The sequence below is a fragment of the Molossus molossus genome, unplaced genomic scaffold, assembly GCF_014108415.1.
Source record: "Molossus molossus isolate mMolMol1 unplaced genomic scaffold, mMolMol1.p scaffold_m16_p_11, whole genome shotgun sequence".
Lineage (NCBI taxonomy): Eukaryota > Metazoa > Chordata > Mammalia > Chiroptera > Molossidae > Molossus > Molossus molossus.
Window position 1 is genome coordinate 1,825,562 of NW_023425346.1, and position 141,250 is coordinate 1,966,811.

At 51.0% G+C, this 141,250-nt stretch overlaps 1 protein-coding gene across 24 annotated transcripts; it reads left to right on the forward strand.

Annotated features, from left to right (window-relative positions):
• Positions 1 to 36,888: 36,888 nt before the first annotated feature.
• BIN1 (bridging integrator 1) lies at positions 36,889 to 90,439 on the forward strand. 24 transcript variants are annotated; one of them, XM_036253931.1, is made up of 20 exons: positions 36,889 to 37,038; positions 63,500 to 63,580; positions 68,696 to 68,750; positions 68,924 to 69,018; positions 69,192 to 69,287; positions 70,247 to 70,354; positions 72,065 to 72,157; positions 75,685 to 75,770; positions 75,921 to 75,996; positions 77,318 to 77,400; positions 78,656 to 78,709; positions 80,644 to 80,791; positions 81,982 to 82,110; positions 85,169 to 85,276; positions 85,781 to 85,804; positions 86,523 to 86,630; positions 87,367 to 87,456; positions 87,665 to 87,775; positions 88,053 to 88,154; positions 90,256 to 90,439. In XM_036253931.1, the coding sequence occupies exons 1-20, from the start codon at positions 36,955 to 36,957 to the stop codon at positions 90,361 to 90,363; spliced, it is 1,839 nt and encodes a 612-aa protein (XP_036109824.1). In that variant the 5' UTR covers positions 36,889 to 36,954; the 3' UTR covers positions 90,364 to 90,439. The 24 variants fall into 24 exon arrangements, with proteins under 24 accessions (XP_036109824.1, XP_036109825.1, XP_036109828.1 ...); XM_036253932.1 differs by having other exon boundaries at positions 78,656 to 78,700; XM_036253935.1 differs by lacking the exon at positions 81,982 to 82,110.
• Positions 90,440 to 141,250: the final 50,811 nt, after the last annotated feature.

Sequence of the window (141,250 nt, forward strand, 5' to 3'; positions counted from 1 at the left end):
TAGTTGTTCCTAGTAGCTGTCAACAATCTTTTGTATTTCTTTTTTATTTTTTTTATTTTTTTATTTTTTATATTTTAATCTTTATTGTTGAATTTAAAATGTATTACAGATGTTCTACATTTTTCCCCCATTGACCCCCTCCTCCCCACTCCCGCCCCCCTCCCGCCTTTTCCCACACTATTGTCTGTGTCCATTGGTTATGGATATAAGTTCTTTGGTTTATTTCTTCCCACCCTCCCCCCAACCCCTTTCCCTTTGAGGTTTGTCAGTCTAGCAATGAATTTATACTTCTTAATCTCTTCACCTTTTTCACCCATTCCCCTAACCCCCCTCCCAACTGGCAACCAACAAAATGTTCTCTGTATCTATGAGAATGTTTCTGTTCTACCTGTTCATTTTATTTGTAGATTCCATTGTTGATAGATATGTATTCATTGCCATTTTGTTTGTTCATATATTTTATCTTTTTCTTCAAGAAGACCCTTCAACATTTCATATAATAACGATTTGGTGGTGATGAACTCCTTTAACTTTTTCTTGTCTGGGAAACTCTTTATATGGCCATGGATTCTAAATGACAGCTTTGCAGGATAGAGTAACCTTGGTTGTAGGGTCTTGCTTTTCATCACTCTGAATATTTCTTGCCACTCCCTTCTGGCCTGCAAAGTTTCTTTTGAGAAATCAGCTGACAGCCTTATGGGAACTCTCTTGTAGGTAACTAGCTGCCTGTCTCTTGCTGCTTTTAAGATTCTCTCTTTGTCTTGAGCCTTTTGCATTTTGATGATGATGTGTCTTGGTGTGGGACTCTTGGGGTTCATCCTGTTTGGGACTCTCTGTGCTTCCTGGACTTGTGTGTCTCCTTCACCATGTTAGGGAATTTTTCTGCCATTATTGTTTCAAACAGGTTTTCGATTTCTTGTTCTCGCTCTTCTCCTTCTGGCACCCCCAGGATGCGAATGTTGGCATGCTTGAAGTTGTCCCAGAGGCTCCTTACGCCATCCTCATTTTTTTGGATTCTTTTTTCTTTTTGCTGTTCTGATTGGGCATTTTTTGCTTCCTTATATTCCAAATCTATGGTTTGCTCCTTGGATTTACGTTCTCTATTATTAAAACTGTGTAAATTATTCTTTATTTCAGTTAATGCCTCCTTTAATTCTAACTGTGCATCCATGATTGCCGACTGGTCCTTTTTTATGCTCTTGAGGCCCTCACTAAGTTTACTGAGGATCTCACTAAGTTCTTTGAGCATCCTTATAAGCAGTATTTTGAACTCAGCATCTGTTAAGTTGCTTATCTCCATTTCGCTTAGTTCTTTTTCTAGGGTTTTGTTCTGTTCTTTCATTTGGGACCTGTTTCTGTCTCCTCATTTTGGCTGCCTCCCTGTGTTTGTTTCTATGTATTACTTAACGAGAGGTATGGGGCTAGCTGAGACCAGATGCTGCTCGTTTGAAAGAATTTAGTAAAAACCTGAAGGAGGATCCAAGACAGGCCAATCCTATGCTTAAGCAACTGGCAACAGCTTGGGTGGGCCTGAAAGTTGGGTGGGGCGGGGCCTCAGGGAGTCACCAGGGTGGGGCTACCAGTGTGAGCCAGGTTCCTGAAGCCCCAGATATGGCTTCTGTCTGCCGCCCCAGGGAAGGGCTCATCAAAGGAACAAAGGCCTCTGACAGCACATTTGTCCCGGAGAAAACTCTCTCTCCAGCCCTCGCTCCAGTGCCAAACAGCTCAGTTCTTCCCTGTGTGTCTCTGGTGCCCCTCAAGCTGCCGCCCCTCCAAGCTTAGAGGAAGAGAGTCTGATAAGTTCATGCGCGGACTCTTTAAGGAGCTGCCTGGGGCTCCAGCCATGTCAGCTTCCCTGAGCCTCAGTTCCCTCTGGTTTTTCCAGCCAGAAGTCATGGGGATTCTCTTCCTGGCACTGGAACCCTGAGCGGGGCACCTGGTGTGGGACGAGGACCCCTCAGTCCTCAGGAAGGATCTTCCCAGCCGAGGTGTCCTCCTGATTTTATCGGCCACACTTGGGTGTGGGACCAGCCCATAGCCCACCGCCGGCACCGCCGCCCCTCCTACCAGTCTGGATGTGGCTGCTGCTTTAATTCTGTAGTTGTAGGACTTCCATTCAGCTTGATTTCAGGCAGTTTTGAATGATGGTTGTTCTGTAGTTTAGTTGTAACTTTGATGTGGTTGTGGGAGGACGCGATACCGCGTTTACCTACCCGCCATCTTGACCAGAAGTCCTCAATCTTTTGTATTTCTGTGGTGTGGGTTGTTACTTCTCCTCTTTCATTTCTGATTTTGTGTATTTGGGTCTCTCTCTTTGTTTCTTGGTGAGTCTAGCTAAGGGTCCATCAATCGTGTTTATCTTTTGGAAAAACCAGCTCTTTGTTTCATTGATCCTTTGAATTGTTTTTTTGATCTCTATGTCATTTATTTCTGCTCTGATCTTTACTATTTCCTTTGTTCTACTTGCTCTGAGGTTTTCTTTTTGTTTGCTTTCTAATTCTTTAAGTTGTGAGGTTAGACAGTCAATTAGAAAATTTTCTTGTTTCTTGAGGTAGGCCTGTAGTGCTATGAACTTCCCTCTCTGAACTGCTTTCGCTGCATCCCATAGATTTTGTGTTGTTGTGTGTTCATTTTCATTGTTTTCCAGGAAGTTTTTAATTTCTTCCTTGATCTCCTCGGTAACCCATTCATTGTTTAATAACATGCTATTTAGCCTCCATGTGTTGAAATGTCTTTGCATGTTCTTGTTGCAATTGATTTCTAGTTTCATGCCATTGTGATCTGAGAAGATGCTTGATATGATTTCAATCTTCTTGAACTTGTAGAGATTTAGTTTGTGTCCTATCATGTGGTCTGTCTTTGAGAATGTTCCATGTGCACTTGAGCAGAATGTGTATTCTGTAGTTTTCGTGTGTAATTCTCTGTAGATGTCTATTAAATCCATTTGGTCTAGTGCTTCATTTAGAGTCTCTGTTTCCTTGCTAATTTTTTGCCTAGAGGATCTATCCAGTGGTGTCAACGGGGTTTGAAGTCCCCTGCTATGATTGTATTGCTGTTGATTTCTCCTTAGAAGTCCTCCAGAAGATTTTAATATATTTTGGTGCTCCTATATTAGGTGCATATATGTTTATCAAGGTTATATCTTCCTGTTGGATAGATCCTTTCAATACTATGCAGTGGCCTTTGTCTCTAGTTATGGCCTTCATTTTGAAATCTATTTTATCAGATATGAGTATTGCTACCCCAGCTTTATTTTGCTTGGAAAAATTTTTTCCATCCCTTCTCTTTCAACCTATGTGAATCTTTTGTTGTGAGGTGTATCTCTTGTAAACAACATATAGATGAGTCATTCTTTCTTATCCAAGCAGCTACTCTGTGTCTTTTTATGGGAGCATTCAGTCCATTTACATTTAAGGTGATTATTGATATGTTGATTATTGATATGTACTTATTTATTGCAATTTTTGTTTAGTGTGGTTATTTTTTTCTTCTCATTTCTCCTGCTAATTACAGCAGTCCTTTGAACATTTCTTGCAGTGCTGGTTTAGTGCCAATATATTCCCTCACCTTTTTTTGTCTGGGAAGCTCTTTATTTGACCTTCTATTTTGAATGATAGCCTTGCTGGGTAGAGTAGTCTTGGATTCAGATCCCTGTTTTTCATGACCTTGATTACTTCCTGCCATTCCCTTCTGGTCTGTAGTGTTTCTTGTGAGAAGTCAACTGAGAGCCTTGTGGAGTTTCCTTTGTTGGTAACCTGTTGCTTATCTCTTGCTGCTTTTAGGATTCTCTCTTTGTCTTTAATTTTTGGCATTGTAATTACTATGTGTCTTGGTGTGGGCCTGTTTGGGTTCTTCTTACTTGGGGCTCTCTGTGCTTCTTGAACTTGAATGCCTTCTTCCTTCACCAAATTAGGGAAGTTTTCTGTCACTATTTTTTTGAATATATTCTCTATCCCTTGCTCATTTTCTTCTTCTTCGGGGACTCCTATGATGTAAATATTATTACGTTTTCAGTTGTCCCACAGTTCTCTTAAGCTGTCTTCTTGTTTTTTAATCGTTTTTTTCTATTTGGTTTTCTGATTGGTTGATTTTTTCTACCCTGTCTTCTAATTCACTGATCCTGTCCTCAGCTTCCTCGACTCTGCTTTTTAAACCTTCCAATATGTTTTTCATTTCTGATATATCATTTTTTATCTCTTCTTGGTGGTTCTTAATTTCCAATTGGCTTATTTTCAGCGTCTCATTGTCCTTACTCATGCTTTTGAGCTTTCTCAAGATCATGGCTCTGAATTCTAGCTTTGTTAACATGCCTAACTGCTCCACATTGATTCCATCTTTGGTGGAGGTCTCTTGCTCTTTCATTTGGCTTCTGTTTCTGTGTTTCACCATTTTGGCTCTCACAGTGGCCTCTGGAGCCTGTCAAATTTTCCCTGTGGGTGTTGGTGTTCTGCTGTTTGTGGCTCCCTCTCCTGGGTTTAGATGAGCGAGGGAGGACCCACGTTAAATACCGCTGTCAAGTGTTAGTTTCCTGGTTAAAGTTGCTAGCCCAGGAAAGGTACTGTTATCCTCTAGCTTTTTGCCTGGAGACTAGCAGTTGAGGTTACTTGATGGGTTTTGGGTTGTCAGTTGATTGGAAAACTCCCTCATGTGCTCAGCATAAGGAGATTTCATGAGGGTGGGGCTGATGCTGGTTGTTAATGAGCTTCAATTAGCACTTCAATGGCCCACAGGGTGAGTTTGGATCTCCGAGGGAGGGGTTGCTGCCTCTCCCCAGAGGCCTGGGAAGGACCAAGATGGCCACCATCCTGCGTGGCAGCCGCTCAGCAAAAGCTCTGAGTGCCCTCCAAATCCTGAGTGTCCTGACACAGTTCCAGTCCAGTGTGCCCTCCCTCTGCCGGAGCCCATAGTGAGTGGCTGTGGCTTTTTTAGCCTCTGTGCCGGCTCTGCACTGTGGAGCTGCTTGGGAGTGTAACCTGAGGGCGCCGCTCCCAGCTAAGGCCTCTCGCGCCTTCGCAAGCCTACCAGGATGGAGTCAGTGTCCCTGGTTATATGGTCCTCGCAAGCTGCTTTTCTGTTGGTTTTTCCCATCGATTTGTCTGTGTTATAGTTGTAATTCCAGTTTGGTTCTGGAAGACCGTCTGTGTAGCTTCCGTTCACTCCGCTGCCATTTTGGAATCTCTGTGTGTAAATTATTTTTTATTTCAGTTAGTGCCTCCTTCATTTCTGACTGGTCCTTTTTTATGCTCTTGAGGCCCTCACTAAGTTCATTAAGCATCCTTATAAGCAGTGTTTTGAACTCAGCATCTGTTAGGTTGCTTATCTCCATTTCACTTAGTTCTTTTCCTGGGTTTTGTTCTGTTCTTTCATTTGGGACCTATTTCATTGTCTCCTCATTTTGGCTGCCTCCCTGTGTTTGTTTCTATGTATTACTTAACGAGAGGTATGGGGCTAGCGGAGACCAGATGCTGCTTGTTTGAAAGAATTCAGGAAAACCTGAAGCAGGATCCAAGAGGCCAATCCTATGGTAAAGCAACTGGCAACAGCTTGGGTGGACCTGAAAGCTGAGTGGGGCGGGGCCTCAGGGAATCACCAGGGCAGGGCAAGCAGTGTGAGCCAGGTTGCTGGACTCCCAGATATGGTGGCTGTCTGCTGCCCCAGGGAAGGGCTCACCAAAGGAACAAAGGCCTCTGACAGCACATCTGTCTGGGAGAAAGCCCCCTCTCCAGCCCTCACTCCAATGCCAAACAGCTCAGTTCTTCCCTCTATGTCCCTGGCGCCCCTCAAGCTGCTTCCCCTCTGAGGTTAGAGCGAGAAAGTCTGAGTAAGTCTGTTTGCGGGCCCTTTAAGAGGAGCTGCCTGGGGCTCCAGCTGCCTCAGCCTCCCTGAGCCTCCGTTCCTGCTGGTTTTTCCAGCCAGAAGTTATGGGGATTCTCTTCCTGGCACTGGAACCCTGAGTGATGCACCTGGTGTAGGACGGGGACCCCTCAGTCCTCAGGGAGGACCTTCTCAGCCAAGGTGTCCTCCTGATTCTTATCCACCACTTGTTGTGGGGCCAGCCCCTCCGCCTTCACCCCTCCTACCAGTCTTGATGTGGCTTCTTCTTTAATTCCGTAGTTGTAGGACTTCCATTCAGCTTGATGTCAGGCAGCTTTGAATGATGGTTGTTCTGTAGTTTAGTTGTAACTATGATGTTGTTGTGTGAGGACACAATACTGTGTTTACCTACACTGCCATCTTGACCGGAAGTCTCTTATTTTTAATTTTTTGAGAAATCTTTATAGTGGCTATTGTTTGTTGATTTATTGATGATAGCCAGCCTTCCTGACAAGTATAAGGTGATATCTTATTGTAGTTTTCATTTGCATTTCTCTGATGATTAGTAATGTTGAACATCATTTCAAATGATTATTGGTATCTGTACGTCCTCATTGGAGAAATGTTCTCTGCCCCCCCCCCTTTTTAAAAAAATCCTGATCCAAGTATATTTTTCCATTAATATTTTGAGAAAGTGGAAGGGAGAGAGGGAGAGAAAGAGAGAGGAACATTGATGTGAGAGACACATTGATCAGTTGCCTCCCACATTACTCTGATGGGGCTGAGATCAAACCCACAACCCAGGTATGTGCCCTTGACTAGGCATTGAACCTGCTACCCTTCAGTCTGCAGTCCTATGTCTAACTGTTGGGCCAAACTGGTGAGAGCTCTGCCCATTTTTTAATGAGATTGTTTGTTTGTTTTTGGTGTTAAGTTGAATGATTCCTTCTGTATTTTGGATATTAACCCATTATCAAATGTAACATTAGTGAATGTTCTCCATTCAGTAGATTGTCCTTTTATTTTTTTGAAGATTTCCTACACTGTGTAAAAACTTTTTTGTTTCATGTAGTCCCATTTACTCCCCGCCCCCCACTCCTGTTCTCACAGAAACATATCCAAAAAAATACTACTAAGAGTAATGTCAGAGAGTTTACTGACTGTATTTTCTTCCAGGAGTTTTATGGTTTGGGGTCTTACATTAAATCTTCAATCTATTTTGAGTTTATCTAGTATATTGTGTAAGAAACTGATTCAATTTTATTCTTTTGCCTGTACCTGTACAGTTTTCCCTAATACCATTTACTGAAGAGTAGCAATTTTTATTAATTTATTTTTGTTACAGATGTTTCTCTTTTTCCCCCAATTGACACCCTCCTCCCTATTCTTCCCACTTGGTCATGGTGACTAATTTTTTGATGTATTGCTGGATCCGATTTGCTAATATTTTGTCAAGGATTTTGGCATCTATGTTCATGAGGGATATTGGCCAATAGTTTTCTTTTTTTGTAGTATCTTTGGTGTTGGAATTAGAATTATGCTGGCCCCATAAAATGAGTGGTAGAGTCTTTCTTCTTGAATTTTTTGGAATAGTTTGAAGGGAATGGGTGTTAATTCTTCTTTGAATGTTTGGTAAAACTCTCTCAAGAAGCTGTCTGGGCTTTTGTTTGCTGGGAGTTTCTTGATTACATCTTCAATTTCCTTAGTTGTTATTGGTCTGTTAAAGTTTTCTCTCTCTTTCCAGTTCATTTTTGGGAGTCTGTGTGACTCTACGAAATTTTTCCATTTCACCTACGTTGTCCAGATTTTTTGGCATACAATTGTTCATAATATTTTTTGTAACAATCCTTTGCATTTCTGTGGTGTCAATTATTTCTCCCCTTTCATTTCTGATTTTGTTTATTTGTGTTTTCTCCCTTTGTTACTTGGTGAGTCTGGCTAAGGGTTCATCAAAGTTGTTTATATTTTCAAAGAACCACCTCATTGTTTCATTGATCTTTTAAGGTGTTTTTTTTTTAGTCTCTATATCATTTATTTCTGCTCTGACCTTTACCATTTCTTTCCTTCTACTTGCGCCGGGTTTTTATTTTTGTTTACTTTCTAGTTATTTAAGTTGTAGGGTTAGATAGTTTATTAAAGCATTCTTTTGTTGTTGTTGTTGTTTCTTGAGGTAGGCCTGTAGTGGTATGAACTTACCTCTCAGGACTGCTTTTGCTATTTCCATGGATTTTGTGTTTATTCTCATTGATTTCTAGGAAGTTTTTTTTTCTTCCATGATCTCCTTGTTAACCCATTCATTGTTTAATAATATGCTATTTACCCTCTCTTTTTGAATATTTTTGAGTGTTTTTATTGTAATTAATTTCTAGTCTCATGCTACTGCGATCTGAGAAGATGCTTGATATGATTTCAAAGTTCTTGAACTTGTAGAGACTTAGTTTGTGTTTTAACATGTGGTCTGTTTTTGAGAATGTCTCATGTGCACTTGAGAAGAAGGTGAATTCTGCAGATTTGAGGTGTAATTCTCTGTACATATCTATTGAATCCATTTGACTAGTACATAGTTTAAGGTCTCTGTTTCCTTCTTCATTTTTTTGTCTACAGGATCTATCCAGTGATGTCAGTGGGGTGTTGAATACTATGGTTATATTGCTGTTTATCTTTCCCTTGAAGTTCGTTAGAAGTTTTCAATATATTTTGGTGCTCCTATATTGGGTGCATATATGTTTACCATGGTTATATTCTCCTTTTGGTTATATCCTTTCAATGTTATGTATTGGCCTTCTTTATCTCTTGTTATGCCATTCTCTTCAAGGTCTATTTTATCAGACATGTGTATTGCTACTTCAGGTTTTTAAAAATTTTCATTTGCTACTCTGTCTTTTGATTGGAGCATTTAATCTATTTACATTTAAGGTTATTATTGATATGTACTTATTTATTGCCATTTTTATTTGTTATGGCTTTGTTTCTCTCTCTATTTCCTCTGCTGTTACAACTGTCCTTTTAACATTTCTTGCATTGGTGATAATATAGTGCATTGGCCTTTTTTTTTTTTTTTTGTCTGGGATGCTCTTTATTTCACCTGCTTTGAAGGGTAGTCTTGCTGGATAGAATAGTCTTGGATTCAGATCCTTGTTTTTCATTACCTTGAATACTTCATGTCGTTCCTTTGTGACCTGCAGTGTTTCTGTTGAGAAGTCAGCTAATAACCTTATGAGGGTTCCTTTGTAGGTAACCTGTTGCTTTTCTCTTGCTGCTTTTAGAATTCTCTGTTTTTAATTTCTGGCATTTTAATTATAATATATCTTGGTGTGGGCCTGTTTGAGTTCTTCTTACTTGGGGTTCTGTGTGCTTCTTGAACTTGTATGTCTTTATTTCCCCCTCCAAGTTAGGAAAGTTTTCTGTTACCATTTCTTAAAATATATTTTCTAACCCTTGCTTACTTCTTCTTCTTGAACTTCTATGATGTGGATATTGTTACATTTCATATTGTCCCACAGCTCTCTTAATCTGTTCTGTTCTTTTTTTTTTTTTTGGTTGTCTGATTGGGTGTTTTTTCTTTTACCCTGTCTTCTAATTCACTGATCTGACCCTGGCTTCCTTTAATATGCTGGTCATTCCTTACAATGTGTTCTTTATTTCTGCTATGTCATTCTTCATTTCTGCTTGGTGGTTTTTCATTTTGAATTGGTTGATTTTCATTGTTTCTATACCTTTACTCATAGAAGCTGTTGCCCTTCCTCATAATCATGACTCTGAATTCTACCTCTGATAACTTGCTTAACCCCAGTTCATTTATCCTTTCTCTTGTAAAATTCTCTTGTTCTTTCATTTGGGATTTGTTTCACCATTTTGGCTGTCTCAGCAGGGTTTTTAGCCTGCCGAATTTTCCCAATTCGTGTCAGTGTTCCGTTTATTGTGGCTCCCTCTGCTGGGTTTGGGTGAGTATGGAAGGGTCCATTCTAAATACCAATGTCTAGTCTTAATTTTCTTGGTAGAGTTTCAGGCCAAGCAAAGATTCAATTATCCCAGAGCTTTTGCATGCCAGCTCACTATTAGTCTCAGTTACTTCAAGAGCCTCAGGTTGTAGCCCTCAGGTGAATGAAAAAACCCTCAGGTGGGCAGGGTAAGAGGATTTCCAGTGGGTGGAGCTTTCCTTTGGGCTAAAGTTGCTTTGAGAAGAAAATGGTTTCTGCAGTGTGGGTTTTTGGGTCAGTGCAGGTATTCAGGCTTCAGCCTTCATAGGTCAGTCCCCACATCCAGGACACCCAACACTAAGACTAAGGTCCAAGGCTCAAAGGCTTCAGAATCTCATCTCTGCCTATTTTCTTGTTGGTAGTCTCTGGATGTTAGTGAGCCTCAGGTTGCACTTCTCTGACTGCGTGATGTTAAATTCCTGAGGGAAGAGCAATTGCATCTCCCCCAGGCTACAGCCACTCTGAAAGGTTTTTTTTTTTTTTAAGGAAGATGACTACTGTCCTGTGGGGGAGTGACTCAGCATAGTGCTTCTGATGGCCTCCTTCCTAGCTCTCTCCCCAGTGCCACAAACCCCCGACTCCCTTCACACAGTTCCAGTCCAGTCCTTCCTCCCTCTGCTGGAGCCCGAGGTGAGTGGCTGTAGCTCTAATTTAGTGTACTGGCCCTTCAGGGAAGTGCTGGTGTTCCCACGCCTCTCCCTGCAGACAAAACCTCTGCTATGGTGATTTTCTCAGCGAGGTGTTATGTGGGCATCTTTCTCTGTTCTGCCACTCTGTGCTGAGGAGCAGGTTTGAGGTTTTAACCCCAGACTTCTCAGACAGAACTGCTCACAGATAAGACAACATTCAGCTCCTACCTGTGGGCTTCCAGGCAGCCCTCTCATACCTTCTCAGCTCATACCAGTCTCTATTTGGGGTCCTCTTTACATCCCTGGTTATAAAGGTCCTCTACATCTGCTCTTCAGTTGGCTTCTCTAGACGACTTGCCTTTATTTTAGTTGTAATTCCAGTTGGGTCCTGGGAGATGGTCCATGTAGCTTCCATTTACTCCATTGCCATTTTGGTGGGTTTCTATATTTTTGTGAGGTTCTCACTAAGTTCATCTATTCTTCACCTAAGTTCATTAAGCATCCTTATAACCCGTGGTTCGAACTCTGGAGATGGTAGATGGCTTATCTCTATTTTATATTGTCCCTTTTCTGAAGATTTTTTTCTGTTTTGTTTTTTAATTTTTTTATTTGAGACATGTTTCTTTGTCTCCCCATTTGTCTGCCCCTCTGTGTTTGTTTCCATGTATTAGGTAGATTGTCTATGTCTCCCAGTCTTGGCAGAGTGACCTTAAGTTGCAGGTGTCCTGTGGGGGTCCAGTGTTGCAGAATCCCTCTGAACTGGGTTCTCCAGGTGTGTTCCTTGTGATGGTTGTGTGTTCCCTCCTGTTACAGTTGAGCCTTGATTGCTATTGGCACATCAGTTGGTGGGATTGACACTTAGGCTGACTGGCTGTGAGGGTTGGCTGTGATTACAGTGGACAAGTTGTGCAGGGGCTGATCCCACTGAATGTAAGTGACTTTAGTAAGACTCTGGGCCATCTGAGTGTGATATCTGTGGAGTTGGATGGGTGGTGCTATGGTACCTGAAGCTGGCTACCCAGTGTGCCTCCATAACCATCTGGAGGCTATTGATAGGGCTTCAATGTGGGTCCAGCTAAGCTGCTATTTTTTTTCCACCTTGGTGGGAGCTACAAAGTGATCAGCACTTAGTTGCTGCTTAAGCTGGACTTAAAGACACCTTGGAGACGTTATCCTGTGAACTGAGACTGGCTGCCATGAATGCCAGCTTGGTACACTTTGCTGGATACCACAGTGCTAGCTGAGGCCAATTGCTTGTGCTGGGTTTGTGCTGCTTAGTTGCAGCCATGTTTCAGGCCAACACTGGCCTTAGCTTATGCCAGGCTTGGGGCCCACTGATGGGAGTTACAATGTAAGTTATGACAGGTCTCTGCTTGTGCTGTGCTTGGGGCTGCTTTGCGAGAGGTAGAGGACGTACTGAAGCTAAGTGCGACTTGTTTGTGATTGTTGGAGCTTTGAGAGTTTCAGAAAAGTCTGAAGCATGAGCTGAGGCAGGCCACTAATTTGAAAAAACTGCTGGAAACAGCTTAGGCCAGTCTCATAAGGGTGGGCAGGGTCTCAGGGAACTACCAGGGCAGGGCAATGATGTTAATAGAGACTCAGATTTGATGCACATTTGCATCTGTTAACTGGACGGGGAGAAGGCTTAAGAAAGGAGCAATGATACCTGCCAGCTCTTTGTCCCTGGAGAGAGCCATCCAGACCCCTCCACCTCCAGCCCTTGCCCTGAAAGCCAGTCACTGTTGCTCCTCCATTTGTCCCTCACACTCTGAGCATTGCCTCCACACTGGAGCTCAGAGTGAATGAGTCTGTGAGTGCGTCTATGCATGGCCCCTCAATGAATGCCTAGGACTCCAGAAGCTCTTTGTCTCATTCAGATGCAATCCCCATGGGCTTTCACTGCCAGACTCCTCTTGCAGCGCTGGTGCCCCGGGTGAGAAGCCAGATGTGGGCTGGGACTTCTCACTCTTAAGGGGGAACTCCACATCTGAGATATCCCTCCCTATTCTTAATTGCCACACTGTGTGAGGGGAACCTGCCTGTCCATGTCTCCACCCCTCCTTGTCATGGCTTCTGTGTATCCTTAGTTATAGGACTGCTATTGAGCTGTGTTGAGATGGCTCTCACTGAAGGTTGTTCTATAATTTGGTTGTAATTTTGATGTGGTCATGGGAGGAGGTAAGCACAGACAGCGTTTACTTACTCTGCCATCTTGACCAGAAGCTATAAATCCTTACTTTTGTTATTCTTTTTCTGTTTGTTTCCTTCTATCCTTGTTCAGCTTGCCTAAACTTTCAAGGACAAAATACTTGACATTCAGTCTTAAATTCATTCAGTAGTTTTAGTCCTCCAAGTAATCTTAGTAATAAAATTTAAAAATTATTTGATGTATGTTGCAAGTTAAAATAAATAAGTAAATATTCTAATTAAAGCCAAGATTTTCAGTTTAAGAGAAGAGAGATATAAATATAAAAAGAAGATAAGGGGAGAAAACCCTATTAAATTTAAATTTGAATTTGAAATATCAATTATAATGTATGCTTTTTAAAATGTAAATTTGCTGGCTCCGTCCACTGAAAGGAAGGATCATGCCTAGGGAACAATGAGCACACCTAGCACTCAGATTTTGTTTTTTAAGATAGAATTTTCCAGTGAAAGAAATGAGAACTCAGAGAAATGGCTGATTCCAGAGATGGAGGGAAAAAATACAAGGTGAATTTTGGAATATCTTATGCCACCAATTACAAAGCCTTTTGTGATGATAAACTGTGTGTGGAATTCGAGAGGCTGCGGTGCCCAGCCACCTGGCGGAATCCTGGTTTGGATGCTGCTCTGAGGCACCTTAGGGAGGTGGTGGGCACCTGCCATCAGTTTGCTTCCACTGAAAGGGTTGACCATTGAAAATGTGGGTGAGACTTACCTTCAAGTTGAAGTCTTTAAGAGCGAAACTGAGTTTTCTAGAGCAGAAGGGATTCTGCCTGAAAATAACATAAAACTCCTGTGGGTTGCCCTATAGATTTCAAACTTCCTCATCCCCAACAAGTGTGTGAACCATATTCGTAAATTATATATACACACAAAGACAAATATAAAAACACACATAAACATATATGTTTATATATAAAAATAGGTGTACACACATGTGTAAACATATATAACCAAACACACATATGAACACGTATAAACATGTATAAATACACACACATGTGTGTATATATGTAAGTGGTTCTGTATCTCTGGGCAACCCTGTGTAATATATCATCAGAGACTAATAGGAGGATATCGAAAGGACAAGGAGCCAGGTGGAAGGGACTCCCATTGAATAAATAAAAACCCATGAGTTTATAGGAATATTTTAAAAGGAAGTGAAAGGAAAAACCCACCTTATTTATCACTATCAATGACTATTATAGAAATTTCTTATTCTAAAAATAAAGAGAAGGAAGTAAGCAATTCTACAATCTTTTTAGTAGGAAATGTAGAAGGAATGTTAGGGTTAGAAAACAGCCATTGTGCGATTCCCAATGAAAAACAAATAGTTGAAAGTTTGCCAGGGGTCACAGTCCTTGCATGGTGCCAAGCTGCCATACCACACCTCATCTGCTAATTGCAAGAAAAACATGCCTTCGCAATAGAAAGAACAGGCATCATTACCTTAGCCAAATGACCAAACTGAGCATCACTAATATCAGCTGATATTGGGCAATTCATGTTCCAATGTAGTGTGAAGTACACAGCATCACAGGTAAAGGAAGCCTGCCACAGAGCAGTTAGACTTAGCTTCCAGTTAGTAGTAACCCAGAAACGAGTCAGAGCAAACCCTGAGGACACAGTCTGGGATACAGGACTTTCTATAAGACACCCGATCTGGTTTCTTCAGACAGCAATATCACATCCCCCAAAAGGTGAGGGAGGGCCTATTGAAATGGACTAAAATGTTCAGCAACAAATGCAATATGTCACCTTGAGTCCTGTCCCCCCCTAAAAAAAACCCCATCCTATAAATATATGTCTTCATGAAAGCTGGTAAAATTAAATCAAATTTAATATGTATTGGATATTACATGATATCAGATATCTTATTGTTAAATTTTTGGGGTAGTGAATTTATGAGAATCCCTTATTCATTTTTGCTTCTAATTTAATTTCATTTATATTTATCTTTATTGTTGAAAGTATAACAGATATCCCTCCTTTTCCCCCCATTGACACCCTCCTCCCCACTCCAGCCCCCACCGCCTTCACTGCACTGTTGTCTGTGTCCACTGGTTGTGCATATATGCATGTAAGTTCTTTGGTTTATCTCTTTCTGCCCCCACCCCTCTTCCTTCTGAGGTTTGTCCATCTGTTCACTACTTCCATGTCTCTGGATCTATTTTGTCCATCATCTTATTTTGTTAATTAGATTTCACAAATAAGTGAGATCATGTGATACTTGTCTTTCTCCGACTGGCTTATTTTACTTAGCATAATACTCTCCAAGTCTCTCCATATCTTCTCAAAGGGTAAGATATTTCTTTATTACAGCTGCATAGTATTCCATTTTGTACATGTACCACAGCTTTTTTATCCACTCATGGACACTTTGGTTGTTTCCAGATCTTAGCTATTGTAATTAGAGCTGTTATGAACATAGGGGTGCATATATTCTTTCTGATTGGTGTTTCAGGATCCTAGGTTATATTCTTAGAAGTGGGATCATAAGGTCAAATGGCTGTTCCATTTTTAATATTTTGAGAAAACACCATACTGTTTCTATAGTGGCTGCACCAGTCTGCATTCCTACCAGCAGTGCACTAGAGGCCCCTTTTCTCCACACCCTCGCCAACACTTGTTGTTTGATGATTTGTTGATCACAGCCATTCTGGCAGGTGTGAGATGACACCTCTTGTCATTTTAATTTGCATCGCTCTGTTGATTAGTGACACTGAGCATTCTATCATATGTTTCTTGGCCATTTGTATGTCCTCTTTGGAGAAGTGTCTATTGAGGTTCTCTGCCCATTTTTTTATTGGATTGTTTATCTTCCTTTAGTTGAGTTGTATGAATACTTTATATATTTTGGAAATTAACCTTTTTTATGATGTATCATTGACAAATATGTTCTCCCAGAGAGTGGGTTCCCTTTTCATTTTGATGCTGGTTTCTTTTGCTGTGCAGAGGTTTTAGTTTGATGTAGTACCATTTATTAATTTTTTTCTTTGTTTCTCTTGAAAATTCAACTATGTGCTATGTCTAAGATTTTGTTCTTTAGATTTTCTTGTAGGATTTATATGGTTTCATGACTTACATTTAAGTCTTTTATGCATTTTGAGTTTATTCTTGTGTATGGTGTAAGTTGGTTGTCTAATTTATTTTCTTTGCATGTACCTGTTCAATTTTCCCAACACAATGTATTGAAGAAACTTTCTTTACTCCACTGTGTGCTCTTGTCTTTTTTTGTCAAATATAAAATGAGAATAATGTGTTGGGTTGATTTCTGGGTTCTCTATTTTGTTCCATTGACCTATGTGCTTGTTTTTGTGCCTGTAACAGGCTGTTTTGATTACAGTGGTTTTGTAATATAACCTGATATTCAGTATTGTGGCGACTTGGGGTCTTTTTTGTTTCCATATAAACTTTTGGAGTTTTTGTTCTAGATCTGTAAAATATGCCACTGATATTTTAATAGAAATTGCATTGAATCTATAGATTGCTTTGGGTAGTATGCACATTTTAATGATGTTGATTCTTCCAATTCATGAACATGGTATATGCTTCCACTTTTTTATATTTATCTCTGTTTCTTTTTTCAATGTCCTGTAGTTTTCTGAGAATAGGTCTTTTAACTCCTTGGCTAAGTTTATTCCTAGGTATCTTAATTTTTTTGTTGCAATTGTAAATGAGATTGTTTTTTAGTTTCTCTTTCTGAGTGCTCATTATTGGTGTATAAAAATTCCTTCGATTGCTGGATGTTAATTATGTATCCTGATACTTTGAAAATTCATTTATTAAATCAAATAGTTTTTTGGTGGAGTCCTTAGGGTTTTCTATGAAAAATATTATGTCAACTGCCGATAATAACAGTTTCACTTCCTCCTTTTCAACTTGGATGCCTTTTATTTTTTTCTTCTTGTCTGATTGCTGTGGCTAAGACTTCCAATACTTTGTTGAATAAGAGTGGAAAAAATGGATATCCCTGTCTTGTTCCTATTCTTAAGGGAAATGCTTTTAGTTTTTCCCTTTGAGTATGATGTTGGCTATAGGTTAGTCATATATGACCTTTATTATATTAAGATATGATCCCTCTATTCCCAGTTTGCTGAGTGTTTTTATAAAAAAAATGCATACTGAATTTTGTCAAATGCTTTTTCAGTATCTATTGATACGATCATATAATTTTTATTTTTCATTTTGTTTATGTGGTGTATCACATACATTGATTTGTGAATATTGTACCAGCTTTGCACCCCAGGGATAACTCCCACTTGGTCGTGATGAATATTTTATTAAACATATTGATGGATCTGATTTGCTAATGTTTTGTTGAGGATTTTGGTGTCCACGTTCATCAGCGATATTGGTGTATAATTTTCTTTCTTCGTAGTATCTTTTTTTTTTAAATCCTCACCTGAGGACATTTTCCCATTTTTTTGTTCAGATAGAGTGTGAGGGAGGAAGAGAGAGAGAGAGAGAGAGAGAGAGAGAGAGAGAGAAACATTGACGTGAAAGTGAGACATCGAGTGGCATCGAGTGGCTGCCACCCACATAACCAACCAGGGCCGGGGACAAACTGCAACCAAGGTACATGCCCTTAGCGGGAACCGAACCCCTGGTCTCTCTGGACTGCAGGCCAATGCTCTAACCGCTGAGATAAAGTGGCCAGGGCACTTTGTAGTATCTTTATCTGGTTTTGGAATTACAATTATGCTGGCCTCATAAAAAGATCTTGGAAGTCTTCCTTCCTCTTAAAATTTTTGGAATAGTTTGAGGAGAATAGGTGTTAGTTCTTTGAATGTTGGGTAAAACTCCCCTGTGAAGCTGTCCAGGCTGAGGCTTTTTTTTGCTGGGGGTTTATTGATTACATCTTCAATTTATTTAGTTGTTAATGGTCTGTTCAAGTTTTCTGAGTTTAGTTTTAGGAGCCTATATGAATCTAGGAATTTGTCCATTTGGCCTCAGTTGTCCAATTTGTTGGTATATAATTGTTAAAGTATTTTCTAACAATCCTTTGCGTTTCTGTGGTGTCAGTTGTTACTTCTCTTTCATTTCTGATTTTGATTATTTGGGTCTTATCTCTTTGTTTCTTGGAGATTTTGGCTAAGGTTCATTATTCTTGTTTATCTATTAAAAAACTCCTTTTTTTTTTTTTTGAGATTCTCTGTCATTTATTTCTGCTCTGATCTTTATTATTTCTTATCTTGCACTTGTTCTTGGTTTTTCTTTTTGTTCACTTTCTAGTTCTTTAAGTTTTAGGGTTAGATAGTCTACTAAAATTTTTTCTTTTTTCTTGAGGGAAGCCTATAATGCTATGAAGTTTCTTCTCAAGACTGCTTTTGCTATGTGCCATAGATGTTGTGTTGCTGTGTGTCCATTTTCATTGATTTCCAGAAGTCTTTTATTTCTTCCTTGGTAACCCATTCATTGTTTAATAACATGCTATTTAGCCTCCATGTGCTTGAATGTTTTTGAGTGTTTTTATTGTAATTAATTTCTAGTTTCATGCCATTGTGACCTGAGAAGATGCTTAATATGATTTTAATGTTCTTGAACTTAGAAACACTTAGTTTATATCCTAACATGTGGTCTATCTTAGACACTGTCCCATGTGCACTTGAGAAGAATGTGAATTCTGCAGTTTTGGGGTGTAATTCTCTGTAAATATCTATTAAATCCATTTGATCTAGTGCATAGTTTAGGGTCTCTGATTCCTTGTTAATTTTTTCTCTAGAGGATCTATCCAGTAATGTCAGTGGGGTGTTGATGTCCCCTACTATGATTGTATTGCTGTTGATTTCTCCCTTGAAATCCTCTAGAAGTTTTATAATATATTTTGGTGCTCCTATATTGGGTGCATATTTGTTTACCATGGTTATATCCTTTTGTTAGATTGATCCTTTAATATTACATAGTGTCCTTCTTTGTCTTTTATTATAGCCTTCATGTTGAAGTCTGTATTATAAGATACGAGTACTACTACCCCAGATGGTTTTTTTTTTTCCATTTCTATTTGTTTGGAAAAAATTTTTCCATCCTTTCATCTTCAACCTGTGTGATTTTTTTGTTGTTGTTGTTGTTTGGAGGTAGGTCTATTTTATTTTATTTTATTTTATTTTTTCTTTATAGATTTTTAGAGAGAGAGGAAGGGAGAGGGAGAGAGGGAAACATCAATGAGAGAGAACATTGATTGGCCACCTCCTGCATACACCCCACTGGGGATTTGACCTACAACCTGGGCATATGCACTGACTGGGAATCAAACTGGTGACCTCTTGGTGCATGGGTTGATGCTCAACCACTGAACCACACTGGCCAGGCAGAGGTGGGTCTCTTTAGACAACATATATATGGGTCATGCTTTATTATCCATTTAGCTACTCTGTGTCTTTTGATTGAAGCATTTAATCACTTTACAGTTAAGGTTATTATTAATATGTACTTATTTATTGCCATTTTAATTCATTATGCATGTGTTTCTGTCTCTCTCTTCTTATTATTACCACAGTCCCTTTAACATTTCTTGCCATACTACTTTAGTGGTACTAAATTCCTTTAGCTTCTTTTATATGGGAAGCTCTTTATTTCACTTTCTATTTTGAATGATAGCCTTGCTGGATAGTGTAGTCTTGGGTTTATATTCTTGTTTTTCATTACTTTGAATACTTCATGCCATCCCTTTTTGGCCAGTAGTGTTTTTGTTGAAAAACAAGCTGACATCCTTATGGGAACTCCCTTGCAGGCAACCCATCACTTTTCTCTTGCTGCCTTTAATATTCTCTGTTTTTCTTAAATTTTTGGCATTTTAATTTAAAATGGTGTGGACCTCTTTGGATTCTTCTTTCTTGTGACTCTGTGATTCCTGAACTTCTGTGACTTTTTTCTTTACTAAGTTAGGAAAGTTTTCTGCCACTATTTCTTCAGGTAAGTTCTCTAACCTTTTGCCACTTTTTCTTCTTCTGGTAGTCCTATGATGTGGATGTTGTTATGTTTCATGTTGTCCATAGCGCTCTTAAACAGTCCTCCTGTTTTTAAATTGTTTTTTCTTTTTGGTTTTCTGAATGAGCAATTTTTTTCTACCCTGTCTTCTATTTCACTGATCCAACCTTCAGCTTCCTTTAATCTGTTTATTCCTTCCAATGTAGTCTTTATTTCTGCCATGTCATTCTTCATTTCTGATTTTTTGTTTTTCATTTTTAAATAGTTGTTTGCCATTGTTTTTATATCTTTTTTCATGAGGTTGCACATCCTTATAATCATAACTCTGAATTCTATATCTGATAAATTGCTTATCTCCATTTCAGGTAGCCCTTCTCTGGAGAATTCTATTGTTCTTTGATTTGGGGCTTGTTTCTTTGTTTCACAATTTTGGCTGCCTGTTTGGAGTTGTTTCTATGTATTATGTAGTTCTGCTATGACTCCCAATCTGGGTAGGTTGGTCTTCTCTAGTAGGTGACCTTGGGACTCAGTGGTGTAGTTTCCCTGGTCACCAGACCTGGATGCTCTAATAATGTCCCTTGTGTGCTTTGTGTGGGCCCTCTTATTGTAATGGAGGCCTGATTGCTATTGGTCCATTTGTGTGTGGGCTCGACCCACTGGCTGGCTGACAGTGATGCTCAACACCCAAAACAATGAGCAGGCTTCTGTGTAGTTACTTATGCTGTGAAGCATGATTCACAGGGTTTGGAGCCTTCCATAATCTCCCTGTGGATATCAATGGTCCACCATTTGTGGCTCCCTCTGCTGAGGCTGGATGTGTATGGAAAGGACCACGTTGAATACCAAGGTCTAGTTTTATTCCTTCTGGACAGAGTCACAGGTCAGGCAAAGACTCAAAGCACCCAGAGATTCGCTCTGCCTACAGATTGACTGTTAGTCTCAGTCACTTAATGAGCCTTAGGTTGTAGTCCTCAGCTAGATGTAAATTCCACCCAGTCGGGGGTTAGATGAGAGAATTTGCAATAAGTGGGGCAATTGCTTCCCTCTGGACTAAAGCTGCTATGATGAGAAATTTATGCCCGAGAAATGTATGGCTTCTGTAGCATGGGGAATGACTCAGGCAGCAGCCTTCATAGCCTTTTCCCCAAAGCCACAAACCCCAGAGTCTCTATACACAGCTCTAGTTTACTCTGCTCTCCCACTGCTGGAGCTCAAGGTGAGTGGCTGCAGATGAAATTTAGTGTGTTGGCCCTTGAACAGGGTGCCTGTGTTTTTGTCTGCTGGATGGAATCTCTGGTGCTTTTCACAGCTAGGTATTGTGTGGGCACCTTTTTCAGTTCTGTTACTCTGGGCTGGGAAGCCCAGCTTGGGGTTTAGACCACACACTTCTATCCCACAGCTGAGATATCTCTCCATTAATTCAGCTGCTGCCTGAAGGGGCTTAACCAGCCCTCTTGAACCCCTGCACTTCCTACCTCACCTGATGTGGGCTCCTCTTTATGTCTTTGGTTATAAAGGTTCTCTCCAGCTAGTCTTCAGTTGGTAATTCAGGATGATATTTCTATATTTCAGTTGTAATTCCTGTTTGGTCCTGGGAGAAGGTCAGTGTAGCTTCCATTCAATTTGATGCCATTTTGGAAATTAGAATCCTTTATTCTTAGGAGATGCACACTGAGTTCTCTAGGTATGAGGTGTCATGGTATCTGCAACTGACTTTTAAATGGTTCATATATATGTTATAACATTTAAGCTATATATAAATTATACATAATATTATGCCTATAGTTTATATATAATGCATATATAACTTTTTACCACATATGTATAATTTTTAGCACATATATAATATATGGCAAAGTGTTCACTCTGTTGCACTGAGGTGATGTGTATATGAGTGTTGTCTTAGTCTTTTCTTTTTTTATGTTTAAAATTTTCTATTAGGAAAAATTAGAAAAAGACACACACCAATAAAATAAAAATAACAACATAAATTTAATGTGGTGAAGGATATTATTTTACCAAAAATAAGTCATGTGCCCTCATCAGTGTGGCTCAGTGGGTTGGGCGTCATCCCATGTACCAGCATGGTGCTGGTTCAATTTCTGGTCAAGACATATGTTCAATTCCCAGTAGGGGGCATAAAAGAGGCAGCCAATAGAAATTTTTCTCTCTCTCTCCCCCTCCACATTCCTCTCTAAAAAACAAAACAAAATCAATAAAAATATATTTAAAAAATGTTTTTTAGGGTGACCAGCTGGATGTTAGCTCTTGTTGCTGTTTTAATTTTCAGGTGAAGCATACTCACAGAACCCAGTGTCATGAAAAGACTCAATTTTCCAACCACTTCCTCTATCCAAACTATTGTCAAATCTTTCCATGGGGCATTGGTCTTCTGTACAGATAGAGTGGGAGGGAGAGAGAGGAAGGGAGAGAGAAGAGAAACATCGATGTGAAGGGACACATCGAGTGGCTGCCACCCGCACGACCAACCAGGGCCGGGGACAAACTGCAACCGAAGTACGTGCCCTTAGCGGGAACCGAACCCGGGTCTCTCCGGACCGCAGGCTGACGCTCTAACCGCTGAGCCAAACTGGCCAGGGCTAAACATCCCTTGATAATTATTACTAGAATAATGGAGTTGGAAGATGGAAGGAATGTCTGTCCTTAATGACATTCTTGAACAGCTCCATCTACCATAGACTGTCTTTCTCCAGACCTCTTATTACATAAGAAAAAAATAAACTCTTGTTGGAGCCAGTGTTCATTGACTTAATTTGCAAATAAATACATTCCTGAATGATTGATTCAGAATATACTAAGGTTAGATGTTTAAATGATCATACGTGGCATGAATGTAGATGCAACAATTCTTAACAAAATATTAGCAAATATAATTCAGCAATATAGAAAATCAATTATATACCATAACCAAGTGTAATTTACTCCAGGGAGGCAAGGTTGGTTTGATATTAAAAAATCAGTTAATGTAATCCATCATATTAACAGTCTAAAGAAGAACAATGACATGATCACATCAATAGATGCAGAAAAAGAGTTTGACAAACTTCAACACTTATCCATGATCAAAGCTCTTAGAAAATGAGCAATGGGGGAAACTTCCTCAATCTGATAAAGAACATCTACAAGAAACCTACAGCTCATATCGTACCTAATGGTAAAAGATTGAAAGCTTTCCCTATGACCCAGGAGCAAGGCATGGATGGCCACTGTTATTCAACATAGCACTGAAAGATCTAGACAGAGCAGTAAGTCCAGAAAAGAAAATTAAAGGCCTATAGATGAGATAGATAGAAATTAAACTAGCTCTATTTGCAAATAAGATTATCCTGAAATTTATATAGAAATGCAAAGGAACTAAAATAGATATTCCATTTAAACCCCAAGTATTCTGGCATGAATGGGTGAACTGTAATAAAATTCTGATATTAACTACGTGGAGTTAGCACAGATCCCACTAATTCAAGGTCGTGGTTCTCAATAAAACTACTCCAACTTAAGATGCCAACTGCAGTTGGTGTCCCAGGACATTTTCACTTCTGACCAACTAGTTATACATCTAGGGGTTCTCATGAACTCCTTCTGTCCAATTAGTCATTAGAATGACTCAAAGGACTCAGGAAAATGTTATATTCATGATTACAGTGTTATGATAAAGGATACAAACAGCCAAATGAAGAGACACATAAGACAGGTCTGAGAAGGAATGGGGAGCTTCTGTGCCCTCTTCCTGTGAATCCAGGGTACATCACTCTCCTGGCATACCAGTGTGCTCACCAACCAGGAAGTGCCTCTGAGCTCCAGTGTCCAGAGTTTATACTGGAGTTTATTATGGGTTGAATCATTGGCCAAGTGATTGAACTTGATCTCCTGTTCCACGCTAACTTCCTCAGATGTTGGGCTAACACTTGGCTAAAAGTCCCAATTTTCTAATCACATGGTTGGCTTTCTGGTAATTAGCCCCTATCCTGAGTCATTCCACCTCCTAGCATAAACACAGGTGAAATCTTGCTGTTCATGGATACCAGATGTTTCTATTACTTGGAAAATTTCTAGGATTGCATCGCTCTTCCAGGGACCAGGGACAAATGCCAGTCAGATTCTTTATTATATAGAGGGAGGAACTACTCTGTTTTCAAGACTTACTACATAGCCACTGTTATCAAGACTATGTGTTACTGGCAAAGGAATAGACATGAAGATAACTAGAACAAAATAGAGAACTTGGACTCACACAAATATGGTCAACTGATTTTTGACAAAGGAACCTTTTAGAAAAAGAATATAAGCACATAGGTAACTTCTTCAGGACCTAGGTTGGATGAAGAGTTCTTAAACAGGACAACAAAAGTGAATTCACAAAAGAAGAAACAAGGAATAAACTAAGCTTCAAAATGAAAGGCTTTGCCAGGCAAAATAACTTGTTAAATGGATGAAAAGACAAGTTACAGACTGCAAGAAAACATTTGGAGACCACTTTTCCAACACAAGAGTATTATCTAGAATATATAAAGAGATCTCAAAACTCAACAGTGAAAAATGAGAAAATAGAAGACATGAAGCGATCTCACTGAAGAGCACATACAGATGGCAAATAAGCATAGAGAAGATGCTTACCATCAGTAGTCATTAGAGAAATGCAAAGGAAGACCACAATGAGATACAACCACACACCTGTCAAAGACTAAGATGAAAAATAATACCAACACAAAATGCTGGTGAGAACGCAGAAAGCCTGCTGACTCACACTTTGCCGATGGAAATGTAAAACCATGTGGACACTCTGGAAAAGTTTGGCAGTTTCTTAAGGAATAAAACCCATGCTTATCATATGACCTGGCATTATACTCGTAGGTATTTATTCCAAAGAAATAAAATGTGTACACGATTGCTCACAGCAGCTTTATTTGTAATAGTAAAAACTTGAGTCGCCTGGCCCATGTGGCTCAGTGGTTGAGCGTCGACCCATGTTCCAAGAGGTCACCAGTTTGATTCCCGGTCAGAGCACATGCCCAGGTTGTGGGCCTGATCCCCAGTGGGGGGCATGCAGGAGCCGGCCAATCGATGTTCTCTCTCATCAATCTCTCTCTCTCTCCCTTCCTCTCCTTCTAAATCAATTAAAAAATTTAAAAAAAAACTAGAGTCAACCAAAATACCCCTGAAGAGGTGATTGGTTAAGCAAAGTGTGGGGCATCCAACCACACTGTGGAATACTGCTCAGTAATATCAAGGAATGAGCTATTGATCGATGCATCAGCTGGGAAGAATCTCAACAGCATTATGTGGAGTACAAAGCTAATTTCAAAACATCCAGTACTCTATGATTCCCTGCATATAACATTCTTGAAATGACAAAATTATGTCAATGGAGAGCAGATTCCTGGTAGCCAGGGAGGAAGGATGGTGAGAGAGGAGGGTGTGACTGTGAAGGGTAGCACTCAGGAGGTCTTTGTGAAGCTGGTGGTTAATACGAATCTACACATACATTGTACCAATATAAAATCCCTCTTCATATTTCGTAGTTATACAAGGTATTGCCATGGAGGAAAACTGGGTGAAGGTACCTGGGATCTCTTTACCACTTTGCAACTTGCTGTGAATTTGCCATTATTTCAAAATTAAAAGTGAAGGAGAAATTGTGGCAAAATAAAAACGTCTTCAGAAAAAATGTGCACTAGAGGATATGGCCCCCCTCGCACACCTTCATATACCTCACGCTCCCCCGGGGTCCACAGCTCCACCTGAGAATCACAGAGGCGGGTCGGGGAGGGGCTGGGATGAGATTCTACTGTGCAAACGCTGTCCAGTTAAGGTTCTGAGGTCAGCGGTGACTGCGGCAGAGGAAGGATCCCGGTCACCAAAGGGGCAGTGGGTGTCACGTTCCTTGCTCTATCCCACTCGCTCTCCTTCTCGCAAGCATCTGAGTACAGCATGCACCAGAGGCTGGCGGGCCTGCAGATATGGTGATGGATGGGGCTGCTCCTTAGGGGGTAGATAATTAGGGGTCTCAGAGCATAGTCACTGGCCCAGAGGACTGGACTGAACTGGGTCTAGAAAGAGAAGCTGGAACAAGTTAGGCAAAGACGGAAATGCTGGTGAGGCCGAGGGATCAGTCTGTGCCAGGCCTGGAGCGGAGGGTCAGCAGGAAGGACTGGGTTGAGCCTGGGAGTGCGGGAACAGGAAGGGGCAGAGGCAGGTGTGAGCCTGCCCCTCAGGGTTGCATTTTATTTTTTTATTTTTTTATCCTCACTCAAGGATATTTGTTTGCATTTATCTTCAGATAGAGTGGGAGGGAGAGAGGGGGGGAAGAGAGAAAGAGAAACATTGATGTGAGAGAGACACATTGACTGGCTGCCACCCACAGACCCCAACTGGGTCTGGGGGCAAACTGCAACCCAGGTACGTGCCCTTAGCAGGAACTGAACCCGGGTCTCTCTGGTCCGAAGGCCGACGCTCTAACCGCTGAGCCAAACTGGCCAGGGCCAGGGGTTGCATTTTAATCTAAGGTTTGTGGGATTTATTCTAAAACCTGGGAGGCTGTGAGAGGTAGGAGAGGGGCATGGTCAGAATAACCATGACGAGGGCAGATTGGAAGGGATGGGCCAGGATCCCAGCAGGGCAGTGCAGATGAGGTGGGGGGCCTGAAGGAGGTACGGATTCAAAGGGAGGCGGATTTGGACGCAGAGTAACCAGGGCTGTGTAGATACAACATAGCACAATAGTTCCAGAGACCAGGCCGGGTCCCTCCAGCAATGACTGGAACACACTTCTTTCTGGCTGCAAACAGTCCCCATCTAGACCTTGGTGCAGGAAGGTCGCAGGCTGGGCTATAGCACAGCCTCCTCTAAGCTGATGGGCCCAAGCCTGCTCACTGCAGGGGGGTATCTGATTTCTGCAGATGGCTTGCAAAGGGCCAGGCTTTTTTCTTCTTTATTGATTTTAGAGAGAAGATGGGAGAGGGGGAGAGATATAAACACTGATGAGAGAGAACATCAATTGGCTGCCTCCTGCATGCCCCCTCCTAGGGATCGAGCCCACAACCTGGGAATGTGCCCTGACCAGCGACCTCTTGGTGCATGGGTCAATGCTCAACCACTGAGCCACTCTGGCCAGACGAGGGCAGGCTTTTGGAATGGGTGTGCCAGGATGTTCCTGCAGAGCCCCCTGCCCACCTCTGGTGCAGGTCCCACGGCTATAGGTATGAGGCAGTTACCTCAGGCTAACGCAGCCTACATTTTTGTGTCTGTAATTGTAAACCAATTCAGAATGTTTATCCGTGCTCAGGTTTTTCTCCCACTTGTAGAAGTCTGGGCAAGAGGCAGCACTTTTTGTTACATAGGATGGTCCGCTATGGGTGGTTTATAGAGTATTTTCTGTCTCCTCCCAGACTGAGGATTCGGTTACATTCTCCCCGCAGAGTCCCCAGTGTCCAGGACCCAGGCTCAGTGCCCAGTGCGAGCTGATGGGGCTCTCCCTCCGGGAGGCAGGCTCCCTTTCAACAGCCTTTGTTTCTGCTCTGACTGGTTGGCTGCACTTGGGCCCTGCGGAGCTGTATGAAACAAATGTTTACACAAGCTGTTTACATGTATACACTATTGTTGTGGCATACACAGCATGGCCCCGGGATGCTAACTGTGGCTTCTCCCCTCAGCGTTTTCTGTTCCCCCTACCTTGTCTGTTTCAAACAGACAAAGCTCCCTCCTTTCATCACCTCATGGAATGGGCTTTGACTTTAAAAGCCTGGACCTGTTTGTAAGCCAGTTAACGGGGGACGGTCCCTAAGGAGTCAGTCTAGAGGAAGTCTTCCTCTTGTCAGATCAGAAAGCTATTACTATGGTGGGACTGTGGAGCATCAGAAAAGTGGAGAAAGATGATGCTAGGTTCTCGAGAGATGTGCTGGTCCTGCCCCTGGGACTGAGCCCCAGAAGCGGGAGAGGGAGAAAAATTCCCTCCGGGTTTGCGAGAACTTCAGAGTAGGCACAACGGGCATGCAAGGCAGGAGAAACGCATCCTGTGCAGTTGGTGTGCCTAAGGAAGCCTTGGAAGTTTATACCTGTGGCCCACACATGATTCCTTATGTCTGCCCACCCGCCTGAGAGGCCACCAAACTTGGGTGTCCCAAAACAGCCACAGAGGAAGCTCCTCTGCTCTGGGACAGACCTGTTACATAACTGTGCGGGTGACACCTGGGCTCCAGAGCGCAGAGAGACGAGGAAGGGCCCGCGTGGTGGAGAGAAGTGGCTGGAAGACGGCGTGAGGACCAGGGCCCTCGAGGTCTGGAGAAATGGGGGCAGAGGGCGTAGTGAGCTGGCAGTGAGATGCGGGTTTCAGGGACAGGAGCAGAGGAAGGCAACTGTTTCTCCACAGACAGAACTGTGGACGAAAATCCCCCCCACTACCTATGAGTGCGCATAGTTGCATTCATTTTTTATTTAAGGAAGCATTGTTGTTTTGGAGTCAGAACCCACTGAATTGGGCATTGTCAGATGTTTACTTAGAATGAACAAAAACTATTATTATGTTCTGTGTCCTACTCTGTAAAATGTAAAATGTGAGAAACATGATTTCACTGGAAGACTAATGCTGGCCACCTGCACTCAGTGAATGTGTAGTTCTGTCCGCCCCGTTGCACCCGACACCCGGAGGCCCGCCAGCCAGAGGCCAGCCACGGAGCAGTGCTTTCCCCAGCTCTCAGGGTCCAGAAATGAAGCCGGTGTGGTAGAACGACTTCAGAAGTAACATAGTCATCAGGAACTAAGTGACTTAAGCATGGCCAATGACATCATATTCATGCTTACTAGAGCACATTTACAGAGGTGACAGGGTGGGGGACATGAGAGGAGACAATCAGGCAGGCTACTTTGAACAAATGCAGCTTGCCCATTTATGAGACATCAGCTCCGAGTAGGTTCCCCACTCCTGGGTTCTGAGTATCTTTTCTGATCTTGGGTGGATGCACCCAGAACCAGGTGCAGTGGCAATATCCAGCATACATTTGGCAAGTGCCTGATCTGTGCCTGGCTTCAAGGAGGGCATGAGGGTCAGAGCCTATCAGACACTGTCCCTGTCACCCAGAAGCCTCAGTTGGAGCCTGTGGTTCTCAAAGTGAGCATCACATACACTCAAAGGCAAGCACAGTTCTGTGCAGGGGGTTGCCATCTCTCAAGCTGGAGTCTAGGAAAGAAATAATTCTTTCTCCCAAAGAAACATTACCTCCTCCCCCAACTCTGGTCATCACCAGGCCAGGAGGAACACAATAGATGCACCCTCACTAACTGTCAGAATTAGTAATTGGATCTCAGAGTGCTTTCCCCTCAGTATTACATAGTAACATTTTGGGAGGTGGGTTTCTAGGTGTATAAGAAAGGCAAGCACAGGATTCTGGGGCATACAGAGGAGGGTCCCTTAGCCCTGTCCAAGTGAGATAGGTTGAAGAAGGTTCTGTGGAGGAGTTGACATGTGAATGGATCTGAAGAGTGAGAAGGGGTTGTCAGGTTGCCAGGTGAAGAAATGAGGGACGAGTTGGGTATGTGTGTGCATGTCTTTAGGAAGGACATAGTAAAAGCCCCAGCATGCATTGGGTCTATCTGAGTTGGGCTGCTCCTCGTAATCCAGGTTGTTATTTGAGCCACAAAGATGCTCAGGGGGTGAAACAAGAAGCTGGGCCCACAATTAGACTTCAAGTACACATACTAAACTTTAGTAGAATGTCTAGGAGGAAAAGATGGAAAAAGAAAATTATCATGAGGGAAAGAGAAAGAATCTGATAGAAGGTGTAAGTGGCGCAAGGCAGAGTTCCAGTTGCTCCACATTCTCATCAACACTTGATGTTGTCAGTCTTTTTCATTTTAGCCATTTTGGGGGAAGTGCGGAGTGTTAGCTCATTGCAACTAGTAAAGTTTAGCATCTTCTCATGTGCTATGACCATCTTCTTTCATGAAGGTTCATATCTTCAAATCCTTTCACTCTTTTTTTAAAAGTGGGTTGCTTGCTTTCTTCTTATTTAGTTACAACAATTATATATTCTGAATACAAGTCCTTTGTTAGTTATAAGTATCATGAGTAGTTTTTATCTGAGTGACTTCCTCTTCATTTTCATAACAATATCTTTGCAAGAGCAGACTTACCATTTTTAAGAAGTTCTACTTATCCACTTTTAATGGTAGCTCGATATTCAAATATAGATATACCAACATTTAGAAATTAACTTATTTAACCAACTCATGCTTGGACCATTGGGCTGTGTCCAGCTTTTCAGTATTTTATTTAAGGAATATCATTGTAGCTAAAACTGTGTTCTAAAGCTAGCACCAGCAGCATCTCAGGAGGTCAGTGTTTGTAAACCTGTTGCTCCGCACCTTGGCATGGCTTTCCTAAAGGGCACCTTGTAACTTGTCAGTGAAGCCCAGTTTCAAGGAACCAGCCAGTCCTCTTAGTATTCCCATTGTTTGTTAATTTGTTTATAAAGCCCTGGCCGGTTTGGCTCAGCAGTTAGAGTGTTGGCCCATGGACCAGAGAGTCCTGGGTTTGTTCCCGCTAAGGGCACGTACCTCGGTTATAGTTTGTCCCCAGCCCTGTTTGGGGTCATGTGGGTGGCAGCCAGTCAATGTGTCTCTCTCACGTCGATGTTTCTTTCTCTCTCTCCCTCCCTCTCTCCCTCTCGCACTATCTGAAGATGAATGCAAAAGTGTCTTCGGGTGAGGATAAAAAAAAATTGTTTATAAATAAGTGAAACTTTAGAAATGCTTAAAAACATACATGTGCAATCTTGTCACTGCACTTGGTTTAATAAACCACTGTTGCCTAGATAAACATAATTACAGTAAGTTTCCTGCGAGTAATTTCAGAAGCTGTCATCTTCCTTCTGAAGAAAGCCAGCAGTGATTTACTGAAGCAATGTTGTGCAAAGTTTGCTTTTCTGCAACTCTACCCATCTGTGGAGCTGGTCCAGGTCAGCCTACTGTGCCTCACCAGTAAGGCCACAGACCCAATGAACTCAGAGACACTGTTCCTGACCTTCAGAAAAGGATGTCATAATGGTAACTACCATTTACTCAGCCCACTAACCCGGGCCAGGGACTGCCTGTGCTGCCTTTAGTCGTCAAGGACAGCCTTGCCTGTCACTCCTGTTCCATTGAAAGGAATGAGCAGTGACTGGCCTCAGGGCACAGGACTGATACCAACAGAGCCAGGGACTTCAGGTCTGAAGCCCATGTTTTCATCATCTTCTAAGTTTACTACAATTCAGCCATACCAGAGACCATACACAGGTCACCAAAGTGTGTAGATATGTTAGAGGAACACAAGGGAGTCAATCACCTAAACATTTTTTTTTTTTTGCTCTTAGAAATATTCCATTTGCTGGTGGCAAAAGGGAGTAACTGATTTTTGTTGAAAGCCTTGGAAACATCCTGGAACTAGTAGGTGGCCCTGTGACTGGCCAGGCCACTCCTGGAGGGCATGGTTGGATTGGATCGAGATTGGAGCTAAACATCTGGGTCAGTAGGTCGGGAAGTCAGGAGGTGGAGCCTGATTACATGAGTCCTTTCAGAATGTCCTCTGGAATCTTACCCTCCCATATCTGCAAGGATCCGGATAAGGATGGCTGGACAGGCAGGTAAATGGACAGGTGTGGTGGTCAGCACCAGTCTAAACACAGACTGTGAACGGTATGGCCTTAGTCTCCTTTCCCACCTGTACTCCTAACTCCTACCCCCAACCTAGGTGCTCAGACATCCCAGTTTGCCCAGGACAGTGCTGGTTTATGCCTACTAGCTGGGTGTAACTATGTATTTTTACCCTGTGCACTCAAAACTGTTCGAGTTTGGACACCCTCTATTAATTCAAATGGACCAGGTAGAGACACTCAAGAGAAACTCTAACTTAAAACAACATTAGGGTTGTCTTTGAGAAGGACATTTTGTGATCACTTATATTAGTCATGACCCTTTAGGTTGTAAGTGACCTCAAATTGTCTATAGCAAGAAAAAGATATATCAGTTTGTGTAGCTGGATAGCTGGAGGTGGGGACTGGGCAGGACTCGGGCAGCATGGGAACACATTCTCAATATGGGTGTGTTTGTCTCTCTGTCTCTTTTCTATTTGTTCCCAACCCTTTAACTCTCGACTCTTGTTGACTTCATCTTCTAGGGAGGATCTTTAACAAGGCGAACAAGCTGGCCTCTGGAAGCTCTAGACTCCCGTTCTGCCTCTTAGCAACTCTCACTGAAAGAGGGACGTCTGTGTCCTGCAAACACACTTCCCTCCACACCCAGGGAAGGCGCTTACTGGCTCTGCTTGGGCCAGGCACTCATCCTTGAGCCGGTCTCGGCTGCAGCGAGCGGCTCCCCTGGAGCATGTGCACGTCCTGGCACAAAGCACAAGGTGCCTCCGACCACACCACGCAGGGGGCTCCTGAAGAAAGTGCGACAGTTCCCTGGGCAGACCAGGCTTACGGCATCGCCACCCACTCCAGAGTCACCGCTTACCGTCACTTCCAATATTCTAGGCTTGATGTATATTGTTCTTTATTTCCACAACTGTCTACGGAATGCAATTTACCCCTCTCCTTATATTGAAGACAAGGCTGAAACAATTTAAATAATATTGCCAAGATGGAAAAATGGTACATGAGGAGCTGACCTGACTCCAGATTGGTCTGCTCCTCTCCCAATATCATGGTGGCATTTTTAAATTTTGTTTTTCTTTATTGCTTTTTTAGAGAGAGAAGAAGGGAAGAGGGAGAGCAAGATAGAAACATGGATGAGAGAACATCGATTGGTCGCCTCCTGCATGCCCCCCACTGGGGACCGGGCCCACAACCTGGGCATGTGCCCTGACTGGGAATTGAAGCAACCACCTCTTAGTGCAGGGTCAGCGCTCAGCCACTGAGCCACACTGCCGGACTCATGGTGGCATTTTACACAAGAGGGAGTGAGGATAATTGGAGTCAGGGGCCCTTTTTGGACACCATATCACAATATGTTGCCCTGAAATAATGCTTTGGAAAGACAGATCCCCTCCGGGTTCTGCTGGAGTCTCCTGGATCCTCCCTGTCTTTCGAGGGGATGAAGCCCAAGGCAGGTCGAAGGTACGAAGGCTGTCTGTTCCAGCTGCCAGGGGCCTGTGATGCAACAGAGGGCCCACCCACCTGCACCTCCGGGTGCACTCGTGCTCCCCAAGTGTTCTGCTATGAAACAGAAGTCCTACTGCTTTGAGCACAGGATTCTTCTGACAGTCAAAACAGTACAAACAAAAATGTCTTGCTCTGTAAGACAGTGATGGTGATAGTCGTCGTGCTGGCTCGGAGCCTCTTGAAGAACAGGAGAAAGACAGAGTGGAGCTTTTCCCTCTGTGTAGGAAGGGAAGACTGCCCTTCGCCCGTCTGGGTTCTTCATGGTTTGGAAAGTCACTTCCCAGACTTTACTTCCCAGATGTGCAGACACAGACACTCTCTGTGTTATCTCTTTCTGCTCTGCCACACTGTGGCTGCCTAACCAGAGTCTCGGGGCACAGCTCCCTCATTTCAGTACAAAATATTTGTATTTTTTTGCCCTAGCCGTTGTGACTCAGCAGTAGAGCATTGGCTGGCGGACCAATGAGTCATCGGTTCGATTCCAGTCAAGAGCATGTACCTTGGTTACAGTTCATCCCCAGCCCTGGTCAGGGTCGTGCAGGAGGCAACCAGTCGATGTGTCTCTCTCACATCAATGTTTCTCTCTTTCCCCCTTCCTCTCCCTCTCTCCCCCTCCCACTCTGAAGATAAATAGAAAGATATCCTCTGGTGAGGATAAAAAAATTTGTATTTTTAATAGCTTTTTTTTTTATTACAAAAATTATACATGTGTAAAATTTGGAAAATAAAGAAGACAAAAAAACAACAACACAACAACTCCCCCCCTACTCTGAATTGTTCCACCCAGAGATACCAACTGCCTTTGGACAGCAGTTGGCAATATGTGTTATGCGATTTAATATCCTGCATTATATTAACAAGACATTAGAGGCACTTCGCCGTCACAAAAACTTCATGAGCATTGTCGTTTTGATAAACATTTCATGTATGTGTATACTGTAGCCGAGTGAATCGCAGGTGGTAATCGGCCTTTTGCAGAGGCCGGGGCGGGCCGGACAGAAGGGCCCGGGCCTGTGCCGTGGGAGCGGGAGCCGTGCAGGGCTCAGGGGCCGGGGCGGGCCGGACAGGAGGGCCCGGGCCTGTGCTGTGGGAACGGCAGCCGTGCAGGGCTCAGGGGCCGGGGTGGGCCGGACAGGAGGGCCCGGGCCTGTGCCGTGGGAGCGGGAGCCGTGCAGGGCTCAGGGGCCGGGGCGGGCCGGACAGGAGGGCCCGGGCCTGTGCTGTGGGAGCGAGAGCGGTGCAGGGCTCAGGGGCCGGGGTGCTGAAGGGTAGAAAGACATTTGCTTGCTTGGTAGTTTCTTCTGGTATCAACATTTCAGGGCTCCGCCAGGTACCAGGCCCCCTCCTTGCTGTCTGTCAATACTGATCTCAGGTCTTCAGCATCACCCCTTCAGAGAACCTCCAATCCCAGACCCCCAGACCCCCAACACGGGATGTACCCCGAAGGGCCTTTACGCTGTTTCTGCGTGAGCCCAGGGCTGGTGCTCAGGAGGTGCTCAGAAATGTCTGCAGGCCGAGAGTGAGCAGACTGGACTGACAACAGGATGATCATGTTCACACTCACGTCCTCAGCTTCATGCACTTATGATGACTATGATGAACATCTGTGTTATTAAAGACTTGAAAATGTTGAATTCATTCTTAGACTTGAGATTCTAGGGCTGAAGAATATGAATATTTTGATAACTTTTTTGATGGTTCCTAATACATCCTACGAGACTGCTTTTCCGAACCCCGCCGTCTGCTGCACTCCCGACAGGGGCGCGAGGGAGCCTGGCGCTGTTTGTAAGTAATGCCATTTAAAAAAATGGTTTCGCTGATTTAATTACTTAATTTTTCCTGGTAAAACTGAACTTTTAAAACCCATTTGATCATTTGAATCTCCAATTTTGAGAATTGTCCATTTGTACCAGCCACCCATTTATATAGTGAGATCTTTGTTTTTCTTATGCATTGTAAGACTTCTATTTTATTTAAAAAATATTTTCCTAGTTTCTTACACTTTAATTTTTTTTATGCCAACTGTCTTTTCAAAATGGAAATAGATTTTTTCTATCCTGATAGTAAAGACAATGGGCTACCATGGTTAAAAAAATTAATAAATAAATAAAAAAAAATACTGTAGAAAATCACAGAAAAAAGTAAAAATCCCCTACCTTCCTACTCCTGGATTTGTATTGACATTTTTGGAGCACTTCCTTCCAAACTTTTACCCTACATATTTGTATTATTTGAACTTTAAAAAATCTTAATTTTTATGTAACACCAAACTAGCATTTCAATATATCCTCCAATGCTTTTGTGCTTGGAAAAGTCTTTCCAATGTAGAAATCAAATGAAGAATTACCTTCTTTGAACATAGAGCTGTGTGTGTTTTTAGTTATGAAGGCAATATAGAATAGTACAGAATATTGAGGAAATTAAGGAGAAAAATATCAGCCATACTGTCTTGATTTTAACACATCTGTTTCCTTTGGGCTCTTTCAGGTCTTCAGTCGTGAGCATTTATATTTATTTTTAGGTGGTTGTAAGGATAGTACACGCACAATTTATCTTCTTTCACTCATAATTATACCAAAAGGGTTATTTTCATGTTGCTACATAATCTCTGCAATGGTGGTTAAGGCCCCCAGTGATTACTGTGCCATCCAGCTGACCCTGCCCTACTGAAAACCATGTAAGTGGCTTCCAATTTTTTTGTCAAGTGATATTTCAAACACCAGAGAGCAGCGTAGCAGACGCCGGTGCCTGGGCAGACTGTAGTGGGCTTTGACTTGTGCTGACCTCCGCCCCTCAGAGGAGGGCTGGGAAAAGGACTAAAGAGGAATGAGGAGGAGAGAGGCCATGAGGGGGAAGCACTTTTAGGAGCAAGCTGTCTTAAAACTCAGGCTGCACTATTCAGGTTTTGTTTTGGTAATTCACACATCAGGCATGAATTTATAGTAATAATTTTGACAAAATGCTTTCCATCCATGCAGTGCTTGGTGCTTTTTCTGGGAAGCAGTTCAGTGTATCTGCCGAGGGCTTTAGTGCCGGAGGGCCTGGGTCGGGGTCTCTGCTTATCTGCAGCTGCAGAGTCTCAGTCTACCTTTGTGTAAAATAGGAGTAATTGGCCAGATTCTCACTCCTAGGCACAGAGCAGAGCAATGGTGGGAGGAACCAGAAGCATCCAGGGAGTAGGGGGGGGGGGGGCTACCAGGCGAGGAAAGAGAGAAGCGACTGCAACCCAGGCTGAACCTTTCTCTTGGGCCTGTTTTCCACTTGTATGGGGGTCTTGGCTTATGGTCTGCGAGAGTTCTTCCTGCTCCCAGGACCCCTGCCCTGGCTCCTGTCCATGCACTGGACATGTCTAGGCCTCTTCTTTCTTAGCAGGGCCTCCAGGACACCTATGTCCACTCAACTCGACCCACAGCCCCTGAGAAACCTTCCAGGGTGGCAGAGCGGTGGCATCCTGCATTTTAATAATAGTGCCCACCTCATAGAGCTGTTAGGGAGACCGAATGCAATGATGCCTGACCAGGAGGCCCCTAGCCGAGTGCAAGCCTACAGCGAGTGTTCAGTAATGTTCGGTTTGTTATAATAAAATAACTCGCAGCAAACTGGAAGACTGAGCACCTCGCTGGCATGGGACTAGGCGCTTGGGGCAGAAATGTGAACACGCCCGGGAAGCCTACAGAGAGCCCAGGTGCAGACCGGTGAGTCTGCAGGCCCTGCGGAGGCCGAGTGTGAGCGCAGGGCCAGAGAAGCCCTGGGAAGGAGACAGGGGCTCCCGGATTCCAGGGGCGGTACCATTATCTCTGCTTTGTGAAAGCACCCTGCTTGTCCATCTGGCTTCCTTTCCTGGGCTGCGGGAGGCTAGCACTGGGAAGGAGAGCGGGGCCCGCGGCGGCGCGGGATCCACTGTCCTGTTAGTCCCGGTCCCGGAGTCCCGCTCACCGAAGCCCAGCATATGTGCGCGCCGCTCCTTCACCTGCCAAGCGGTTCCTGCGCGGGCGAGGCCCTTTAAAAGGCAGTGTGTTGTCGGCCGTGGGCGAGGGGCACTGACCGCGGCTGCAGGCCCAGCCCCTCTCCTCCCCTCCCCCACGCGCCGTCCCTCCCTCGGTCCCCGCGTCGCTGGCTCGCTGGCGCACGCTCCGCCCCCGCCAGTGGTCTCGGCTCTCCAGTGCGCGGCGTGGGGCCGGACTGGAGCCGGCGGCCGGGGCTGGGAGCTCGGCGCCCGACACCGGGCGACCCCCGCGGCACCATGGCAGAGATGGGCAGCAAGGGGGTGACGGCGGGGAAGATTGCCAGCAACATGCAGAAGAAGCTCACCCGTGCGCAGGAGAAGGTGAGCGAGCCCCAGACCCGGCAGCCGCGTGGTCCGGGTCACCTGCCTCCATCCCGCCCCCGGGACTGGTCCTCACCGGGGGGTCAGGCACTGTCACCTCTGGACGACAGACCGCCGCCGAAGGCCTCGGGTTTGCGGGCTGCGCTTCCCCAGCTGTGGTCGCCCTCTCGGTCCGCGTCATCTGCTTTCCCCACCCCGCAGCGGGGCAGGAGAGGGCGCCGCTGTCCCCGCTCCCACCCTCCCCGGCCACTTCGGGTTTCTCCGCGCGCGTCTGCGGAGCAAAGGCGGCCCACGCTGACCTCCCGAGCGCGAGGGCCAGGCTAACCCCGCCCTGAGGCCGGGAGAATTGGGACGAGGTGGAGCCCCGGGCTGTCCAGGCCCCCGCGGGTGCTGCGGCCCGGCGCGGGGAGCGGCCTGCCCCTGGTGCCCGGACAGCCCCTGGTGCTGGGGGCCCCCTCCTCCCGGCCCGCGCTGCAGGCCTCTGGGCTTCGCCCTCCTCCCGCCGCCTGTCCCTGCGTCCCCGCAGGCCGGGGCTCCTTTCCCTAGGGTGCCTGCGGCCTGGAAGTTCCGGGGAACGGAGGGCTGCGCGGCCCTGGGGGCTTCGCGTTTCCGGCGACGGGAGGGGTGGTGGCCCGGCTGCCGGGCCCACTGCTGGCTGGGAAGCCGAGCCGGAGGCGGGTGGCGGCCGCAGGGGCAGGAGGGCGCCTCGGGAAACCCGAGCCCTGGAGCCGGGGCAGCTGGCCGCGGGCGGGGACTGGAGCCTGGCCTCCCCAGCGCCCTGAGCGGTCAGGAAACGCAGGACCGGGGCTGGGGGCCGGGCTCCCTCGGCCTTCTGTCCCCAGTGGCACCGGATCATGCCAGCTACCGAGGCCACTTCCCCTGCCAACTCGACTCAGAAATCTGAGATTGCAGAATATGTGCCCTCGCCAGGGTGGTCCCCAGTCCCCTGCCTTGGGTTCTGTCCCCGCGGGTTCTGCCCCATGCCCGCAGGATTTGTGGCGTGGTGGGAACCCCGGGACCACCAGCCTTCCCTTGCTCGGCTCGTGACTGTTTATCAACAATGACTTTTGCAGCTAGGACCTGAGGGCTCCCTAAGGATGCTGCCACGTGATGGAGTGGGGTGCATGGGTAAGAGCTTCCCCATGCCTCCCTCAGAATCCTCAGCTCGTCCTGGTGGTCCCAGGCTGAGGAGGTGGATGGCTGTGGCGGAGCTGAGGGCCCTCAGCCAAGCTGCAGACTGGCCTGTCCCAGCTGTTAACACCCCCTCCTTCACCCCCTCCACCGGAGGACGGATTAAAGCCCTATAGATAGCCAGTGGGTGCTGGGATGGCTTCAGGCTCCCAGGTGGGGGAGGGCAGATGCTGCTGTCCCGTCACTCCTCTACCCCCTCTGTGACCCCATGAGCCATCTAGGGGCCTGGCGCCACAGCTCTGGGCCTCAGCCGGCTTCCTGCTATGGGACCAGGAAGACTACAGGGAAGCCCAGAGTTAGCCAGACCAGTCCCCTGCCCCCATTCCTGAGGTCTTCCTCCTCCCTGGCCCCCCTTTGCTTATGCTGTGTCCCCCTTGCTGTGGTGGCCCTGTCACTGCGGCCGCATCTTTCAGTGATTCAGGGGCAGTGGGCCTGGGCTGTGCACCCTCCATGGAAGGGGCGATAGATAGGTCCCACTGATCCCACTGAGCTGCCTCCCCTCCCTCGTCAGCGCCTGTTTCGTGGCAGGGGCTGTGGGCAGTTGGCTGACAGCGGGTCAGCTGCGGATGCTGGGCTTGCACAAGGGCTCGGCCACCCCCTCGGGGGCTTCAGGGGACTGGAGCAGCTTAGGGCTACTGGTGGGCATGGTTAGGGCACTATCCCCATCAGAAGCCAGCGCGCAGCACCACCGGCTTCCTGGCGGAGTCTCAGAAAGTAGCCTTCCTTCTGTCTGCCCCTTGTTGGCCCCTTGGAGTTCCCCTTCCCAGGGAATCTGGTGACTGGACCCACAGGACCCCCCTCCTGCAGCTCAGAGGCCGTCCCAGCCTGAGCGCCCTGGCCTGGCTGCCTCCCAGCGCCTCCCGTTGGTGGCAGGGCCACTTCTCATTCCTGTTGTCAGTGGTCTCAGGCACCCCTGCCCCTGCCCCACCTGCCTTGGTCAGATCAGTGAGTGACGTGGTTACCCCAGTCCAGTTACCCCAGGAGGGCATTTCCTGAGCGGAGCCAAGTGGTAGGTTAGTCCACCAGGACTTGGAGGGTGACAGTGTGGTCAAGGAAAGCTGGCCCTCTGGTGCCTGTGGAGCCAGCTCAGTGGGCCTTTCCATGGGTCTCGCCTTGGCAAACCCAGGGAGCAGTCCGCCTCCGCCGCTGCTCTGCGTGCTCCTGAGGGACGAGGCATTCGCTTGGCCCTGCCGGTGCTGGGTGGCTGTTCATGAACAAACACGGACACCTGGAGGCTCGGCGTGGGAGCCTCCACTGGCCTGTGGGTGGACTGGTTTGTGCTACGTACTCCTCTGTCTCCCCTTCTTTAGCAGATCCTCCCTTCTTTAGCAGATCCCCCCCTTCTTTAGCAGATCCTCCCTTCTTTAGCAGATCCTCCCCTTCTTTAGCAGATCCCCCCCTTCTTTAGCAGATCCTCCCCTTCTTTAGCAGATCCTCCCCTTCTTTAGCAGATCCCCCCCTTCTTTAGCAGATCCTCCCCTTCTTTAGCAAATGTGTCCTGTGCCTGCTCCTGGGCTGAGCGGGGAGCAGGGTGTGTGTGGCTCTGGCTGGCGTGGAGCTACAGTTGAAAGGGCCTGGTGCCGGGAGAACATGAGAATACCTGGGGAGGGTCACCAGGTCTGCCAGCGTGGCGCCTTGGCTGTTTGCCTTCCAGCCCCCGGCTGCCCCCAGAGTGCCTGGGTGCAGAGTCCGTGCCTGCAGCTCAGGCCACGGCCACCATGAGGCCATCTCCCCATTGTATTTAGCTTCTTGGACCCTCTATAAATGACACTGTCCATCTTTGGGCCTCAGTAGGGTAGCTGGGTAGAGCCAATTTAGGGTGGAGCTGGGTCAGATGACAGGATTAGAGGCTGTCTGGCTTGGCCCCCTGGGGGAGGGATTGTTGGGGAGAAGGGACAGCTGGGCGGGCTGGAATCTGGCCTGCGCCTTGCTGAGGCCCACTGCCCAGGAGTCCTCCTGGTTGTGCATGAGGGAGGCTGGCCTTGAGATGGGGCTGGGCCAGTGGTGAGGAAGAAGGCCCTGCAGGGCGAGAGAGTACGCTGTCTGGGGGAGCCCAGCAGGTGGTCAGTGGACAGAAGGCCCTGACACGTGGGATGCTCATAGAGGGAAGGTGTGCGGCAGTTATTTATAGGACCCTGACACGTGGCCAGGATGGCACCGTGTCATCTGGTGATCAAGGCCTCCTCCTGCAGCATCCATTTTGGCTCCTGGGTAGGAATCAGGCCTTGACAACCAATCCTTATCCTCGCAGCAGCCTCAAGAGAAGACTCCTTACACTGAAGAGCGGTCCCTGGGAGTAAGAAACCCACCCAGGTCTCCTGGAGGGTCGCTGAGGCCCGGGACCCTCCCACCTCCCCCTTCCCAGGCCCCAGAGATACTCCTGTTCACCCATATTCTGCATTTCTCCTTCCCCTTGGCGTCCGTCTCTCTGTGCCTGAGTGTCTGAGGCCTCCTCCTGCTCCGTCCGCTCATCAGCGCTCGCCCCCGCTCAGCCTTTGCCTCGCTCGCTCTCTGTATGTCCCTGGTCTGTCTCTTTCCTTTGAGCTTGTACAAGCTTTTTTGCTCCTCTCTAGTCTCAGATCAGTTTCTCCCTGAGCTTGAGTCACTGATGTACATGGTTCATCTCACCTGCACACAGAAGGCTCCTGAGCTGGGCATCATCTCTTGGGGGAATGTTTTTGGGGGCTGGGTGGACATTTGGTAAGGAATGTGGGTGTGGACAATTGGAAGCCTGGCTCCAGGCTTCCCTGAGGCCCAGCGGGGCCTGGTGGGTTGAGTCTCCACCAAGTAGAGTCTGCTGGCTCACGGCAGGGCTCCCAGAGAGGCAGACTCTTTTGACAAGGGCCTTGCAGAGGAGGTGAGCACATGGGGTGCATGGGCGTGGAGAAGGTGTCCAGGAGGGCCTGGTGTGGACCCAAGTGCGGGTGGGTGTGAGGACTGCAGACTGCCGTACACCTGAGCAGAGGGGGGTGTGTGTGGTGTGTCGGGAGTAGACCTGGGCCAGACTTATTCCTGGTCTGATCTCTTTCCTCTGAGCTTGTACACGGTCAAGTGTTGGATTCAGGGCTGTCTTTGTACCCCGGGTTCCAGAGGAGCTGGGGCTTGAACTCTTCTCCTGCCTTCTGGCCCTGCCAAGGCCCTTCTCGCCTTCACCCTCTGGCCTCTGGCCTGGCTGTGCCTGGACTCTGCCTGGACAAGTGGCCAAGTTGGACAGCATGAGGAGACTGCTTCTGTCCCTCCCTCCTGTCCTAACCCAGGGCCAGCGTCACGTGGTTCTTTCTCCACGAGGCTGTAGAATTCCCGGGTCCTCTCCTGGGTGTTAGGCCTCTCTCTCACAAAGGAGAAGAGAAGGTGCATGTATGGGCCTGAACTTTCCGGAGCCCAGTTGCTTTATGTGTAAGATGTGGATGGTAAGGGTTCCTCTTCACATGCTGTGGGGTAAAGCTTGGACAAGGGCCCAGGCATAGCGAGTGCTTGTCAGACGCCAGCTCTGAGCAGTGGGATGGAGCCCACACGGGAGCCCGTCCTTCCTCCACAGGCCTGTGCCCAGGGCTCTTCCTGCCGTGTCCATTGCAGGCCTCCACAGACAGCCCACCCCTGCTGAGCCTGGGCTGATCCTAGCTCAGGACGTTGCCCTGGTCCCAGGTCGTGTGTGGGTGTGTGAATGGAGGGGGTGGCCCGCAGTGGGGAAGCGGGTCAGACAGTCCCCGGGTGGTCTGACCTGCCTGCCCATAAACTGTGGGCCTGGGTTCCACTTGGTCATCAGCAAAGGGATGCTGCTGCTTATTCATTCACTTATTCATGAAACAAATGTTGAGCATCCCCCAGGTGGTGGGCACTGTTCTAGCGATGGGGGTACAGCAAGTAAAACCCAGCCTTACTCAGGAAGCTGGGGAGACAGGGGATTGGAAAGGCAGCAGGACAGAGGGGGGCTGCTGGCTTCCTCAGCAGATCGGATCTGCGCAGCCTCTCACGAGCATCCCCTCTGCAGGTGCCCAGGACTCCGGTGTGGATGCATGTGGTCCTCACACAGCACAGAGATTGGGTAGGGAGAGGCTGAGCGGAAGCTCCTGGTCTCCAGGTCAAAGGGCACCGGGGGAGGAAGGCTTTCTGTTGGACGTCACCCTGGAATACTGTGTTTTCTAAAGCTGCCTCTGTGGCAAGTCTACTTTTGGGATTAAAAGTGCAAAGAAGAGGACACCAATGCTGACACCACTCTTCAGGGCACGAAGAGACAGCAGGTCTGGGCGGGCAGGGCTCTCAGCGGGAGGCAGATGGGGAGCTGGGAGCCGGAGGAAGGCGGCAGAGACGGCGCGGCCGGGAGGGCCGCCTGTGGCAGCCCCACAGCCGCGCTGCAGTGTGGGAGAACACTAGGGCTCTGGGTGTGGACCCCTCGCACAGTGACCACCTGGGGACGTCACATGGACCTCTCTAAGCCTCCGCGTCCTCACCTTAGACAGCTGGAGTGTGCCAGAGTACATGTGCAGATTAAATGGACGTGGGTGACAGGGAGGGCCCGCCTAAAGGAGCAGTTCCTGTCTGTGGAAGGGACGCACCTTGAGGGAACTTGCTAGTGCCCAGGGTCCCTGCCTTCCCGAAGAGGTGCCACGTGGTTCTGGACTGGAGACTGGAGAAGAGAGAGCAGGTCCTTCCCGCCCCAAGGGAACTCTGTGTTAAATGTTAACTTAACAACAGCCGTGGCTGATGGTGTAGCTCTGTGCACCAGCTGCTGGGTAAAAAGTCTCACTGCAGCCTGGGGAGGTCATGAGGATTCCCACTCAGCAGATGAAGAAACAGACTCAGAACCCAGTTGTGTGGCTGCCCTGGGCTTCCTGGTCAGCTGTCCGGTAGCCTGGAGGACAAGCAAAGTGGATGAGTGAGGCCCCGACCAGGAAGGCTGTCATTAGGGAGGCCATGTGACAGGTTTTGGTCCCCAAGACCTTCTCTCTCTTTCCTGTTCAATCAGATTTGGGGCTCCAGTCTCCCCCTAAATCCTCACCCAGAGTCTAGACTTACACATGGGATGTGGTCTTTTCTGTTTGGGATGTGTGGTGGGCTGTGGGGTCAGCGGATGACCTGGGGTTTCCTGACGCAACTCTAGGGCAGGTATTTCTGCATGTAGGTGAGGCCAGTGTGCGTGTGTGTGTGCATGTGTATGTATGTGCTGCATCCAGTTTGTTTGATATCAAAGAACACCTTTTATTCTGAGATTACATGTCTCTACTTTTGTTTAAATGTCTCTTTGTTGAAATGATGGTAACACTAGTTGTTTCTCATTGTCCTTGGGGAGGAAATAGTCCTGCTGCCGAACACACACACACACACATGCACACGCACACGCATATACACATGCACACGCTGGGGAAACTCCTGCTGCTCTGGGCACCTGTGGCCCACCCTGTGGACCGGCCTGTGGGCGGGCGGCAGCTCTCCCTGTTCCAGCCCGGAGGCAGCCCCTGCTCCACGAAGACAGGTCCTGCCTCCTCCAGGTGCTGGGCACATGGTGCTCTGTGCACACCTGCTGCACAGGTGTATAGATTCTTTTCCTTTTTTTTTTCTTTTTAGAGAGAGAGGAAGAGAGAGGGAGAGAGAGATAGAAACATCAATGAGAGAGAATACTGATTGGTCGCCTCCTGCATGCCCCCCACTGGGGATCGGGCCCACAACCTGGGCATGTGCCCTGACCGGGAATCAGACTGGCGACCTCTTGGTGCATGGGTCAATGCTCAACCATCGTTCGGGTAATGCATGGGGAAGCTTGCTGGGTTTCAGGGTGCAGGGGAGGGGCTGTGGCTGCAAAATTTCAGGTCTTAGAGAGCAAGAAAGGCCAGGAGGAGTGCTCAGGTCTTGAAGTTGGACGGAAGGGGCACGTCCCATCTCTCTGCAGCAGAACAGCTCAGAGCAGTGGGGTGCTGCTGAGTCAGGGGCTGCAGTGTTGGGGTTCCCGGGAATGGGCTGAAGCCCTCCTGGGAGCCCTGCCTGGCTTCAGGCCACATGCTGGGCCCTCTGCAGGGTGCTCTTCCAACCTGAGAAAGCTGTCAGGTGACACAGGTGCTCAGGTCGCTGACCTGGGGATTTGCTGGCCCGACACTTTGCTCCAGGGGCCAGGGAGCTCTGGCCCACACAGCCAGTCCACTCTTTGCCAGGCCTCTGATCCAGAGTCAGTGCCACTGCAGATGGCGTGTGGCCAGGTCCACCGCATGGGCCACGGGTTGGGGATGGAGCCTGTGATCTGGAGCCACGGGGTGGTGGGCTGTGATCTCTGGGCACTGAGAATTGTCCATGGTGCCCCTGGGAGTGGGCAGTGGTGCCCCCTATTCTGTACCCAAGCCTGGGGCGATGCTCCTGACTGGAAGGCCGGGGAGCTGCAGACATGTCCACTGGTCAGGGCAGCGAGCACGGGGTGGTCACAGGCTGCAGCCACCACAGGACTTGGGGAGAGATCATCACTGGCTGTGGGCCTGGCTCCTGGCCCTCTGGGTCTGGGCAGACCCGCCCCGGAGCCCCCAGGGGCCTGTGTGCGGACATTCTGCTGGCTCCTGGCATGAGGTGCCGCGGCCTCTTCGCTGACTCGCCGCAGTGGCTGCAGTGATCTTATCCAGTGCCAGCCATTCTCATTCACAGCCTGCCGCTGGGGCCGGGACGCGGGTGTCGCGCTGAGAACAGAACCACGGCCCCTGCCGCGGAGTGCCGCACAGCGCTGGGCGGAGACCAGGGCAAGGGCCTCGAAGGGCTGCCTACCCATCCCGGCCACGGACGACTTCTCCGAGGGTGTGACCCCAGAGCTGGGTTTGAAGGGCAAAGGAGACAGGCTCTGGGTTGGGGAAGAATGTTTCTGGAATTCAGGGTGGCTGGAATGTGTGTGGGGGATGGGATGAGTCTGAATCTGAAAAGACAGGTGAGGGGCTCAGGCCTGGAGGGCGGCCAGCAGGCTCTGCCCACAGACCCCCGTGCGCCCCAGCCGCTCGCCTTCTTCCACAACATGGCCCGAGGCGTTGTTCGCTCTCACTGCGGACCTAGCATCTCACTGTCCTGGGCCTTGGAGCCCAGGCTTTCTGAGGAAGAAGAGGGGACAGGGTGAGGGGTGAGTCCTGAGTCCCCCGAGGGAACGACCTCGGACAGGGTGGAATGCAGCCCTACCAGGAAGGCACAAGAGGGCCTGGGGCGGCTGCTACCCCGGGGTTTCCGGCCCCCGGGGCGGGGGCAGGGCTGGTGGCGCCCGTGCCCTAGGCTCGCTGGAAAGGCTGGGGTACATCTCATATGTGACCCATAGCATGGGTTTCTGTTTCTCTGTCTGTTTGGGGGCCTAAGGTGACACCGCAGAGCCAGGACACTGCTGGGCTTGGACAGCAACCTCAGGGGGTCAGTTCACCCTCCATTTTTTTTTTTTTTGTTAATCCCTACCCCAGGATTTTTTCTGTTGCATTTTCAGATAGAGTGCAAGGGAAGGGGAGAGAAACATCAACGTGAGACACATCGATTGGTTGCCTCCTGCACAACCCCGACGGGATGGGGGATCGAACCTCCGACCCTTTGCCGGGCTGAGGCTGTAACGGCTGAGCCCTGCCGGCCAGGGCCAGCCCCCCCTCTTCGAGGCAGCCCTGTGTGCTCTGCCCTTTGAGGCCAGACTGCTGACCAGGTGGCTCCGTGGGGTCCCCTAGCTCCGGTCAGAGCCAGAGGTGCCTCCTCCCAGGAGGAGAGGACATGCCAGTGGTAGGGCTCGGGGGCTGCAGGGCGGACCTCCAGGGGCAGGGAGGTAGTGTCAGGGGGGAGGAGCCGTGAGTGTGAATGAAGCTTCAGAGGCAGCGCTGCCTAGTGAGGGGCAGGGTTTCCACGTGTGCCTGTGGGCGGGCGGGGGATGGGTGACGGACACCCTGCCCGCTGTCCCCTTTTTCCAACAGCTGTTGCTACTCTCTTTGGACCCTTCGCTCAGCTCAGCTTCTCCCCAGGACCACGGCCAACATGCCTGAGTCTGGGCGAGCCAGGGCCTGCCTCTGGGCACTGTGGGCAGACCAGGCAGGGAGACCTCGGCCGGGAGAGACTCAGGGGGACCCTTGCTTCCTCCAGCCTATCTGCTGTGGCTCCCCATTTCTCTGCTCTAAGACGGCATCAGCTGTCTCAGAATATGTCCTTCAGCCCCTTGCTAACTCTCTCAGGGCCAGAAGTGGGTGCTGGGTCAGGAGGTGCGCGCCCAGGCCCTGGGGCACTGCAGCTGGGGAGAGGCAGAGGGGAGCTGGGACAGGGAGAGGGAAAGACAGTTGGGGTTTGTGTGGGAGGAGGACAGCCTCAGAGAGGGGAGGAGCAGGGCCCCAGTGACCACTGCCCTCTTTGGGGCGTCCCTGGGCCCTCGTGCCATGTTGAGAAATGGGAGCTGGAGTTTCTGCCTCAGACTGGTGGAGAGGTTCCAGGAGGGGGTGACTATGGTCCCTGCCTACCTGGACGCCCCTGAAAGCCCACGGGTACACACTGTTCTGGCTTTTGTGTTTTGAGCCATTGATCTCAGGGTGTGACAAGTTCTTTAAATGACTGCAGTGATACCCTGTGTAGCCTGAGAAAGCAGATGGGGAGGTGGTGGTATCACTTTCCTGAGGTGGAAAGGCAGACCCCGATGGAATGTGGGGGGAGGGCAGATGGTTCCAGGTGGGGCTGTGGTTTGAGAGGCCAGGTGAGGGGCAGGGAGCCTGAGGCGTAGAAGCAACGCACAGGCTGGAGAGACCTGGGCCAGACCTGGGCCGAGCTGCTGCGGAGGGCGGGGGTGGGGTGGGGGTGGGGGGGGGGGTGGGGGGGGGGTGGGGGGGGGCGCGGGCAGCAGGGGTCTGTCTGGGAGCTGGGAAGCCTGGGAGTCCTGTCTGTTCCAGGTGGTGACCTGGGGACTCCTGTGATGAGTTCCTGTGGGGCCTAGGCAGGTGAGATGCTCAGGAGGGGAGGACAGTCTCAGCCTCTGCATGGCATCCTGTAACTTCCTCACGTTCTCTGTCTGCCTCTCCTGCTGACTGAAGTAGCAGGCCGGGACTGCTTCCCCCTGGCTGATGCGCACTGTAGGGATGGCGGTTTGGTGGATGAACAATTTGTAAACTTGTGATGTGCATTCTCGAGACCTGGCCAGCCTAGGATCAAAGTGTGTTTGGACAGACAGGTTTGCCTGCAGGGCAGGAAGACCACCCTGTTTGGAGCTGAATGTTTTGTTTGCACGCGAATAGATAAGGTTTGCATGTCAGAGGGTTGGAAGACCACCCCGAGAGGTTAATGGGCAAGGAAGCCCAGGCATAAATGGATTTGTTATTATTTTTTTTAATCTTTGATGTTTCTTTGCTGTAAAAAGTGAGAGACAGGGCTTGGTTGTATGGGCCGCAGAGAACCATCTCAAGGAAATAATTACCTAAATCAACATGTAACCTGGGGAAGTACTTTGCAAATTAATTGGGCTGCATCCAGAGACCTGGAGCATTTTGCTCTCTTGCAATGCTCCCCTCACTCCTACCAGCGTGTGCTTGTGGTTCATTGTGTTGTGCCAACCCCCAGCTGGCCAAGAACTGGCCTTTCCCAGGTGCTGCCAGCACCCTCCCTGAATCCAGGGAATCAGGATGATAGTGACTATTAAAGTGCAAATGTAGGTGCTTAAGTGTTTTAAATGAAAATCAATGTGGGGGCGCTGTGTGTGTGTGTGTGTGTGTGTGTGTGTGTGTGTGTGTATAGCTTGAGACCCTTGGTTGTCCTAGGAGGTTGGCACACTGTAGGAGGTGACCCTACAGAGCTGGCCCTTCACTGTGTGGGGGATACCCCAAAGACTCCATGAGAGGGCAAGGCAGGGAAGTCGTGTTTAGACAGCTGGCTGAACCCCACACTCCTCAGGGAGCCCCGAGGTAGAGGGAGAGCCGCACAGATACCATGGTTCCCCCCTCCCACACAGAAAGGTGGGGGTCCTGGGCCAGGGAGGCTGGGACATGCGAATGGCCAGGAACACCAGTCGAGTCTTGTGATCTAAACCAAGAAAAAGAATCCACAATTAATTGGATGCATTTGCTGAACCTGGGACAGCACCCAACTATTGTTGTTTTTCTGAACTTAAACGAAGCCAGGAGTTTATGGATGGAACCCTCCCCGCTCTCCTTCCTGCAGACTCAGTGGAGCAGGGTGTTTTGGAACAGGCCTGACTGAGCCGGAAAGCCACCCTCTTCCCTGCGCCCGGCCCTCCTGGCGGGGTGGGCTGTGGGCCTGGAGGTGGCCAACCCAGGGAGGCCCAGGTCCTTTCTGAGGATGTTGAGCACCGCCCTGGTGGACAGGGTGGGCCCCACCCTGGGGTCTGACCCTGGCCCTCCTGGCCTGGGCACTGTGAAGCTGCCTGAGGGCTGGTGTGCAGGGCCCTGGGGAGAGCTGAGTCAGCATCAGGACAGAACCTGACACCTGTGTCCCGACTTTGTACCACTGCCCTTGTGAGTCACTCTGCCCGCTGCAGGCCCCACGAGATCAGGGGAGGCCACCTCCATGTTTGCAGCCAGCTCTGTGGCACCCCCGAGCGGCATGCTGGAGGGAGAGGCCTGAGAATCAAGTGCTCTTAGCACCTCCAGAGCTGCTTCCCTTCACCTGGGCCTGACCCCTCTCCCTTTGTTTTGTTCCTCCATGAAGTGGGGTGACCAGCTCTGTCTTGGACTCAGGCTTTGAGGCTGCAGCCTGGGACCCATGTGGACTGGAGTGTGAGCTCCTGTGCAGGGCACTGTGTGTACCGCCCAGCGCGGCCGGTGGGAACCAGGCGCAGGCCCCACCTCCACTCTTGACGAGCCCTGACCTTGGCTACTTACCTTCTCTGAGCCTCGTTTTCTTATTGTTGAGGGCTTTGTGGGAGAACAGTATCTCCATTTTGTACCTGTGGACCCGAGTTTAGGGTGGCGGCTTCTGGGCCCAGTTCTTCTGTGGGGTTGGGGGTGGCTAAGATGCTTTAGGTGAGTATAGGGTGCTCAGCTGCACCTGTGTCCTCTGTGTGTGTCCTGGTGGGCCACCCTGCCGAGTCCAGGCCCAGCCTGAAACCCAGGAAGCGGGGCCTGAGGACTCAGGGGAGGGGATTGCCAGAGAGGGCCTGTCGGGCCAGGGGCCAGGTGACATCACTGACCCCCACTTCCCCCACCCTGCCCCTCTTCCTGTAGCAGCAGGAGCCCTTCCAGCTCTCAGGTGCTCCGGCGTCCAGGGCTACAGCGTAGGTGGCCACGGGCTGGGCGCCAGGACCTGGGCTGGGCACTCAGACCCAGGCCGGGCCCGCTGCTCCCCCTGCGCTGCTCAGGCGCTGTCTCCGTGCGGCTGCTCGGCCTCCTCACTGCTGAGCTGAGGAGACAGGGCACAGTAGGCATGAGCCCCTCCCCCGCAGGCAGAAAGCATGATTTCTCCAAGGGGCCTCTGCCGCCCCTCCCTGTCCTCACTGCCCAGCCTCTGGAGCCTTTGGAGGGAGCCTGGAAGTGTTGAGAGGAAGGATGTGGGCCAGGCTGCAGCGACCTCCTTAGATGGCGAGACAAGGGCTCTGGTGGACGAAGCGAGAGCTGGGTCTTCCGTGCTCACCGGGTCCTCCAGGTGTGGGGGTGGGGCACTGAGACCTGGTTGCTGAGGACCTGCCTGGCGCGCAGCCTGTGCATGGATTGCCAACCTTGACCTTTGACCTGTAAGTGGACCCAACACCCCCTCCTCTTCCAGCCCCTTCCCACTCCTCCAGCCTTGGCCCCAGTGAAGTGCAAGGGGCTGGCCATGGGCTGGGAGCATGACCCCAGAACCAAGTCCCTATCCCTTGATTCTCCATCCACAAGTGAGGAGTCCCTGTGGTGCCCTCAGAGTACTGGGGAGTTGTGGACAGTGCAGGGCTGAGGCAGGAACGCCGTGAGGACAGCACCCAGGCCAGGAGGGGCTGGCACAGGGCCAGGCCTTCTCACTGCTGCGCCTGTGTGGTGGGCACTTGGGTCGGTCGGACTGGATGGCAGCTGTTTAAAGCTGACTCTGGGTCTCGATGGACTCCTTTGAGTAACAAAAATAACAGTAACTGAAATAGTAGCAATCATGTGCTTGAGAAAATACCATGAATCTCACCTTTCTTCTGTACATCTTATTTCTGTTCCTATTGCACAGACCTGGAAATGGAGGATTCCGATTGGTAAAATGAATGAGCAGCCTGGTTGCATGTTTAGGTTGAGCTTCTCAGAAAGGAACAGACCTATGCAAAGGCTAAGGGATATCTAAAGGGACAAGTGAATCTTTGTGCCTGGGGTAGGGTCAGGGAAGGCTGCCTGGAGGAGGTGACATGAAAGTCTAGCACGGTCGGGTATTGGCAGGGAAGCATGGTTACCTGGTGAAGACTGTGAGGTTCCATGGCCCTCCACTGGTCAGACCTTTGCTTGGCCCCCAGGCAGGGAAGGTGGGTGTTGGGAGGGTCATCACCCTCCCCTTCCCCAGGACCGTGCCCTGCTGTGGGCTGGGCCCGTGCCTGCTGCTCCTCTGCACAGGCTCTTCCCCACTGAGCTCAAGAGGCAGGTGATGAGGGAGGTGGTTTGCCTGGGGGACAGCTCTAGCCCCGTGGTGACGGCCAGCATCCAGGAGCTTGGGCTGAGAACAGCACCCACACTTGCATGGAGGGACAGGTGGACAGGCAGTGACTCAGGGTAGCTGTGCTGACATTTCTGAACTGGTGGTATGGATCGCTGGGCCGAGAGAGGGCCGTGTCTGTCCCCTGAAGGCCCTGCCAAGCATGACACAGACCAGCGGGTGGCCCTGTCTGAACCTCTCCATAGTGTGGCTGCATCTGGGCTTGGCTGGGATGTCGACTATCAAGGGCTGTTGGGCTGCCTGTGTGGCTGCTGGTGGTCAACAAGGCCAGTACTTTCTGCTGCTGTTTGGTTTCCAGGGGGCCCTTATCGTTTTACCCTTTTACCGAAGGGGCCAGGGTGTGGGGGGCTTGCATAGTCCCTGCAGAGCTGAGGGGTGGGGGGGCTGCTGGGGGGTATGGGGACCGGAGAAGGAGGTGGAGTGGGCTGGTGTTTGCTCCCTGGGAGGAATGTCCTGTGTGAGCCCAAGTGATTCATGGGGAGCAGGTGCGCTGGGCCACAGGCGCCGCACCAGGAAAGGCATGTGTGGGTGGGGTGGGAGGGAGGGGGCAGGGTGGGGACTCAGTGGGAGAGGCTGCCTGAGCTTCCTGGCTTGGGTGGGTGGAATCTTGGGTCAAGATATGGTAATGGAGCAGGAAGGACACCAGCCACCTCTCTGTGCCGGGCCCTCTTGCCTGCACAGCCCCACGTCACCCATCCTTAAAGACCCCTTGACAGAAAGCTCTTGCTCTGTTTAACTGCTGAGGCTCAGGGCTCAGAAAGGGTTGTAACGCCTGGGCCTGCCCCTGCACCTCCTGCCCAGGGTCTCCCCCACCTGTAGGGGTCCACCCCACCCGACGCTTACTCCCCACTAGTAGCTGTCCAGACCAGACCCTGCGCGGGCCCCCCTGAGCTGGTTGCTGGAGTGGGGTGGCTGAGATAGTGAGTGGGGGATGGGCATGGCAGGAGTCTGATGGGGTCTGTCCTGATCATCTCAGAGTCCCTAGCTGGGGTGTCCCACCTCCCTCCCTGACATCTCTGGGCACCTCAAGCTCACATGATCCCCAGGTGTCCCCATCCTGGATGACGACAGCGCCTCCCTTCTCACGGCTCAGACTGTGACCTCTTATCTGCCCGCCACTCACCATCTCCTCTGCTGACAGGCCGAAGCTGACCTGGACGCGGGCAGGGTGGCCCGGTCACCACTGCCTCTCCCCGGGTGCTCAGCCACGTTCTGCACCGGCCCTGTGCCGTCCTGCTCAGGGCACGTCCCCCCCGCAGCCTGAGCTGGTGCCACCTGCCAGTCGGGGCCAAGGGCTCCGTTGTCAGTGTAAGAAACGTCCAAGCTTGTAGAATTTCTGTGCGTCTGTTTGAGCCAAATTGAAGGCATATGCTGGGAGTAAGAGCTCAAATTCTTCAGAGAAATACAGTTTTTAAAAATATTTTTTTTCTTTATTGATGTTAGAGAGAGAGGAAGGAAGATGCAGAGAGATAGAAACATGGATGAGATAGAAACATCGACTGGCCGCCTCCTGCACACCCCCCACTGGGGATCAGGCCCACAACCTGGGCATGTGCCCTGACCAGGAATCTAACTGGCGACCTCCTGGTGCAGGGTCGACGCTCAACCGTGGAGCCACATCAGCTGGGCTTTTTTTTAACCTTTTATGCATTTGAAATTACAGAGGGATTGGAAGGAAGACACGAGAAGGTGCTCTCTTCAGAGCTGATACCCCTTCCGAGGGGTCTTAACTTCTGGTGTCACAGGTGTGCTGGCCTGTGTGCCCAGAAACAGTGGACAGGGCTTGCTGAAGGCAGAGACAAGCCTTTCACTAAAGCTGGGCTGGGAGTACCCACCATGATCTGCCCAGTTAGGAATTTATGAGCAGATCATCCTGTGAGGTTACTTTCCACAAAACTCACCTTTTTGGTCCACAACCCTCTCTTCAGACCCACTGGCCTTGCTCTTCCCACCCCAGGGCCTTTGCACGTGCTGTGGCCCTGCCTGGCATGCCCTCCGGTCAGGTGTCAGATGTCGCTGCCCAGAGCTCTTCCTGAGAGCAGCAGCTCCTGGCCTTGTCGTGGTGCCCAAGACAAGCCAAGTCTCACAGCCAAGGGGGCACGGCCTGTGTCCAGGGTGGGGCTCCTCACTGGGGTCCCCCGAGCCTGGGCTGTGAGGATGAAGTTGAGGGGGCACTGAGGAGGGAGCAGCAGGTGGTAAGTAGCCCTGTCTTCCACTGGAGTGTGGGCCGAGTAGGGTGGGGCCAGCAGGAAGGTTGGCTTAGTGGGGTGGTGTTCGGTTGTAAAAGGTGGGGGCCAGCCTTGGTCCAGGTAGTTTTGGCCCTTCCAGAAGCCCTCCTACCCCTGTGGACGCCTGGTTCTGTGAGGCGAGGACCGGGCTCAGCTGGTTGGGGGTCTCTGAGAGCAGGAGAGCCTGTTCCACCAGCCAGGGCCCCCCAGCACCCCCTCGGCTCCAGAGCGGCCTTACCTATCCCTCTTCTGGGCTGACCCTGTACTCCGTGGAGGTGCCCCCTCTGGGCAGACCCAGCACCCCATGGAGGTGCCCCCTCTGGGCAGACCCAGCACCCCGTGGAGGTGCCGCCCCCTGTGGGCAGGCCCAGCACCCCGTGGAGGTGCCGCCCCCTCTGGGCAGGCCCAGCACCCCGTGGAGGTGCCGCCCCCTCTGGGCAGGCCCAGCACCCCGTGGAGGTGCTGCCTTCACTGGAAGCCGGCGGCCGGCTGCGGTCACACTCTAGCTTCTCACTCAGCCCAAGATCAGGGCCTCCAGCCTCAGCTCCTTCTGTGGAAACTCCTCTGCTCAGGACTTCGTGGGCAGTGGAAAGGACCTTTAAATGAGTGGCTGTGCTGACCTGTGGCCTCCACCTCTCCTCGCAGCAGCCCTCCTAGCCCTTCCAGGCACCCCAGCCCCTGCACCACCCTGACTTGGGCCTCCGCGGCCCCCACTCTGTTCTGGGTGGTCCAGCCCCCTGGCCCAGCCTCACTTCCTCTGGGGTCGGGATGACCCTGCGCCCTGGACACGGGTGTGTCTGCTGAACAAGTGGAGCTGTAGGCGCACGAAGGGAGTCTTCCAGCCTGGAGGCATCTGGCAACCCCCTGCTAGGTGGATGTGGAGGAGGAGGAGACCCCGTCCCTGTGCCCTCCTTGGGGTGGAGGGGAGCTGCACGCTGGAGGGGAGGGTCGCCCGGAAAGGCCTGGGCTGGGAGGCTGGCCGCACCACAGTCCTGTTTCAGGGCGTCGTGCTTCTGTGTGTCCAGTTAAGGACGTAAAAGAGGAAACCAAACATCACTTTTTACTCTCGCCAGCATTTCATGCAGGAAAGAGAAAGTCACCAAAAGAGGAAGAAGGTGATTCAGAGGTACTGCCTCCCCAAAAGGCCAGTTGGCTTCCTCCGTCCGTCAGCTGTTCTGACCAGGAGCCCACAGAGAAGGGGCCTGAGCCGGCCTGCACGGTGCCTGCCACACACAGGGGCTTAGAAGACAGACCTGGGAGGGGGCAGCTCAGCCTCCGCTGACGGGGGGACCCGAACATGTTTCCTAGTCTCACATGTCATTGCCAAAGTCGTTGCAAACTTGGAATTCTGCTGCACGGTCTAACTGGTTATGTCCCCAAAGTTGTCGTTACCAGTTAAATGTTTGGAGCGCAGCAAGGTGGAGGGTGAACCTTCGTCAGTGAACCGCACACGTGCTGGCTGTTGCTCCCCGGTGCCCGTGACCCCGTGTCTGAGCATCACACGCTGACTGGGGCCCTGGAACCATCAGGTTTGGGGTCCTGGTTCTGCCACGTGTTTGCTGAGCCTTCTCTGAGCCTCAGTGCTTCATCTGTAAAACAGGGGCCTGCCCAGCCGGTGTGGCTCAGTGGTTGAGCATTGACCTTGCACTAAAAGGTCACAGTTTCAATTCCCGGTCAGGGCACATGCCCAGGTTGTGGGCCCCATCCCCAGTGGGGGGCATGCAGGAGGCGGCCAATTGATGTGCTCTCTCACAGATGTTTCTCTCTCTCTCAAATCAATAAAGAAAAAATGTTAAAAGAAAAAAAATAAAATGGGGGACCAATAGTTGCCATCTCAGGTTGCCCTGGTGACAGGACACCCCCTGTAAGGGAGGCTGGGTGGTGGGCCTCCCTCCCTGTAGGTCATTGGGTTTGGCTCTCTGGGGCCCCGTCTTGCTGTGTGATTTCAGGGGATCTCCGTGGGGCCCTGGAGGGGCAGAAGCAGTGCCCGCTGCTGTCCACATTCTGGCTGCGACAGAATGTGATGGTGCTCTCTGCATGGGGAGCTGAGCGCCCCTGTGCTCCCTGGGAGGAAGGCAGGATGGCGGACAGCCCCACTCAGAGCTGGCCTGGGGGAACAGAGGTCCCGAGTGAAGATGGGGAGTAGAGAGACCAGGGGAGCGGACTGAGGCGCCTGGACCAGGCCCGACTTTCAGGGGCAGCCCTGTGGGCGCAAATGTGCCCCAGAGCGGGACCCTTCTGCCAGGGATGCTGTTGGTTCCCTTCTGTCTTCTCTCCGGCCTCTTTATCATTCTGGTGCTTCTCGCACGGATTCTCCAGGTCTTTGCTCTGTTTCTTGCCTGGCCCTGTGGCCTTTGTGGTTCCTGCCACCTTCCTGCTGCGCCTGAGGGCCACTGAAGGGCTGTGGGCAGGACCTGTTTCTGGGAATGTGTGTGAGTGTGCACAGGCAGGTGTGAGCATCAGCCTGCGAACATGTGAGTGCGGGTGTGCCTACTGCGTGGGCACCTAAGCGTGTGTGTGGAGGGTGCTGCGTGGGCGTGGACACGTGTGTGTGTGTGTGTGGAGGGTGCTGCGTGGGTGTGGACACCTGTGTGTGTGTGTGGAGGGTGCTGCGTGGGCACCTGTGTGTGTGTGTGTGGAGGGTGCTGCGTGGGCACCTGTGTGTGTGTGTGGAGGGTGCTGCGTGGGCACCTGTGTGTGTGTGTGGAGGGTGCTGTGTGGGCGTGGGCATCTGTGTGTGTGTGTGGAGGGGTGCTGCGTGGGCATGGGCACCTGTGTGTGTGTGTGGAGGGTGCTGCGTGGGCATGGACACCTGTGTGTGTGTGTGTGGAGGGTGCTGCGTGGGCACCTGTGTGTGTGTGTGGAGGGGTGCTGCGTGGGCATGGACACCTGTGTGTGTGTGTGGAGGGGTGCTGCGTGGGCATGGACACCTGTGTGTGTGTGTGGAGGGGTGCTGCGTGGGCGTGGACACCTGTGTGTGTGTGTAGAGGGGGTGCTGCGTGGGCTTGGACATCTGTGTGTGTATGTGGAGGGTGCTGCGTGGGCATGGACACCTGTGTGTGTGTGTGGAGGGTGCTGTGTGGGTGTGGGCACCTGTGTGTGTGTGTGGAGGGTGCTGCGTGGGCACCTGTGTGTGTGTGTGGAGGGTGCTGCGTGGGCGTGGGCACCTGTGTGTGTGTGTGGAGGGTGCTGCGTGGGCACCTGTGTGTGTGTGTGGAGGGTGCTGCGTGGGCACCTGTGTGTGTGTGTGGAGGGTGCTGCGTGGGCGTGGGCACCTGTGTGTGTGTGTGGAGGGTGCTGCGTGGGCACCTGTGTGTGTGTGTGGAGGGTGCTGCGTGGGCACCTGTGTGTGTGTGTGGAGGGTGCTGTGTGGGTGTGGGCACCTGTGTGTGTGTGTGGAGGGTGCTGCGTGGGCACCTGTGTGTGTGTGTGGAGGGTGCTGCGTGGGCACCTGTGTGTGTGTGTGGAGGGTGCTGCGTGGGCACCTGTGTGTGTGTGTGGAGGGTGCTGCGTGGGCACCTGTGTGTGTGTGTGGAGGGTGCTGCGTGGGCACCTGTGTGTGTGTGTGGAGGGTGCTGTGTGGGCGTGGGCACCTGTGTGTGTGTGTGGAGGGTGCTGCGTGGGCACCTGTGTGTGTGTGTGGAGGGTGCTGTGTGGGTGTGGGCACCTGTGTGTGTGTGGAGGGTGCTGCGTGGGCACCTGTGTGTGTGTGTGGAGGGTGCTGCGTGGGCACCTGTGTGTGTGTGTGTGGAGGGTGCTGCGTGGGCACCTGTGTGTGTGTGTGGAGGGTGCTGCGTGGGCACCTGTGTGTGTGTGTGGAGGGTGCTGCGTGGGCACCTGTGTGTGTGTGTGGAGGGTGCTGCGTGGGCACCTGTGTGTGTGTGTGGAGGGTGCTGCGTGGGCACCTGTGTGTGTGTGGAGGGTGCTGTGTGGGTGTGGGCACCTGTGTGTGTGTGTGGAGGGTGCTGCGTGGGCACCTGTGTGTGTGTGTGGAGGGTGCTGCGTGGGCGTGGGCACCTGTGTGTGTGTGTGGAGGGTGCTGCGTGGGCACCTGTGTGTGTGTGTGGAGGGTGCTGCGTGGGCGTGGGCACCTGTGTGTGTGTGTGGAGGGTGCTGCGTGGGCACCTGTGTGTGTGTGTGGGGTGCTGCGTGGGCACCTGTGTGTGTGTGTGGAGGGTGCTGCGTGGGCACCTGTGTGTGTGTGTGGAGGGTGCTGCGTGGGCACCTGTGTGTGTGTGTGGGGGGTGCTGCGTGGGCACCTGTGTGTGTGTGTGGGGGGTGCTGCGTGGGCACCTGTGTGTGTGTGTGGGGGGTGCTGCGTGGGCACCTGTGTGTGTGTGTGGAGGGTGCTGCGTGGGCACCTGTGTGTGTGTGGGGGGGGGTGCTGCGTGGGCACCTGTGTGTGTGTGTGGAGGGTGCTGCGTGGGCACCTGTGTGTGTGTGTGGAGGGTGCTGCGTGGGCACCTGTGTGTGTGTGTGGAGGGTGCTGCGTGGGCACCTGTGTGTGTGTGTAGGGTGCTGCGTGGGCACCTGTGTGTGTGTGTGGAGGGTGCTGCGTGGGCACCTGTGTGTGTGTGTGGAGGGTGCTGCGTGGGCACCTGTGTGTGTGTGGGGGGTGCTGCGTGGGCACCTGTGTGTGTGTGTGGGGGGTGCTGCGTGGGCACCTGTGTGTGTGTGTGGAGGGTGCTGTGTGTGTGTGTGGGGGGTGCTGTGTGTGTGTGTGTAGGGTGCTGCGTGGGCACCTGTGTGTGTGTGTGGAGGGTGCTGCGTGGACACCTGTGTGTGTGTGTGGAGGGTGCTGCGTGGGCACCTGTGTGTGTGTGGGGGGGGTGCTGCGTGGGCACCTGTGTGTGTGTGTGGAGGGTGCTGCGTGGGGGCTTGAGTGCTGAGGAGTGTTTTGCTTCCAGGGGTGGAATGCAGTCCCTGGGTCTCGCCCAAGGTCCATGTTTCAATATCTGTTTTCTTAAAAAGTCACGGTGCCTTCGGGAAGCCCTGTGGCAAAGCCTGTCGGTGCAGCAGGAGGCTGGGGAGTTGGTTTTGTCCAAAGCCTCTCAGCCCTGTGTCCTGAACCTCCTTCCTGGAGCCTGGGCTGTGCCGCAGGAGCCGAGCAGCTACTCTGTCCTGCTGGGCAGGAGCTCGCTCTCTCTGGCCCTCCTGCCTTTGCCGGATTCCAGGGGCCCTGCCTCACTTCTCCCTCTCGGGGTTTTGAGGATGTATGTCTTGTTGCTGTGGTCCCCTGACCACAGCCCTGTGGGAGGAAGCAGGGAGGTGGCGGCACCACCCATCGCCCTGCACGGTTCACTCTGAGATCGAGAGCGACTGAGGCTGCGGCCAGGCAGGGATTGGAGCCGATGATGAGGAAGGTGAAGGTTTCAGCAGCTGAGGGGTGGGTCCCTTGGTGGGAGCCCCCTTTGGTGTGTGAGTGTGAGTGTGTGTGGTGTGGGTTGGGACAGTCGGGGTCAGGGGTGGGGGGCCTTGTGAGATGCCTTCTGCAGTAGCTGTGACGGGACCACGGCCCCTGGGGGAGTGTCCAGCTTTTCTGCTGGCCTGGCGCCTGGGAATGTGGGCCCCTGCCCCCGCAGCCTCCCTCCCCCCAGCCTCAGATTCTAGAAAGTACCTGTTCCTGCTCTGTGCTGGACCATTCTGATGGTCGCCACCGGTGTGGGGCTGGCCACTCTGGGTGGCAGAGACCCCAGGAGGGCATGGCCCGGGGCCCTGGGCTCAGCAGGCCCAGCAGGTGGGCTGCGAGAGGGGCAGGAGCAGGTGAGGCCTACCGGGTGCCCGTCCTCCAGCCTGGGTGTCCTCACTTATCTGTGCTCACCCGCCACCTGCTCATGGAGGTGAAGACGGATGAGGAGGGAGCGCTGCAGGGGACAACGGTGGCTGTGCAGGCTTGTCCCCTGGGCTTGCCGTCCCCCTGGGCCGTTTGCTGGCTTGTTCACAGCCCTGGCTCGTGTCCTCGGAGGAGGCTCCTTCCTGCCCAGCGGCTCCCAGGCTGTGTCTGCGGAGGCACAGCAGCCCTGCCCCTGCGCTGAGCTGAGGATGTGGTGAGGGGAGGCGCTGGCGAGGCTCCGGGGCTGCAGGCGCCCCTCCGGGCCGACCCCAGTGCAGGGCCTGCGTGCCTGTCCTCGGCCTCGTCAGAAGGCTCCCTGTGTTTATGACAGGCAGGCACGTGCAATGAGTGCGCAGTGAGTGGCTCAGGGTTGCCGGGAGCTCCTGGACAGACACAGCCCCGACACGGGGAATCCCGACTCTGCCATCAGGCGTCCGCTCCTAACCCTGCTTCTCCCTCAGAACCCGGCCTGGCCAGCCCGCAGTCTCCGAGCCCCTGGGGGCCAGGCCTGGACACCCAGAGCCCCTGCTGCTCTCCGGTCTGTCGGTGAGCTCCGCACAGGGAGGCCCTGACTGACTGTTGAATGGATGAAGCACCTGTGTCCCCAAGGCCAAGCCTTGGCCAGGTGGAGGGTTCTGTGTGTGTGTCCTCGGTGAGGGGCTGCGGGGCAGAGATGGCAGGCTCGAGCCCCCCCATGAAGATGGGCACAGATCCTGAACTGGCTGAGCAGCTTCGAGGCGGCAGGGGACGCTGGTGGTCTGGACCCCCAGGCGCTGCAGGGGTGCAGCAGCAGTCCCCGTTACAGAGGGTGTGGGGGGGAGCCAGTGGGTAGCAGTTGAGGCTGTGGGATTTGATCAAGGGAATTGTGCCCTGGTCCCCACCTCGGGGGGTGGGGCTCAGACCCATTGTTCTCCTGGTGGCCACACCCGAGCTCGAGGGTGGGGCCAGGCGCTGTGCCCTCCTCTCCTCACCTCTCCTCCCCTGGGGGGGAGGATTTAAATGAGGATTAGAGCCCTGGCTGGTTTGGCTCAGCGGTTAGAGCGTCGCCTGCCGACCGGAGAGTCCCGGGTTCGGTTCCCACTAAGGGCACGTACCTTGGTTGCAGTTTGTCCCTGGCCTTGGTTGGGGTCGTGTGGGTGATAGCCACTCGATGTGTCTCTCTCTCTTCCTCCCTCTCTCCCTCATGCTCTATCTGAAGATAAATGCAAAAATGTCCATGGGTCCATGGGTGAGGATTAAAAAAATAAATAAATGAGGATTAGACATTCACTGGGCCTTCTTCTCAGCCGTGTCCTTGCTGCAGTCACAGGCCCTCCTCAGAGGGAGGACGCTGAGGCGTGGAGAGTTTAAGCAGTCAGCCTGAGGTCACCCCAAGCCTTCAGAGCTGGTCACCCCCTCCACACTGCTGCTTCCGGGCCGAGACCCACTGCAGCCGGCCCCGCCCCGGTTGCCCAAGACCAGACATCAGATGAAGTGAATGCCACATCCAACCCTAGTTCAAGTGGCCACCTCTCCTGCCAGCGTCACCTGCCAACATTAGGCTGAGTACTTTCGGACAGGACCAGAAGGGGTAACTGCATGAGAGGAGACTGAATTGAGAGATGGGATGCTTTGATCAAGGACACGACTGCCCTCAAAGCCTATGGCTCAGACTAGCCAGCAGCTACCAAGAACAGGCTGTGTGTGCACTGTGCCCAGCCCTATATAGGAGACAGGGACAGAGAGCTGGACACTGTCCCTGACCTCAGGCTGTTTCCGTGGCTGGGGCAGGGCCAGCGGCGGCCACTTGGGCACCATTGCACAGCAGTCCCCAGGCCTGAACTGGTACAGAGCCATGCACAGCTGAGGCAGCCGCAGAGCAGAGGCTACCAGAGCAAGGTTCTGAAGGATGGCTAGGAGTTCACTGTGTGTACGTTCGTGCCCGTGCATAGCTGAACGGTTTGTGCATGTGACTTCTGTCCAGCACCTTGCGATGCCATCAGTCTGGACATGGTGTGAGGGTTCGCTGTTGTCAGGCCTGGCCCTCAGTTGTGTGACGGCTGCTCTGAAGGCGTTTTAGGGGCTCACTGTTACTTGGTATGTGCTAAGGGCCAGATACAGAGACGGTTTTCAAACACGAGCCTTGGGGGGGTGCTAATGTTCTCTTTTTTTGTCCAGACAAGGCGCTTGAAGCTGAGAGAGACAATGAGTCCTTTTTCTCAAGGGTCTTCCCCTTGCCTGGCATGACCTCACTGTGGCTGGCCTGTAAGTCCTGAGGTTCTCCATGGTGGCGTTGGCTGTCTGTGTGCACTTGGCATCCGACGGCAGGTGCAGATCTGTGAAGCTGTGTGTCTCCTGGGGAGGAGGACAGGCAGGGTGTGGACAGGGCACCTCCCTGGTCCTCCGGGCTGGAGGGCTGGCCACGCCCTGCGTGGGAGCCTCTGGCTTACTTGGTGCCCCACTGATTTCTGGACGTTTTTTCTGCCCACGGGTCCCTTTGGGTGGGGGGGATCTGATGGTGGGGTCACCTGCCTAAGCTCAGGCACCTACGTGGCTCCACTGGTTTCCACGGAGCCAGACGGGGGCTGCTGTAGGAAGTGGGCCCGTGGGTGTGCTGGTGGCTTGGCCCGATTTCCTCTTCTCACGTTAGTGTCAGCACCTGTTTCCAGCCGCACTCGCCCAGCAGACTGTGGTGACTGCGGAGCCCAGAACTGTGAGGGCCGCTCCCCAGTGCCCCCCCCCCTTGCTCCTCACACCCTCCCTCACTCTCCTCAGGGACCTCGAGTTGCCTTGAGGGGTTAGACATTCCTTGGTGATGCACCTCATCTTTCTGGTCTCCTTGATGTTGCTGTGAGCGCTCTCTCCATCTGAGCTGCTGCCTCCCCCAGAAAGTCCTCTTTGATTGCCCAGGCTAGATGGAATTTCTACCATGGCTCCTTCAGGCCCATGTGCCTCCTCTTTCTCGGGGCTGGACCGATGTCTGGTTGATCTCTGCTGCCTCAACAGAGAGGCCCAGATCTGGGCACGGAGCAGGTGCTTGGGGAGAAATGGCCGAATGTACTACATGGTAAGAGAGAGCATCTAAGAGCTGGTCGGCTGCTGTGGCCAGGGCCAGCCAGAGAAGGAGCAGCAGCGAGGCACAGGCCCTCCCAGGCCAGCCAGGGGTCGAGATCTCTGGAACTGGGCACTCTGCAGGACCCCGGCATGGCTCTGGGGGGCCAGGCCAGTGCTCCAGGCATGTGGTCCACTTCAGGGTCTTCGAAGGAGAACACAGCTGAGGGGAGTGATGGCCGCGGCCTGCTGGCCTCAGACAGCTACTGGCTGGCTCTCTGGTCCCGGGCGACCCAGCTGCTGGGCCCTCCTGCCTGCCGGGCGCCAGCCTTTCTCACTGTCTGCCGCGCCGCCAGCTCCCTCGTCCTCGCGCTCTGGGCCTGCCTCTCCTGACCTGTCAGTGCTGTTCTTCCTGCTGCTTAGGGGAGTCTGCAGGGCTGTGGGTGGCAGTCTCCATGTCCACCTCCACTTCCCTCCCCTGCAAAACCCTCCCCCACCTCTGCTCAGCATCCCCCTCTGCTCCCCATCTCATCTTTCTCTGCTCTTCTCCCATGACCCTCACCCCTCTTCCCTCCCTTTTTATTGTTTGTCTCTCTCTCCCACTCTCCCCCTTCCCCGCACCCTACGCCCCATCATGGAGAACTCTGGGCCTGGAGGGAGCAGGGCCTAAGAGAGGGGGATCTGGGAGACCCTGATGGAGCTCCTGGTCAGGGCTTCCTCTCAGGTACTCTCCTGGCCTTGGGTCTTGGTCTCTCTCCCTCTGCCTTTACCCACCTCTGCCCTCCACCTCCTCCCAGCATGTGGCTGTGGCTGTGTGTGTGCGTGTGTGCATGAGAGTGTGTGCACCCTGCGTGGCCTGTGGGCTGTGGCTGTGTGTGTGTGAGAGAGTGTGCACCCTGCGTGGCCTGTGGGCTGTGTGTGTGTGAGAGAGAGTGTGCACCCTGCATGGCCTGTGGGCTGTGTGTGTGCGTGTGTGCATGAGAGTGTGTGCACCCTGCGTGGCCTGTGGGCTGTGGCTGTGTGTGTATGTGAGAGTGTGTACCCTGTGTGGCCTGTGGGCTGTGGAGAAGGGAGCAGGATGGCTGAAATGGGTTGTATTTGAAAATCAAGTCAGATTGGGAGCTGACTGCGACCCCTGGCTACCCTGGCTGCCCTCCTCATCCTGGTGGCCCCTCCCAGCCCAAGGACTGAATCCAGGACATGTGGGAACCCCGTGGGGAGCTGGGGCTGCCCCTTGTGATAGAGCCACCAGGGTGGAGGCAGAGCCCCAGAGTGCAGTGTGAGGTCAGCAGGGAGGGTGCCTGATTCCCCCTCCTGTCTGTGAAGAGTCACTGCAGCCTGTCTTGATTCCCTCTTGGCTGATGGGCAAACCCTGGAGGAAGGGTGGGGTCCAAGACCTGAGGGACTCAATTCTGCCCTTGGGGGTTATAGCAGCCATGAGACCTGATGGTCCCAGCACCCTGGGCTGGCGATAGTGGCCTTGGGCCTTCCAGACTCTGGCTGGGGTGGGGCGGGGCCTGTGGTGTTGATAACTGGACACTCTTGCTTTGGCCAATCTCTCTGTGAAGGTGACACTCTCCTTCTCCCTCTGCCTCTGCAGGTCCTCCAGAAACTGGGGAAGGCCGACGAGACAAAGGACGAGCAGTTCGAACAGTGTGTCCAGAATTTCAACAAGCAGCTGGTGAGTGCGGGCGGCCCTCGGCCTAGGGAACTGGTGGAAATGGGCCCTGCTGCCAGGTGGGGACCCTCAGGAGGGACTTATGGAGAGGGGGCCTCAGAGGAGGGGTCGGCGAGCCCAGGGGGCTTTCTGGAGGCAGGAGCACTGGCACTGGACACAGGCCAGGGGCTGGGATGGACCAGGCCTCTCTCTGCTCCTTGTCCAGGTCGGAGCCCCAGAAAGTGCTGAAGGTGCCTAGCAACGTCTCCACAGCTGCAGTGGGACCCAGGGCAAGAGAACTCTGACAGCCAGGGGCTGGGGAGCCTGCGGGGAGGGGTCCAGGGAGCAGGGAGGGGTCCAGAGAGCCTGCGGGGAGGGGTCCAGGGAGCAGGGAGGGGTCCAGGGAGCCTGCGGGGAGGGGTCCAGGGAGCAGGGAGGGGTCCAGGGAGCCTGCGGGGAGGGGTCCAGGGAGCAGGGAGGGGTCCAGGGAGCCTGCGGGGCGGGGTCCAGGGAGCCTGCGGGGAGCCTGCTGGGTGAGGGCCCAAGGTCCTCTTCAGGAGCTCAGCTGAGACACCCCCGGGGCAGGGACAGACGCCCCCATGGCACTTGTCCCCAGACCACAGACAGGAGCTGTTCCAGGGCCCTGATCGGCACTGTGGCAGAGTTGCGTCTGTGGCCCTGGGTGCGCCCCTGGTCTTTGGGCCTCAGTTTACCATCATTGATAGATGGTTGAACAAGAAATCGAAGTTTCAGTGTCCAGTTCTGTCTCCCATGAGCCCATGGGGTCAGTCCTCACTGGGCTGACCTCCGTGGTGGGCGCTTCCCGGGAGGTGTTTCAGGCCTTGTGCACCCGAGTGCCTGCCGTGGCCCCGTCCTGCGATGCGCTTCGGGGCCCCAGCCTCGCCTATTGAGAGGGTGCTGACATTCTCCTCATTGCACGGAGGAGGCTCTTGAGGCTCAGAGGCTGGCAGGTCCTTCTGAGGCCACACGGCTGGTGTGGGGGCGAGAACTTCCATGCAGCTCTGTCCGCTCAGGTCCCACAGTGGAGCCGAGCACAGTTCTGAGGGCCACTGGCTGGCCCGGAGAGAAATGTTAGGAAGCTGCTGAGCGGCAGCCTGGGTTGGGGGTGCTGGGGGTGCTGGGGCTGCCCGAAGCTGGCCGGGCTGTTTGGCGGAAGGGGAGGAAACGGCCCTCTGGGAGCTGAGGTTCCCTGTGGCCCCGCAGCTGTGACAGCGGGTTGTGGCCCAGTCATCCTGGGCCTGGCGCTGGGCACGGCTTGCTCCCTGGTGTCTGGGCAGAAGGCCGGGCAGGGAGCCAGGGCTGAGGGAGCCAGGTCTGGGGCTCCCCGGCTGTGGACATAGAGTGGCCCCTTGAGCTGGGCCCTTCCCGTCTCAGCATGGGTGGGTGCTGGCTTTGCAGGGGCCAAAGGTGGTACAGGAAGGGGCAAACTTGAGTTCTTATTCAAGACTAGGGGTGACCTCCCTGGGCATTTAGGCGGCCGGGCACTCTGGATTTGATTGATGTGTGGGAGTGACTGGGCCCGGGGACGGGCGTCAGGACTAGAAAGACGTGACAGTCACCCTTCTGGAGGCAGTGAATGCAGCCAGCTGAAGGGGACTTGGCCTTGCCGATCTGCGGCGGGGCGAGGAGGGCCCTCGGAAAGGCGGGGTGGAGGTCAGGGAGGGCCCCCAGAAAGGCGGGGTGGAGGTCAGGGAGGGCCCCCGGAAAGGCGGGGTGGAGGTCAGGGAGGGCCCTGGAAAGGCGGGGTGGAGGTCAGGGAGGGCCCCCGGAAAGGTGGGGTGGAGGTCAGGGAGGGCCCCCGGAAAGGCGGGGTGGAGGTCAGGGAGGCCCCCGGAAAGGCGGGGTGGAGGTCAGGGAGGGTCCTGGAAAGGCGGGGTGGAGGTCAGGGAGGCCCCCGGAAAGGTGGGGTGGAGGTCAGGGAGGGCCCCCGGAAAGGCGGGGTGGAGGTCAGGGAGGCCCCCGGAAAGGCGGGGTGGAGGTCAGGGAGGCCCCCGGAAAGGCGGGGTGGAGGTCAGGGAGGCCCCGGAAAGGCGGGGTGGAGGTCAGGGAGGCCCCGGAAAGGCGGGGTGGAGGTCAGGGAGGCCCCCGGAAAGGCGGGGTGGAGGTCAGGGAGGCCCCCGGAAAGGCGGGGTGGAGGTCAGGGAGGGCCCCGGAAAGGAGGGGTGGAGGTCAGGGAGGGCCCCGGAAAGGAGGGGTGGAGGTCAGGGAGGGCCCCGGAAAGGAGGGGTGGAGGTCAGGGAGGGCCCCGGAAAGGCGGGGTGGAGGTCAGGGAGGGCCCCGGAAAGGAGGGGTGGAGGTCAGGGAGGGCCCCGGAAAGGAGGGGTGGAGGTCAGGGAGGGCCCCGGAAAGGCGGGGTGGAGGTCAGGGAGGGCCCCGGAAAGGAGGGGTGGAGGTCAGGGAGGCCCCCGGAAAGGCGGGGTGGAGGTCAGGGAGGCCCCGGAAAGGGAGGGGTGGAGGTCATGGGAGGCCCCGGAAAAGGCGGGGTGGAGGTCAGGGAGGCCCCGGAAAGGCGGGTGGAGGTCAGGGAGGCCCCGGAAAGGCGGGGTGGAGGTCAGGGAGGCCCCGGAAAGGCGGGGTGGAGGTCAGGGAGGCCCCCGGAAAGGCGGGGTGGAGGTCAGGGAGGGCCCCGGAAAGGAGGGGTGGAGGTCAGGGAGGGCCCCGGAAAGGAGGGTGGAGGTCAGGGAGGGCCCCGGAAAGGCGGGGTGAGGTCAGGGAGGGCCCTGAAAGGCGGGGTGGAGGTCAGGGAGGGCCTGGAAAGGCGGGGTGGAGGTCAGGGAGGGCCCTGGAAAGGCGGGGTGGAGGTCAGGGAGGGCCCTGGAAAGGCGGGGTGGAGGTCAGGGAGGGCCCTGGCCTGGAAAGGCGGGGTGGAGGTCAGGGAGGGCCCCGGAAAGGCGGGGTGGAGGTCAGGGAGGGCCCCGGAAAGGCGGGGTGGAGGTCAGGGAGGGCCCCGGAAAGGCGGGGTGGAGGTCAGGGAGGGCCCTGGAAAGGCGGGGTGGAGGTCAGGGAGGGCCCTGGAAAGGCGGGGTGGAGGTCAGGGAGGGCCCTGGAAAGGCGGGGTGGAGGTCAGGGAGGGCCCTGGAAAGGCGGGGTGGAGGTCAGGGAGGGCCCCCGGAAAGGCGGGGTGGAGGTCAGGGAGGGCCCCCGGAAAGGCGGGGTGGAGGTCAGGGAGGGCCCTGGAAAGGCGGGGTGGAGGTCAGGGAGGCCCCGGAAAGGCGGGGTGGAGGTCAGGGAGGGCCCCGGAAAGGCGGGGTGGAGGTCAGGGAGGGCCCCGGAAAGGCGGGGTGGAGGTCAAGGAGGGCCCTGGAAAGGCGGGGTGGAGGTCAGGGAGGCCCCCGGAAAGGCGGGGTGGAGGTCAGGGAGGGCCCCGGAAAGGCGGGGTGGAGGTCGGAGGGCCCTCCGAAGGGCAAGGCGTGGTGGAGCTCGAGGAGCCTGGAGGCTGAGTGTCCTGTGCTGTGTCTGCGGACACCAAGCCCAGGGGCCTAGCGCTGACCCGGGGCGGGGAGAGCAGGGAATGCGTCTCCAAGGAAGCCAGTTCTTAGCCCTTCCTGTGGAGGGGGTCCCAGGAGGGTGCAGTCACCTTGATGACACTTTTCTCACATCCCCGGCTGGGCCACTCAGCACAGGCACAGTGCAGGGTCCTCTGTCCCCTCGCCGCAGTCCCGGGGCCTCCTGTGTTCCCTCTCCCCAGCTCAGGGAACCCCAGGGGCACCTGTGGGCGGAACCCCAGGACACATCGTTGCTGTTTGTTTATCCTTCTTGTCCCCAGGGCCCACCCAGGCTCTGCTCCAAGTAGGCCCCTGGCGGTGAGCCAAGGTCCTCCGGCGTTGGGGTGAAGCAACAAGAGACCGCTGGAGCCTGAGGGGTCCAGGCAGGAGGGGTGCCCTTGCCCCCTACCCCCACTGGGAGGATGAGCTCAATCTTCAGGGGTGGTGGGAGCACCCTTGGGGGGAAGTACCGCAGAGACCTGGGTGCTGGCTGAGCTGGCACCACAGATCTGTCCCAGGCTGGGGTGCCCTTCCGACTCGAGCCCAGACAGCAGGTCCAGGGGGCAGTGGGTCCAGAAGGTCACCCTCTCCCTGCTGCTCTGCAGGAGTGTAGTCGGCTCCAGGCTGCTCTGAGACTTGTTACGCAGACAGCCGCCTGGGGGTGGAGGAGGCGGTCTGGAAGGGCACAGGTTCTGTGCTAGCCGGCCTGGGCTCTGCGCGGGGGGCCGCCCCGCAGGGAAGGGCTGTGTCTGCCCTTGGATGCTGACTTCGAGGCTGCTTCAGGGCCAGCGTCTGCATGTGGGCGGCAGCCTCGGCGCGTCTGCCCCTGTGCCCGCTCGCTGTGGGCTTGTTGGGGAAGCACCAGGAGCCCTGGTCCAGCGTGGGCCCAGGCAAGCGCAGCCTCACCCAGCAGCCTCTTCCTCTGGACACAACACACTCAGGCCCAGGGGGCTGGTGGGGAGGGAGCGGATGGAGGCGCGGCACCCTGGTGGAGCCGGTCCGGCATGGTGGTAGCTGCACTTCTGGCCCAGTGCTCTCGTCGGCCGTTTTCTCTTACGGCCCACACCCTCTGGCCTGTCCTGAGAGTCCTGGGCGTGAGGACACACTGCCCGAGGGCCGTCCTCCCTCCCGGGCACAGTGCAGTGGGAGCCCGCCGGGCTGGGGCACCGCCTGCTCTTGGAATAAGGGGCCCCTGCCTGCCGCCCATGTTTCTGGGCTCATGGGTCCAGGGCCCCTGGCTGTCTGAGGGTGGGCCGGCCACCTGCTGGCTGCACCACACGCGTGTACTGTGCGCACCGCTCAGCCGCGCCCATGCCCTGTCCTCCTGATCCTTCAGGGCTGGGCATAGTGATGAGAGACAGGGTGAATGTCCCTTTGGGCACGGGGCTCCCACAGCAGGGGTGGTGCCGAGAGCACAGGGGTCAGTAGGTGTCTGTGGCCAGAGAGGCAGCAGCTACTGTGCTCAGAGTTGAGTCGGGTGCCAGGTCCCGGACTGGGGGTGTTGACACGTCCCTCTTCTCCTGTCCTGGTGTGCTAACGAGGACGGCCTTCATGTCTCTGTGAGAGTGCAAGGAGGAGAGAGTGGGGTTCAGGGTGTGCCCCGTCCTCACCTTGCTCATCGTTCTCTTTGCAGAATGAGGGCACCCGGTTGCAGAAGGATCTCCGCACATACCTGGCCTCTGTCAAAGGTGAGGGGCAGACCTGGCCGGGCATGCCGGACCTCACGGTGCAGAGAGGGGCCTTCTCGTGTGGAGGGTGCACAGAGCCGGGGAGGGCGCGGGGTCTGCGGGGGCGGGGCAGGCCTCTGGGCCCCATCTCGGGCCCCGCGGCCCTGCTGCAGCATGGTCCCTCTGCCTCACAGCCATGCACGAGGCCTCCAAGAAGCTGAACGAGTGTCTGCAGGAGGTGTACGAACCGGACTGGCCCGGCAGGGACGAAGCGAGTAAGATCGCGGAGGTGAGTGGCAGGGGCTCAGCCCTCCCACAGGGTGCTGCTGGACTCAGCTGCTGGCCCATTTTACAGATGAAGAAACTGAGGTTTCGAGAAGCCACCGAGCTTTGAAGTGATGGGGCGAGAGCGGCAGGCGGGGTGGCTGGCGGTCCTGTGCTCACGGCTGTTTTCTCCTTCAGAACAATGACCTGCTCTGGATGGATTACCACCAGAAACTGGTGGACCAGGCGCTGCTGACCATGGACACGTACCTGGGCCAGTTCCCCGATATCAAGGTGAGCGGCTGCGTCGCTCTGGCAGCTGGTGCCGGGAGCCAGGAGAGGGCCTGGGTGGGGGCAGTCCAGGGCTGGCTCCGGCACGGCGGACACTGTCCCGAAGGCGGGCACATCCTTCACTGAGCACTTCCTCCCTCCAGGGTGCTCCTGCGAGGCCAGCCTGCCAGCCCCCAGGCTTGGGCCTTTCTGAGCAGGAAGTATGGGGCTCTGTAGCTCTGGGTCTCAGCTAGGGGAGGTGACCCACGGTGTGTCCGTGTGTGTGGCCCTGTCACTGTGGACTCTGTAGGATTGTAGATGTATCAAGGGGGTGTCTGGCCTGGGCTTTGTGTCTCCAGGTGCCTTGTGCTAGGCTGCGTGGATACATGTGCGTGCATCACCCCTCACCGGGGTGTGTTTGTGTGGCTGTATGTTCGAAAGGCCAGCTGCCTGTGCTGGGCCTGCAGCTCTCCAGCACGGCCAGAGGCGTCTGCAGCCCGGTGGTGGCCATCATGCTGGACCTGGTCCCCGGGTCATGATCCACGCTGGCCCCCTCGCCACCCCTGCAGATGCCTCTGGTTCCCAAAGGCGTCTTGGGTGTGCGGGAGGGCTGATGGTGGTGGACAAGAAAGCCTTTGGTCCAGAAGGCACAGCAAGGATCGGAGGGCCAGGCGGGGCGAGAGGCCCCTCTGAAACAGCACTGGCTGGTGGACACCGACAAATTGGTCAATATCTGCAAGGCACTGGTTTGACCTCTGTGTGAGAAAGGACCCCAGGGCACAGAATGCTTTGAAGAAGCGAGATCTTCGTCACCGGAAATGTTTGAGCAACGGTGCCTCAGGCAGGCCTTAAACACTTGCTGAGCCCGGGGTCTGTGGCATGGGCTCTGTGGTTTCATCCGGTCCCCGTCCTTCGGGGCCCAGGGGCCAGCGTCAGGCAGGCTGTTTGCCAGGCTCTGTCCAGCTCTCCCCCTCTGTCCGCAGTCGCGCATCGCCAAGCGGGGCCGGAAGCTGGTGGACTATGACAGCGCCAGGCACCATTATGCGTCCCTGCAGACCGCCAAGAAGAAGGACGACACCAAGATCGCCAAGGTGAGGGCTAGGCAGTGCAGGGGGCACAGCGGGGGAGGGCTGGACAGGGCAGGGGGCACAGCGGGGGAGGGCTGGACAGGGCAGGGGGCACAGCGGGGGAGGGCTGGGCAGGGCAGGGGGCACAGCGGGGGAGGGCTGGGCAGGGCAGGGGGCACAGCGGGGGAGGGCTGGGCAGGGCAGGGGGCACAGCGGGGGAGGGCTGGGCAGGGCAGGGGGCACAGCGGGGGAGGGCAGGGCAGGGCAGGGGGCACAGCGGGGGAGGGCTGGGCAGTGCAGGGGGCACAGCGGGGGAGGGCTGGGCAGTGCAGGGGGCACATCGGGGGAGGGCACGTGTGGGCAGGGGCACAGCGGGGGAGGGCACGGGTGGGCAGGGGGCACAGCGGGGGAGGGCACGTGTGGGCAGGGGGCACAGCGGGGGAGGGCTGGGCAGTGCAGGGGGCACAGCGGGGGAGGGCACAGGTGGGCAGGGGCACAGCGGGGGAGGGCACGGGTGGGCAGGGGCACAGCGGGGGAGGGTACGGGTGGGCAGGGGCACAGCGGGGGAGGGCACGGGTGGGCAGGGGCACAGCGGGGGAGGGCTGGGCAGTGCAGGGGCACAGCGGGGGAGGGTACGTGTGGGCAGGGGCACAGCGGGGGAGGGCACGGGTGGGCAGGGGCACAGCGGGGGAGGGCACGTGTGGGCAGGGGCACAGCGGGGGAGGGCAGGTGTGGGCAGGGGGCACAGCGGGGGAGGGCTGGGCAGTGCAGGGGGCACAGCGGGGGAGGGCAGGTGTGGGCAGGGGGCACAGCGGGGGAGGGCTGGGCAGTGCAGGGGGCACAGCGGGGGAGGGCACGTGTGGGCAGGGGGCACAGCGGGGGAGGGCTGGGCAGTGCAGGGGGCACAGCGGGGGAGGGCACGGGTGGGCAGCGGCACAGCGGGGGAGGGTTGGGCAGTGCAGGGGGCACAGCGGGGGAGGGCACAGGTGGGCAGGGGCACAGCGGGGGAGGGTTGGGCAGTGCAGGGGGCACAGCGGGGGAGGGCACGGGTGGGCAGGCCCAAGGAGCCTCCCTCTTGGGCTGCTCTCGCCTGCCCCTGGCACCCGGCTGGAGGCTCCTGGGGCTAAGCACCCTCCAACCCCTGTGGAGGAGTTTGCACGTGTGACTAGAACCGGGTCCCAGAGCTGGGGTGGTGAGGGCCCCTCGGGCTCATTCCGTGGTGCCCGTCCTGGCCCCTGGCCCCTCCTCTTACTCTGAGGCCACTTTCCGGAGGACAGGCCTCGCCCTGCCTGGGTGTCTGAGTGGAGCCCATCGCAGATCCGACGGGACCCCGCCTCCGCAGCAACAAGCAAGGGGTGGGGTGGGTGGGGGGTGAGTTTAGGGGGAGGTGTGAGTGGGCGGGGAAGCCCGGGACTCGGGCTGCCACAGCCTCCACCGAGCTCTGAGGGTGTACCCCACTCCAGGGCAGGGTTCTGCTTGCTCAGCCCCTCCACCCCTGCTAACAATTCTCACATTTTGCTTTGCAGTTGGAATTCACCCCCTTCTGCGCCCTGCTGGGGGCTCCCCTTAATTCTCTCAGCCTGCTGAGGGGCTGGATCCCTGGAGGGGCAACCAGCTTGTCTCTTAGCGCCTTCCAGACGTGTGGACCTGGTGTTTAATATCTGTGTCTCTGTTTCTCTCCCCATCTCCGTCCCGTCTCTCCTCTCTCCTTCACCTTGACCTCCCTGTCCCCAGCCTGTCTCGCTGCTTGAGAAAGCCGCCCCCCAGTGGTGCCAAGGCAAACTGCAGGCTCATCTCGTAGCTCAGACTAACCTGCTCCGAAATCAGGTGACCCTGGCTTCTAACCTTGCACGTGCTGGCTGGCGCCTTCGGGTCTGTGGCCCTGTCCTTGCGGCTCTGTGGGCTGGGGCGGGCCTTTCCAAATGCCTGTGCCGGAGCTCCTGCCCAAGGTGCAGCCTGAGCTTGGGCATGGACAGAGAGGCTGGGCTCCGGTTGGCCTGGTGGGCTCGGGCGGTGCTGAGCGTCCGGGTCTCTGGTCGTCCTGAGACTCTGCAATCCTAGCATCCAGAAGGTCAGGACAGCTTGGGGCCCTTTGTCCTCTGTGAGGACTCCTGCAGGGAGGGACATGATGTCACTAGGGCTGCCGTCCTGACCGGTGGTCTTCAAGCCTCATGAGAACCATGGGGTGACTCTGAATTTTCTGAGGGGACAGACCTGCAGAGGCAAACGCCCCTGCCCAGGGTCCCGGGGTCCCAGTGGCTGAGTTGGGGCTCACAGGATTCAAGGCCTGGGCCCTTTTCCGAGTTCCCTGGCCCGGGGCTCCATGTGGGTGGTCCTGCCGCAGGTGGCCAGACTCATGGGGGCCTTTGGGACCTGTGGGCCCCCATGGCGCCCCTGGAGGGGACACTGGTCAGTCTGGCTGACACGCTGAGACCTGGGGCTGGCCCTCTGGGATTTTCACGGAGGACAGTCTGTGCCACGTGGGCACGAGGCTTCCTGCAGTAGGTCTTGATACAGAACTCCAAAATGATGCTCCCACCTGGCCGTGCTCCCCTCTTCTCAATCCCTGCTCTGGGAGGGGCTCCGTGTGCCAGGGGCCGCTCTGCCCTCGAGGTGGCCTTGAGGTTTTCTCTCAGTGAGACTGACATGACCTGGGACCCCTCATGGTCTGGGGTGGGGGCAGGCAACAGGCCCAGCCCAGAAGGTCGGGTTTCTCTCTGGGCAGTGGCTCTGTTTTTTCTGGGCCAGCTGCTTTCATCATCCTGAGCCCACGTGTCCTGAATGCCTGGCCGAGAGCTGAGGGTCAGCCTGGGCTTGTGCCCACTGCCTTCCTGGACCTGCTGCCTAACTTCTCGCAGGCCAAAGCGATGGGCTGGTTTTGGAGCAGTGGTTCTCAACCTTCTGAACGCCGCGACCCTTTAATACAGTTCCTCGTGTTGTGGTGACCCCCAACCATAGAATTATTTTTGTTGCTGCTTCATAACTGTCATTTTGCTACTGTTATGAATTGCCATTGGAAATATGTGTTTTCTGATGGTCTTCGGTGACCCCTGTGAAAGGGTCATTCGACCCCCAAAGGGGTTGCGACCCACAGGTTGAGAACCGCTGTTTTGGAGGGTAAGATGCCCAGGATCTGCACAGTCTGAGGGAGGTGACCCAGGGGGTCTTTGATGGGCCTCTGTCTCTTCTGCCACAGGAGTGGGCCTGTGCGGAGCTCAGGACCCTGGCTGAGGGGGGCTGGGCCCGCGACCCAGAGACAGGGTTTCTGTGTAGTTTTCCTGAACCAGGTTGGGCAGAAGTGGCCCCTGAGATACGGTGGGGCCTTCGGTGAGGCCTTTGGCCTCCCGGGACGGGTGTGGCTGGGACCCTGCTGGGAGGGCCCCTCACTCCAGCTCCTGGGTAGCAGCAGGGGGATCTGAAGCCGGGCTTCAACTTTGGATGTTGGACTGCAAGTATCTCACCTTCCAGCCAGTGGGCGCTCCCACTTGGAGTGGGTTTTTGTTTGAGCAAATCCTCCTTCAGCTCCCACCCTGCCTCAGGGCCTGGCGGGAGTTGGGGAGGCTTCGGGGTTCCCCTGGGTAGCTGGCTGGCTGTGAGCAGGGTACTTGGGGTCTGGGGCTGCCCAGATGGCTGACTCGACTTTGGGGAAACAGAGGACCTTGTGGGACTGTGCTGTCTTAGGCCGACCAGCCCAAGTGTGCCCTGGGCCAGAGTCCCTCCACAGCCACCGCAGGACCTGGTGCCCGGCGGCAGGGGGCAGGCCGAGATTTGGTCTGTGGCAGGGCCACCAGGATACCAGCCCCCCAGCCCCCTCCCCAAGGACAGCTCTCCCTGACCCCCTGTGGCCCAGCACTCCTCAGAGACCCAGGGTGTGAGAATGTGACTCACAGGGAATGAAAGACTGAGGCCCTGACCGTCAGGGACTCGAAAATGGAGGCTCCCTGATCTCTGCAGTGCTGCTGGGACATGGGCCCGTGCCCGGGGCACAGCAGCGTGGCTGCCATTGTCCTCCTCACGGTCACGGCCGTTTGCTGGGGGTTGGGGCCTGTGCTGTGGGATGGGGGCCCATCCTTAGCCAGAGGAAGTCTCAAGGTGCAGGTGTTAGGATGGTCAGGGTGGGCTCCTGGGGAACCTGGGGCTGCAGCCAGACCCCTGGTTTTCGGGGGGAGGCACTCATGGGGGTCCCAGGCACCTGATGGGCACCAGGTGCCCAGGCCAGACCTGCTCTGTCCAGAGTCATTTCCTTTCCCCCCATTCTGCCTTTAACTGTTAAAGTAAGTTTTTATAATGTAGGCAAAGAACTCAGGCCCCTCTAGCAAGTTCCAAGAACCTGGAGGTAGCTGTGGTCAGGAGAGGTGGCAGCCCCTCCGCCAGCTTCGCCCACGGTGCACAGAGGAGAGGGCCGAGCCGGGCTGCTCCTGGTGCTGGCGCTGGCGGCCAGCCTGGGGGCGGGGTTCCCGTGCTGCTGCGACTGGGGGGGTGGCTGCCTTTGCAGAGGCCCGAGGGTCAGGCAGCTGGCGGGAGGTTTCCTCCTGGTGGGGCTGCCACGATCCTGGGCTGTGACTCAGACCCAGTGCAAGTCACCCTGAGTCACTGTTCCCAGCAGTGCCCTCCAGGGGGAGCCAGCAGAGCCCTCTGGGGTGGGGTCTTCGGACTCCCCCGCCCTTGCCAGCCCTCTACCTTCAGAGGCCCTGCCTGCACCCCTGGCTCTGCCAGGGGGCCCCAGCCCTCTGCCTGGTGGAGGGGCAGCTGGGCACTGGGCCTGCCCCGGGAAGGGGAAGGCCTGAGGATGGGTCTCGGGCACCCTGCCCAGCTGCCCAACTCCATAGTCCCCGGCCCCGCCCCCATCTGAGGTGGGCAGGGACAGGAGAGGAGGGTGGGTCAGAGGAAGGTGGGGAAGAGGAGTGCAGGCTGGTGGCTGGGACGGAGCAGGACGTGGCCTTGGGAAAGGGGGCACAGAGAACTGGAGGGGACGGCAATGCCCAGAGGGCTGGCAGCAGGCTGGCACCTAGTCTCAGAGGGCTCCAGGAGGCAGGGTCCCCACATGGGTGGGTCTGGGTCTGCCCCTTCACTCTTCCTGTGTCCCAGAACCCCGGGGCCCATGGGTGCACCCTCGTGTTGTCCCCTCCTCGTCCCTGTCTTCCTCTTGGCTCGCCGGGGCAGGAGAGCAGGGTTCCCTCTGGCTGCTTCCCCCTCCCTTCCCTGGAGCAAACCCCCGAGGGCCTGGCTGCAGGGTCCAAGAGGCTGCCAGGGTGGTCTGAGCGCTGGGTGGGAGGTTGGTAGCAGGTCTCGAGGGCCTGGCCTGGGCTGGTGGGGCAGAGGCCCAGCAGGACGAGTGACTGTCCTGCCCCCAGGCCGAGGAGGAGCTCGTCAAGGCCCAGAAGGTGTTTGAGGAGATGAACGTGGACCTGCAGGAGGAGCTGCCGTCCCTGTGGAACAGGTGGGGCGGGGAGCCGGGCCGTCTGCCGGGTGCCCGTGCCCCTCAGGGCTGCGTCTCCGAGGAGGGTGGAGGTGTGTCAGCATGTGTGTGAGTCTCCTGGGTGCCCCCCCTGACCTGCGTGCGTCTTTTGTCTCCGCCCCACCCCCCCAGCCGTGTAGGTTTCTATGTCAACACGTTTCAGAGCATCGCAGGCCTGGAGGAAAACTTCCACAAGGAGATGAGTAAGGTGGGCCTTGGGGATCCCCGTGGGCCATGCCCCCTGCCCAGGGCCGGCGAGGGCCGGCGAGCTCCCTTTTCCCTGCAGGGGCTCTGCACGCGCCAGCGACCACAGCACCCCTGTGGCCCCGAGGAGCTGCCTCGCCCTGCCCTCATGGAGCTCCCCCTCAGCGTTCCCCACTCCGAGTGTCCTGCCCAGTGAGGGCCTGGCTGCAGGGTCCCCAGGAGCTGCAAGGGGTGGGGGCCCCAGGGCATGCTGGGAAGGCCCCCGCAGAGCTCGAAGGTCCAGCCCAGCCTCCCTGCTGCCCCGGTCCCACTCTACTTGGCTGAAAGACCTGGCCCATTCCAACCATAAACGTGTCCAGGCCCCATGGCCCAGGGAGCTCGGTGCCAAAAAACAGGGGTGGCTTCCCAATTTGTAGGCAAATAATAAATGCATTGCTGGAATTTTCTCAATTTTTAATGTGCTTTCCTATGTCTTAAGACATTGAAATAGGTCTGTTTGATCTGCTAGAATCTGATGTAAGAAAGGGTCTGAGTAGCTTACATGTCTGTGCTGTGTTTTCATTTTAATTTAACTGGCGATTAAACAGCAAAGCTGATTGGGAGGAACCCAGTAGCGGCCTTTCTTCCTCTGTGCCAGTGGGTGGTCTGACCCTGTCTCTGGGCCCAGGGGGCTGAGGGATGGTGGCAGATTCCTGGCCCAGGGTAGGAGGAGGGGAGAGGGGCGGGGGTCATACCTGAGTCACCACCCTGAGTGTGTTTCCCTGCCTTTTAGGCTGTCTGTCCCCTTTCGTCCTCTGCCTTTTCTTGTCAAAGACTTGAGACAGCCTAGGAACATTTGAAAAACAGAGAGAGGTGGTCTGGGGGGAAAAACATGTATGTAAAGTAGAAGGAAAATCGATCTCTGAGCTTCCTAATGGCCAAAACAAAGAGGGAAACACGTCAGTAATGAGACTTCCTGTGTGCATGGGATAGGCCTGGAAGCATCTTGGCAAAACGACCTTAAAAATTAGGATCAACAGTTCGTTTGCAGAAACAGTTTTAAAAAATGGAAGAACAGTACACATTCTCTGTGGAATTTTGGAAAATCCATCCACATAGAAGATAAAAGACGGTCTCCAGACACAGTAACTGTTAGCCAGGTACCCCACTTCCCCCGTCTCTGCCTTCAGTTTCCTGGGTGTGGTGCGCTGGCTTCCAGCCCCACTGATGGGCAAGAAGGGCAGGGACGGGCAGGGAAGGGGTCCCTGGGGGAAGCAGGGTGGCCCTGGGGAAAGCAGGTGCTTAGTGGCCCCAGAGGCCCAACCAGGTTGCCCTCCCTCCCACAGCTCAACCAGAACCTCAGCGACGTGCTGGTCGGCCTGGAGAAGCAGCATGGCAGCAACACCTTTGCGGTCAAGGCCCAGCCCAGGTGTGTGCCCACGTCCTGCAGGCTGTCGGCGGGTGTGGGGGGTGGGCCTGGGGGGCCTCCTGCAAGGCTGGGACAAGGCTTCCTGGGGTCCCAAGGGCTCGGCCTCCCTGTGCTCGGGGGAGCAGGGGAGGGCCCTGCCATTCCCTGGTCTCCCTTCAAGGAAGGAGCCTTCCTCCAGGCCTGCAGGTCCCTGAGCCTGGGCCTCACGACCTCTTCTGTGGGGCAGGAACAGCAGGGCCCCTGTGCAGCTTGGGGTGGGGGTGGGGGGGCTCACCGGTGTGGCACTTCTGGAAAGTGGGCAGTCCTCTTTGAGCAGGGGGTGGCGCCACCTGTTTCTCTTCTGCTCCCAGGAAGCCCAGTTCCCCAGAGGGGCCTGGGACTGGACGACGGTGGCCCATTCTGCACACCGCAGAGGGGTCCTTGCTCCTGCCTCTCGCCCCGCCCCGCTCCTCCTCTTGGCCCCCAGACAGGTTCCTGAGGGACAAGAGGTGGGAGGAGGGGAACGGTTCGCCTCTGTCTGCGGCTCCTGGAAGCAAGAGCGAGCCTGGGGTTTTCCTTCCTTCCCTGCCCTCGCCGCAGTGTGGGGAACACCAGGAACCTTACTTTCCTGTCTATAGAATGGGCGGATGTGTCTGCTTCTTGGGTGACTGGGGGTGCCTAGGGCTCAGGAGGCATTCTCCCCTGAGAATAACACACATGTATGTGACCAGGGCTAGGGGAGCTGGGGGCGCCGTGGGGTGGAGTAAAGGCCAAAGGCAGTTTCCCAGGTCACTGGCACCGCCTGGCCAGGTTGGGGGGATGGCGAGTGGTGGCCACGGGGCAGTGCATGCTCAGGGGAAGGGGCTGGTCCTTCTTAGGGGAGAGGGGGGACAGGGAGGTTGTGAGCCTTCACCACGGGGAGCCCAGGGCCCCATACTGGCCAGCTGACCCCCCTTCTTCTGACTCTCTGGGCCCCTGGAGCGCTCATGGGCTGGACCCCAGCCTGTGTCCTGCAGCTCTCCAGGCTGTTTTGGGGTCAGCCCCCTGTTCTGCTCGTCTTGTCGGTACCACCCCAGCGTACCCGCTAGTATGTCGAGGCCGGTGGAAACTGGGACTGGACAATGGTGGCCTAAGGGCAGGTCAGGCCTTCTCCATGGCCCCCGGGTATTAGGGAGACTTTGCCTCTTTGTTAGGGGTTGTACTGAAGGGTGGGGACAGGCCAGCCCACGTCCAGCATTTCCCCCATATGAAGGCCGCGTTGCACCCATCCCCACAGAAAGAAAACCAAACTGTTCTCTCGACTGCGTGGGAAGAAGAGCAGGTACCAGCAGTGAGTGCTGAAGTGTGGGGCGCCCTGGTCCGCCCCTCAGCTGGGGCTCCGTGCATGCGCCTCATGCCCTGCAGAGGGCGCCACTAACCCTAACCTGCCTTTCTGTGTGTGCTGCTGCCCTCGGCCCGAGCTGCGCTATGTGCGGCCGGGACCAGGTGGAGGGTCCGGGGGTGGCGGGCAGACAGCCGGAGCTGGTGTAGCACCTCCCTCTGCAGAACCACGGTGCCCTGCTGCGGCCAGGCGGGAGCACTAACAGGTGGAAAGTGTCACCAGAAAGGAGGCGGGGGGGGGGGGGCACAGGGCAGGGCAGCCTCACGTGGTGTGCGGCTGTGTCCTCGTCTGTATTTCAGGGAGGCAAGTGCGCCCATGAAACACACTTGTGAAGGTGGAAAGGACCGTGTCTCACACGTCTGACCTGCCATCTAGCCCCCCATGACTCGGTTACTCGTTTCTTTGTATTCTTCCAGACCCACCCTGTCTGCCACGGTGGCCACTCACACTGTGGCCGGCCAGCGTGATGGCGGGGCTGTGTCATTTAATTCAATATCAATATAGATGTGAACAGCCGCCTATGGCTGGCAGCTGGTCTTGGGCTGTTCATTTCTGCCCTCTTCGCGCCCAGGTGGGGGCTTGGGCACGTGTTCGCCTGGTTCTCGGGACGAAACCACATGGCCGAGAGGCTTCACCGCCACCCCAGCTCCCGGGCGCTGACACTGCCCTTCGCTCTCCCCTCGGCCACGGCCTGCTTTCCTGTGCCCTGGGCGGGCCTGTGGGAGCCGAGGGCTAGATGGTGGTGGCGTGGTGTGGACGGGAGCATGGTGTGGACGGGAGCCGGGCGTGCTGGGCATTGCGTTGTGAGGGGTGGGCAGGCGGGAGGCGGCCGAAGGCCTTTGGGGTCAGGCTACAGCGGGGCCCTGCGGAGCCCAGGGGCTGCTGTGTGGCGTGTGGGGTGAGACTGACTTTGCCTCTAGGATGTCTGGCTTTCTCCTTCTGGGGAGCGTGGGCCGTCAGCAGGCCAGCCTGATGCCAGCTGGTGAGGCCCCTGGCTGCCAGGTGCTGGCTCCCGGGACACCCCCCCCCCCCCCGGGACCACAGGCCTCCAGCTCTGAGCCTGCCACGGGCTGCTCAGTCCTCAGGCACACAGACACGCAGTGTCACCATGAGGACGTCACGTTTTCCTAGAGGGTCCGTGTGCATACACATCACACGCAGTGTCACACGTGAAGACGTGTCTTCCCAGAGGGTTCATGTGCACACACGTTACATGCAGTGTCACACGTGAAGACGTCATGTCTTCCCAGGGGGTCTGTGTGCACACACAGCGAACTCAGTGTCACACGTGAGGACATCATACCTTCCCAGAGGGTCTGTGTGCACACACATCACATGCAGTGTCACACAGGATGCCACATATTCCTAGAGGGTTCATGTGTCCACATGTCACACTCAATTTCACACACTGCACTACATGCTCCTACACACACACGTTCTCATCGCACAGACCCCAGGCACCTGTGGCATACACACCCTACACACCTGTGGGCACAGACCCTTATATGCACCTGTGACGCACACACCCTTACACACCTGTGGCATACACCCTTACACACTTGTGGCACACACACCCTTACACACCTGTGGGTGCACACACCCTTACACACCTGCGGCACACACACCCTTACACACTTGTGGCACACACACCCTTACACACCCGTGGGCGCACACACCCTTACACACCTGCGGCACACGCACCCTTACACACCTGTGACGCACACACCCTTACACACCTGCGACACACACACCCTTACACACTTGTGGCACACACACCCTTACACGCACCTGTGGGCACACACCCTGGACACACCTGTGGATTTGCATGTCTCCCCCCAGCCGCCGGCCCTCTCTCCATGGGCCACCTTGTCTTGCCTCCACAGTGACAACGCCCCTGCGAAAGGGGACAAGAGCCCTTCACCTCCACCGAACGGCTCCCCGGCTGCCACCCCGGAGATCAGAGTCAACCATGAGCCCGAACCAGCCAGTGTGGCCTCCCCTGGGGCTGCCCTCCCCAAGTCCCCTTCTCAGGTAGGCTCTGTCGCTAGGTGGCTTGTCCCCTCCTCTGCTTTTCTTCCTGCTTTGCTGTCATCTCCACTTTTTCCTGTCTCTGTTTCCTGCCGGGCCGGAACAGGTTGGAACCAGAGGCTTTTCCCAGAGGGTGAGCCTGGCATTGTTCTCCCTAGAACCCTGCCCGGCCTGGGCACACCTGAACGGCCCTGGTGACTGTTTCTGTCCTCGGTGTCCCCACCCCCTGCAGCGCCCCCTCCTTTCCCACCCAGGGCCCCGGAGGCAGCTGCGCCCCGACCTCCCCTTCTCGCTGCTGCGCGGGCCAGGCAGGGCCTTTGGAAGGACAGCCAGAGAAGGTGCTCAGGGGGGGTCAGGCCAGGTGGGCCAGGGGGACAGGCCCCTGCTGGGCTCCTGGCTTGTGCAGAGTCCCACAAGCTGGAGGGAAGGAGGTGGCGCAGTGGGGACCTCGCTGCGCCCTGCTGGGCCAGCCCCAGCCTCCTGCTCGGGCGGCAGCTCTGCTCTCTGACAGCTGGTCAGGGTCAGGACAGGGTCCGGGCCGTGTCCTGTGCGGCACTTTCCACGTGTCACTCACTGGATCCCGACAGTCACCCTGAGAGGCAGATGCTGTCAGCCCAGCTTGGCACATGGAGACCCGGGTTGCAGTGTGCTGGTGACCTGCCTGAGGCCCCCAAATGGGCAGGTGTGTGACCGTCTCTGTAGGCCTCTGCCAGGCCCTGGCTCTGCACTGGTCCCACAGGGGACAGCAGGGGCGGAGCTGGAGCTCCTGGGGCTGATGTGGAGAGAGCCTGGGTATGCCAGCGGAAGGAGGCCAGAGAGGGGGCAGGAAACGGGCAGGAGGGGGGCCGGAGGGGGGCAGGAGAGGACCTGGAAGAGGGGTGAGAAAGGGGCCGGAGAGGGGGCGGGAGAGGGCAGGCTCCTCTCAGCGACTGTTCCTTAGCCCTCTCACCAGGCGAGCCCTCCTATGGCCACCCCCCCCTTCTTTCCTTCTTTCTCTTTGTAGCGTCTCTGGACTCCGCTCTGGGAGGGTGGCCGTGGTTCTGTCTTGGGGCACTGACTCCTCGTTTTTTTTTCCTCCATTGCCTGCTGGGGCCGTGGCCTGCGTGTGACTAACCTTGGCTTTGTCTCTGTCTCCTCCTGACCTCCACGCCGGGCTGGGCTCTCCATGGCCCTCACCCATGGTCGGCCCACAGCTCCGGAAAGGCCCACCCGTCCCTCCGCCTCCCAAACACACTCCATCCAAGGAGCTCAAGCAGGAGCAGATCCTCAGCCTGTTTGACGACACCTTTGTCCCCGAGATCAGCGTGACCACCCCCTCCCAGGTCAGCTGCGGCCACCGCGGCCCAGCCCTCACTTTCTCCTGCTCTCGGGGCTGCATGGCCTTTCCTCCGTCTCACACTGTCTTCTCTGCCAAGAGCCGGGACTTTGGCCAGAGAGACGGGCCCTAAGCCCTCTCCTACTCATTCATCCATCATCCTTTCATCTATCACCCCCATCCACCGCCCCATCCACCTCCCCATCCACCTCCCCATCCACCGCCCCATCCACCGCCCCATCCACCTCCCCATCCACCTCCCCATCCACCTCCCCATCCACCTCTCCATCCACCTCCCCATCCACCTCCCCATCCACCTCTCCATCCACCTCTCTATCCACCACCCCCATCCCTCGGCCCATCCACCGCCCCATCCTCCGCCCCATCCACCGCCCCATCCATCACCCCATCCATCGCCCCCATCCATTGCCCCATCCATCAGCCCATCCATCACCCCATCTATCACTTCATCCATCCATTGCTGAGCATGTACTGTGGCCAGATGCAGGGACATAGGCGAACAGTCTGAGCAGAGATGGTCATTCTCTGTGTCCTGGTCCTCCTGATGCTGTGGCTGGAAGGGGTGGGGAGCATGGAGAACTGGGCTGGTAAGGGGAGGCTTCCTGGAGCAAGTGACAGTGGCCAAGGGGCTACAAGCAGAGAGTGGCTTTTGCATGGTCCAGGAGGGTGAGAGACAGCTCAGGAGCTCCTGGAGGTCAGTGAGCTCATGAATGTCCGAAGAAGGTGTGAAGGCCGTTCACAGATGGACAGGAGGCCAAGCAGGAGGCTTGCTGTGACTGCACTGGGCCAGCTGCCCACAGGGCACTGCAGAGGCCACTGGGTCAGGGTGGTGCAGGGCAGTGCAGAGGTCGTTGGGTCAGGGCAGTGCAGGGCAGTGCAGAGGTGCCCAGGTCAGAGTGGTGCAGAGGCCACAGTGTCACTGCTCCAAGCCTGGTTTCCAGGCCTCCTGCTGGGCCCTGTCCACGAGAGGCTGGTCTCTGGTGTGGACCAGTAACCCCAGGCTGGGGGGGAGGCGTGTGGGGCTGCCTTGATGGGGTGCCCCTGCCTGGGGTGCTCTGGGCTCTGACGCAGGCCTGGAGGGAGGGACAGAGCCCAAAGGTGTCATGTGCAGGGAGAAGGGGATGGGTCTGAGGACAGTGGTCTCTGCGAGAAGGGATCTCAGGGCGAGTGGGCTTTCAGCCCCCAGGGAGGACTTTGGGTCAGCAGTAGGAACTTCTAGTGTGGGGTGATAAGTGGGTGCAGGGTGATGCCCTGGCCCAGGGGCCCCAGAGGCAGGGGAGCCTGTCTGTACAAGGTGGCCGACGCTGGCCTGGGGCGTTCCCGAAGCGGGTGGTGACCCTCCAGGGCAGCTGGCAGCTGAGCATGGCCCGGCTGACCGAGCACTGCTGAGCCCGCCCAGGGCCTTGTGCCAGCCTGCGGGCCTCACCTGTAGCCAGGCCACCTGCCCGGAGCGAGTCCATCTCCGTACCGTGCCCCCTGCTCACTGCAGGGGTGGTGTCTACCCGCGGGGGTGGGGTTGCACGCTGTGGGTGCTGTTGCCTGAGGCTGGGGTGGGCCGGTCCTCATCCACAGAGCTGTGCCCACGGGCTGTGGTGAGTAGCGTGCACCCCTGTGCCAAGGACAGTCCTGGCCCTACCTGGTGGGGTGCTGGTCTGCTGGAAAGTGGGGCCGGGAGGACCTGGTCTGCCCTCTGCCGGGTGACTGTCCACTCGGAGCATGAGTGGCGGTTGTCTGGGCCTGACGACGCCTGAGAAAGGGCCGGTGTGGGGCTCGGGGGAGAGAAATGCTTCTAGCAGGCTGGTGGGAGGGCCCTGGAGGCTCCGACGAGGGTGTCCCGAGCATGCGCCCTGAGAGACAGGGTTACGGGAACAGAGCAGCAGTCTCTCCCCCAGCTCAGGGGGCAGGGTTCGGTCTGAAGGCAAAGTCAGGGGCTGGGACAAGCCTGGGCTGGGGCCTCCTGCCCAGGAAGGGAGTCTCTGTGGCCTGGGCCCTCTTGGCTCTGCATGGATGTCCTATCCCCTAAGCTGTGGGAAGGGGGCACCAAGTGTTTCAGGCCTGGTGGTCTTGGGTCTGTCCTGACAGGCCACATCTCAGTTGAGCCACCTACTCTGGGGAGCCCCTCCCCACACTCCCAGGTCTTGGGTCCTTCATGGGGGGTGTGGGGGGACAAGGGCTGGAGGGCGTACTGTGTTAGTGCTGGGTACCCATCAGGGGCAAGTGCAGATGGGCTGGTCTGGGCTTCTGGGGCTACAGCCTCCCAAGACTGCACGAGGTCGAGGAGGAGGCCTGGGCGGGCCAGCTGCCTCTCTGACTCCAGAGGGAGTCCCTTGTGCAGACGGAGGCCTCTCCTCCCAGGAGGGTCCATCCTCCCCGCTGTCTGGGCCGAGCTGGCTGTACTGTGCAGGCGGTTCTGGGACAGACCCTCTTCTCCACGCCGTGCAGCCGCTCACAGGGGGCCGGCTCTCCCGTCTCCAGGGCTGTGCCTGTCCCTGAGCTGCACCCAGACCACTGGATGGCGACCTCAGGGGTGGCTGGGGTGGGATCTTCCGTTTGGAACAGGTGCACAGGTGGTCCCCACCTTGATTGGTGCCTAGGCAGCAGGGCTGGCTCAGCCCTGTGCTCGCTTCCTTGGGCTGGCTGGTGGGGGTTGTCATCACAGGGTGGATTGTCCGTGCGGGGCGGCCAGGGGAGGCCAGAGACTGTCCTAGGGGCCAGGGTACCAAGCGTGGTCTTGTCCAGCCTGGTCTGTTGTCTGTGCTTCTTCTGGGGGGCATGGTGAGGTCTCGAGAGGCTGTGGTGCGGGAGCCGCCAGGCACGGCCCATCTGCCCGCCTGCAGGGCGGAGCCCACCAAGAGCGGGGGCTGGGCATGGAGCTGGCGCATAGCTGGCCTGTTCCGGAGGCTGGGGGGTGCTGGGCTGGGTGGGGAGGGCGCCAGGGCGCTGGCGAGGACGGCTCTCCTCGTGGCCCCTGGGCGCGGGCGTTCGCGGTGTCCCCGTGCGCTTTCTTCCTGTCGCTCACTCCTTCCTCTCTGCCATCCGCCAAGTTCGAGGCCCCTGGGCCTTTCTCAGAGCAGGCCAGCCTGCTGGACCTGGACTTTGACCCCCTCCCGCCGGTGTCGAGCCCCGTGAAGGCACCCACGCCCTCCGGTCAGGTTGGTCTGGGTCTGCCACCACTTATGGGCCCACCGACTTGGGGCCCTGGGCCCTGGGCTCATGTTTGCCCACTCGGGTGTGGGCCCTGTAGGTCCCAGCCTTTGGGGTCCTGGGGTCGCCGGGCTCTTCTCCCACTCCCACTCTGGCCCCTGGCCCCTGACACCTCTCCAGTCCTGACCACGGGGGAAGGGAAGAGAGCAGACAGGCTGGCAAGAGGCCCTCCGAGGAGGGTCAGCTAAAGTCCCTCCTGGCCGTGTGCCGTCCATCCCGTGCCCGGCGCCTCTCCCAGCAGCAGCCCTGTGTCTGGGTACTTGCTGACCTGAGGTCATAGCCCCCTGAGAGGCACTCAGGTCTCAGCCCTCTGGGGACCCCAGCTGGGCTGCCCTAAGCCTGCTGGCTCGAGGGCCCTGGGTGGGCATGGGGTGGGGGTTCACTGGGGACTGTGCATGCCCCCTGCTAACTAACCTCTGTGCTAAATCTCCTTCTCCCTCTGCTGCGCTCAGCCAATCCCGTGGGACCTGTGGGAGGTAAGCGCTCGCTCTGGGCCTGTCCTGGGCCTCCTCTGGGGGTGCTGGGCCCACCCCCCCATCCCCGCACCTGGCCGCTCCCAGGGCCACTGCAGCTGCCGGGCTCCCGCTGTTCTGCTCCCCTCTGTGGAGGCGCCCTGTCCCCCGCCAGGCCCTGTGGTTTAGCTGGAGAAAGGTTCCTTCTCCATGTGGCCGGTTGTCAGGGTCTGCGAGCGTTCCTAGACGGTGACAGCTGCTCGCCCAAGATGGACGTGATGTCTTTATGCGGAGCTGACTTACAGCCAGGGGGCCTTGGGGCGGAGGGGCCCTGCCCTCGAGGAGCCGCACGGGGCGGTGGCACTGGGAGGCTTTGGGGGTGCGCGAAGGGCAGGCTGAGTGTTCATGGCTCAGCGCTCCGACCGGGAGCTGTGGGGCAGTGAGGCTGCATCTGCAGGGGCCTGGGGTGGGCAGAGCCATTCCGATGAGCAGATTTGCGTGGGTGCTCTGGTGCGGGGCGTTCCCGCTGGCCTGTCCCTGGCGGTGGCAGGATCCAGAAAGTGGAAGGAGGTGTCCCTTCAGGGGTCTGCGTCTGTCCCCACTGGGCTCTGGCTGGGCGGTGGCCACAGGCACCACACTCTCCTCTGCCAGCGTGGTGGCTCATGCCTGTCTCTGTCTCGTCCCGCCCGCCACCTCCCCCACCTCCCACCCCCCCACCTGTCGCCCTGGTGGCCGTCGCCAGTCCACAGAGAGTCCGGCTGGCAGCCTACCTTCCAGGGAGCCCAGCGCTGCCGAGGGCACCTTTGCTGTGGCCTGGCCCAGCCAGACGGCCGCGCCGGGGCCTGCCCAAGTAAGTGCCCACCTGCCAGCACCTGTCTGTGCCGGCTCTGCGGTGCAGCGTGGAGACGACCCCAGAGGGGGGAGCACGGGGTGGACAAGGCCACTGTGAGCCTGAGGGTGGGGCCGGGGCCGGGGCGGCGGCTTCAGGATGGCGCTTGTCACTCGTGCTCGCGGTGAGGGGGTCAGATCAGCCCCTCCACCAGCCTCCCTCCCGCCGCGCCTCTCTGTGGGGGAGGACCATGTAGAGCGCCCTCTGGTGTATGGTGAGCACTTTTCAGAATTTTCTTACATAACCTTCACCCTGCTGTGAGATTCCTCCTCCTTCGAGCCAGGAAGGTGAGGGATTCTCCCGCAGCTCTGAGTGGCCGAGTGTGTTCACCGGGGACCTGGCCCGGCCGGTGGCATCTGCGTGGCCTCGCCCGGCCCTCCCGTGCTGCCCTCTGTGCTGCATCCGCTCTGGGAGCAGCCTGTGAGGGCCAGTGGGCCAGGCAGGTTCCAGGAAGCTGAGGTTGGGCCCCGATCTCGGGCTTGGGGGTGGGCCTTGCACAGGGGTCTGGGGTGCCAGCACCTTCTCCAGCAGACCCCCATGCCCAGGACCTCATCTTTCCTTCAGGGGCTCCCTGTGCTGTGCAGAGACACGGGCCAACTCGAGGCGCCGCTCGGGTGCTGCCCTCCGTGGCCCCTTTCCTGCCCGGGCGGTGGCGCCCTGGCCCGGGTCTGACCCCACGCCGGCATTTATGTTGCAGCCTGCAGAGGCCTCCGAGGTGGCGGGTGGGGCCCAGCCTGCAGCCGGAGCCCAGGAGCCCGGGGAGACGGCAGCCAGGGACGCGGCTCCTGTAAGACTCAGGGACCAGGGCCCTGTCGTTCTTGTCGGGTGCCCGCCTGCCTGCCCAGCGCTGTGCCGCCCGTTGTCCTTGCTCTGCCCGGGTCGCGGTTCCTGCTGGAGACGAGGAGGCTGGGCCGGCCCAGGCTCAGACACCCCTCTCCCGCCTGCCGCGGGCTTTGCGGACCGTCCGGCTCAGGCTGACTGTGCTCCCTCCCCAGAGCTCCCTGCCTGCTGTGGTGGCGGAGACCTTCCCGGCCGCTGTGAACGGCACCGTGGAGGGCGGCAGCGGGGCCGTGCGCTTGGACCTGCCCCCGGGGTTCATGTTCAAGGTGAGCCCAGCCACTGACCCCACCGCTGACTGCCACTGTCTGGTGGTGTCCTGGAGGTGGCTCCCCCTCTATAGATGAGATCACTGAGCCCCAGAGGCTATGTGGCTGGCCCAAGTCATCCTGCTGCTACAACCCCTGGTACCTGGTCAGCGAGGTGGCATCTGTGCCCTGGTCCCGCGACTTTCACTGCTCACACACCACCTGGGACCCTGTGCAGAGTCGCCGGGGACCGAGGGCCTTTGGGGCAGAGGGCCCAGCTTTCCTCTCACCTGTGCAGGTACAAGCTCAGCACGACTACACGGCCACGGACACGGACGAGCTGCAGCTCAAGGCCGGGGACGTGGTGCTGGTGATCCCCTTCCAGAACCCCGAGGAGCAGGTGAGGCCGGCGCCCGGCTCTCCACCAGTCCGAGCCTGTGCTCCTCTCATCCTTGGCCATCCCGGCCGCCTCTCTTCCTCCCCTGTCCCTTCCCTCTGCCTTTTATCCCCTGCCCCCCTAGCTGTCCCATCCCCTCTGTTGCTGTCTCCCTGTCTGTGTCTTGTTGGACTTCTCTCACTTTCTTCCTTGAACTGTCTGCTCCTTCTTCCTGCGCCCCCCTTCCTGGGGCTCTGTCCACCTGTCTCTCAGCTTCCTGCATGTTTCTGTCTCTGCTTTTCCCTTCCTCCCAGGACCGGATCCTGGGGGTTCCTCCGTGAACCCTCCCGCCCTGCTTACTGCCTCTCAGGTGCCCGCTCTGCGGTCTCATGTGCTCCACTGGCCCTGCCTGCTGCCCCTCTGGCTGCCCTGGCACCCACGCACACAGGACCACGGGGACCGTGAGCACCCCGGCTGTGCCCCAGCTGTTCCTCACCCCACATGCCTTTCAGAAGCTCCTCCTCCTGCTGGGCTTCTCGTATATGTTTCTGAGCAGGGGGCTCTCTGTCGGCCTGGGGGGTCAGAGAGGCAGAGCTCGCTCCCGGTGGGGGTGGGCTGCTCTGCGCGTGGTGTGGCCGCAGCGGGCCTAGTGAGCCTTTGCAGGGTGTCGAGGGTGAGTCGGTGCCCACCTTGATGTCCAGGTGCATCTGCAGTGTACAGAGGTCCTGCTTAGACTGATTCATTTAGTCATCAAATCATCCATGTGCTTTAAATATTTAAAAAAATTTTTTTATTGATTTTGGAGAGAGAGGAAGGGAGAGGGAGAGAGATAGAAACATCGATGAGAGAGAACATCGATTGGCCGCCTCCTGCATGCCCCCACTGGGGATCAGGCCTACAACCTGGGCTTGTGCCCTGACTGGGAATCCAACCGGCGACCTCCTGGTGCAGGGGTTCACGCTCACCCACTGAGCCACACCTGCCGGGCCTGTCCATGTGGTTTAGTCATCACGGGGGCTGAGCGTGGAAGGAGGGCTGGGTTTGGGGTGAGACCAATTTGGGTGGGGGTCCTAGACTGGGCTTTGAGGCCCCCGGTCCTCATTGAAGCCACACTGGGCTGAGGGGTTTGAGTAACAAGGATTTTGGGCCTGAATCATCCGATTCTCCTCAACCTCCCCTCTCCTCTGATCTCCCTCATGGGCCCTGGGTGGGCGGGGTTTCCGAGGCGGAGCCTGGCCCAGGCCCACAGCTGGAGGCCCCGGGCTGACACAGTGGCTCAGATCGGACACCGTGGGTCTGCCCAGGCAGTGGTGCACAGAATGAAAGGACAGAGACTAGGAGGTCCCAGGCACAGCACGGCTGCAGGGAGTGCCGGCCTCGGCCACAGGCCAGGCTGTGGCTCCTACCGGCTCAGGGCAGGGTCTGGGGCCCGGGACGTCGCCATGACCCCTGGGAGGGGTCAGCATTCGGGTGGGCTGGCCGGGAGCCACTCTGGAATTTTTAACTGGCCAGTGCTCGGCGGAGCCTTCTGGGCTTGTTTGTGGAAGTCTGGAAACGACATCTTTGCGGCGTGTCAGATGGTGGGGTCCTCAGACCAGCGCAGCAGCCTTCCCAGACTGCAGAGGACTGGCCAGACGGCAGCTAGATCCACCCTGGCTGGTGTGGCCAGGCAGCTTAGAGCGTCGCCCGCACACTGAAGGGTCGTGGGTTTGATCCCTGGTCAAGGGCATGTACCTGGGTTACAGGTTTGATCCCTGGACTGGGTCAAAATTGTGCCCAAGGCAATGGACCGATGTGTCTCTCTCATATCAATGTTTCTCTTTCTCTCTCTTTTCCCCTTCCTCCCTCTAAAAAAAAAAATCAGTGGAAAAAATATCCTTAACAACAAAGACAAACAAGTTACATTCCTCTGCTGAAGGAAGGGCACAGGTCCTGGGGCAGTTAGGTTTGGGTCTGGGGAGATGATCAGGGAGTGCTGCCTGGAGGAGGTGTTCTTTCGGAGAGGGAGTGACAGGCTAGAGCAGGGACAAGGGGACATCTTCCTAGCAGATCTTCAGCCAGACACACGCCCTGCGGGGTCCCAGTGCCCTCCCGTCTCCTGCAGCCCGGTGCTCTGCTCCCCCAGGATGAAGGCTGGCTCATGGGGGTGAAGGAGAGCGACTGGAACCAGCACAAGGAGCTGGAGAAGTGCCAGGGCGTCTTCCCCGAGAACTTCACGGAGCGGGTGCAGTGAGGGCAGTGGCCGCGGATGGTGCAACTCTGGGTGTGTGAAGAACACCTTTTCCCGAAAAATGTGTGTGTTTTTTTTTCTTTCTGTTTTTGTTTTGAACTGTCGGAAAGCGAAGGGAATCGAGAGGAGAGGCCGGAGCCGGGAGGTGCTCTCCCAGAGGTTAGGTGGTTTTCCAAAGAGCCCGGGCTCGGCGCGTCCCTGGACCCTCCCGTGCTCCGAAGCTGCTGTGCCCCTAGTTGAGTTCCTGGCTGCCCACCCCTGCCAGCCAGCGCCTGCTGGTTGTTGCAGCTGCTTGTGTGCCCGCCCGGCGCTGGCCCGGCGCTGGCCCGGCGCGGTGGCCTGCGCTTGCCTGACGCTTTGGCTGAGCCCCTGGGCGAGGGCCTCCTCTCAGGGCAGCTGCTGTGGGTGGGCCCGGCTCTCCAGACACCCGGACCCAGGCAGCTGTCTGGCCTGGCCCTGCCCTGCAGACGTCTGTGTGATGTTTGAAAATAAACCTTAGTGTTCGAAACAAAATGAAACGAACTGACGAAAGCACTGAGTGTGTGTTCATTTTCCTCCCTGTCGGTCTCCTGTGCATTGTATCGGACTGTGGCCGACAGGGCCCACCCCTCAGCCCTCCGCCTGGGCCCCGCTGGCAAGAGGCCTGCTGGTGCAGTGCCCCTCCAGGCCATGCAGGCTCCTCACCTCCAGCTGCACGGCCAGCACTTGAGTGCAGCTGGGTCTGGAGCCCCAGGGCGGAGGCTTCAGCCCCGTCTTCCCCGGGGTTGTGCTGGTGGATCAGGGAAGGCTGGTGGCACGACCAGGTGACAATAAGGGAAGACGGCCTTGAAGAGCCAGCTGTGTGCCCAGGAGCCTGCCCGGGGCCACCCTGAGTGATGTGGTTCCATACACTGGGCACACGGGGCGGGTGCCAGGGTTCCAGTCCTGTAGGCCGAGGCCTGGTGGCTGGTGGGTGAGTGGGGGGGTCAGGACCTGAGCCCTGGGGAAGGCCTGGCCTGGCTGCAGGCATAGCAAGCTTGGCCACCCGACTGCTCCGTCCAGTCCCTCTGTGGCTGGAGGCAAGAAGGCCATTGTGTGACAGGGAATGTGACCAGGGGCATCTGCTCCTCCCGGCCCCTGCCGCCTCTGTCCCAGAACCTGTCTCACCACTGGACACAGGTCCTCGGTCCGTTGGAGGCTTGTGGCAGGAGATACACTTGTGTGCACATTGGTTCTGGGACATGCTCGTACTCCCCAGTTCCCAGACGGGCACTGAGGTGATAGGAATGCATGTGGCTCCCGCCCATGCTCGGGGTTCGGCAGGAGGGAGAGCCGCTGAGACAGCGTGGTCAGGGGCGACGCTCAAGGCTCCGGAGACGAGGGCCCCGCCGGGCTTCACATGGGGAGGTGTCTGCTGAGCCTGGGGAGCTCCGGGCTCCCAGGGCCCCAGGAGCGGGCGCAGGGGCTCATGTGGGCAGAGAAGCGAGTGGAAGAGGACGGAAGTCTGGCCACGAGGTCACGGTTGAGTTGGAGAGGCCTGTGGGGCTGAAGCCCTGCCCAGGAAGGAGCCGAGCCAGGAGAGGTGCAGACAGCAGGGGACGGCGAAGGCTCGGGAGGGGAAGGGGCCCTGGGGGGCCGGCCCCGAGGAACCCCGAAAGGCCTGTGAGAACTGCCTCCCCGGGAACAGCGGTCCAGGAGGCTGGAGAGTGGGGTGGACAGTCACACGGCCTGGCTGCTTGCTGTGGGGTCTCCAGGGCCGCTGGAGCACATGGGCAGGCTGCTCTCCCTCTGCAGAAGGCCAGTCACTGTCGAAGGCCCTTCTCAGTGTAATTAAAAAAGATAATTAACAACCAGCATGGGAGCTGCCTTCCTGGCAGCCCAGATTATGGGGGCCTGGCCGCTGTTGTGGGGAGGGAGCCGAGATCTCCCTGTGGCTGTCAGCCGGGGTCAGGAAAGCCTTGGGTCCCAGTGTGGGCGGAGACCTCATCCCCCAACCTGCCAACCTCAGGTGTTTAGCTCATGTCCTGAGGTGCCCTGCCCTGCCCTGTGCCAGGGGGACCAGGAAGGAGTCCCTGCTCTTCCCTCAAGAAGGTGAGGAGCTCACGATGGGCCAAGATTTGTACCCAGACACTGCCCCAGGGTGGAGGCAACGGTCCTGGAAGCCTGACACACACCTGTCATTTCGAGGGGTCTGGGGGACTTGCAGCTTCTATGGAGCAGTCACGGAATGGGTCGGGGGGGTCACTGCAAGTTCAGCCCCTCGATGTGAGCTGGTGACCTCCAATCCATGGCTCCAGGTAGGTGTCCTCACCTGCCCAACTTCCTTAGATGCCCATGGCACCTCAGACTCCCTGTGCCTCCAGCCGGGCTTGTCAAACTAAGGGCACACCTGGACACTGCTGGGTGCCCACCGGACGCTCATTGGCTCCTCCTCCCACAATGAACTCTGATTTTGTCCAGGGCGCCCGTGAATCCCACCAAAGCCGCTCAGCCTTCCTCGCCGCGCTGGGGGGCTTCTCCCTCAGCTCCTCTTCATTCAGGCCTCCTGGCCGCCTTCTGAACAGATCCTGGGGCGTCTTGCTGCCTCTGGCATCTCCCTTCAGTCTGTCAGTGGAGCACACCCATTATTCTCGTGTGTAAGTCCCCTACTGGTTTCCGTGTTCCACACAAGCCCCCTCCCTGACCCAGACCCTGCAGGGTTCGGCACCTGACCATCTCTCCACTCTGTTTGCCTCTGCGCCCGGCCTTGAATTCAGTGTCCCGGTGACATGGCTGAGCCCATGCCCTGGTTCTCTGCCTGCCCTTCTACCCTGCGCTGTGGCCAAGTGCACCCAGAAATGTACCTTCCCCTCACCTGCTGTTGTCCGCTCCTTTTAGGGCCTGTGCCAAGGCCCAGGTCCCATCGAGCAGCATGGAGGGGGCTGAGCCACCCATGCTTCTGACCCCCACCCATGTGACCAGGTCAGGGTCCAGGCTCGGGTGCTGGGTGTGCACTCTGCTCTGTCCCTGCCACTTGGCCACTGCCACTCGCTACAGAGACACACGGCACTGTTTACTGAAACGTGAAATAGGCCCGGCTGGTGTGGCTCAGTGGTTGAGCATGGACCCAGGCACCAAGAGGTCACCACTTCGATTCCCGGTCAGGGCACATGCCCAGGTCGTGGGGCTGATCCCCAGTGGGGGGCATGCAGGAGGCGGCCAGTCGATGTTCTCTCTCATTGATGTTTCTATTTCTCTCTCCCTTTTCCTTCCCTCTCTCTCTCTCAAATTAATAAAAACAAATAAATAAATAAATAAATAAATAAATAAATAAATAAATAAATAAATAAAAAAAATACAACATGAAATAGATGAGTCATCACCCCAACCCAGTGGCCTGGTTCATTTTTACCTGTTGCAGATGGTAGTTTTGAAAAACTCCAGGGCAGACTGGTGTTGCTCTTGGCTGCCTTTTACCTGATTCGATGTGACCCAACCATGAAGGCTTCACCCCTCTGCAGGCTCCAAGTCTGCCCTGTGTCCTGACGGGGCAAAGCCTGGCACACACCCAGGGCGGTGGGCAGTGCCCTCTGGGGGACCTTCCGCGATCCACAGGGAGCCTCCAGCCCGCTTCCCCATAGCGTTTAACTGAGGAGGTTGTCATGCTGAAGCCCACAGAGCGGACCACCTGCGGAGCCTGGGGCACCCCGAGCCTGCTCAGACATTCCTTCTGAAATGTTGGTTCCCCGAGTTTGCCTTCCCCTCGCTGTCCTTCCCCCTACTGCTCTGTCTCTCCATTTCATTCACAAGACAGTTCTGAGAGACCACGCCGTCCTGAGGCGGGGTTCCACGGTGAGGTGTGTGTCCATCATTTCCGAGAGAACATCTGTCTTCTGCAGCATGAGCTGTGCATGTCCTTGTCCCCACAGAGACTGCAGCCGCTCAGCGGCCTTCAGAATTCCCTCCCGGCACTGTCTGCGCGCGGCAGCCGCGCCGAGTGCATGCCAGCACCGTCGTGTCTTCTGCTGGGGATCTTAGATTTTTATGTAGTAGGGAGAAAACAATTTCTATTGGAAAATTTGCCCACGGTTTGAAGGAGGGGGAGCAAAACAGATATCTAACAACGTTGGAAGGTCGTTTGTGGGGAAAATAAAAAGCCTTAAAGAGCATGTTTAGTTCTGAGAGCTGGTCCCTCAGCACCCATCACCGTCTGGATGGGAGAAGCCAAGACACGAAGAGACAGTCGTTTTCCTGTGCCTGTGGGAGGTGGATGTGAGGACCCCCAGAGGGAAGGTGGGGAGAGGAGGACAAAGTCTGGAGGGAGCAGGGCCTGGGGAGTGGCAGGCAGCTCAGCCTGAAGAAGGACCAGTGGGAGACACATATTGAAGAATAACATTCTGTTCAAGTTGTTTCTAATTCTGTGCCGGTCTGGAAACCCCACCCTTGAGCCTGAACCCTTCATGTGTCCATGCTGCTGTGAGGACTTCCAGGAGAGGGCCTGGGTTCCGCGTGGGGCTGACCTGGGCGAGGAGAGAGGACCGCGTTCGGGAAAACGCCATCTCCCCAGAGCTCGCTGCCCAGCAGGGGTCCTGGGAGACAGCAGGACAGGAACTGACATCTCAGAGCAGGTGGGAAGGGACAGTGAACCATTCACCCTGGAGCAAGGGGTGAGCCGGAGGCACGGCTCTGGGTCGTGCTCGGGCTCCTGGAGGCAGGCGCTGGGCTGGCTGAGAGCTGGGCTCTGGCCCCAGAGCCACCAAACCTGGACCTCTGTCTCCTATCAAATAGTGTGATGACACAGTCGATTCGCAGGGTGAGTGCATGAATTAAGAAGTATCACACGGTATTTTTATTTTATTTTTAAAAATTAATTAATTAATTTATTTTTGTTACAGATGTTTCTCCTTTTCCCCCCACGATACCCCCCTCACCCTTCCTCCCCGCCCTGTCCCCAGCTTTGTTGTCCATGTCCGTTGTTCATGCACACATGCATATAAGTTCTGTGGCTTATCTCTCGTCCCCCACCCCCTCTTCTGGGAATTGTTAGTCTGGACCCCACTTCCATGTCTCTGGGACTACCCCATTCCTCACACTGTTATGTTCATTATATTCCACAAATAAGTGAGATTTTATGATACTTGTCTTTCTCTGTTTGGCTGTTTCACTTAGGATAATACTTTCCAGGTCCCTCCATATCCTCTCAAAGGATAAGAGATCTTTCTTTCTTATAGCTGCATAGTACTCCATTGTGTATATGTACCACAGCTTTTTTATCCATTTGTCTACTGATGGACACTTGGGCTGTTTCCAGATCTTAGCTATTGTAAATAGTGCTGCTACAAACATGGGGGTACATATAATCTTTCTGATTGGTGTTTCAGGTTTCTTAGGGTATATTCCTAGAAGCGGGGTCACTGGGTCAAATGGAAGTTCAATTTTTAATTTTTTGAGGTAACACCATATTGTATTCCATAGCGGCTGCACCAGTCTGCATTCCCACCAGCAGTGTACTAGAGTCCCCTTTTCTCCACACCTTCGCCAACACTTGTTGTTTGATGATTTGTTGATGGCGGCCATTCTGACAGGTGTGAGGTGATACCTCATTGTTGTTTTAATATTTTATTTTATTATATATATTTTAAAAACTTTTTTTCTCTATTGATATTAGAGAGAGAGGAAGGGGGAGGGAGAGAGAGCTAGAAACATGGATGAGAGAGGACATCGATTGGCTGCCTCCTGCACGGCCCCCCACTGGGGATTGGCCCACAACCTGGGCATGTGCCCTGACCGGGAATTGAACCAGCGACCTCTTGGTTCATGAGTCGATGCTCAACCACTGAGCCACACCGGCTGGGCTCAGAGAGTATTTTTAAAAAGGTAAAATCATCTGTGTATGCATACGTACCACATGCCCAGGTTGTGGGCCTGATCCCCAGGAGGTGGCCAATTGATGTTCTCTCTCATCGATGTTTCTATCCCTCTAATATCAATAAAAAAAAAGATTTTTAAGAAGAAAAAGGGAAGAACAGAATGGCCAAATCCTGCCAAAATTTGATGACCTAAGAACTCGGCTTGGTAACTGTCAGGCAGAAGCTTCGTGACACAGAGATGCACCTGGACGCCGGCTGCAGCCCGCCCTCAGGGGTTACAAGCTCGGGCACAAGGGATCGTGAAGAATGTCTCCATTAGATCGGATCATCTAAGGTGCGCTTAAAACGAGGCCTTCCAACATCAGATAGACGGGAGGAGACGCCCACTTTAAAATGCTGATGGCTGAACCGTCGAGGAAAGAGAAGGGAGAGTCCCAGCAGGCGGACACCCTTCCATGGTTACGAGAAAACTGGGGTAAATAAGTGGTCATCGATGCGGTCAAAACAAAGGTTTTCATACAGCACTATCAAAGGCTGAAGGGTCCCACAGTGGCCCACGGTTGGTCCCCCAACAAGTCTGCTTTGTTCACCCCGGTGGGATTCTTAAAGGAGCTGGAGCAGAGGTCACAGTGAGAAGCCTGACCTGCGGCCCACGGGCAGCAGCAGGACAGTCAGCCAGTGAGATCAAGGCGACACTGAAACCAGGGCCAGGGATTCTCCCCTGACCCTTGATGGGGACCCAAAGCCTTCTTACACGTGAGTGGGTAAAATGGGCAGGGGTAGAAGGAGAAACTTCCAGGCCTTCTTTTAAAAAATTTATTTTTCCCTTTATTGATTTTAGAGAGAGAGGAAGGGAGAAGGAGAGAGACAGAAACATCGATGAGAGAGAACATGGACTGGTCGCCTCCTGCATGCCCCCCACTGGGGATCGGGCCCACAACCTGGGCATGTGCCCTGACTGGGAATCGAACTGGTGACCTCTTGGTGCAGGGTCGACGCTCAACCACTGAGCCTCACCGGCCAGACTCCAGAAGTTCTTGATATGAAATTGATGAACTGTGGTATCAAACCCATTGGTGAAGCCCAACTCAGGCTATGATTAGATGAATATAGCAATGTAAAGAATGATAAAAATTGAAATGTTTAAACAGGCTTTATGTAAAGATATTATGTCAGCTTTACCTGAATGTTTAATGGGGATGGATATAAGATGGATATAATGTGTGGCCAGTAACACTTCTCCTACTCAGTACTATGAAACCCATACCTGCTGATCAGGTCCAGGTAAAAGTGTGGTTAAAGATGTGAGAGTCGATGGAATTAAGGTAAAAGGTTGTGGACAGGCTTGGTGAGAAGTGATTGCATCTCTTCTACCTGAATGTATTGTGGAAACAAACACTATCTCACCAGGGGCATTCTCTTGTCTAATATTGTAGATCAGAAGGTATATACATCCACTCCTCAAGCAATAGTAATTACACGTGCTAGAAAAAAATTTAATAGCATCATTAAAAATTTGGTTGTGATAGTCTAGTGAAAAATTAAAGAAGTGAAAGGCATGGGAAATAAAAGACTATGAGATGGACATAACTTCTTCTGTTCCTTTTTGTTCTCCTTCATTTGAGTCTACTCTAAAATATTATTATATTATTATTATTTAAAAATTTTTTTCCTTATTGATTTTTAGAGAGAAAGGAAGGGAGAGGGAGAGAGAGGTGAAAACATAGATGAGAGAGAACATTGACTGGCTGCCTCTTGCCCTGACCGGGAATCCCAGTGACCTCTTGGTGCATGGGGTGACGCTCAACCACTGAGCCACACCAGCCAGGCTAAAATATTATTTCTTGATTAACGACAATCTAAGGGCCATAATTAGAGACTTTATTAAAACCAAGGAGGATCCTCAAAGTTTTCATAAATGGATCGTCTCCTGAGTCCAGTGAGAGGGGGAAATAAAAGTCATGTTCCTTCTGTCCCAGGGCCAGACAGCTGGTTATCAGTCCTTCTGTCCCAGAGAGAGCCACTGATTGTGTCCCAAGCAATGGCTGGCTTCCTGCAGCCGGGGACATGCAAGCTGTCAGCTCTTCTTTTCGGCTCTCAGAGTGAAGGACTCTCTTGAGTCCATGGGGTTGTTCAATGCTGCCATGAATATTTACCATGTGTCCCAGCTTACACCCGACAAGATGTTTGAAAGGATTTAATAACTTTTTGATTAGAAATTTGGCAGAACTGGTTGCTGACATTTTCAAATCCCACAGAGATTTTTTAAGGCCCCTTCCCTTAAGCTAAAATAAAACTATATATCCAGAAGGAAAGAAGCAAATTAGGGATTATGTCGTTAGACCGGTAGGTCTACCTGTGATGTCCGTTAAGTTACAGCCTCATTTTGAAAGCAGTTGTTCTTATCCTAGACATCTTTGTGCAACCAGAGTGCAGCTCTAGTAGCAGTTCAAAGCCCGTCTATCTCCCCCTCTTTGTTGATGTCAGAGAGGAGGAAGGGAGAGGGGGAGAGAGAGAAACATGGATGAGAGAGAACATCGATTGGCCGCCTCCTGCATGCCCCCCACTGGGGACCAGGCTCACAACCTGGGCATGTGCCCTGACCGGGAATCGAACTGGCGACCTCTTGGTGCAGGGTTGATGCTCAAACACTGAACCACACCGGCTGGACTAAGCCTACCTGTCGTTACGGTACCCAATTTTTAAGACTGAAAAAAAGGTTTGTTCTGTTAAAAATACAATTAGCTTTAGAAGCACCCTTGACCAAAATCTATCCCATAAAGCCTTAACCACCTGAGTGGATAACCTTACCTTGTCACTTGTCTGGTGGTGGTCATTTTAAAATACAGACTAGGTTGTCTCTGCATCTGTCTGTCTGGTCATGTATGGTATGTGGTATTTCCTACTCTTGAATTGTATTGCTAATTTGTAAAAATGCTCTATTAAATTGGTTAAGCAAGCAAATACTTACACAAAAATTTCCAAAAAGAATAACAGAAACTAACCCAAGAGTTTTTCAGGTTGATGTGATCTAAGATGAATCTTTACTAAATTACAGCTAATTTAGTTTGCTGGTTTAATTAAATAGGTCCATTTTTGGAGTTATCAGCATTAAGAGTAATTCTTTCTTTCAACTTGGATTTTTTAGTCAAGTTAGTTCATTCTATTTCTGTTGCAAAATTTCTCTGCAAGAAAAGTAATCTGGGATGATGAAATTTCATCAGTAATCTAAATATCATTAAGAGCAAATACATTAAAAAAATGTAAGTAGGATAAAATGTTTTTATTTTTTAGATGAACTCTTTAGCAATAATTATATTTATGGTGTACTTAACAGTGGTTTTCCTAAATCTGTTTGGTAACTTGGGACTTTAAAGTTTGCTAGCTAAATTAAATCATAAATTAAATATCAAGATAATTAGGAAATAAGATAAAATGACAAAACATTAAATACTGAACAGAAGTTTATTTATCTTTTTATTTACTTAACTAAAAATAAATTTGGGTGTGTTAGTAAACATGTTTATGCCACAATGAAAGACTGTACTATGAAAAAACATGTGTCTAGAAATTATGTATTTATTTATAAATTTACCAATCTAAAGAATACTGGGTAACAGACAGTTCACAATGGCTTACTTCTTAGTTTTCACTAAGGTTAAAAGGTTCTAAAGGTTAAAAGTTCTAATCTATGTAATTACAGCTACAGAATAATAAGAAAAACAACTGTGTATGCAAAAATAGTATATATTTTAACTTTTTATCAAAAGTATAGAGCCCTGGCCAGTTTGGATCAGTGTTTAGAGCTTTGGCCCAAGGACCAGAGTACTGGGTTTGGTTCCCGCTAAGGGCATGTACCTTGGTTGCAGTTGGTCCCCGACCCTGGTTGGGGTTGTATGGGTGGCAACCAGTTGATGTGTCTCTCTCATGTCGATGTTTCTCTCTCTCTCTTCCCCCCTCTCTCCCTCTTGCTCTATCTGAAGATAAATGCAAAAATGTCCTTGGGTGAGAATAAATTTAAAAATAAATAAATAAAGGTATAGAGATGTGTTTTTGTTAAGGGAAATGAAAGGACTTTTGTTCTAGTTATTTTTGAATGGGCAAGAGAAAAGAGACAAACTAAAATAGACAAAGAAGGTGGTAAAAAGTTTATGAAAAAGAAATCTTTTTGTATTTTAGTTTTTATTTTTCAGTTACAGATGACATACAATATTGTTTCAGGTATATAGCACAGTGACAGAGATTTATGTAACTGACAAAGTGATCATGTGATCAGACACCATCTGTAGTCATTGCAAAATTACTGACTCTATTCCCTGTGCTGTCCTTCACATCCCTGTGACTATTCTGTAACTGCCAGCTTGTTCCTACTCTCTCCCCCTTTTCCAGACGGTCCCCCAGACCCTCTCATCTGACAACCATCACCTTATTCTCCATATCTGAGAATTCGTTTCTGTTTTGTTTGTTCATTTATTTTGTTCTTTAGATTCCACATGTAAGTGAAAGCGTATGGTATTTGTTTTTCTCTGTTTGACGTATTTCATTTAGCATAGGTTCACTTATTTCACTTACCCCCTAGGATCACCTGTGCTGCTGCAGATGGCAAGATTTGTTTCTTTTTTTTTTGTGCTTGAGTAATGTTCTATTGTATGTATGTACCACTTCTTTATCCAATCATCTATCAGTAGATACTTAGGTTGGTTCCATGTCTTGGTTAGTGTAAATAATGCTGAAATAAATCCTGTAGGGGTGCATATCTCTTTTGAAATTAGTAGTTTGGGTTTCATTGGTGAACATCTTCTTCCTTTCAATAGGTTGTCTTTCTGTTTTGTTGATGGTTTCCTTTGCTGTGCAAAAATATTTTTATGTAGTCCTGATTTGTTTATTTTTTATTTTGTTTTCCTTTACAAAAGAGACATATAAAAAAATATTACTAAAAGTGATTTCAAAGAGTTCACTGCCCATGTTTTCTTCTATGAGTCTTATGGTTTTGATTCTTATATTGAAGTCTTTAATCTATTTTTACTTTATTCTTGTCTATGATGTAGGGAAATGGTCATTTTATTTTTTCCATGTCTGTGTCCAGTTTTTCCAACACCATATTTTGAAGAAACTATTTTCACCCCATTGTATGTTCTTGCCTCCTTTGTCATAGTTTAATTGATCATATAGGCCTGGGTTTATTTCTGAGCTCTCTATTCTTTCACGTTGATCAATGTGTCTGTTTTGATGCCAGTACCGTGCTCTCTTGATTACATATCCTTGTAGTATAGTTTGATAGCAGGTAGTGTGATACCTCCAACTTTGTTCTTCTTTCTCAAGATTGCTTTGCTCTTTGGGATGTTTTATAGTTCCATACAAATTTTAGGATTTTTTTTTCCCTAGCTCTGTGAGAAATGCCATTGGTATTTTGAACCTGTAGATTGCCTTGGTTAGTATGGAGATTTTAATGATATTCTTTTTGTCGATGAGCATGTTATATGCTTTATTTGTGTTATCTTCAATTTCTTTCTTCATTGTATTTTAATTTTCCAAGTACAGGTCTTTTACCTCTTTGGTAAATGCATTCCTAGGTGTATATTATTTTTGATGCAATTGTAAATAGAATTGTTTTTAAATTTCCGTTTCTGATAATTTATTGTTGCTGTATAAAAATGCAATTGATTTATGAATAGTAATTTAGATCTTCCACTTTATTGAATTTATTTATTAGTCCTAATAGTCTTTTGGTGAAATCTTTAGTGTTGTTTATATATAGTATTATGTTTTCTGCAATGACACTCTTACCTGGATGCCTTTTTTTTCTTGTCTGATTGCTATGGCTAGGACTTCCAATACTATGTTGAATAAGCATGATAAAAGTGGACATCTTATCTTGTCTTTATCTTAAAAAAAAAACCTTTAAGATTTTGACCATTGAGAATGATGTTAGCTGTGGGTTTGTCATATGTGATTTTTATTATATTAATGTATATATTTTTTCCTCACTTGCTGAGAGTTTTTAAAATCATAAATGGATGCTAGATTTTGTCAAATGTTTTTCATACATCTATTAAAATGATCATACTATTTTATCCTTTATTTTGTTTATGTGGTTTATTGCCCTAATTGCTTTGCAGATGTTGAACTAACCTTGAATTTCAGGAGTGAAATCCCCCTTGATCATGGTATATGATCTTGTTAATGTATTGCTGAATTTGGTTTGCTAGTATTTTGTTGCATCTCTGTTCATCAGGAATATTGGCTTATAATTTTCTATTATTGTAATACCTTTATTTGGTTTTGATATCAGGGTAATGCTGGCCTCATGACGTAAATGTGGAAGCATCCCTCTTCTTGAATTTTTTGGAAGAGTTTGAGAAGGATAGGTATTCTTCTTTGAATGTTTGATAAACTTCACCTGTGAATTTTATTTTTTACCTCTTTTGTGTGTGTGTGTGTGTATGCTTTAATTTATGGTTGTAATTATACATGATCTTTTTATTTTTTGCCTTTTAACTTTTGTACTAGTTTTAGTGTTGGTTGATTCACTGCTTTTATTATGTGTTTATATTTGTCAGTAAGAATTTTTCTCTCCTATATTTTTGATCCTTTATTTTACTTGTAAAAAAGTCCTTTTAACATTTCTTGTGATACTGGCTCAGCAGTGATGAACTCCTTTAGTTTTTTCTTCTCTGGGAAGCTCTTTATCTTGCCTTTGATTCTGAATAATAGCCCTGCTGGGTAGAGTCACCATGATTGTAGGTCCTTGCTTTTCACCACTATGAATATTTTGTGCCAATCCTCTGGTTGATGCACCAAATGAGATTTATTCTCTTATTTGTCTGTCCTTGAGTGTGATTGGCATATGGCACTTAATTGGATTTCTATTATCTGTCTCCCTGAGTAGGGTGATTTAAACTATTTACCCTCTGGTTGGTGAGAAGTGAAAACCATTTATTCTTAAGTGTCCTTGGTTTAGAGAAGATAGGATTTATGAGGTGGCTGCAAAGTGCGGTTTAACTGTCTGTCTCAGTTTCCCTATTCCGCTTGTCCTGGAATTTTCTTAGTTTCTTGCTGTACTATAACACCTCAAGATATAGATTACTAGGAAGACTTTTCTTGCAAGTATTTACAGAAATGGGAAGATTTAACTAGAAGTGATATCAACTTAAGATGGCCAAAACAGAATTCTTTTGACTCCTACATATTTATTTTATTTTATTTTATTTTATTTTTGAGAAAAAGCAAGCTCTGAAATCAAACTGAATGAATGAGAAGCATAGCTTGATCGTAAATTAGAAGCTTCTAGGAAGAGCACAGATACAGTCTCTTTTTAAAAAAGAAGTTAAGAAATTTTAGAGTTGGTCTTTGAACTAAATATGCCTTCTGAAACGAAAAATGCCAACATCCATTTCTCCCCCTTCTACAGCTCCTCCATTATATCCTTTGTTCTCTGAGCTTCCTTATTTGGACTTGCCCTACCCCTCCTTCCTGCCCTACTGCCTCCTTCACTATTACCCCTACTGACTGAAGGGAAAAACAGAATAGAAACGCAGACAAAGGATAACCCAGGAATTCTAGCAGCTCCTTCAGAGAAGAGCCAGTCCCAAGCAGAGGGGAACCAGTGACTATATTTATTCTTTGGACTAGAATAGAATTAAGAAATCTATCTGATGATTTTCCTTATTTTCTATAGGACCCTGATGGGTTCACAAAGAAATCTAATTTAACTGTTAGGACACATGAGCCTGGCTATTTTGACCTATTCCAATTAATATAACTACTGATTTCTGGGATGAAAAGAAACAGAATTACTAAGTAGGGTTTGTTGGGAAATTTTTTTAGAGGAGCCTTTTTTTTTTTTTCATCCTCACCCAAGGACATTTTTGCATTCATCATCAGACAGAGCAAGAGGGAGAGAGGGTGGAAGAGAGAGAGAGAAACATTGATGTGAGAGAAACACACCAACTGGTTGCCATCCACATGACCCCAACTGGGGCCGGGAGCAAACTGCAACCAAGGTATGAGGTACGTGCCCTTAGTGGGAACCAAACCCGGGTCTCTCTGGACTGCGGGCTGATGTGCTAACCACTTAGCAAACTGGCCAGGGCTAGAGGAGTCTCTTTTTATCATAGAAAGCCAGGTCCCCTTAAGAGGAATTATAGGAAACTGAAATGGGATTTGGAAAGAGAAAAGAAACAGAAGCAAGTGAGGCAGGCAGTTAGACGGACATGAGCAGAGCAAGGACGATGGGCCAGGTACAGAGGTCACCAGAGTAAAAAGCCCTAGATGCTTAGCAAAGGACAAACGTACGGTGACCTTTCCTCCCCTAGCATGTTGCTAGTCATGCAGTCTGGATTCCTGACCTTTCCTCCCTAGAGATAGCATCTGGGCCTCAGTTGTATTTCAATTCCAGGTGCAGAAAAGCAGCAATCCCCCTCACTGTTGACTTCAGGGCCAGCTGTAATGACTAATGACCCCGTGCCCTGGCGCTGCCCAGTCCATCAGTGGACACCTGACTCTGAAAGGACACACCTGGAAAGCTCCTGAACATTCTACTGAGATCTCCCCCTGGGACCTCCCCTAAAATTCCACCCTCAAAGCCCTTTGGATGGAGGACTCGGTGCATCCTCCCTCCCAGGAGCACACCCTCCTTACCGTTTCCCCCCTCCTCACCCCGCAGGTGAGGCGCCATCACTGTTCTCACTCCTGAGATCCAAGGGCCTCCTCTACCTCTGGAACTCATTTCCTCTTCCCAGCTCTTCTGTGATTTACTCCTGCTGCCTCTGTGCCTTTATCAATAGATGTTCTCTTACAGTTTGAGTCTTTTTTTTTTATCCTCACCCGAGGACATTTTTCCATTTTTTGTTCAGGTAGAGTGGGAGGGAGAGAGAGGAACAGAGAGAGAGAGAGAAACATCGACGTGAAAGGGACACATCGAGTGGCTGCCACCCACACAACCGACCAGGGCCGGGGACAAACTGCAACCGAGGTACGTGCCCTTAGCGGGAACCGAACCCGGGTCTCTCAGGACCGCAGGCCGACGCTCTAACCGCTGAGCCAAACCGGCCAGGGCTATAGTTTGAGTCTTGTTTCTGAATTCTTTCCTAGCCGGAACTCAAGTAACGAGGTTCCTAAACCCAGGTCCAGTCTGATCCCACTGGTCTGACACCTGGGGCCGTTCTCACAACCTAAGCAGATGGTTGCTCCAGGGCCCGTGAGAGGGCATTTGCCTGTCTCCTTACTAATAACTTCAGAGAAATGAAAAGGGGACTTACTAGGCCCTGTGGATCCTGGGACTACTTTATCTGTTGTTAACCATGCCCAACTAAGTTGCCACCTCCCTCAGAGTAAAGCTTCTGTGCGAATATTAGGGGCATTTAATCAACCAATGTCCTGTCCCCTTCCAACTAGGTAATGTTCTAGGGTAATATATATTTTTACTAATCAAATCTGCCCCAATTCACCTGCTAGGGCAAGCTTTTCTTGAAACTAATGATGTTCACACATGCTTTTCCCAGAAAAATGAAACATATTTAGAAATAAGTAGCCCTGGCCAGTTTGGCTCAGCGGTTAGAGCGTCGGCCTGCGGTCCGGAGAGACCTGGGTTCGGTTCCCGCTAAGGGCACGTACTTCGGTTGCAGTTTGTCCCCGGCCCTGGTTGGTCGTGCGGGTGGCAGCCATTCGATGTGTCCCTTCACGTTGATGTTTCTCACTCTCTCTCCCTTCCTCTCTCTCCCTCCCATTCTATCTGTACAAAAAAAAAAAATGGAAAAATATCCTCGGGTGAGGATAAAAAAAAAAAAAAGAAATAAGTAAATCAGATAGTGAACCAATTGGGAAAATACTGATTTCAAAGGAACTTTCAGCAGAGGAAAATAATTTCAAGACTGCAAGTTTGTGCAGGACATTCTAATGCAACTTTGGGCCCTTCCAGTACTGGCAAGATCAAGTCAAGCACTCCTATTAAAGTTACTGTTGATGGTATTTTGCCTCTGCCCAATATTCGCCAATATCCTTTAAGACCTGACGCACCATCTGGAATTAAGCCCAATATACAATATTACTTAAAAAAAAAAAGCGGCTTATAATGGCATGGTTGAAGCCCTGTAAGTCTCCTATCCTTCCAGCAGAGAACCTCAATAGGAAAGGATGGATATTTGTATGGAATCTCATAGCTTCACAGTTATAAATAAAATAGTTGTTCCCAGACACTCTGTGGTTCCAAATCCTATTATCAGCTATTCCTGTGGACTGCCAATATTTTCCAGTGATACATTTATATAGTGTTTTCTCAGCATCTCTCTCTCTCTGTCTCTCTGTCTTCTTTTCTCTGAGAGAGAGATAACTCTTTGCTTTCACCTGGGAAAATTACAAGTTCACTTGTACAGTAATGCCCCAGGGATATATAATGAGTCCTACTGCCTTAGAGGCCTACTGTCTGAGATACCAAAAGCTGATTTTAGTGATGTGAATTTTCCAGATATTCTACTTTAATACAATATGTAGATGCCTTATTTAAAAATTTTTTTTCTGTATTGATTTTTTTTTTTTTTTTAGAGAGAAGAAGAGAGAGATAGAGACATTGATGAGAGAGAACATCGATTGGCCACCTCCTGCATGCCCCCCACTGGGGATCAGGCCCACAACCTGGGCATGTGCCCTGACTGGGAATTGAACCGGTGACTTCCTGGTGCAGGGTCGACGCTCAACCACTGAGCCACACAAGCAAGGTTGTAGATGCCTTATATTTGTTGTAGGACATATTAGACTTCCAAGAGGACACAATGTACCACAGCTAGCTGTGAAAGAACATAGTTCTCAAAGGATAAGCTTCAATTGTGCTTACCTCAAGTAAAACATCTTGGCCATCTTATATCTAAAGTTAAGCTACTGATAAACCCAGAAAGACTCAGAGGAATCCTATCTTTCCCTCTACAAAAGAAAGTGGCTTAGAGAATTCTGGATTTGACTAGATATTGTTGCAATTGGGTTCCAAATTTTTCATCAATGGCCCAGTCTCTATATGTCCAATTAAAGTCAAATTGATCTGATCCAATTCAGTAGAACACAGAAGGAAAACAAGCTGTAAAATCTCTAAAGAATCATCTAAAGCTTCTGGGTCACCTTAATTATAAAATTTCTAACTTTATGCATAAAAATAAAGGAAATACTTTGGAAATTTTAATTAAAAAACACTGAGATCACCACAGACCTATAGGATATTACTGTCAGCCATTGGATTCTGTGGTTATGTTCCTCATTCTGTCCAAGCAACCTCGCCTGAATTCTCCTCACACTCCACTTTTCTCTCAGTTGACTGGCTCTTGCTTTCTGTGCCTCATGTTACTTTAACTTCATGTAACAGTCTTAACCCTGCAACTTTGCTACATTTTTTGCAGGACGAAAGTATCCACTCTTGGATTTTGCTTACTGACCACCTTCATGCTTCTAGGAATGGTTTAAAAGAGACTCCTATTGATAATGCTGGTATAATTTGGTTTACAGATGGATCTTTGAAAGATGAGTAACTGATGTTACCAAGCCAGAGATATGAATAACTTCCATGGTGGACATAACCGAAGGTACTAGTTTACCTGAGTGAGAGCAGCCCAACAAGCTGAATTAACTGTTCTTCTTCTTCTTCTTTTTTTAAAATTTATTTTTGTTACAGATGTTCCCCCCCCCCCTTACACACCCTCCTCACCATCCTGCCCCCCCCCAGCATAGTTGTCTATTTCTATTGGTTATACATACATGCACATAAGTTCTTTGGTTTGTCTCATCCATCCCCCTTCCGCCCACCTACTCTGAGGTTTGTCAGTCTGGACTTTGGGTCTATTTCGTTCATCAGCCCACCTTGTTCATTATATTCCACAAATAAGTGAGATCATGTGATACTTATCTTTCTCTGATTGGCTTATTTTGCTTAGCATAATACTCTCCAGGTCCCTCCATGTTGTCTCAAAGGATAAGAAATTTTTCTTACAGCTGCATAGTACTCCATTGTATATATATACCACAGCTTTTTTATCCACTCATCTACTGATGGACACTTGGGTTGCTTGTCAATTGGCCAAAAATCAAATAGCTAGTATTTGCACTAGTCGTAGGTGTGCCCTTGGTGTGGTTCCCAACTCTAGAATGTTGTAGAAGCAAAAAGGCTTCTTAACTTTTTTAGGACGGCTGATAAAGAATAAAAAATGAGTTACAGAATTATTAGATGTCATACAGAAATGGAAACAATGGGCAATGATCAAACTTCCAGAACTTTCTGAAGTTGCCACCATGAAAGCAACAAGAAATCATTTAGCTGAGGCTGCAGCTAGACAGGCAGCTTTAAACAGCCATGTTACCTAGACCTGAGAGTACCCCCTGCTTCCTGTTAATGAATAAAAGATACTCTCACAGTTCAGTGGATAGCTGCAGGGGAACAGAGGCCATGGCAACAGAAAGGAGGAGCCATGATCCAGACACACAGACACATTCTTACCTACAGGGACTCAATGACCTGTACTTGAATATGTACATGAGCTAACACATGGGGTCCTAAAAAGATGATTTCACACTGTGAACAATGTTACTGAAAACCTTCTCCTATCATAGCTCATAATGTGTATAGCAGTGTTCTCTTTGTCCAAATATAACCTTGGAAAATCATTCCATGGGTCCCAAGGACATTTCCAACTTCCTTTCAATCCATTTGAGGTATGGTAATTGAATTTCATTCAAATGATACCATCTCAAGAATACAAATATATGTTAGCTATTATTATTATTGTTATTATTATAACTGGGTTGAGTTATTTCCTTGCAGGAGGGCAACAGCATTTACAATAGGTAAATTATTATTAGAAAAAATATATTCCCAGTTGGGGAAGTCCCTTTGAGTATCAATGACTGAGGGACTTATTTACTGGGCAAATGATGTAATTCATTTGTGACGTTCGGCCAATTCTACAGTATTTTTATTGTGCCTACCACCTCGGTTCCCTGGATTGGTGGAACACACACATGGTACAATTAAAACTCAACGAGGTAAGTTTTCAGAAGCTTCTCATTTTCCTTGGCCTAAAGCTCTCCCTATGCTGCTCCTCACCCTGAAATCTACTTCTTTTGGTAGATACAGCCTTTCTCTTTGTGAAATAGTCACCAGCCTCCGCTATAAATCTGGATAAAGGGGCATATGCATCAATTTTACTGAAAGGATACATTCTGTATGATTATCAAGGGTTCATTAACCAGCTTATAGGGACTGATAAATTAGTGACATCCATTTCATAGCATGCTCCCGGGAGACAAAAACTCTGAAACATGACTTATAATCAGGAGATCTGGTCCACTGGAAAAGCCACGAATTAAAGGCTCTCTCCAGCACTGTTGGCAGGGCCTCATCAGCTGCCTGACCGTAAATAGACACTCGCCCTGTCTGACATCTGCCTTCGCCTACTGTGGAGATCAAAGACTTCTCGAGGGTGAGAAGCCACTGACATCACAGATGGCAGCTTCCCCAAGACACCGCCAAGGCCCATGTACCTACACACTGATGTGGAACTTCCTTTGGTTGGTTGTCTTTACCTGTCTGCTTATATTAGTCATAACAATAATTATACTTCTTCTTTGGGTTTTTCTCAAAGTTCGCGTATATTGTTCAGCTGTTAATAATTGCTAAAGATATATAAGATAAGTTTTGTATTATCAGTAATATTCTTTTATGGTTTCTCTTTTGAAATTTAGATGGAATGCTATTCAAAAAAGAGAAAAAAAGGGATGTAGGTTTTTCAAGAGAAGTTAAAAGTAAGTAGTTTGTCCTAATCTGTTGATTTGTTTTCTGAATGAGTAAAGAGACAAATTAAGAAGACAAGGAAAATTATAGAAAGTTATTGGAAAGCATAATATTGAGAATGGCATTTTATGTATAAGTGCCAGAACACAATTATGGGAATGTGCTTACCCCCTAACCTAACAAGGACTACTAACTGTATTAATTCAGATGGAAGCTAAAACAGCTATAAAAACATGGCCCTCTCTAACTCCTGCTGGGGACAGGACATTTACTTATGAAAGTATTACTGTCCTCCTGGCCTCTGGAATTTAAAATTTTTTTCTTTATTGGTTTTAGAGAGAGAGGAAGGGAGAGGGCTGCCTCCTGCCTGCCCCTCCCTGGAACTGTGCCCTGACAGAGCCCCCACAAGGCATGTGCCCTGACAGAGAATCGAACCGGCGACTTCTTGGTGCATGGGTTGATGTTCAACCACTGAGCCACTCTGCCGGGCACCTCTGGAATTTTTAGATGGTAATTGTAATTTACACCACTGTATTCTTAAAACCTTGGCCTGTAATAAGCCTTAAAGTTGCAGCGTCCAGTTGCACAACTAGTGGGAATCAGACTAATGACGAACGGCAGGAGAGCACTTCCAGAGGGAAGTAGATGGGCCATGTGAATAGGAGCCCATCTCCTGGTCAGGCGATGAAAACTGGAAAGGTGTATGGTGAGCCCTCAAACTGTAAGTAAATGTTATATATACAGAGAGATGAGACAGACAGAAAACTTTGGCTCATGAGAGCTTACAGGGTAGAAATGATCCAGAGTGTTTTTCTTTTCTTTTTTTGGTATTTTAAAAAATCTTTATTGGTGACGGTATTACAGATTTACAGACATTGCCCCCACCTCCACTTTTTGTCCCATTGATCCCCTCCTCCCTGCTCCCACCCACCTCCTGCTTTCCCTACACTGATGTCTGTGTTCATTGGTTATACATATACGCATATAAGTTCTTTAGTTTGTCTCTTCCTGCCCCCCTCCCAAGGGGTGCTTGTGTCTGTTCCCTACTTCTATGTCTCTGGGTCTATTTTGTTCATCAGCTTATTTTGTTCACTATATTCCACAAATAAATGAGATCATCTAATATTTGTCTTTCTCTGACTGGTTTATTTCTCTTAGCATAATACTCTCCGGGTCCCTCCATGTCGTCTCAAAGGGTAAGAGATGTTTCTTTCTTACAGCTGCACAGTACTCCATTGTGTACATGTACCACAGCTGTTTTATCCACTCACCTACTCAGAGTGTTTTTTCTTAACAAAGATCCATAAGACCTGACTGCCTCCCCTTTCCCTACTTTTCCTTTTTTGAGAAAAATTTGGCCTTGACTTCATCAACTTTCTGGTCCCACCCCATCCCCAGTGGTCCACTGCTCAGCAAGACAAACACTGACGCTGAGCCTCCCTAGGGACCACTACCTGACCACGGCCTCGTGGTCACTGCCATGTGGACTGACACATGACACAAAGGGGAAGTGTGGACACAAAAGGGCCCCATGCTAAACTTGACAAGCGAAGGGGAGGCCTGCGGGGTGGCCTGGAAAACTCGGAGACCCAAAGAGACTCCAGAGTCCACAATTAAAATGCTGCACATTTTCTTTTTGTCCTTTTTTTCTCCCTTTGTTTTATTCTTTCTTTTGCTATTCAAGGATTTGTTTCGTAAACAGTTTCTAGCTCTGCCCACCTACAGAGGGTTCTGAATCCACATCATTATTTTTTATTTTAATTTATTTTTATTTTATTTTTTGCTTTTATTCTATTTTATATTTTATTTTACTTTACTTTTTAGTTTACTTTACTATTTTATTTATTACATTTTATTTTAATTTAATTTGATTTATTTATTTTATTAATTTAATTTAATATATTTAATTTAATTAATTTTTCTACAGCCGCCACAGTGGCTTGTGGTCCAGTCTAGGAAAGACATGGTGCTCATGACACCTGCTACACAAACACAGGACTGGGTCCACTCCGGGCTCCCTCCGCCCCAGGCGCCCTCCGCCGGACACAGACACCCTCGCACGCTCGCCTGTGGCCTGGCCCCCAGGGAAAGGTCCCTTGGAGGCCGACAAGATTCCGTGCCGGCAGCACCGTCTCACTTATTTTATTTATCTTTAGTGTTGGAAGTAGTACAGGTGTCCCCATTTTTTATTTTCAAATTACAGTTGACATACAATATTATATTAGTTTCAGGTGTAAAACATTGTGGTTAGACATTTATATATTCTACATAGTGATCCCCTTAAGTCCAGCGCCCACCTGACACCAGACATAGTTAATAGATATCACTGCCTCTATTTCCTGTGCTGTACTGTGTATCCTAGTGGCTTATTCTGTAACTGGCTGTTTGTGCTTCTTAATCCCCTTTTTTGTGTTTTCTGACTAATTCTCTAAGCAACCTTGCCTGAAGTTTGGGACAATTATAGGAATCCCTTTAATCACATTAATAAATAATAATAACAATTGCCCTGGTCAAGTCATCCTCATGACATGAAGTTCAGAGTCCACCTGTATGAGTGTGCAGCGTGACATAAATGAACACATTCTTGTCAACTATGAGCCCACAGGGACGCTACTTATTTCCTCAGCTTGCAGGCAAGTCAGGGAACAGACCCCACTTTTTTCAAGGAATGAGTATGGAATCAGCATTCATCTGTCCTCTGAGAGCCCAGGAGCTTCACATTCCCGGGGTCACCAGGACGGCGGGAAGGGCGGTCCGCGAGGGCTTGAGATGGCTGCAGACGGTGCCTCTCTTCCTTGACCCTTGGTTGCCACAGAGCCTGTGAAGGCGACAGGACCCCGTCTGGACCTGCCTCCGTGGGAGCAGCGCTGGGTGCAGGTGGTCCAGACAAGGTGAGGTGCCTGTGCAGCACCGCTCAGGGCGTAGGGTGTGAGGGTAGGCTTTTTTGGTTGTCGCCCACTTTCTGATGGTACAGACCCTCATCCCCAGGGACATGAGAGGGTTGGATCCAGGGCTGATTGACTGGCTTTTTTTCTATTCTTTATGGGGCCGGTTTTAATGAGCCCCACACAGAATCGCCCTTGACTCCTGGGTGTGTGCTCAACACCACTGCATACGCCCACGTCAGTAATGCTGTCAGCTCCCCAGAATGCCGTCTCAGTTGCTCAGTGTTGAGGCGTGTGGGCTGAGGCTCAGGGCGGCAGACAGGAAGCGAGCCCTGGAAGGACAGAGCACTGGGGCCCTGGCCCTGGCTGGGTGAGCGGCGCCCCAGCCCCTCCTCTCCCAGGGCGCTCTCAGCGCTCAGCGGATCGGATGGGGTGACTGGAGGTACATCAGACTGTTCTTGATGCTTCTCGCAGAAAGCCAGTCAACTTGCTTGAGATTCTACCATGGAAAGCCTCAGTTTCAATACCAACGAGTGCGCGCAGGAAGCGCACAGCGTCCGGAGAGGGGGCGCCGGGAGCGCACGGACCCGCACCGTTTTCTAGAGCACGTTTTGCTGTGGTCTCCGTTCCTCTGACTTCGTTCTTGCCCAGTGTCCTTTGTTCAAAGACCGACCACCTTCGCAGCTCTCCTCACGAAGTCAGCCCCTCACCCAGCCACACACACGCTTACAAATAGCTCACAATGTTGAGCAGCCTCCTTACACCAGCACTGAGAGCCGGCAGAATCTGGGCCGAAGACCGTGGTGAGCCTACGGCGACCTCTGGGGGACCCTCTGTTGTTCCAGCGGTCCCTGGTCAAGCTGTCGATCCAAGCTGGAGTCAGCTGGAGAATTCTATCGAATGTGGGAATTAGGAAAGGGGATTTTAGAGAAGAGAAAGAAGTAGATACATACAGAATTTTTTTCTGTTATAAAAGGACTGTATATTCATTTTAGAAAATATAAAAATTTATAAGGAATAATTCTTCCATGACCTTACCACTAGAGAGAAGCATTGTTAATATTTTCAGTGTATTATCCACTAATGCCCCCCCCCCCCGTTTATAAATACTGTGGATAGTTTGTGTCTTTTATTTTTTTAGTTAATAACATATGATCACCTCTTCATATAACTAAATCTTATTCAAAAGATATTATTTTAATTGTTCTATAAGATGTTATTCTTTTTTTTATCCTATTCTCTTTATATCTTATATGTCTGAATGAAGTCTAAGGATGAATCTTACTAGTATTTTCCAGTTTTTTTTTTTTTATAACTTCCTTGTTGATTATTTGGATTCATTACTGGATAGAGCAAGAACTCCACAGGGGTGGTGGTCTTGTTTCAGGGTGAACAGGTTAAGAAAGCCATTTTTTCCCCAGATGATGATAATGGTGTGTCTGTGCATGTGTGTGTGTATGCTCGCGTGTGTATGTGCACCCGTATGCTGTGTATGCATGTGCATGTGTTGCTATGTGTGCGTGTGTGTGTGTGCGTGCGCACGTGTGTGTGCTGTGTGTTTTGGCCAGGTGTCTTTCTAATACAGAAAATGAGAAACAAGGTTTACAGTCTCTCTGATTGGCTACTTCACTTGCCTAGGTTGCTGTTTGGAGTCCTGAATAACTTTTCATAAAACCCTTTTCCCAAAAGCATGATAAAGCTCCAGTTTGGAATAAGCCCTGGGACAGACAGTCAGGATCAAGTTATGGGCTCCTGTTGCACCCAGACTAGTCATTGTCTGAGCTTGTGGTGCCCATTTGGCAAAGAGGACCCCTAAGGAACCATCGAGGTATGGCTTATACAGTCCTCTCCCCGTGAGGCTGGGCTGGCCCTGTGACTCACCTTTGACAAACGCAGAAGAAGAGACTTTGCATGACTTCTGAGGTCATGTCATGGGAAGCCTTGCCGCTTCTGGGAGAAGCCATTTGCCATCTATGACAGCCATGCTGTGAGGAAGCCCAGCTAGTCATGTGGAGGGCTGTGCGGAGCTAGGTGCGGGGTAGCCAGACATGTGGGAGAAGATATCATCTTCAGTGTCCAGCCCAGCTGAACCCTCTGATGATCCAACTCCAGCCACTTCAGACTGCACTCTCCAGCTGTTCCCAGCTAGCCCATCCAACAGAAGGGGATAATGATACATTATTATTATAAGCCACTTTTTTTGTAGTTTATTGCATAACAAAGATAACCCAAATTTATTCATTTCAAGGTATTATAAGTCTTTCTTGACTGCAGAAAATTGCAAACTACTGGAAGGCAGAACCCACTCTTGGCATTTTGGGTACTGCTAACTAAATCCTGCAGCAGGGCTGATGCAAGCCTGGAATATTCAAGCAGCTGTTTACTGACAACCCTGGAATAACAAAATAAACAAATACAGAGAAACACATGTCATGTGCTAATCTATCTACTGAATTTATCATTCATTTTCTGCTCATAGTTCACACAGAATGCTGCCTTTCCAGCCCCCGGTCAGTCTCCATGTGACAGAGACCATTTTTTTCTTTATATAGATCTCAAAAAGTAAACATACTTATTGAAAATAAATAGTCTTGCCCTGGCCAGTTTGGCTCAGCGGTTAGAGCGTTGGCCTGCGGTCCAGAGAGACCCGGGTTCGGTTCCCGCTAAGGGCACGTACTTCGGTTGCAGTTTGTCCCCGGCCCTGGTTGGTCGTGCGGTGGCAGCCACTCGATGTGTCCCTTCACATCGATGTTTCTCTCTCTCTCTCCCTTCCTCTCTCTCCCTCCCACTCTATCTGCACAAAAATGGAAAAATATCCTCGGGTGAGGATAAAAAATAAATAAATAAATAAAAATGAAAATAAATAGTCTTGACATTAAAAGATACAAAAATCTCCCTCTTACTCCTGTCCAAAGCCACCCAATTCCCCTCCCCAGAGGCTCCAATATTGTTGATCGCTTATGTACTTTTCTAGAAATATTCAGTTGCATACACTGCATGCGTACACACGTCTACGCTAGCATTCTCTGTGCAGTTTCTTCATATAACAATACCTCTTGGAGATTTTTCACATCCTTCCTTTTTTTCTGGCTACCTAGTTTTCGATTGCATTGTACCATGACTCATTTTCTATTCTCTTGGTGTAAGGCGATTCATATCTTACCTGTATTTTGCTTTAAACACCCTGCTATAAGCGACTTTATTCAAATAGAGTTTCACACGAGTGTGTTTCTCAGGAAGATGTGTCCCTAGAAATGACATGGTTGGGTTTGGCCATCTGCGTTCACGGCTACTATGGGATGTGAGGTTTTGCAGGAGAAACTCCATCTGGGCACTATACACCCAGAGACAAAACCAGGACCAAGACGTGCCAGTCAGAGTGGGCTGAGAGTTACCAGGAGTGCGCAGTCTTGAGATGTTTTCCTCCGACAGCCCGGGCAGGATCTGCTGGGCAGTGAGAGCTGTCTGTGTGCCAAGGGCCAGAATGAGGGGTCCAGGCTGGCTTGAAAAGTGGACCCTGAGTTCTTCCGAAGGGCAAAAGCCAGTTATTTTCACACGTAAACTGATTTGACCCAGCTACTGGCTAAAACAAAGACTGAGCGAGTTGCTGGACCTTACCCATCAAAAACCTCCAGTTTCCTGGAAGACTAGACCGCGCCCTGGCCCTGCGTCGGGCCCTGGAGCTACTACTGTGAGCTCTTGAAAACTTAAAACCACTGATATCGGAAAAGAAAAGCGCTCGAGCCCAGATGTTCTCCCAGTCAGACCAGCCCTTCCCTGCACCGGAAGTGGAGACAAAGCCTTGCAGCCCCGAGGCGAGCGGGAGCAGACGCGCCCTCCCGGCGTCCCGAGCCCACACCCCGCCGGGCCTCCCGGCGCTCCCGTCCGCAGCACGTGACCTTAGAGCACAGGATTAACAACTACGCCGACAGTGGGAAAGGACGCAGAGTAGGAACAGCCCACAAGCACCGCAGCACTGAGCGCGCGTGCAAGCGCTCGGGCACCTTGCGCGCGGGGAGAGCTGCGGCTGCGGCTGCGGCGCGGGAGACGCGCTTGTCGGGACTTCCCGCACTTTCTGGGTCTGCCTAGGAACACGGCCTCCCCTTCTGTCCTCTCCCACGGGCTCTCGGGGCTCTCTCACCCGGCGGGCTGTGCTCTGGACCCTCTGGCCACCGCAGGGTAAGTGCTGCCAAGAGTCCGAGCTGGGAGCCCTCCAGGTTTTCAACTGGCAGCACCGGCCACGAGGGGGCAGTGTCCCAGCGACGCTTCATAAAGGTCTGAATAACCAAACAGCAGGCGGGCTCCAGGTGGGGCAGAGGGTGTGTGTGTGTGTGTGTGTGTGTATTTGTATGTGTGTATATGTGTGTGTTTGTCTACGTATGCATGCATGTATATGAGCGTGCATGTGCGTGTGTATATGTGCATGTGTGTGTATTTGTATGTGTGTATATGTGTGTCTGCATGTTTGTCTACGCGCATATGTGTGTATGAATATGTATGTGTGTACGCATATCTATATGTTTATGTGTGTGCATGTGTTTGTGTGTGTATGAGTGCATGTGTGTATGCATATCTATATATGTGTGTATGTGTGTGCATGTGTGTATGCATATCTATAGTGTATGTGTGTATGCATATCTATATATGTGTGTGTACGCATATCTATATATGTGTGTGTGTGCATGTGTGTATGCATATCTATATGTGTATATGTGTGTACATGTAGGTCTATATGTGTGTGTGTGTGTGGTGTGTGCATGTGTGTATGCATATCTATGGGTGTGTATGAGTGTGCATGTGTGTATGCATGTCTATGTGTGTGTGTGTGTATGAATGCATGTGTGTATGCATATCTATGGGTGTGTATGAGTGTGCATGTGTGTATGCATGTCTATATGCGTGTGTGTGCATGTGTGTATGCATATCTATATGTGTATATGTGTGTACATGTAGGTCTATATGTGTGTGTGTGTGTATGAATGCATGTGTGTATGCATATCTATGGGTGTGTATGCGTGTGCATGTGTGTATGCATGTCTATGTGTGTGTGTGTGTGTGTGTAGGGAGAGTGCTCTGCCCTAATTGGGAGAAAAGCCTCAAGAGAATTGCCTGTGAGGCTTCAGTGTGACTCAGGGTCATGGACAAGATGACGGTTTCCAGAGGCTGCTGCCAGGCAGTGTGCCCTGGGAAATGCGGCATGGAGGTGGTAATGTGACCCACCTTCTCAGGGGGCAGCAGGGTAGCTTTCCACGGGCATCTCCTGGTTCTGGGGGTCATGAGGGGACCTGGAAGATGCCTCAGCATAAAGTGTCTGGAGGTTCGCTGAGACAGGAGTTAGAAGGCTGCCCTGGGAGAGGAAAGTCCTCCCTCAAAGGCAGAGGAGGAGGGCAGCCTCTGGCACGGCTGCAGGGGAAGCAGCTTGCCTGTGCCTTGGAGCCAGGACAGAGCGCCCATTCCCTGCACTTACATCTTCCACAGCAAGAAGCCACTGCTGGCCACAGCTGCCCTCCTCTGTGCACCTGAAGGGAAGCAGAGGAGGAAACAGTGGCTGAGTAAGAGCAGAGTCGTCCCCAGTCCCCGGGTACTTAGACAACTTTCCCCAGCCTGGCTCTTTGTGCAGAAGGGCAGGGCTGGCCGCCCTACACCCCACCCTAGCAGCCGCCTGCCCCAGTGCCAAGATGGGGCATTGAGCTGACGATCCCCGAGCATAACCCCCGTCTGCCGTCAGACTGACCTGAAATGGTGCTGCTGTGATTAGAGGAGTGAGAAGTTACCAGAAGGCCAAAGACATTGATTTGGAAAGTCCCAATTTTCTTGCCCTTCTCCCACAGCCAAACCCCTCCATTACTCGAGGAGATGGGGACTTGGAACCGGAGCTTGCCACCGGTCAGCAAGAACACAGAGCCTCAGGTCTGTGCACATCGAGGTGAGCGGGCTCGCCGCGCCCCTTTACTTGGGACTCTTGTCAGGACCCCCTGGAAAGTTGGCTGTCCTGATGTGCTCATGGGCTGCTTGCACGCTCGGACTGCAGTGGAGAGCCCAGTCACTGTGCTGCCGGGCTGCGGCCTGGGCGGGGAAGGGGAGTCACCAGCAGGGAGAGGAATTGGGGGTAGCAAGCTAAGTTACCAACAGGTCTTTCTCAGGCTGCAATGGTAAGGTCTGGATTTTTTCTCAAAGAACAGAGGCAATTAGGTCACAAATACGGTGATGGGGCCCAACAGAGCATGTTTAGGGGAATGGCTGGGTGTCCAGAGTTGGCCAGAAATAGGACTTCCGTGTGGCAACCAAGGCCCAGTGAAGCGGCGTGGAGCAGAAGCGTGAGGTGTCCTGCTCTGGTCAGCCACGCACAGAGCCCGTAGGGACCCTCAGTCTGGGGAGGGGAGGTTAGGACTGGGTCCCTCTACCCTTAACCACTGCTCACATCAGGACAAAGGGTGTGGGGATAGAGAGTGGGCATGAGTCGGCACTCCTGGGTGGCAGCAGTGATCCCTGTTCCTGCACCCCTGTGGGAGGGGCAGCTGAGCTGGGGCAGCGGGGACCACCTGGGCCAGCTGGGGTGTCGCCCATCTGTCCTGGCCGGCCGCTCTGTGCCTCCTGGGCTGTGGTAGGTCCCCCATGTTCATGGACAGGCATGCTGGCTCCTCCCATGTCAGGATCCTCCGTTTCCTCCAGCTAGGACCAGGTTTGCAGGGCCTGGCAGTGTTTTGGGGACAGTCTCTCACCCTCCATTCTGGACCCACAATGACACGTTCACGAGGTGGGCATGCTTGTTTTCACAGCAGCAACTCCCGCTGCGTCAGGATGCTCCTTAACGACCTGCTATGGATCGACCATGACTGTAGTCAAACCCTCCCTGATCCTGTTTATGTTTCATTAAACTCCTTTATTGATCCTCTTAGTTTTCCTTTGCTGATTCGCTCTGGGCCTCGACTTCACACACCTCTCCCCGCTTCAGTCTCAGGGTTTCTGAAGCGTGTCGGCACCTCCCTCGGGAAGTGGCAGAGTCCAGGTGTGGCCTCCAGCCCTCCTGCCCCACCTCTCAAGGAGGCAGCTCCCTCCCCCTAAAGAACCCAGAGGCAGTCTGGAGCATTCTCTCAATCCCTCGAGGTTTTGCTTCCTAGCATTTGTTGACAGTTTGGCTCAAATAAGCTCACACAATGCTCTATAGTTCTGAATGTTTTGTTTGTTGACAGTTTGTACCTGGCACATAGAGAAAGAGGCCTGGCGCCGTGGGCTGTGGGCAGAGAGGAAATGGCTCTGCTGACCTGCCTCTGCCCTTGTGGCCTGTCAGGTCGTCAGGTCGGGTGCGCTGGCGGGCCGCCTCTGGCTCTCCCGGTGCCGTGCGGGAGAGAGCTTTGTAATTACTCTGTTATCTGAGGGATGGGGAGAGTGGAAAAATAGTACATTAAAATGCATTTTAGTGCTATTTTATCTAGAATCTCTCTATATTGGTGGTGGCAGGGTTTTATGGTAGCTGATGTCATCATTTTCCAAGAACCAGAAATTTCCTGCTTCTATTTTCCTAAGGACAGAAATGTATAAAATATCTGGGAAGTAAATTCTCAATACACAGACTGATACCCACCTTACCTTTTTGTCTTACTCCCTCAAAGTTACAAAACCCAAATATTATAACTCACGATCTTCCACAGAGAGGTGGACTGACCCTCAGCCAGGGCTGAGAAGCCCATCTCTACTCCTCTGTCCACGCCCCCAGGTCAGCAGACAGGCTCCGCGGGCCCGGTGCTCCCTGTCGGCTGTAGGCAGCCTCGGAGGGGCCCTGCCTCGCTTCCTGATTGTGAGCTCGCTGCAGTGGCCACTCACAGTGTGTGACCATGCTCCACTCTGCTCCAGAAATCCCAGCATGGCCGATCCTGGGGCTACTCTAACAATCTTTGGCAGATGGCCTTAGACTCTAAGTGGTTCTCAACCTTCCTAGTGCTGCGACCCTTTGATACAGTTCCTCATGCTGTATGTGGGTGCATCTGCATGTGGGCGGACCTGCCTGGGGACGGATAGACCATCAGAAGTATGTTTGCTGATGGTCTTAGGCGACCTCTGTGAAAGGGTCGTTCGACCCCAAAGGGATTGTGACCCACAGATTGAGAGCTGCTGCGGGCTTAGAGTGTCATGTGGGAACGTTTTTCTAATTTGCACCAAGTTCCTGCTTGGCACAGTGCTCAAATATTTCTGTAAGTATGATCTTGACTGATTCCTGTGGCCGTTTGCTCCTGTAGATGTGTTCTGTGAATGTCTCCTAGTCATAGCGGCAGTGATGACACACATTGGTTGAACTTCTCATAACTCCTATTAACAATTGTTAACATTTATTGAGTACTTGCTATGGACTAGACATTGCACCAGGTGCTTCTAAAGTACAATTTTGTTTAATTTTAACCTACCGGGCAGTGCCAATGCAATTCCAGACATTGAGCCAGGTGCAGTAACTTATTTGCCAGTTGTTACAGGACACAAAGTGATGGTGATACTGCTGTAATCACCTGGTTATTAAATAACAGGAAAGGAGCAAGGGGAAGACTAGACAATATAGGCCTGCCATTTGCACAGCTTTGCCAGGAAGCTGCAGTTAACGCTCTCCAGGTCTGTTCCCTGCAGAGCGCTGGGGGAAGGGACTGGGCAATAAACACATGCCTAGTAAGGTCTGGGTGCCAAGGGAAGGTGCTTGCCTGTCAGTCATGCCTGGAAACAGGTAATTAGCCCAAATAGACATGGACACTGCGAGGTTGGAAAATCCAAGACATTTAAACTACCAAACAAAGGGAACTTCTCTTGGCCCCTCTTGCTCTCTTGCTGCTCCCGCCTGACTCCTAGCTTGCAGGGATCTCCTGCTCCTCCATCACCCACGTGGCTCCCGGCCATGTGGACCCACACACAATGGACTAATGGGCTATGATTAGCCTGATGCTATGTGGGACTTAACTCCACCATGGAACAGAAACTCTGGGCACTGATTACTGATCTTGCTTCTAGCTTTACCAAAACTCCAGCTGCATATTTTCCAGGACTGGTCTAAGGAAACTGGAATTTTGCGAAGTGAGGGATATAACTCCATGAAAATAAAGCCTTGTACTACATCTCATCCTCCCATGGGGGCCTCCAGAAATGCTTATTCCAGTGGCACCCCAAGAACCCCGCTAGCAATGGAGAAATGCCACCTGTGCAATTCTGCGATAACCGATGGTGACCCAGATGGGAAGGAGAACAAGAGGCTATGTGTGAAAGCCATTCCTCTGCCTGGGAAGCCCACTTCCAGCCTCCAGACCAGGACTCAGAAGATGGAGGCTGGCCAAGACCCTGGGGAGCCTGGTGAGGAAAGAAATTTAAATACCCTATTCTGGGGATTCTATAACTCATCTCTCTCTCCCCCATTCTAATTTCTTTGTGGGCAATCCACTGTCTCTTCTCTGCCTGTTACCACCTTGGAAACTGCTGTTTCAGGTCTATGACCGACTTCTTGGAGGTGGGGTTTGAAGCTGTATCTCCAGCTGAGACTGCAGCCACCAGAGATGTGGCTGACCGCACCCCAATGAAAGGCAGGGCTGGCCTGTGCCTTCCCATAATGCCACTGTCACAGCAGTCAGGACTGGGAACCCCTATGGTGTGAAAAGGAGGTGCACACACGCTGAGTGTCTGTTTCATGGGTTCGGTGCCTGGTGCGGGAAACTTGGGAAGTGTCCTAGGCACAGATTCGTCCTGGTCTCATGGCACCCTTACTTTCACTCTGAAAGCTTATTAGTAGCATCTCTGCAGCGGTGGCCCACATATTGGAGGTGCTCTGGGAGAAAGGGAAGTTTAAAGGTGGCTTCCCAAGCTAAAAGCCCCCCAGCCCAGCTGGTTATTTTCCAGGACTGGTTTAAGGGAACTGGGATTTTGCAAACCAAGAGATATAACTTCATGCAAATAAGGATCACTCATTCTCCTGTATGAGTCTTAGAAAATTCTTTTTCTCAAGATATCATAAGAACCTGACCCCTAAAACCTAGTGGGAACAGGGATCCTCCCACCCCCACTAGTGGACACTCCACATCCACTGACAGTATTGGGGCTGGGACTAAACCCGGATCCATTTGACTCCATGTTCTCTTTCAGCTGCACTGAGTCCCCGAGATTGAGATATGGGAAGCTCACAGTCAATGTGGGGCACAGTCAACCAACTATCCCCAGAGAACAAGCTACGATGGTGTTACCTGCGGGGCAGTGGGATCCAGGAGAAGGCGAACCACCACTGGTTGGGGTGGTTGGGGAGGCTTCACAAAGGTGAGTACCTGCTTTCCTACCAACCTGGATTATTTCTGCTCTTTCATCGCTCTGTGGCTCTGTATCTTTCCTTGTGTCTAATGCTCCTGTACCTGGGTATGGTCAATGTTCAACGTGGGATGCTGGGAGGGATTATATTTTTCTCCAGTTGGCTGAAAGAGTAAACACTTGATGGGGCTCCAAGCTGAGACATGAGTTCTCCATTAGGAAAAAGAGGATACAGAGTGATACTTTAAAAATATTTCCATTAAATGGCTTCCTGGGATATAAAGCCCATGGTTTTTCTAATGGCCTATTCACACCCACTCATTGACAAGCCTCCTCTGCCCCTCAGGATGGCATTGGCTGCCTCTGTGAGTCCGTGATTCTGTAGTTCAGAGAGCAATCGCTTTCTTTCACTGAAGCCCAGAGCAGTTAAAATACCTTTAAACACAACCAGAGATTCATTAGCTTCTAATCAAGAAAAATTAAATTTGTCCAAGTGTCTTATAGCACCGAACTTCAAGTATATTTTGGTGCTCTTATATTTGGTGCATATATGTTTACCAGGGTTATATCCTCTTGTTGTATCAATCCTTTCCATATTTTTTAGTGACCTTCTTTGTCTCTTATTATGGACTTCATTTTGAAGTCTATCCCATCCAATATGAGTATTGCTATACCAGCTTTTTTTTCATTTCCATTTGCATAAAAAAAGTTTCCCCATCCCATTCACTTTCATCTTCTGTGAATCTTTTGTTCTGAGGTGGGTCTCTTGTAGACAGCATATATATGGGTCATAACTTCATTTTCTTTTCTTTTTAAAAATGTTATTAATTAATTTATTTTTGTTATATATGTTTTTCCTTTCCCCACATACACACCCTCCTTTTGATTTTTCCCCCTCCTAGAATTGTTATCTATGTCCATTGGTTATGCATATATGCATATAATTTCTTTGGTTTATCTCTTCCCTCCCTCCCAACCCCTCCTCTAAGGTTTGTCAGTCTGAACCCTACCTCTTTCTATACCTCTGGGTTTATTTTGCTCATCAGCTTATTTTTTTCATTATATTCCACAAATAAGTGAGAGCATGTTGTATTTGTCTTTCTCTGGCTTATATCACTTAGCATCACACTCTGCAGGTCCCACCATGTTGTCTCAAAGAATAAGAGATCTTTCTTTTTTATAACTGCATAGTGTTCCATTGTGTATATGTACCACAGCTTTTTTATCCACTCATCTATTGATGGACACTTGGGCTATTTCCAAATCTTAGCAATTGTAAATAGTGCTGCCATGAACATAGTGCTGCATATATTCTTTCTGATTGGTGTTTCAGGATTCTTAGGATATACTCCTAGAAGTGGGATCATTAGGTCAAATAGCAGTTCAATTTTAAAGTTTTTGAGGAAAAACCATAGTGTTTCCCATAGTGGCTGAACCAGTCTGCATTCCCATCAGCAGTGTACTAGAGTCTCCTTTTCTCCACACCCTCACCAGCACTTGTTGTTTGATGATTTGTTGATGGCAGCCATTCTGGCAGGTGTGAGGTGATACTTCATAGTCGTTTTAATTTGCATCTCTCTGATGATTAGTGAAGTTGAGCATTTCTTCATATGTCTCTTGACCATTTGTATGTCCTGTTTGGAGAGTGTTTATTTAGTTCCTCTGCCCATTTTTTTAATTGGGTTCTTTGTCTTCCCTTTGTTGAGTTGTATGAGCACTCTATATGTTTTGGAAATCAACCCTTGTTTGATGTGTCATTGGCAAGTATGCTGTCCCATATAGTGGGTTCCCTTTCCATTCTGATGCTTGTTTCTTTTGATTTGCAGAAGCTTTTTAGTTTGATGTAGTCACATGAATTAATTTTCTTTATTTCTCCTGCCATAGGTGTAGTATTAGTGGAAATTCTGCTGCATGTGATGTCTGAAATTTTGTTGCCTACATTTTCTTCGAGGATTTTTATGGATTCATGAGTCACATTTAAGACTTTTATTCATTTTGAGTTTATTCTTGTGTATGGTGTAAGTTGGTGGTCTAGCTTCATTTTTTTTTTTTTTTTGCATGTAGCTGTCCAGTTTTCCCAACACCATTTATTAAAGTGGTTGTCTTTACTCCATTGCATGCCCTTACCACCTTTGTCAAATATTAATTGAGCATAATATCATGGGTCAATTTCTGGGTTCTCTGTTCTATTCCATTGAACTATATGCTTGTTCTTGTGCCAGTACCAGGCTGTTTTGATTACAATGCCTTTGATGTATAACCTGATATCCAGTATTGTGATCCCTCCTACTTTGTTCTTATTTTTTTCAAGATTGCTGTGGCTATTCAGGGTCTTTTTTGGTTCCATATAAACTTTTGGAGTGTTTGTTCTAGTTCCATGAAATGTTTCATTGGTATTTTAATGGGAATTGCATAGAATCTATAGATTTTTTTGGGCATTTTAATGATGTTAATTCTTCCCATCCATGAACAAGGTATGTGCTTCCACTTTTTTATATCTTCCTCTATTTCTTTTTTCAATGACTTATAGTTTTCTGCAAATAGGTCCTTTACTTTTTTGGTTAAGTTTATTTCTAGGTATCCTAATTTTTTTGCTGTAGTGGTAAATGAATTTTTTTAGTTTCTCTTTCTGTGAGTTCATTATTGGTGTATAAGAATGCCATCAATTTCTTGATGTTAATTTTGTATCCTGCTACTTTGCCAAATTTATTTATTAAATCTATTAGGCTTTTAATGAAGTCTTGAAGGTTTTCTATGTACAATATTATGTCATCTACAAATAATGACTGTTTTATTTCCTCCTTTCTAATTTGGATCCCCTTTATTTTTTCTTCATGTCCAATTGCTATGGCTAAGACTTCCAGTAATATGTTAAATAAGAGTGGTGAAAGTGGGCATCCTTGTCTTGTTCCTGTTCTTTAGGAAAATGCTTTTAGCTTTTGCCCATTGAGTATGAGGTTGGCTGTAGGTTTTTCATGTATGGCCTTTATTATGTCGAGATGTGATTCCTCTATTCCCACATCGCTGAGCATTTTCATCAGAAATGCGTGCTGGATTTTGTCAAATGCTTTTTCAGTGTCTATTGAAATGAGCATATGGTTTTTATCTTTCATTTTGTTTATTTGGCGTATCACATTTATTGGTTTGCAAATATTTTATCATCATTGCATCCCGGGTATGAATCCCACTTGGTCATGGTGAATAATTTTTTTAATGTATTGCTGGATCCAATTTGCTAATATTTTGTTAAGGATTTTGACATCTATGTTCATCAGTGATATTGGCCTGTAGTTTTTTCTTTGTAGTGTCTTCATCTGGTTTTAGAATTAGAATTATGCTGGCTTCATAAAATAAGATTTGTAGTTTTCTTTCTTCTTCTATTTTTTTGAAATAGTTTGAGGAGAATGGGTGTTAGTTCTTTTTTGAATGTTCTGTAAAACTCCTCTGTGAAGATATTTGGGCCTGGGCTTTTGTTTGCTGGGAGATTCTTGATTACATCTTAAATTTTGTTACTTGTTATTGGTCTGTTCAAGTTTTCTATCTCTTTCCAGTTCAGTTTGGGAGATTGTGTGATTGTAGAAATTTGTCCATTTTGCCCAGATTGTCCAATTTGTTGCCATATAATTGTTCATAGTATTTTTTTAACAATCCTTTGTATTTCTGTGGTGCCAGTTGTTATATATCCTCTTTTTTTTTCTTCTTTTGTTTACTTGGGTATTTTCTCTTTGTTTCTTGGTGAGTCTGACTAAAGATCCATCAATCTTGTTTATCTTTTCAAAGAACTAGCTCTTTGTTTCATTGATCTTTTGAGGTGTGTGTGTGTGTGTGTGTGTGTGTGTGTGTGTTTGTGTTTGTGTCTCTCTGTCATTTATTTCTGCTCTGATCTTTACTATTTCTTTCCTTCTACTTGCTCTGGATTTTTCTTGTTGTTTCCTTTCTAGTTCTTTAAGTTGTGAGGTTAGGTAGTCAATTAGAATTTTTGTTTTTGTTTTTTGAGGTAGGCCTGTAGTACTATGAACTTCCCTCTCAGGACTGATTTTTATGCCTCCCATAGATTTTGTGTGGTTGCATGTTCATTTTTATTGGGTTCCAAGAAGTATTTAATTTCTTCCTTGATTTTCTTGGCAATCTATTCATTGTTTAATAACATGCTATTTAGTTTATGTGTGTTTGAATGTTTTCAAGTGTTTTTTATTGTAATTGATTTTTAACTTCACGTCATTGTGATCTGAGAAGATGCTTGATATTAATTCAATCTTTTTGAACTTGTAGAGACTTAGCTTGTGTCCTAACATGTGGTTTATCTTTGAGAATGTCCCATGTGCACTTGAGAAGAATGTGAATTCTGCAGATATGGGGTGGCATTCTCTGTAGATATCTATTGCACTTATTGATCTAGTGCGTCATTTAGACTCTGTTTTCTTGCTAATTTTTTGTCCAGATGATATATCCAGTGCTCTCAGCAGGGTGCTGAAGTCCCCTGCTATGTCAATTTCTTGACAAAAACTTCCTCACAAAGTTTTTAAATGTAGTTTTGTGCTCCTATGTTGCATGCATATGTGTTTACCAAGGTTATATCTTCCTGTTGGATAGATCCTTTCAATATGATGTATTAGCCTTCTTTGTTTCTAGTTATGGCCTTCATTTTGAAGTCTATTTTATTGAACATGAGTATTGTATGCCAGCCTGCTTTTTCTCTCCATTTGCTTGGAAAATTTTTTCCATCCCTTCAGTTTCAATCTATGTGAATCTTTTGTTGTGATGTGGGTCTTTTGTAAACAACATATATATGGGTCATGCTTTTTTATCCATTCAGCTATTCTGTATCTTTTGATTGGAGTGTTTAATCCAGTTACATTTAAGTTTATCATTGATATGTACTTATTTATTGCCATTTTTGTCTATTGTCATTATGTTTCTCTTCTTATTTCTTCTGCTTATTACAGCAGTCCTTTTAACATTTCTTGCAGTGCTGGTTTGGTGCTAATATATTCCCTTAGCCTTTTTTTTTTTTTTGTCTGGGAAGCTCTTTATTTCACCTTCTATTTTGAATGATAGCATTGCTGGATAGACTAGTTTGGATTCAGATCTTTGTTTTTCATTACCTTGATTACTTCATGCCATTTCCTTCTGGCCTGTAGTGTTTCTGTTGAAAAGTCAGCTGATAGCCTTATGGGGATTCCTTTGTAGGGAAGCTGTTGATTATCTCTTGCTGCCTTTAGAACTGTCTCTTTGTCTTTAATTTTTGGCATTTATTATGATGTGTCTTGGTGTGGGACGGTTTTGGTTCTTCTTACTTGAGGCTCTCTGTGCTTCTTGTACTTGTATGCTTTTTTCCTTCACCAAGTTAGAGAAGTTTTCTGTTACTATTTCTTTTTCTTTTTCTTTTTTTATCCGAGGACATTTTTTCTTTTTTTGTTCAAACAGAGCAGGAGGGAGAGAGAAGAAGAGAGAGAGAGAGAAAGAAACATTGACGTGAAAGGGACACATCGCGTGGCTGCCACCCTCACGACCCAACCAGGGATGGGGACAAATTGCAACCTAGGTACATGCCCTTAGCGTGAACCGAACCCAGGTCTCTCTGGACCACAGACCAACGCTCTAACCACTGAGCCAAACTGGCCAGGGCTGTTACTGTTTCTTTTTTAAAATTTTTTAATAATTTTTTTGTTACAGATATTTTACCTTTTTTACCCCATTGGCACCCCTCTCACCACGCCAACCCCGCCCCTTCCCGGCTCAGTTGTCCATGTCCATTGGTCATGCATACATGCATATAAGTTCTGTGGTTTATCTCTTCCCACGCCCCCCCCCCCACACCCTCTTATGAGGGATGTCAGTCTGTGCCCTACTTCCATGTTTCTGGGTCTACTGTATTCCTCAGACTGTTATGTTCATTATATTCCGTATATAAGTGAGATCATGTGGTATTTGTCTTTTTCTGCTTGGCTTCTTTCACTTAGGATAATACTTTCCAGGTCCCTCCATATCGTCTCAAAGGATAAGAGATCTTTCTTTCTTACCGCTGCATAGTACTCCATTGTGTATATGTACCACAGCTTTTTTATCCATTCGTCTACTGATGGACACTTGGGCTGTTTCCAGATCTTAGCTATTGTAAATAGTGCTGCTATGAACATGGGGCTACATATATTCTTTCTGATTGGTGTTTTGGGATTCTTAGGGTATATTCCTAGCAGTGGGATCACTGGGTCAAATGGAAGTTCAATTTTTAATTTTTTGAGGTAACACCATATTGTTTTCCATAGTGGCTGCACCAGTCTGCATTCCCACCAGCAGTGTATTAGAGTCCCCTTTTCTCCACACCCACGCCAACACTAGTTGTTTGATGATTTGTTGATTGCGGCCATTCTGACAGGTGTGAGGTGATACCTCACTGTTGTTTTAATTTGCATCTCTCTGATGATTAGTGATGTTGAGCATTTCTTCATATGTCTCTTGGCCATTTGTATGTCCTGTTTGGAGAGGTGTCTATTCAGCTCCTCTGCCCATTTTTTAATTGGGTTCTTTGTCTTCCTTTTGTGGAGTTGTATGAGCACTCTATATATATTGGAAATTAACCCCTTATCTGATACATCATTGGCAATGATGTTCTCCCATACAGTGGGTTGCCTTTCCATTTTGATGATTGTGTCTTTTGCTGTGCAGAAGCTTTTTATTTTGATGTGGTCCCATGTGTTCATTTTTTCCTTTGTTTCTGTTGCCTTAGGTGTTGTATAAGTGAAAATTCTGCTCCGTATGATGTCCGAAATTTTGTTGCCTACATTTTCTTCTAGAATTTTTATGGATTCATGGGTCACATTTAAGTCTTTTATCCATTTTGAGTTTATTTTTGTGTATGGTGTAAGTTGATGGTCTAGTTTCATTTTTCTGCATGTAGCTGTCCAATTTTCCCAACACCATTTATTAAAGAGGCTGTCTTTCCTCCACTGTATGCTCTTGCCATCATTGTCAAATATTAATTGAGCATATTGCCTTGGGTCCATTTCTGGGTTCTCTGTTCTGTTCCACTGGTCTATGTGCCTGTTCTTGTGCCAGTACCAGGCTGTTTTGAGTACAGTGGCTTTGTAGTATAACCTGATCTGGTAATGTGATCCCTCCAACTTTGTTCTTCTTTTTCAAGATTGCTGGGGCTATTCGGGGTCTTTTTTGGTTCCATATGAACTTTTGAAGTATTTGTTCAAGTTCTATGAAATATTTCGTTGGTATTTTGATGGGGATTGCATTGAATCTATAGATTGCTTTGGGTAGTATGGACATTTTAATGATGTTAATTCTTCCAATCCATGAACAGGGTATGTGCTTCCACTTTTTTATATCTTCCTCTATTTCTGTTTTCAATGACCTGTAGTTTTCTGCAAATAGGTCCTTTACTTCTTTGGTTAAGTTTATTCCTAGGTATCTTAATTTTTTTGGCGTGATGGTAAATGGGATTGTTTTTTCAATTTCTCTTTCTGTGAGTTCATCATTGGTGTACAAGAATGCCGTCGATTTCTTGACATTAATTTTGTATCCTGCTACTTTGCCAAATTCGTTTATTAAGTCTAGTAGATTTTTGATGGAGTCTTTAGGGTTTTCTATGTACAATATCATGTCATCTGCAAATAATGACAGTTTCACTTCCTTCTTTCCAATTTGGATCCCTTTTACTTTTTCTTCATGTCTGATTGCTGTGGCTAAGACTTCCAGTACAATGTTAAATAAGAGTGGCGAAAGTGGACATCCCTGTCTTGTTCCTGTTCTTAATGGAAATGTTTTTAGTTTCTGTCCATTGAGTATGATGTTGGCTGTAGGTCTTTCATATATGGCCTTTATTATGTCGAGATAGGATCCCTCTATTCCCACATTGCTGAGCGTTTTTATCAGAAATGGATGCTGGATTTTGTCGAATGCTTTTTCAGCATCTATTGATATAATCAGGTGGTTTTTATTCTTCATTTTGTTTATGTGGTGTATCACATTTATTGATTTGCGAATATTGTACCAGCCTTGCATCCCTGGAATGAATCCCACTTGGTCATGGTGAATAATTTTTTTGATGTATTGCTGGATCCGATTTGCTAATATTTTGTTCAGGATTTTGGCGTCTATGTTCATCAGGGATATTGGCCTGTAGTTTTCTTTCTTCGTAGTGTATTTTTTTGGTTGTGGAATTAGAATTATGCTCGCCTCATAGAATGTGTTTGGAAGTCTTCCTTCTTCTTGAATTTTTTGAAATAGTTTGAGGAGAATGGGTGTTAGTTCTTTTTTGAATGTTCGGTAAAACGCCCCCGTGAAGCCATCTGGGCCTGGGCTTTTGTTTGCTGGGAGAGTCTTGATTACCTCTTCAATTTCCTTAGTTGTTATTGGTCTGTTCAAGTTTGCTATCTTTTCCGGGTCCAGTTTTGGGAGTCTGTGTGTTTCCAGATATTTGTCCATTTCGCTTAGATTGTCGAATTTGTTGCCATATAGTTGTTCATAGTAGTTGTTAACGATCTTTTGTATTTCCGTGGTGTTGGTTGTTACTTCTCCTCTTTCATTTCTGATTTTGTGTATTTGGGTTCTCTCTCTTTGTTTCTTGGTGAGTCTAGCTAAGGGTCCATCAATCTTGCTTATTTTTTCAAAAAACCAGCTCTTTGTTTCATTGATCCTTTGAATTGTTTTTGTGGTCTCTATGTCATTTATTTCTGCTCTGATCTTTACTATTTCCTTCCTTCTACTTGCTCTGGGGTTTTCTTTTTGTTTGCTTTCTAATTCTTTAAGTTGTGAGATTAGACAGCCAATTAGAAATTTTTCTTGTTTTTTTGAGGTAGGCTTGTAGTGCTATGAACTTCCCTCTCAGAACTGCTTTCACTGCATCCCATAGATTTTGTGTTGTTGTGTGTTCATTTTCATTGGTTTCCAGGAAGTTTTTAATTTCTTCCTTGATCTCCTCGGTGACCCATTTATTGTTTAATAACATGCTATTTAGCCTCTATGTGTTGAAATGTCTTTGCATGTTCTTGTTGCAATTGATTTCTAGTTTCATGCCATTGTGATCTGAGAAGATGCTTGATATGACTTCAATCTTCTTGAACTTGTAGAGATTTAGTTTGTGTCCTATCATGTGGTCTCTTTGAGAATGTCCCATGTGCACTTGAGAAGAATGTGTATTCTGTAGTTTTGGGGTGTAATTCTCTGTAGATATCTATTAAATCCATTTGGTCTAGTGCTTCATTTAGAGTCTCTGTTTCCTTGCTAATTTTTTGCCTAGAGGATCTATCCAGTGCTGTCAATGGGGTGTTGAAGTCCCCTGCTATGATTGTATTGTTGTCGATTTCTCCTTGGAAGTCCTCCAGAAGATTTTTAATATATTTTGGTGCTCCTATATTGGGTGCATATATGTTTATCAAGGTTATATCTTCCTGTTGGATAGATCCTTTTAATATTATGTAGTGGCCTTCTTTGTCTCTAGTTATGGTCTTCGTTTTGAAATCTATTTTATCAGATATGAGTATTGCTACCCCAGCTTTTTTTTCCTTTCCATTTGCTTGGAAAATTTTTTCCCATCCCTTCACTTTCAACCTATGTGAGTCTTTTGTTGTGAGGTGGGTCTCTTTTAAACAACATATAGATGAGTCATGCTTTCTTATCCAATCAGCTACTCTGTGTCTTTTTATGGGAGCATTCAATCCATTTACAGTTAAGGTGATTATTGATATGTACTTATTTATTGCCATTTTTGTTTAGTGTGATTCCATTTTTCTTCCCATTTCTACTGCTAATTACAGCAGTCCTTTTAACATTTCTTGCAGTGCTGGTTTGGTGCTAATGTATTCCCTTAGCCTTTTTTGGTCTGGGAAGCTCTTTATTTGACCTTCTATTTTGAATGATCGCCTAGCTGGGTAGAGTAGTCTTGGATTCAGATTTTTGTTTTTCATGACTTTGATTACTTCTTGCCATTCCCTTCTGGCCTGTAGTGTTTCTTGTGAGAAGTCAGCTGAGAGCCTTATGGGGTTTCCTTTGTAGGTAACCTGTTGCTTATCTCTTGCTGCTTTTAGGATTCTCTCTTTGTCTTTAATTTGTGGCATTTTAATTACTATGTGTCTTGGTGTGGGCCTGTTTGGGTTCTTCTTACTTGGGACTCTCCGTGCTTCTTGAACTTGAATGCCTTCTTCTTTCACCAAATTAGGGAAGTTTTCTGTCACTATTTTTTTGAATATATTCTCTATCCCTTGCTCATTTTCTTCTTCTTCGGGGACTCCTATGATGCGAATATTATTCCATTTCCAGTTGTCCCACAGTTCTCTTAAGCTGTCTTCCTGTTTTTTAATAGTTTTTTCCTTTTGTTTTTCTGATAGGTTGATTTTTTCTACCCTGTCTTCTAATTCACTGATCCGGTCCTCAGCTTCCTCTACTCTGCTTTTTAAACCTTCCAATGTGTTTTTCATTTCTGATATATCATTTTTTATCTGTTCTTTATGGTTTTTAATTTCCAGTTGGCTTATTTTCAGTGTCTGTATGTCCTTACTCATGCTGTTCAGCTTCCTCAAGATCATGGCTCTGAATTCTAGCTCTGTTAACATGCCTAATTGCTCCACATTGATCTCATCTTCTGTGGAGGTGTCTTGCTCTTTCATTTGGCTTCTGTTTCTGTGTTTCACCATTTGGCTATCACTGTGGGCTTTGGAGCCTGTCAAGTTTTCCCTGTGGGTGTTGGTGTTCTGCTCTTTGTGGCTCCCTCTCCTATGTTTAGATGAGCGAGGGAGGACCCATGTTAAATACCACTGTCAAGTCTTACTTACCTGGTTAAAGTTGCCAGCCCAGGAAAGTTACTTTTATCCTCTAGCTTTTTGCCTGAGGCTAGCAGTCCAGGTTACTTGAAGAGTTTTGGGTTGTCAGTTGATCGAAAAACTCCCTCAGGTGCTCAGCACAAGGGGCTTTCACGAGGGTGGGGCAGATGCTGGTTGTTAATGAGCCTCAATTAGCACTTCAATGACCCACACGTGGGGTTGTATCTCCGAGGGAGTGGCTGCTGCCTCTCCCCAGAGCCCTGGGAAGGAGCAATGTGGCCACCGTCCTGGGTGGCTGGCACTCTGCAACTGCTCTGGGCACCCTCCAAATCCCGCGTGTCCCCACACAGTTCCAGTCCAGTCTGCCCTCCCTCTGCTGGAGCCCAAGGTGAGTGGCTGTGGCTGTTTTAGCCTCTGTCCTGGCTCTGCATTGTGGAGCCGCCTGGGAGTGTAACCCGAGGGCACTGCTCCCAGCTAAGGCCGCTGCCGAGCTGCTGACCGTGGGCTCCCAGCCCCCGTCTCGCGCCTTCGCAAGCCTACCGGGATGGAGTCAGTGTCCCTCGTTATTTGGTTCTCGCAAGCTGCTTTTCTGTTGCTTTTTCCCGTTGATATGTCTGTGTTATAGTTGTAATTCCAGTTTGGTTCTGGGAGACGGTCTGTGTAGCTCCGTTCACTCCACCGCCATTTTTCGATCTCTTACTGTTTCTTTTAATATATTCTCTAACCTTTGCTTATTTTCTTCTTCTTCGGGAACTCCTATGATGTAGATGTTCTTATGTTTTGTATTGTCCCATAGTTCTCTTAGGTTGTCTTCCTGTTTGTTTCTTTTAGAATCTCTGACTGGGTGTTTTTTCTACCCAGTCTTCTAATTCACTGATCCGCTCCTCAGATTCCTCTACTTTGCTGGTTTTTCCTTCCAATGTGTTCTTTATTTCTGTTATGCCATTCTTCATTTCTGTTTGGAGGTTTTTAATTTCCAATTGGTTGATTTTCAATGTTTTTATATCTTTACTCATGTTATTGAACTCTGTACTCTGCTGTTGAGCTTTCTCGTTATCATTACTCTGAACTCTACCTCTGATAACTTGCTTAATTGCATTTCATTTATCCCTTCTTCTGTAGAATTCTCTTGTTCTTTGATGTGAGATGTGTTTCTTTGTTTCACCTTTTTGTCTGTCTCAGTGGGTTTTGGAGCCTGCCAAATTTTCCCTGAGGGTGTTCTGCTGCTTGTAGCTTCCTCTAGTGGGTTTGGATGAGCGTGTCAGGACCCATGTTAAACACCACTGTAAAGTCTTACTTTCCTGGGTATATTTGCAGGCCAAAGGTTCAGTTTTCCTCTAGCTTTTTCTTGCAGACTATTAGTCTTAGTTACTTAATGAGTCTTAGGTTGTAGCCCTCAGCTAAATGAAAAAATCCCTCAGGTGTTCAGAATAAGAGGATATCCAGTGGGTGGGACATTTCCTTGCTGGCAGTCTCTAGCTATTAATGAGCCTCAATTTGCATTTCTCTGGCCTGACCAGGTGTTGTTAAATTCCTGAGTGAGAGGGTATTTTGCTTCTCTTGGGGGTTCTGGGAAGGGACTCTTTGAGTACTATGGCTACTGTCCCATGAGGGAGAAATTCAGTGTTATACTCCCAGTGTCCTCCTTCCCAGCTCCCTGAATCTCTCTACACAGTTCTAGTTTAGTCTGCCCTCTCTCTCCCAGAGCCCAAGCAGAGTGGCTGTAGCTAATTTAGTGCTCTGCCATTTTATTTTATTTTATTTTTTGCTTGTGCCCCTCCTTGCTGGACAAGCCTCTGCTCTGGTGATTTCAACCAAGTGTTATGTGGGCGCCTTTTCTTGTCCCGGCACTCCAAACTATGGGGCTGGCTTCAGGCTTTAGCCCAGAGGAAACTGCTCAGAGCTAAAACAGCCCTCAGCTGCTTTCCATGGGTGCCCAGACCGCCCTCTTGTGCCTCCGCAGTTCCTACCAGGCTCAATTTGGTGTCCTCTTTCTGTCCCTGTTTATTCGAGTTTTCTCCAGCTGCATTTCTATTGTTTTCTTCCTGATGATTTGTCTTTATTTTAGTTGTAATTCCACTTTGGTCCTGGGAGATGGTCTGTGTAGCTTCCATTTACTCCTCTGCCATTTTTCAAGATAGGTCATGTTTTCTTATCCAGTCAGCTACCCTATATCTTTTTATTGGAGCATTTGAGCCATTTACATTTAAGGTCATTTTGATAAGTTGTTATTTGTTGCCATTTATATATTTTTAAAAATATTTTTTCTTTATTTATTTTAGAGAGGAAGGGGGAGACAGGGAGAGAGAGAGAGAGAGAGAGAGAGAGAGAGAGAGAGAGAGAGACATCAATGAGAGAGAACATCAATTGACATCTCCTGCAAACCCCACACTTAGGATTGGGCCCACAACTTGGACATGTGCTCTGACCTGGAATCAAACCAGTGAGCCACACTGGCTGGGTAACCATTTTTATTCTTTATGCCTGTCTTCCTCTCTGTCTCTATCTCTATTTCTTTTTCTTCTTACAACACTCCTTTTAGCATTTTTGCAGTGCTGGTTTGGTGGTATTAAACTCTTTTTGATTTTTTTTTTTTTTTTTTTTTTGTCTGTGAAGCTTTTTATTTCACCTCCAATTTTGAATGATAACCTTGCTAGATAGAGTAGTCTTGTATTCAGTCCCTTGCTTTCCATTACTTTGTATATTTCATGCCATTCCCTTCTGGCCTGCAGTGTTGCTATTGAGAAATCATCTGGCAGTCTAATGTGAGCTCCCTCATAGTTAACTTTCTGTCTCTCTTTTAGTGCCTTTAAGATTCTTACTTTGTCTTTAATGTTTTCCATTTTAATTATATGTGGCTCATTATGGGTTCATCTTGATTGGGACTCTGAGCTTTCTGGACTTGTGTGACTTTTTCCTTCATCAAATTAGGGAAGCTTTCTGTCCTTATTTCTTCAAACATGTTCTCTATTCATTTCTCTAATTCTTCTCCTATTGGTACCCCTCTGATGTGAATGTTGTCATGTTTATTATTGTCCCTAAGCTCCCTTGAACTCTCCTTCTGCTTTTAATTCTTTTTCATTACTGCTCTAATTGGGTGATTTTTTTTTCTACCTTGTCTTCTAATTTGCTGATTCAGTCTTCAGCTTCTTGTAATCTACTATTGAATTCTTCCAGGTTATTCTTTATTTCAGCTATGATATTCTTCATTTCCACTTGATTTTTGTTCATAACTTCTTCCTTTTTTTTTCATGCCGATGTAGTCCCCACTGAGTTTTCTGTAATTCTCACTAAGTTGCTTGTAATTCTCAGTAAGTTGTTTGGGCACCCTTAAAACCATTACTTTGAAATTTTGTTTTTCTGACAAACTGCTTGCCTTCATTTTATGTAGTTCCTTTTCTGGTGATTCCTCCTTTTCTTTCATTTAGGGTTATTACTTTGTCTCACAATTTTATTGGTCTGGTAGTTCAGGCCCAGGCGAGGTGTGTTTGGCTGTGTAGGTGTGCCAGTGTGTGTCAGATAGGACTTCTAAGCCTCCCAGTCTTGTGGGTGGGCTTCTTGTGGGACCCAGTGGAGTCATCTCCTTGATCTTCTGAGCTGGGTGCTCTAGGAATGACCTTGTGTGGGTTATGTGGGATCTCCTGTTCAATTTGGGTCTTGGTTACTGTTGTCAATTTATGGGTGGGCTCAGCCCCCAGGGTTGTTGACTGCGACTCTCAACCCTGACCCCGTTGTGCCAACTGTTAGATAGAAACTGACAGAACTAAACAAGGCAAAACCAGAGACCAAAAAGAACCTGGAAAAAATATCAGCAACAATAATAGTAAAAGCAACAGCCTAAAGAAAAGGATTAAAAGACAAACCAAAAAATAGAAAACACACCCATACAATGAAAGCAAAAAGGCAGAGACTAGAGATAGGGTAAGTATAACAAATAAAAGGTAGAAAATAATGAATTAAATAATAATAATAATTTTAGAAGGTAACAATGCTAAATAAAAGAAAATATAGACTACCTCTGTCAGAGTTCTTTCAGTGAATAATCAGCCCCTCAGATTCACTGCTGGGTGATCCTCTCAAACCCATCCTTAGGTCCTTAGTTCTGTTTTGTGGCCCCTCTGAGCTACCATAATCAGGGTGCACTTCCCAGGCTGGTGTTGTAACCAAACACTTGCTTTTAGCCTGGGATAGTGCTGTCTGAGTCCTCCCAGTGGGCCGAGTCACCTCCGATTCCCACTGTCCAGTGCTGCATGGGCTCCCCTTCCCTTCTCTGTTGCTCTGGTTCGGGGATCTCTGAGTGGGGCTGATTCTCCTAAGGGGTAGGAGCTGAGCTGCCACACCTTCACCATCCTCCCAGTCACACTGCACAACTGGGCAAGTCCGCTCACCCACTTTGCGTCCTCTCCTGACCCTTCTCCACACTCCCTGCTCACAGCATTTCCAACGAGCTATTTTCGGGTGGTCTTTCAAGTCCAATGTTCTGCAGTTTAGCCTCAAGTTCTGTCTTGTGCCAGGAGCTACTGGATAGAGCCTGCTTAGGGCTCAACCATCTTGCCTTCTTAAGGGTCACATTTTAGTTCTGATGCAACAGCCTTTGCTGGATGCAAATGCTCACAAGGACCCACTTCTGGAAGGAGGATGGTCAAGTCCCAGGACTTCAGTGCTGGGGCACCGAGTCCCTGTGATGCTGGGTGTGTAAGCCCGCTGAGGATGTGCACGCCGGCTGGGGACTGAGCTCTGGCTATTTTCATTAGGCTGCGATTGTTTTTATTAGTGCTCTGGTTATACCTCCTAGGTTTTAAGTAGTCTATCTGCCCTGAATCCTATTTTTCTCATGAACTTTGTTTTAAAAATTTTAATGTGCAATTTTGTAAAACCTAAGTCTTCTAGGAGCACATTTTAGCAGAAGTTCTGGTATCTGCATGGCTCCTACCTATGACCCAAGCTGCTCTCCACACAGCTCTGGAAGGCGGCCCCCACGTGCTACAGATGAGGGACTAAGGGAGCTAGGGACTCACCCAGGCAGCTCAGATGGGAGATGGCACAGGTTCTTATTGCTCCTCAGGCTGGCTCAGAGGGGAGGCTGAGTCCCTGAATGTAGATATCGTAGTTCAAGGAGCTCCGCTCAGGTCATTCCCATTGCAAACCATGCAGCTGATGCCCTCGCCGTGCCCTCGGTTGGAGCTGAAGCAGCCTCGTGCCAGCTCCCAAGAGCCGAATTTTGCAAACCAGTTGTTAAATTCAGCCAGTCTTAAAAATTAAATTATGTAAACTTCAATGACAGAAACTACAGTTTTAAAAGAAAATAAATAATTGAAACTCACCACTTGCTAATTATTTTACTTACATTTTGTTATTATCTACAGTGTTAAGGTTATGTCCCTCATTGTAATCATGTGATAGAAATACGATGTATCTCTACCATAGAGATATGATATGAGAATGTGCTACTGTCTATCTCCCCCACATTTGTATTCAGAGATATCACATTGGAACCTTGGTGTAAATGAGAGTATTTATACCATGAAAATGGCAAACATACAAATTGGGGCTTTTTCTCCCCTTTCTAGAGAGCTAGTTTGTAAAACTTTACCAGTACCCTGCTGGGTAGAAACATGGGCACGTTGGGGATGGGACCACGGTAGAGAGGGGAGCCCTGTAAGTGACTCCTGAGAGTGACCTTTCAGGGTGGGGAGGGTGACCTCTTTCAATAGCCAAAGTTAAAAAGGAGATGAAAACCATTCTCGCAGAAGTAAGGAGCCCCTCTCTCAACGGCCAAGGGCATCGTTAGGAAGCCCATGGCCGTGCGAGGCATTTCTAAAGACGGGGACTTCCGAAGTCATCGCTGTGTAGCATGACTTTGTATAGACATCTCTTCGCTGCCTGGTGCCGAGCACGGGCCTTACTGAATATTTGCTTCATTCCCATACAAACGGCTCTGTGATCTTTGGTGATGGCTTGGGCTGAAATTATGGCAGCTGGGGTGCAGGAGAGTGACAGATTTGAGAGCAATTTAGACAGCAAAGTGCATAGGACTTGGATGAGAGATTAGCTATGGAAGGTGAAAAAGAGGGACTGTGTATTCATTTCATAGTTTTAATTGTAAAAACTTCAAACATAGAGTAATAAGAATGGTATAATGAAATCCCTCACACTTAACAAGAATCAACATGTCATCATATTTGCCTCGTCTGTTTTATTGAAGTATTTAAAGTAAATACAATCATCACAATGTTTCATCCCTCAATAACTAAGTATACATCTGTACAATTTTTTTCTTAAAAAAATAATTTTTATTTATTTTTATTGATTTTTAAGGAGAGAGGAAAGGAGAGGGAGAGAGAGATGGAAACATCGATGAGAAAGAATATCAACTGGCCGCCTCCTGCACACCCCCACTGGGGATCGGCCCACAACCTGGGCATGTGCCCTGACCAGGAATCAAACCAGTGACCTCTTGGTGCAGGGTCGACGCTCAACCACTGAGCCACACCAACCGGAAAAATTTTTTCTAATACCACCGAACAGCAGTTCACAGTAAAAATTTTCTAATTATTTCCAAATGCATTGTCTAGACTGTTTCTGAAGCAGGACCCGAGTAGGGACTGCACACTGCCCAGGAGCTGACAGCCTTCTGCAAAGGCTGGAGAACTGCCGTGGGCCGTGCCGGTTGAGAGTCAAGTGAGGCTGGGGAGTTTTGCATTTTACACTTAAAACCCCAAAGTCACTTTTAGCTCATGAACCACAGAACGTGGGTGGTGGGCCAGCGTCGAATCCCCTAATCTGCCGGCCCTTGTCTCATAATTTCCACAAATGAAAGTCCCCCCCCCCCCCGCTCTCCCCGCTCCCTAGCAGGCCCCTCCGGGAGCCTTCCCTATGACTCACTTGCCCACAGATCTGTGTCTCAGAGTCTGCGCTGGGAAGCCTGACCCAGGAGGTGTCTGTGCTGTCAGACCATTGAGCTGGGAGCTTGGCAGGGGGCAAAGCCCTCCCTCAGAGGACCAGGGTCAGAGCTCTCAGCAGCCCAAGTTGAGCAGGAGATGCAGCCCACAGAGCGCAGAGGGACTGGGCTTGGCTGGCACTGTTCCCGGAGGAATACGGAGGGAGGCCCACAGCTGGCGTTCAGGTGGAAGACGGGGCGCCTCTCACGGGGGACCCCACACCCTCTGACGAGCTCCTGGAGAAGACTGCAGCTTCCTGGGCAGTCACGCAGGAGGCATCTGTTTTCCTTCTCTGGTCCCATCCCAGCGGGACAGATGTTGGGAGGAGGGAGGGTGAGGTCACTGTCTTTGCCCAGCCCCCTCCCCCCCCCCCCAGTTATAAGGCTCATGAACTTGATCTCTGCAGGAGAGTCAAGGAATGTTTTGAATT

What these genes read in the sequence shown, in the direction of transcription:
- BIN1 (XM_036253931.1), top strand. Translation starts at nt 36,955, where the DNA reads ATGGCAGAGATGGGCAGCAAGGGGGTGACGGCGGGGAAGATTGCCAGC. An exon ending in GCGGTCAAGGCCCAGCCCAG is followed by an intron (nt 77,401 to 78,655) that starts GTGTGTGCCCAC and finishes CCATCCCCACAG; the next exon opens with AAAGAAAACCAAACTGTTCT. An exon ending in TCCCGTGGGACCTGTGGGAG is followed by an intron (nt 85,805 to 86,522) that starts GTAAGCGCTCGC and finishes GGCCGTCGCCAG; the next exon opens with TCCACAGAGAGTCCGGCTGG.